The sequence below is a fragment of the Podarcis muralis genome, chromosome 4 (assembly GCF_964188315.1).
Source record: "Podarcis muralis chromosome 4, rPodMur119.hap1.1, whole genome shotgun sequence".
NCBI classification, from domain to species: domain Eukaryota; kingdom Metazoa; phylum Chordata; class Lepidosauria; order Squamata; family Lacertidae; genus Podarcis; species Podarcis muralis.
The window spans coordinates 76,188,490-76,332,668 of NC_135658.1; the positions used below are offsets into that span (position 1 = coordinate 76,188,490).

Genomic DNA, 144,179 nt, shown 5'->3' on the forward strand with positions numbered 1-144,179 from the left:
TCCAAGTATCATCCCACTTTCTGTGTGCAGGGAGTGGGAGTCGATGGGAGTGGTTTTGGAGATTTCTGTTTCACGCCACTTCCCTATGATTTGTTTACCTGCAAGATATTCAGACAAAATGAAACCTCCACAAGGCTTCATGGAGATTTCAGGAGATACATTCCAGAGGTTAAGTTGGTGTCAGTAGTTACCTAAACATGTGGCATCATTCCTTTCAATTTCTTTACATTAATACGTAGTATTTTTGAATTACAATATAGTCAATAAGTTCATCATCTCAGCAATGGCATCCTGCGAGGTCAAAAGGCAACTTCCCACTTTTTCTTTCTCCCCACCCCCCAACTAATCCCTACATGACAGTATCTGAGGAGAAAATGCCTGAACAGGTTAGCTGTAACTCTTTGTGTCTAAAGCTACAGTTTATCCTAGAACACCCATTGCAAAAATGCCTGATTGCAATGGGTGTTCTAGGATGAGCTGTAGCTCAGACACACACAGTTACAGCTAACCTGTCCTAGGTAAAGGTAAAGGGACCCCTGACCATTAGGTCCAGTCGTGACCGACTCTGGGATTGCGCTGCTCATCTCGCTTTATTGGCTGAGGGAGCTGGCGTACAGCTTCTGGGTCATGTAGCCAGCATGACTAAGCAGCTTCTGGCGAACCAGAGCAGTGCACGGAAACGCCGTTTGCCTTTCCGCCGGAGCAGTACTTATTTATCTACTTGCACTTTGACGTGCTTTCTACTGCTGGGTTGGCAGGAACAGGGACCGAGCAGCAGGAGCTCACCCCATTGCAGGGATTCGAACCACCGACCTTCTGATCAGCGAGTCCTAGGCTCTGTGGTTTAACCCACAGCATCACCCGTGTCCCATAAATGTCCTAACCTCCTATAAATCCACAAAGTGAGAGTTCTGGAATACTTTTTTTTTTTTTAATGACTCTCCCCATACACATGCTCCTAACTCTGACATTTACTGACTTAAGGAACGTTGAGGGTGTGGCGATAACCACGGGACTTTTTTCAATTCAGGCACAACCCACCATTAGTGTGGGAATTAAAACCTCACTCGCTCTCCAATAGCAGCAGCGTATGACTGAAGGTGCCCACAATCAGCCCCAAATCCACTCCTACAAATGTCAGATCAAACAGCAACTATAAAAGGAAAGTGTGGAAAGACCCAGAGCTTTTGACCTGAGCTTTCCTGCCTCAGGCCTGCATTAAACTCTGATGGACGAAAGAGATTGTGCAGCCTGCAGCCATCATCAGCAATATGACGAACCACCTGTTTTTACTGCTTGTCTTGGATTGCCTAAACAGCATGGGAAAAGTTGTCAAGCAGCTAGCAGATCTGCTGGAGGGCACACTTGGCTCGGAGAGATTATGAGCTGTGCAGACCATATCTGCTTAGGCCACCTTCTAGCCGGGCACGGTAAAGTGAATTCAACCTCAGCAAGCCAGCAGTGAGCATACTTACTTACAGAGGGCGATGCTGAATGTGCTCACAAAGCCTGCTTTGGTCTTTGAAACCACCTTGCTCTCTAAAAGCTACTGCTGAAGAGATTCACCTGAAAAGTTAAATGCACAGGCAGTGTGTCACTTCGAAACTACAAACTCCTGGGATTAATGAGCATGTGAGGCAGAAACTTTCACTAAGGCTTTCCTGCTTGGGCTGATTTCAAGCTTGCTGTTTTGCATGGGCATTTTGTGATCTGTTTTCAGCAGGCTGTGTTTTGCCTTACCACTGAGAGGTCGGTCACTTTTGGAAAATATGGCTGAAATGAAGTGATTAACACTGCAGTGCATGGGGCAGTGTATGTTTCAATAGGATAAAGCATGTAAATTTAGAGGTGAGACCGTTACTGATTTCCCTGTGAAGCAATTTTCATTACAACTGGAGTAGACAATTTTACTTAATACGTGATATGAACACTGCATTGGAAATACACAAATGTAAGTCATGAACAAAGAGAAACTAGTCTTTACTTCCAAATAAGACAGTTGCCTGACTACTGGAGGCAGGCAAGATTTTGTGCAATATTTTTGCCCCCTCCCCAAAGCATGGGAGTCCAGATGGTTTGGCCCTTCCCCTAGCTGCCTTTGTCTCATGATATAGTATCGATCTCACAATCCAATTGCCTTAAAAGGGAGCTTTATCATTCTTCCAGCAAGAGTCCCTTGTCCCTGGTTTATATCTATAGTACAAAACAGGAAGTTCCAAAGTTCCCACAGAAGAAAATATGAGGTGTCATGTGTTTCATTTGTGGACTTGACTGCCAGGACTCAACCTGAAAATCACCCCTTATCTGAGCACAAATGTGGCTGGTTTGCAGGGATTAATATATATATATATATATATATATATATATATATATATATATATGCAGGTTTTGGTGTCCTCGGGTGTCTTCCCGTGTAAAAGATGGGGTGTCTAGGTCGAAACGTCGCCTAGACACCCCATCTTTTACACGGGAAGACACCCGAGGACACCAAAACCTGCATTCCTGTACCCGTGAAAATCTACGAAAGCATATATATATATATATATATGCAGGTTTTGGTGTCCTCGGGTATCTTCCCGTGTAAAAGTTGGGGTGTCTAGGCGACGTTTCGACGAGGTCTCACTCGTCATCTTCAGGCTGGTGCTTTCGGCTTCTTGTTACTGGAACAGAGCAGGATCTCAGTGTTTGAGTTCCTATAAATACTGTTGAGGAGGTGTGGCCTCCAATGTTTTGGGCAGAGAGGAAGTTCCCAGGCTAGTGTGCCTTTTCTTCTTTTGTTCCTTAATTGCTTGAGGGATATCTTGAGTGATTTCTTGAGTGATATCCTGAGTACCACTTAGGTGGGTCATTAGGTGTGGATTAGTTGCTAAAGCCTTTGTGTCTTGACCTCTTGAACTTTGTGAAGAGTTTTTCTGAGAAGATGGGTGTACTACATTTAGTTGTGCTCTGGCTTGGCTTCGTGTATAGGGGCGAGCTGTGGTTTTGTGGCCTGTGCCAGCCAGATCTGTGTAGGGATTGCAGGGGGGTGCAGCATCCGGAGGTGCCACCATGGTTTGGCTACTGGATGGTGTCTGTAATTTATCTGTGGAGAGGGTCTGGGTTTGGGTCTGGTGTGGTTGATTGGTGATGGCGTTCTGTGTGCCTCTGGATCTGGTGTCAGTTTTTGTGGGGAGGGCTAATTTCCAGATGTCTGGCAAGCGGGATGTGTCGTCACGCTTGTTCATGTTGTGAGGGTGTTTCTCTATCTCGATGGCTTCCATGATTATTCTCTTGTGGTGATGTTCCATGTTAGAGAGCAATTTGGAATCTGCAAAATTAATTTCGTGTCCTGTTTCTTTCATGTGTTGGAAGAGAGAGGAAGTTTTTTCTTCTTTTTTGACGGCATTCTTGTGTTCTGCGATACGTGCATTTATTCGTCTGTTTGTTTGTCCAATGTACGTGGCTGGGCAGACTTTGCAGGGTATTTCATAGACCCCTTGGTTTTCCAACTGGATTTTATCCTTGGGGTTTCTGAGGATATTGGCTATTTTTTGGTTGGCGCAAAAGGCTGTTTTGATATTGTGTTTATGGAGGATTTTGCTAATTTTATCTGTAGTGCCCTTGATATAAGGAAGGAGGGCCATGCCATTGTTTTCTTCTGTGTCTTGGTTTTTGGGGGGTGTTTCTTTTTGGATTAGCTTCGTAACCCTGTTTTGCTGGTATCCATTGGCAATTAACACATTTGAGAGATTCTGTAACTCAGTTGTCAAGTGGTCTTTGTCAGCCAGGCGTTTGGTTCTGGAGATGAGAGTCTTGGCTACGGAGTTTATTTGTGCAGGGTGGTGGTGTGATTGTGCATGTAAGTAGCGGTTGGTGTGTGTTTTTTTCCGGTAGATAGTGTGTCCTAGGGAGCCATCAGGTTTTTTGTAGATTAGGACGTCAAGAAAGGGAAGTTGGTTGTTGGCTTCTATTTCCATAGTGAATTGTATTTTGGGGTGTAGGCTGTTGAGATGTGTGAGGAAGCTGTCCAGTTTTTCCTTCCCGTGTGGCCAAATTACAAAGGTGTCGTCAACATATCTGAGCCAAAGTTTGGGTTTGTGTTCTGACTTGTCTAAAGCATTGGTTTCAAAGTGTTCCATGTACAGGTTTGCGATGACCGGTGAGAGGGGTGATCCCATAGGTGCTCCTTCTATCTGTTTGTATCTTTGTCCATTGTGGATGAAGTACGTGTTGGTTAGGCAGTGGTTGGTCAGGTCCAAGATGTATTCGGGGGGATTGTATTTGTTTTGAATGGCTGTCAAGGCTTCATTAATGGGCACTTGTGTGAAGAGAGATACAACATCGAAGCTCACAAGTAGGTCATTGGGATGTAGGTTTTGCTTCTTTATTGTTTCTATGAACTGGAAGGAGTTTGGAACGTGTGAAGAGATGGATTCTGCATAGGGCTGGAGTTGCTTGGCGAGAAATTTAGCGAGATTTTGTAGAGGTGAGCCTATGGAGCTGACTATTGGTCTGAGTGGTGTTCCTTCTTTGTGTATCTTGGGGAGGCCGTAGAGTTTGGGGCATCTGGATGATTTTTCTCTGGGGATGATTCTTAGCTGGATTTCTTCACTGATAGGAGAGGCTTTTATTTTGGATTTGGTGGTTTTTTCCAGGTAGGTGGTGGGATCTGTTTTTATAGGTTGGTAGGTAGGGTCTTGGAGTAGATTTGATAGTTTTGCTTGGTAGTCCGATGTGTTCATCACAACAGTGGCATTACCTTTGTCTGCTGGGAGAATGATTATGTTGTTGTCTTTCCTCAGGTTGGTGAGTGCTTTCTGTTCTTCTTTGTGTAAATTGCTTCTGGGTGGTTTGCTGGAGCAGAGGATGTTGGTGACTTCAAGTCTGATTTTATTGGCTTCATCTGGGTTGATTTTGGTTAGGCTAGCTTCGACTCCGCATATGATGTTTTCCGTGGGGATGCGTCTCGGGGCGACTGCAAAGTTGAAACCTTTGGAGAGTACTTTGGTTTCAGTTGAGGTGAGGATCCTGTCTGATATGTTATGTACTGTTTGTTTCATGGAAATAGAAGCCAACAACCAACTTCCCTTTCTTGACGTCCTAATCTACAAAAAACCTGATGGCTCCCTAGGACACACTATCTACCGGAAAAAAACACACACCAACCGCTACTTACATGCACAATCACACCACCACCCTGCACAAATAAACTCCGTAGCCAAGACTCTCATCTCCAGAACCAAACGCCTGGCTGACAAAGACCACTTGACAACTGAGTTACAGAATCTCTCAAATGTGTTAATTGCCAATGGATACCAGCAAAACAGGGTTACGAAGCTAATCCAAAAAGAAACACCCCCCAAAAACCAAGACACAGAAGAAAACAATGGCATGGCCCTCCTTCCTTATATCAAGGGCACTACAGATAAAATTAGCAAAATCCTCCATAAACACAATATCAAAACAGCCTTTTGCGCCAACCAAAAAATAGCCAATATCCTCAGAAACCCCAAGGATAAAATCCAGTTGGAAAACCAAGGGGTCTATGAAATACCCTGCAAAGTCTGCCCAGCCACGTACATTGGACAAACAAACAGACGAATAAATGCACGTATCGCAGAACACAAGAATGCCGTCAAAAAAGAAGAAAAAACTTCCTCTCTCTTCCAACACATGAAAGAAACAGGACACGAAATTAATTTTGCAGATTCCAAATTGCTCTCTAACATGGAACATCACCACAAGAGAATAATCATGGAAGCCATCGAGATAGAGAAACACCCTCACAACATGAACAAGCGTGACGACACATCCCGCTTGCCAGACATCTGGAAATTAGCCCTCCCCACAAAAACTGACACCAGATCCAGAGGCACACAGAACGCCATCACCAATCAACCACACCAGACCCAAACCCAGACCCTCTCCACAGATAAATTACAGACACCATCCAGTAGCCAAACCATGGTGGCACCTCCGGATGCTGCACCCCCCTGCAATCCCTACACAGATCTGGCTGGCACAGGCCACAAAACCACAGCTCGCCCCTATACACGAAGCCAAGCCAGAGCACAACTAAATGTAGTACACCCATCTTCTCAGAAAAACTCTTCACAAAGTTCAAGAGGTCAAGACACAAAGGCTTTAGCAACTAATCCACACCTAATGACCCACCTAAGTGGTACTCAGGATATCACTCAAGAAATCACTCAAGATATCCCTCAAGCAATTAAGGAACAAAAGAAGAAAAGGCACACTAGCCTGGGAACTTCCTCTCTGCCCAAAACATTGGAGGCCACACCTCCTCAACAGTATTTATAGGAACTCAAACACTGAGATCCTGCTCTGTTCCAGTAACAAGAAGCCGAAAGCACCAGCCTGAAGATGACGAGTGAGACCTCGTCGAAACGTCGCCTAGACACCCCAACTTTTACACGGGAAGATACCCGAGGACACCAAAACCTGCATTCCTGTACCCGTGAAAATCTACGAAAGCAAATATATATATATATATATATATATCTGAATCACCAAAATTTCATCAGGCAGAGGTATTGTGATCAATGATAAAGAAGGGAAGGAAAGAATAATGAGTGCCCATTCGACCAGACCACCAACATTTTTATTTATTGTTGTTGTTGTTGTTGTTGTTGTTAGCAAATGCCTGACAGTAGAATGAATAGTCATATCATTACATGGTAACATTACATAATGCTAGATATCTCTTGAAAGAACTTGATGCACTTTCAAATGGGCAGCTTAGCCATACTTTGGATCAAAATGCAAATCCTTTAATTGGTTATAGGCATCAAAATCCAAAGCTATTTCTACTTGGAAACAGATTTGTGCCTCATCCCATCATAGTCCTATGACATCCAGCTTCTGGGGATCTTGCTTATTCACATAAATGGGTTAAATAGAAAAATATGCGTTTCATAGCATATAAATGGCTACTGGACTGTGGGGAAACTGCAGAAGTATAGAATTACGGCTGTATGCCACCTTACTGTATTTTTATGAAAGCACAGCCTATAAATATTTCAATAAATCAGTTTTGCTTTTTTATTTATAGAGGCTTATCATTTTATGTTTTTAATAATTATCTTTTATGGTCAACCCAATCATGGGCTGAATAGGTTTCAAAAATAGCCATTACTTTTGCACAATCACAATATGTCCTTGACATGTTTTTCACATAGATGTACCTCCTCAGAAAGATAGGGTTTCGCCAAAACAATCCTTCAAAAAAGGATGTGAGGAATAAATGGTAATTTGAAGTTGTAAGGTTATTTTTACATATATTATCACACTGCTCTCTCCCTGACCATTGTCCTACAGTTTCCTTTGGTATTGCTTTCCCCACTTAAAATAATATTCTACTTGCAATATTGAACTAAGGGACTGAAGGCTGTTGTCATTTCTGGAAAGCAATCACAGCTTTCTGGTCCATTTTATGAACTTTTCTTCTTCTTCCCAGAATTCAGGGCAATTGGATAAATAATGCATATGCTTAGGCCTCACCCTTGCTAGGAAGCAAACACACAGAATAATCAGCTGTGCATTTGCTCCTAAAGACAAAGGACTCAGAATGGAGTGGCGCAATCTCCAAGATCACTTCTGTCCTCCGGTTATATCCATGAACAATGTATTCTATCGTACTGCGAACCCTACTCAAGATTAATTCCACGACTTTGACGTAGACAAATAAGATTGTGTAATGAGATATGCTCAGTCTAAGATTTCTTGTTTAACCAATTGAATTGTTTCAACACAGGAGATACAATGTTCCCCAGAAAAATGAATCTGTTCCAGCTGCTACAAATTCAACAATGTGACGTTCCCCATTACAGATCTGTCCTGCTTCAGTAAAAGCTGTCCAGAGAGACCATATAAAAAAACCCTTTGAAATCAAATGAGGCAGTGTGCTACAATGGTTAGGGTCTATGGGCGTAGGCAAGGGAGTGGGGGAGGGGAAGCTGCCCCCCTAAATCAATCAAAACCAATACAAATCTGAGGTTCTGCACCCCCCAACAAAAGTCTGCCCCCTCTAACACAAATCCTAGCTACGCCCATGTTAAGGTCCCACTCTGCAGCTGGTGGGACTCAGCTTCAAATCCCAACTGCTGAACCCTGATACTTCCTGTTCCCTTTTGGTGCATATCAAAGAACCACCACAGAAGTATCATTTTTAGGGGTCCTTCCTTCCTAAGGAGCCGTAGCAGTTCAACAGGCCTTAAATTAGATTTAATGTGTTGTGTAGACATGCTAGGAATCAAGCAAGCCTTGATTGTTCAGTACCACATTCAGTAACCACCTAGCTGCCTTGTAAGTATTGTTTAACCAAAGTAAGATGGCCTATGCATCTTGCTACAATGGCACATCAGTTCCATCTGTGGGCAGCTGCTGAGTGTACATGCCACTTGGGGGGCAATTCTCTTTCTTGTTTAATTCTGCACTGGATTGCAGCCTAGCTCAAATATATATAGCACATGTAACAAAAGCCTGGAAGAAGTCTACTACTGTGTATTAAACATTGTGGCCAACAATTCTTAAACTGACATGTTTGCATAGGGTTGAACTGGTTTGTGTTAAGAATGGTAAATATTGTTTACATTACTGCTGATACTTTTCCTCTTTCCAAGGGGAGTAAATTATTTGTAATATTGGCTGCATGTATGGCTGCCTCAAGGCATTTTGCTGCCTGAGGTCAAGATGACAGCCCTCCCCATTCCATGTACAGATGCTGACTGCATGGAGAGCTGAATCTTACTCCAATACTGGTGACAGGATCGCATGCTGCACTTACTTGGAACATCAGGCTAGTTTAGGGAGCTTGGAGCAAGCTGGTGTGGCATATTCTTCCGACAGAGAGGAATGGTTGGATACTTCAGATGCCCACAGCCGCAGTGAAGCTGCCACTGCTCCTCAGGACCTGTGGCCCAAGTCAATCATCTCACTCTGCCTTTTGTGCCTATAGTAGAAAATATCTCAGTATCTGCATTTTGCAGAGGTAAAGGCAGGTTGGGACGGCCAATCAGGAAAACAGCAGAACCAGGGAAATGGCAGAAAGGAAAGGATTAAGCAGTCCCTTTCTTTCCACAGTTGTCCACTCAATATTGCAGCCTCCTGAGCCTGCTGTTGGTTTAAAATGAAACGGGGGAAAGATAAACGCAACTGCTTCCCTAATGCAGTTTGAGCCTCAGAAATCTCCAAAGTGGGTTTTAAATATTTATGAAAATTATGCTTACATTTGGAAAACGCCCTATTGTGCCCCAACGTGATTTTGAATGCATCCTTTACGTGGTGTATATAGAAACCCGAAGTCGTGTTTCATAAACCAAATGAAAATAAAAACAATTCTTTTTTTATGCTACATTGTCTGATGTTGATTTTAGAGTCCAATCAATTGTTGTGCTGCAATTTGGCGTTTGCTTTTCCATTTTGAAATAACTTTTGTTTAAATATTAAGCAGGTACTTCTGTATGAGCCTAAAAGGTTATTAAACGTGGTCGAGATGTCTGTGCTGTCTCTAGTTTGGCTCTGCATTGTCACATTATCTGTGATCTCCTTTTACGACACATTGGTGTTCCAAATGGGGAACATCCAACAAGTCCATTAATAAAATGCATTAGTGCCCCAATGGGGAAAGGATGATGAATTCCTAGTTATTTCTGTGGCTAAGAAAATACATTGTGGCAATAGCCAGAACTTCAAACACACCCGCACTTCTTGGGCGTGAGGTTTTCTATTCATTCAGTGGAATGTTGCTACAGTCCTCAAATCCACATAGAATCTACATGCCTAGGAGGCTTGTCTTCACAAGGGTGTGGGCTGATGGTCATGAGACAATTGTCATGAGAACAAGTACTGAGGGTGAGGCAAGTGACTGTTTCAAATGGAGAGGGAGAGCTTTTTTATTTATTTATGTGCCTTTATTAATGTCGTGCTGTTCCACACGGTCATTTAATCATTAATTATGAGTTGGTTTTTAATTGGAATTTGTTGCTTCCTACTTTTGAGTGTTCAAACCAGACATTATCTTGTTACAATTCTTAGAACAACTCTGAAGGGCAGGACCCATTTTAAAGATGTGGAGCTGGGTGTTAGAATAAGAGCTTGCCTTAATATCACCTTGCAAATTGACTGTTAAAACCTGGGGTTTCCTGATTTGTCTCACAGCCCATTCAGCAGCTCTTATTATATTATTTGCCACAAAGAGTTAATTGGCCACAGAAACAACATGATAGCCTGTCTGTGTACAAAGCTTAATGGGTAGCCCAATATTCTTCCATAAGTGGCAACTCCATATCAGTTTTTCTAAAAGATCAAAATAAATAAAAAGACCTGAATAATTGAGTGCCGTGATAGAAAAAGACCTGATTCCACAGGACAATTCCAGTGCTTCTAATTAATCAGAGTAATCCAACCTGAATTATCCAGGCTATGAGAAGCTTGGCTTCCTAGTATCTATTTCTGAACTGACACAAAACTATGGGCACCTAGTCATGGATATTATTGGAAGCAGAATTCTATTTATTCACAGGACCCCGGGGTTGGCAACATCCAAGACATCAACACTAATATGATTGTAAGTGCAAACAAGTGCAAAGCTCTCAAGGGAGTCAGTGACATGTCCTTTCCAAGGACTTTTGAAATATTAAGCTTGAGATATGTGTGTGCATGCATGCTGCTGAGTGAGAGATCCATAGCTCACTCATAAAGCCCATGATCTTCAATGCAAAGCACCCCATGTTCAATTTCCACCATCTCAAAGCATAGGGCTGGGAAAGAGTCCCTGTCTGACATCCTGGGCAGCCATTGCTGACCATTCTGGGTTGGATGGACGATGTTCTGGCTCTACACGGTATCTTCCTACATTCCTATGAACATCTGACCTTCTAGCTGTTGCTGGACTACAACTCCCATCATCCCTGACCACTGACCACGCTCCCTGATGGGCTGATGGGAACTAGAGTCCAACAACATCTGGCAAAATGCAGCTTCTCCACAGCCTACAGAGGGGCTAGCCGCCTTATTCTGTTGCAGCAAGGATAGCCATGGTTGTTAACACTTATGGTGGCACAAGCTTTGGTGGGCTGTCAATCACTTCATAGAATCATAGAGTTGGAAGGGACCCCAAGCGTCATCTCGTCCAACCCCCTGCAATGCAGGAATGTCAGCTAAAACATTTATGCCATCCAACCTCTGCTTAAAAACCTCCACAGAAGCAGAGCTCGCAATCTCCTGAGGGAGTCCGTTCCACTGTTGAACAGCTCTTGCTGTCAGAAAGTTCTTCCAAATGTTCAGTCAGAATCTCATTTCTTGTAACTTGAAGCCACTAGTTCGGGTCCTATCCTGTGGAGCAGGAGAAAACAAGCTTCCATGTGACGGCCCTTGAGATATTTGAAGATGGTTATAATCTCTCTTCTCAGTCTCCACTTTTCCAAGCTAAACATACCCAGCTCCTTCAACTGTTTCTCATAAGGTTTGGTTTCCAGACCCTTGATCATCTTGGTTGCCCTTCCTCTGCACATGTTCTAGCTTGTCAACATCCTTCTTAAATTGTGGTGCCCAGAATTGGACACAGTACTCCAGGTGGGGTCTGACCAAGGCAGAATGGAGTGGTACTATGACTTCCCTTGATCTGGACACTAAACTTCTCTTGATGCAGCCTAGAATAGCATTAGCTTTTTTTGCTGCTGCATCAGACCGTTGACTGGTAGGATGTGAGTGGCACTGAGCCTCTTGGGCTTGCTGATCAGAAGGCAGTTGCTCTGTCCCAGCTCCTGCCAACCTAGCAGTTTGAAAGCATGCCAGTGCAAAGAAAGAAAGATGTTAATTAAGTTAATTTTATTGGAAATTAGTATTGGAAAACTGCTACAATGAGCTACATGGAAACACAGCTTGAGTGATTTGAGGAAGTCATTTAATAAGGGTTATAAAAGTATGATTATAACAGGTGGGATAAATGTTTGTATGTTTGTTTGTTTGTTATATTGTAATTTTTTTTTCTTTTATGTTGCTTATGCTTGTTATAAAATTGGAAAATTAATAAAAAAAATTGGAAAAAAGGAGAAAAGAAAGCATGCCAGTGCAAGTAGATAAATAGGTACCGCTGTGGTGGGAAGGTAAACGGTGTTTCCATGCGCTCTGGTTTCTGTCATGGTTTTCCGTTGTGCCAGAAGCGCATGCTGGCCACATGACCCGGAAAGCTGTCTGTGCACAAACGCCGGCTCCCTCGGCCTAAAGCGAGACGAGCGCCGCACTGCATATTCGCCTTTGACTGGACTTAACTGTCCAGGGGTCCTTTTGCATCAAGTAAGCAAGGGGTTTCTCTTTCAATGTCACAGATCTGCATGCTTTTACTGGCACAAAGCTGCCAGCATTTAATGGGCAAAGCTGAGGAATTGGTTGTCGCAGCCAAACGCACCAGAGGGACTGTCCCAGCCGAATAGGCGCCAGCTTCCAGGTAAGCTTAGCTCCAGGAAATCTCCAGTTATCGAGATGTGGAGTCTGCGCGGGCTTTCTTCGCTGTCGTGCCTGCTCCTCGCACCTCAGGTAGTTTGCCTGCCTCCCCCTTCCCCAAGAAACGGCAACTGAGGGAGGGGGTGACGTGCCGGGCGCTCCATTCCCCCCGCCCCCTCCCTTCGCCTCAGAGTTTTGGCGCGCGCCGGGAAGCAGCAGCAGCAGCAGCCGCCGCCGGTGTGTTTCCGACCGGCTGGGCGGGCGCGTGTCTATTTGCAGCCCCTCCTGTGCCTCGTGTGGGTGACCTTCGGTGAACCCGAGGCGGCACCACCTGTCCCGGCTGAGGGAGGGGAAAGAGCGCGGAACACTCTGAGGCAAAGCTGGGAGCCACCACCGGCCTCGGACCCTGCCCGGCGCTCCTTCTCCTCCTAGCGCCGGAGCAACCAGCCTCGCGCGCGCCCTGCCGGGCACTGAAAAGCGCCTGGGTTGGGCGAGGCGGACCCTCGAGAAAGGGGCGGGGCCAGCAAGCAGCAGGTGCGCGCGAGCTGCCCGCCTCCCGGCCGCGTGACGCCTGTCTCCCCCTGCAGGCGGCGAGCGCAGGACCCCCCGACGCCACACAGCGCCGCCGACCATGGCGCAGCTGAGGCGAAAGGGCAGCCGCGCGCTCCTCCGCTCCCTTTCCTAGCCGCGCCTGAGGGAGGGAAAGCGGCGGCGGCAGCTCCACGAGATGGGCGCTTCTCGGGGCCCCCGCCGGCCGGGCCCCTGGCTGGCGCTGCTGGCTTGGCTTCTACTGCTTTTGCCCGGCGACGTCTCCTTCGCCCTGTCGGAAAGCGGAGCGCCCGAGCCGGCGGCGATGCTGGGCGTCAGCCCCACGCCCGGGGCGGAGACCCCTGCGCCGCCCAGCGGGACCCCCTTCGAGGAGACCAGGCTGCACGTCTTCACCTTGGATTACCTGCACGTGAGGGTGCCCTTCGAGATCACCCTGTGGATCCTGCTGGCTTCTTTGGCCAAGATCGGTAAGGGGCGGGAGAAACCCACCAGGTCGATTTCGAGTTTTGCTTGCTTTATTCAAGAGGGGAACAGGCATCCAGCTTGCGGTCGATCTCCAAGTAGCCCCCTTTTCCCAGCCTAAGCCCTCTTCTGTGGGGAGACAGAATCAGAGTTGGAAAGGGACCCAGGGGTCATCTAGTCCAACCCCCAATCAATGCAGGAAGTTCAGCTAAAGCTGGTGGCTACCCCAGCCTCTGCTTAAAAACCTCCAAGGAATCTGAATTCAGATTGAAATTCCCAGGTGTCAAAAAAGGTTATTTATGTATGCCACTACTGTGGCATCCGGTGTTTTGTTAGCCAAAATATGGAAAACTAGTGAGGTCCCAACCAAAGAAGAATGGCAACTTAAGTTGGCAGAATATGCACAGCTTGCAGGCTTAACATATAGAATAAGAGAAGGAGAAGAACATAATGTTTAGATCGGAAAACGTTTATTGAATATATGGGCTGAAAATGCTGGCAGCATTAAGATAAATTCAACAAGTTTTGACGGATGTAATAATGGAATACTGAATTTTGTAATAGTTTTTGTAAAATAGGCAGGGATTTGTGATATGTAAAATGAACCACGGAAAGAGAAGAAGGGAACTCATTGATATCTTAAGGATTGTAAAAATGAGTACTTTAAATTGTAAAACAGAACTACCGTATATGCCTCCAAGGAAGGAGAGTCTACGTTTGGGAAGTCAGATCGCTGCTGCTCTTTTTCTTCACAAATTGCCACAAGAAGCAGGACAAGGAGATCCTGAGCGGGCTCAACTTTGCTGCCTCCTCCACTGCTTCTTCCCGTGGTGAAGATGTTTTTGCGCTGCAGTTATTATGCATAAGGGAATCAGGGTGGATGCCTGTCACTGAAGAAGCAGTGAAGTAACAGGCATTGCTTTGCTTTCCTGACCTGACAAAGGTCTAGCGTAGAGATAAACATCTCTTGGGAGGATTCCTGCATAATAACTTGATGGTGTGTGTAACCTGAAGCCTTTATGCATTTTTGCTGGCAGGTTCTGTTTGTGTTTCTTCAAACAAAATGAGAGAAAGAAAGAGAAAGGTGGAGGGAGGGGGAGGTAAAAAATATTTTGTTTTAAAATAAATTTTATTAGAGTTTATAAAGAGAAATACAAAACTTAATCTCAAATATCTTTTTTTGTCCAACATTAACCTAAGTAGGATAAAAACACAATGAAAAGAAAAAGAGAGAGAGAGATGGAGAGATGAGAAAGAAGAAATAGGAAAGAGCTTTCAAGAGGAAATAGAAAAGATAAAGTTCAGAGATTTAAGAACTTCTGATTCATCATCTGCACGCTGTATATAAACAATAATCACTTCCTCCACTCTACTATAACACCTAACAAAACCACTTTCTATAAACAAACATTATCTTCAGCCTTCAAACCCAAATGTTGTTATTTCTTTTTCACACAAAAAGTCTACGAGAGGTTTCCAATCTTTAGTAAACATGTCAGTTTTGCTATTCTTAATTTCAACAACCATTCATCTATTGTTGGTACTGATGAATCTTTCCATCTTTGTGATATAATATGTGATTCTTCACATATGGCAGAGGGAAGGGCACGCCATCTTGCAGTGAATGTATGTGCAATATTGCATATTTCATAATCAGTAGAAATCCTTTCAGCATTTCAACAGTTTTGATATAGCCCCTTTAGTAGTCCAGTTCCAGTGTAATCCCATGTCGGCATTATTCTCTTAGTTGTGCACACTGTCCAATATCAGAATGTGTTTAATTCTCCCAATGAAATTTAAATGAGATTTAAAAGTGCATACTTTTGAATGCATCCCACAACTGTTTTAAAGTACTAAGGGTGTTGCACTTACTTAGGAATAATCTCATTGAACTGATGGTGACAGTGGTCTCACCAGGATAAGATTTTGGGGGCAGAGATCCAGAACCTCACTCAGCAGAATGAGTGGGATGACTCTCAAACGCTGGCTTGCTTGTTTATTTATTTCACTTAGAACCAGGACTCAAGGAGGCTCATGGAAAATGAAAGAAATGCAGATAAAATATGAAGGTAAAGGACCCCTGACAGTTAAGTCCAGTCACAAACGACTCTGGGGTTGCGGCGCTCATCTCGCTTTACAGGCGAGGGAGCTGATGTTTGTCCGCAGACAGTTTTTCTAGGTCATGTGGTCAGCATGACTAATCTGCTTCTGGTGAAATCAGAGCAGCGCATGAAAACGCCATTTACCTTCCCACTATTTATCTACTTGCACTGCATGCTTTTGAACTGCTAGGTTGGTAGGAGCTGGGACCGAGCAACAGGAACTCACCCCATCGTGGGGATTCGAACTGCTGACCTTCCGATCAGCAAGCCCTAGGCTCAGTGGTTTAGACCACAGCGCCACCCATGTCCCAGATAAAACATACATAGCTTAAAAATATAAGAGATTATGGTTAAAAAGTAATTATACTGTATGTGGAATTAAAGTTTGAGCAGCGCTATGTAGATTCCAATAATAATAATAATAATAATAATAATAATAATAATAATAATAATAATTTCATTCTTTATATCCTGCCCATCTGGCTGGGTTTCCCCAGCCACTCTGGGCAGCTTACAGCACATAAAAAAATATAAAACCTCAGACACGGAAAATTTCCTGATACATGCACCTGATCAATTTCAGTTGCTCTTCCAAAGAATTTTTATAAGTACTGCATTCACTTATCATTGTAAACTATAAAAGTGCAGAAGAGTCGTAAAAAGCAGCTCACAAGACACTAATGTACAAGGAAAGCTACGTTTTTAACTTTTATTCCTAGTCATCTAGGAAAGGCTGCTGTGAAATTTTGGAGCTTGCCAAAAGTCAAGGGCACTTAAGTGTCATCGTAGGATGCACTTCAGAACATAGCAACTTATGACTTCTAGTTGAATTCAGTGGTGAACTACCAACGTCTGATTCTCCTTCCGTGAACAAGAACCATAAAGCTATTTGGGAGCGGTTTATTTTCTTTTTCCATTGGGTAGCTGTGTTTTCAGTTCATCAAGCTGTGTAATTATATGGGTTATATATAGAAAAGGAGAGGTATGGGTCAAATGTGAAACGTGACCTTTAGCGCCTGGGGGGAACCGTTTCGACATGGAAAAAGAAAATGAGCCATACAAGAAATACTGCAATGGGATTCACCTTTGGGCAACATACTCCTAAGCATGTTTGCTCAGGACTAAATCCCATTGGGTTCAATGGGGCCAGCACCCTCGTAAAGTGCTGTTAGGACTAAGTGCACTAAGACTGCAATCTAGAGCACATTAACTTGGGAGCAAGCCCCATTTGACACAGTGAGTTTTACCTAGATGCAGACATGGATAGGACTACGGTATGTTGTAGAAAATTTGACCAAGGTCCTTCAGAGTCTAAGAACCAATGACTGCCTGTGAACCAACTTCTTGCTTTGTTAGGACACAAGCAATAAAAAGCAACGAGTGGGCCCTTTTGAGTCCTTGCATCCAGTTTACCCCTCCTAAACTCTCATCCTTTTGCCTAAAGTGCATGGATCCCTATAGAGGAAACCTTCTGGCCTTAAGATGGCCTTAAGAAGGCTTCTCCTTCTCTATGTAGCCTTCAACGTGGCACACTCAACATGCTGTTGGACAGGGAGCACAGGATGGGAGTTATGACTGTTCAGGTGAATTGTGGTGGGATGGAAGGTGAGAGTTTTGCAGGCTCTGGACCAGTCCACTACTGGCCTCTGGTTCAGTATTAGGATCTTAGTCCAGTATCTCAGTTGGTGGTACCGGAATATTAGCTGACTATCCTCTTCTGAATCTGACACTGAACTAAGGCCATATTCATAGCTGTGGTACAGATAGTCCCCTACTATATTGTACCTTAGCCAAGACTTAAAATGTTGTATTTTGCAAAATATTAAAGCCTGCATCTCCTAGTTCCTCAGAACATTTGTATTAAAACAAGACTACCATAAGTTTCTGGACAAATACCAAGCTGGTCACTACATTTAAAGGCCGCAGTATTTGCTGGTTTTATGAAATATTAACTTGATTCATATCGGTTTTATCTGTTCCTCTTGTAACATGTATTTTATTGCTTTTCTATGATTTTTACCTTGCCCAGAGGACAGGAGTTGTCAAGATTGGGATAAAGCTTTCTTAAGTAGATAAATTCAGTGCAATCTTCATCATGTCTAGTCAGAAATAAGTCCTACTGATGTCAGTGGACCTCACTGTGAGATAAGTATGGTTAAGATTTACAGCCCTTACGGTTGCTTGGGACAGGGATATCTGAAGGACCATTTCCTTCAACATTATCCTGTCCACCGACAGTAGCTGGAGAGGCCCTGCTGTGTGTCTGAGGATTGGTTGGTGGTGGGGATCTGGCAGAGGGTCTGCAGAACTCACTGTTGTGGAAGATCAGACTGTTCCCTTTCTTTGTGTCCTTCAGATACAGGACCATTTTTTTAAAAAAATTGACAGTCATGGTTTTGATTGGCACTTAAATTTTGTTGGTGAACATCACCCGACTGCATGGGCGTAGCAACGGGAGCGGCTGCCCCCCCATCAAGTAAAACAATAGAAATACAGTGGTACCTCAGGTTAAGTACTTAATTCATTCCAGAGGTCCGTTCTTAACCTGAAACTGTTCTTACCACTTTAGCTAATGGGGCCTCCTGCTGCCACTGTGCCACCGGAGCACGATTTCTGTTCTCATCCTGAAGCAAAGTTCTTAACCCAAGGTACTGTTTCTGGGTTAGCGGAGTCTGTAACCTGAAGCGTATGTAACCCAAGGTACCACTGTACTTAACTAACCGACCAATCATGTTGCTTCTGGCCCTCCTAAGAAAAGTCCTACTCCTTTCCCCAACAAAAACCCTGACTACACCCATGCCCCAGATACATACCATATTATCTGGATTTTTGCTCTTGGTTTCTGGTATGATGCTTTCTCTCTCAGCTGTATGTTGTTAGGTGCCTTCAGCATCCCTTCACTGAGGTGTAAATTTATACCAATAGATGCATAAGTAGATAATTTAAGGGCAGCATGGCACTGGCTTTCATTTTGTGCACAAGTTAACCATCTCTCTCTCTCTCTCCCAACCTTCCCTCTGTGCTTTCATTCTGAAGGTTTCCACCTGTACCACAAGCTGCCCCACGTAGTGCCAGAGAGCTGCCTCCTTATTCTGGTTGGATTAATTCTAGGTGGAATTATGTTTGGAGTACAAGAAAAGTCCATAACGGTGATGAACAGTGACGCCTTTTTCTTGTACCTTCTGCCCCCAATTGTCCTCGATGCCGGCTACTTTATGCCAACACGCCTCTTCTTTGAGAACTTCGGCACCATTTTATGGTACGCGGTTGTAGGGACTCTTTGGAACGCATTTGGCATCGGCATTTCACTCTTTGCCATTTGCCAGATTGAAGTATTCGGCCTGAGTGATATCACTCTGCTGCAGAGCCTGCTTTTCGGCAGCTTGATTTCAGCCGTGGATCCCGTGGCAGTGCTGGCCGTTTTTGAAAACATTCATGTCAACGAGCAGCTGTACATCCTAGTTTTTGGGGAGTCGCTGTTGAATGATGCTGTAACGGTGGTAAGTCACTTTGCTTAAGTGTTCTTTGCTTAAGTGTTCTCCACACTGAGAGCCAGTGCTGTGTAGTGGTTAAGAGCAGTAGTCTCATAATCTGGGGAACCGGGTTCGAGTCTCCGCTCCTCCACATGCAGCTGCTGGGTGACCTTGGGCCAGTCACACTTCTTTGAAGTCTCTCAGCCCCACTCACCTCACAGAGTGTTTGTTGTGGGGGAGGAAGGGAAAGGAGAATGTTAGCCGCTTTGAGACTCCTGAAGGGGAGTGAAAGGCGGGGTATCAAATCCAAATTCCTCCTCCTCCTCCTCCTCCTCCTCCTCTTCGTCTTCTTCTTCATTGTTTTGAACTGTCCCCACTTCCCACATTTCTTTCAGCTATATAACAGAGTGAAAGTGAAGAAGCTGGGGCTTTATTGTGTTTTAGGAAAAAATAATTAGAGCAGAAAAATGCCTGCGATACATGCTAATGGATTTAGTACTGGATCTTTTAAGCAATTTGTGCACTTTGTAACATTTTGGGTCGTTTTAATCAGGAAGCAGAAGTGTCTTCGTGAAAAGGGCCAGAAGAGGTCTTTAGCACTGAATGAGTAATAGGGCAAGTAGGTCTGCTGATCGAATGGCTTTTACAAACAGATGTTTTGGTTAGCACTACCTCGTTGTGAATATACAGGACCTACCTGCTTGTAGGTGGACTGAGATTGCCAGTTTATTTTATGCAGCACACTTTGCAGCCATTACATGGGAGCAATGTTTAATTATTAACTGGATTGGTTTTCAAAAGATCATAGACTTCATCCATCTACCAATTCCCCAAGCTATCCATTTCCATATGAATGAATAATCACACCAGGAACATTGCTAGACTTTGTACTTACTTACCTCAGGTTCCTTTTGGAAAAGTATTGCTGCACTGATCGCTTCCTGCTATAATTGTTTTAATTGCCACTTTATGGGTAGTGTAATGACTCGCACCTATATAAGCGCATGCTCACCACACAATGCATGGATTTACACACCTGAGCAGGCACACATAAGAAGGGGAAGTGTGTGAATGGGTGGTAGTTGTCGTATACCTTAGGGCAGGCTCATGCAGAGCTTGTCTGAGGCCTGGGGTGGAAGTCTTGTTATAAACTAAACTAAACTAAACTAAAAGAAAAGAAAAGCCAGTCCCTAGCAAGTCCCCTCACCGGCCACCTTAGCCCTCCGAGGCGCTGTTTGGTCAGTCTCTTCTAGCTAGCTCTTACAACCCAAGATACACAACTACAGTGGCGCCTCGCAAGACGAAATTAAACCATTCCGCGAGTCTCTTCGTCTTGCGGTTTTTTCGTCTTGCGAAGCACGGCTATTAGCGGCTTAGCGGCTATTAACGGCTTAGCGGCTTTAAGAAAAAGGAAACAAACTCGCAAGAACTCGCAAGACGTTTCGTCTTGCGAAGCAAGCCCATAGGGAAATTCGTCTTGCGGAACGACTCAAAAAACGGAAAACCCTTTCGTCTAGCGAGTTTTTCGTCTTGCGAGGCATTCGTCTTGCGGCGCACCACTGTACTGAGAGCACATGTGGCAGACTGAACGCTGTGATGCATCTTGTCCACATCCTGCCACCACAGTAAGGGAAACCGCCCCTAAATAAATTTAACTAGACAGTGCACTGGACGCTGCCCTAGAACTGCCCCGATAGTGAAGTCTACTTCAGAGTGAATCTGAGTAGCTTTGCCTTTAAAGTGCTTACCGTTGGTCTTCCAAGATTTTGAAGGCCCCAGAAATCAGCTGGATTCAACAGTCTGAAGCAGTGCTGTGCTGGAAATTTCTCATACATTTTCCAGACCGTTCTCTACCAATAAGTGAGATAAGAAATTGCATCTGAGAATAATCAAAGGGAAGAGAAAACTTTGGCAAAGTTCTCAGTGGTGAGGTACAGTTTTTTGTTTGATGCAATTGTCTTAAATTTGAGATGGTCGAGGGGTGTCTTTCATTCTACAAATTATCTAACCTGCATTGCAGGGAGTTGGACTAGATGACCCTCGTGGTCCCTTACAATTCTATGATTCTAACCAGTGGCCTGCGCTCTGAGGCCTTCCTGGGTGCCCAGGCTTCAGTCAAGGCCCAGGGGAAGACATCCTGAGGTAATTCCACCTATTTACCCACTCCAGCAACAAATTCCTTCCAAGCCGATCCTTTTTTCTATGTTTAACATGAAATTACCTGACCTTCTTCATGTTGCTGAGCGAAATTGCTATGGCCATGGCAATGTTCTGTATTGGAGATGATCAATAAAACCTGTTCGGTCCAGGCATCCCCTAAAATCAACACCCTGTGATGCCTTACTGCGTTTCAAACCAATGTAGCATAATTCACAACATGCTGATGTAAGTCCTTCTTGACTGTACTTTCTTCAAAGTAAAAAATTAAAATAAATGAAAAGGACTAAAAAACTTGATTCCCTTCTCGCCCATATAATGTATCTGATCTAATAATATGAAAAGCATATTTCACTAGCCAAGCTCTGGAGATTTACGGAATATTTATAAAATGTGCTAGTATTATTCTAGGGACATAAGAGCATAAAACGAGCTGTGCAAGATAAGACCATAAATTCATCTAATCCAGCCTTCTGTTTCCTACAGTAACCAGGCAGTTGCCCTTCCCTGATGTTTGCCTGTCAGCGCTTGCTGTTTGGAAACATGCTCCTTATGGATTTGGAAGATTCCATCCAAGTATCATGACCAATAGCTGCTGACAAGCCTATCAGTGATTAATTTGATCTGAACTCTTTTTGAATGCATATAAATTCATGGTTATGAATTCCATAAATTAATCAGACATAATCTTATCAGCCTGTCATCCTCCATGCTCAGTTTTCTTTCCCCCTCTTGTTTCAGGCCAGGGCCGGCTCACACATGAGACAGGGCGAGGCAGCGGCCTCAGATAGCAGAAGGCCAAGAGGTGGCGCTTCCTTAGGCATCCCACTGCCTCTGCCAGAAGCTGCCATCATTGCCACTGCTCCACAGGTGCTACCATGCAACCCAAGCAAGGGAAGCTGTGGTGGCGGCATGGCAGCATGGGTCACAGTGGTACATTCCTGTTTCACCTCAGGCAGCACAATGCGATGCGCCACCCATGCTTTAGGCAATTCCTCCATCCCCTTGATCATTTTGGGTGCCCCTTTCTCCATGTTTTCTGTTGTATCCTTTTTCAGGTGGGATCACCTCTCTCATTATGATGCATGTTTGTGTTATTTTCACTAATATATTCATTTTTTACACATTTCACCCTAATACATGCATTTCTGTAAACACTGGATAGAGAACTACTGCTAAACTAAATTTAGATAACTGTGAATTTTGAGGATATCTTCGTTTTGGTCCTCATATTCTTTTGGAAAGTACAAGCTTGATAAAATTGCCTTTAAAGTATGTGTATTCAAACATGCAAGGTCTACCTTCTGCGAACGAAAGTGGTACTGTCCAGGAAAAGCCTTGCTGCTTAGTTCTGCTGAGTATAAACTGGACTGATGCCTAGGTTTAATGGATATCATTTGATAGCATCAAGGAACGCCTGGGGAATTGAACAAGGAAGTGAGCTTGCTGCTTTAATGTGAGATGGGAATGCACAGCTGAGAGTTCCATTTCTATCTTCTATATTGTAGATTTACATTGCACGTTAATATATTTTAAAAGAAATGCTGTTCTGGGGCTTAAATGTGGTGGCCAGTCTTTTAATTATGCAAGCGTCTTATCAAATTAAATCTGTTCAGGTGAATGCATCCTGCTGTTGCATCCTTTCCAGACTTTCTGCTTTTTCTGTGTCTCAGTTCACAGTACTGTGATTACTGCATTTTTTTAAAGCAGCAACATGGACATTGTTCCATGCAATGAGTCATAGCTTACCCTACATGTAGCATGATCCCTGGGCTCACGCGTTCCTCTATCCTCTGGTGTGGTCATGAGAGATCAGAAGTGATAGCTTCTGTTTTCAGTTGACTGCATGTGGTTCCTCATGTCTGAATGAGGACAAATTGTGGGTAGTTTTAACTATGGTTTGTCTGAACAAGCCAACTTCAACCATGGCTAATTATCCTGTTGGGAAAAACTACAGTTAACGCTAACCACAGTTTGTCCTAGTTCAGAAACTAGGTTGGGCCGGCAGTATAAAAAGATGAATGGAATAAGAATCTGATGTTTGCACATTTTTCCTATATGAAGCAGCATCAAGTCAGCCACATTTTAAAGCAGCTACTGTGCTGCACTGTGCTGACTAGATGAAGATAGTCTAGATCAATTACATCTACCTCTGATGTAATAACCTTGTATATGGCTAGAAATAACGCAAACATACTTTGCATTATTTCAGGGCAATTGCTTGTCTAACTAATGGGATGAGTGACAGATCATTTTCACTGGGATAGTATCATGGTCTTCAGTTACATCAAACTGTACTATTGTCTAAAATTACATAGTAGCAATATTACATAATTTAAATTTTCCAATTAAAGCTACAGCGAGGATTCTAAAAGAAGTTAACTTTTTCTCTCCCTTTCATAGGTCCTGTACAACCTCTTCAAGTCTTTCTGCAAGATGCGTACAATTGCGGCTGTTAGCATATTTGCTGGAATTGCTAATTTCTTTGTAGTTGGAATTGGCGGAGTTTTGATTGGAATTGTTATGGGCTTTGTAGCAGCTTTTACGACACGTTACACCCATAAAATCAGAGTGATTGAACCACTGTTTGTCTTCTTGTACAGTTACCTGGCATACATAACAGCTGAAATGTTTCATCTCTCAAGCATTATGGCGTAAGTATCCATGAAAATAGACTGCGCTAAGAATACTGTGTATATATTAGAAACATTAACCTCTGCTCTTATAAGACCACAGTCCTATGCTGACTCAATGGGAGCAAGACAATGAGAGAGTTTTGTTCTGCATAGACATGCATAGAATTTCACTGTCAGTTGACTAACATCTTGTCATCAGTCAAGATGGCAACTGGAGGGGTAGGTGCATACCAGAGTTAAAATTCAAAGCTGGGTTTTGAGCAGCTTTTTATCCAGATCAGTACCTGAACGTCTACTGCCTTGCTTTTACTGATAAAGCAATGCGAATTGGTCAGCGCAGGAACCTTTTTTGCTTTTGAATACAACATTTTGTATGTACTCACTTTTTAAAATCTTGCATGGAACAAGTAGAACCCCCCCCCCCAATTTACTCATGCTAAAATTTCCCATTTAATTTATTTTTCATTTAGATCCCTAGTAAAGTGACCCTAGTGAAGTGAAATTTAGAAGCACATTGAAACTTTTGCAAAGTTTAGTAGCAGGTCAACGAAACTTGATGACTGCATCCAGTGATCTAGATTTTTCCAGTCACCAGACAGAAACTGCCTTGTTTGTGCAAGGTGACTTGCATTACTGGTATAACCATGATGAAATGCAGTTTGTATTATCATCAAACTTTTTTCTTTTCCTTTCCTGCTGTAAAGATGGTTTTAGATAAGTGAATATGATTGCCTTAAGTGTGCTTTACCCAACAGAAATCAATAGAATAAAATATGCCTGACTCTTTGTTTGATAACTGGGCACAGAAATAAAATAAAAATTAGGAGAGCAGTGGCATCTTCTTAGACATATGATATTATTAAATGCTCTGAGTCTGGTGCAAATCTTGAGTAATAATGATATATTCTAGCCATTATAGCTGCAGTTCATAGTTATACTTTGACTAGCTAGCATTACAACGGTCAGATACCATACATTGGCTATGTGGCTGATCTTCAACATTCCATTGCAAACTGCAAACTCAACAATCAAGCAGAGGTTGTGTTAATGGGTGGTGATGTGATGAATTCTCCAAGAACTGCTTGGTGACTCGCTTCACATCACTGTCTTCCCCCAGTGGAGCAACCTCCATGCAGTTTACTTGACCTGCAGTCACAGTGATGTCTGTTGAGCACTTCACACTTTAGTTGGGAACCAGAGTAGTTGTGGACCATAGGCCCATGGCCAGGCCGCACAATAGAGCTTGCAGACTCATGTGTCCTCTGCAGGTTTATGGTGCATGCAACTGTAGCTGAAACAGAAATAATTGAAAACCATATAAACTTCCTGTTTTCCACCTGTCCCCAGCAGATGTGCCTTCCGCTCCCTCAAAGCATTCTTTGTATCTCACCCTTTATGTTTTTTAAGTTACCTGGCTGATTTAAGTATACACCCAAAAATTGCGACGTATAAATGTAACCATATAGGTTTGCTTCTACATGGTGTTTGAAATGGCTGATTCATGTGTGAATCTAGCCTTAGTTGGCAATGGAAGACACTTGATAGGTGCGGCTGTTCAACATCATGGAAAATACCTTAGAGTTCAAAATTAAAACAGGAAGCATAGCCCTAGGTCCACCCACATAAGATATCTGTTTGAAGTTCATCCTCTGTCATGAAATGGCATCTTGTGAAAAGTGAAATCATGACACGCTGAATCCCACAACGCTGAGTAACTAAAAAGGAGACACTTAATTATAGCAGTCAGCTGGTGCCCATGGTGCACTGTGGCAGCATGTAATGTCCTTACAGAACAGCAAAGGAAACAAGCGTTTCCTCAAAGAATGATCACTTCGTTTTCTGCAAGTAAATTGAAACGGAGCCTTCCCTTTTAAAAAAAGGTTAGGAACGAAACAATGTGTGCATCTTAATTTACCATGACTCCCTGGCACTGCTTTGCAAGCAGGTTTTTAAACTTCCTTGCATTTAAACATCAGTTGGTAATATGAAGTTATGCAAGAGACTTGCTGTTCAGGAACAGTGAAACAATGTCCCGTGACGCACACAGATCTCTCAGTCCCATTGAAGTCCACGCAGTTCCCTTGTATTTACTAACCCACACAATCAACCGACAGCATGATCCTATCAAATGTCTGGTTGGAAGGAAGCCCCAATGAGTTCAATTGGATGTACTCCAGTGTGTGTATAGGATTACAGCCTAAATTCTTGGAGCTCTTCCTTCCTGTTCTAGCTAAAGTTGGTTCCACCTTTCAGTCAATCGCTTTTTGAACCTCTCCATGTATTTAATGCTTCAATAGCAGCTAGATTGCTGAAATGGAAACTTAAGCAGAATTTTGCTAATCTGAGGAACCGCCTTAAAACCTTCCTGGAATAACAGGCTATGCTTTTTGCATTGGGCTGTGTAAGCTTTAATGTAAGTATTTTGGAAGCTGAATTAAAAGTTGCTTTCTTCTGCAGGATTACAGCTTGTGCTATGACCATGAGTAAATACGTGGAGGCAAATGTTTCTCAAAAGTCCTACACCACAATAAAGTACTTCATGAAGATGCTGAGCAGTGTCAGCGAGACCCTGATCTTTATTTTCATGGGCGTGTCCACAGTTGGAAAAAACCATGAGTGGAACTGGGCCTTTGTTTGCTTTACACTCCTGTTTTGTTTGATTTGGCGTGCACTAGGTAAGAGACACTTAAAACGGTATAGATTGCACTTCAACATACTTTACACCTGAAACATGCTTATCTTATATGGAGCAGTGTGCTTGACAGAAAAAAAGAATGAAAAGAAAGCTGCCATCAAGAGAAAAAGCAAAAACTGCTTGAAAGAAAGACATGTTCTGGACACGGAAGACTGTGGATCTCTCCAGACAATCCTTCAATGTTATTTCAAGTGCTAAAGTAAATCAGTCCGCCAGTCTATAAGCTATGTTTAGGGAAGCTTTTAATGTTTAATAGATTATTGTATTTTAATATTCTGTTGGGAGCCGCCCAGAGTGGCTGAGGAAACCCAGCCAGATGGGCTGGGTACTATTATTATTATTATTAATAATAATAATAATAATAATAATGTCAATTTGGTTGGGTTCTGTGCTTGGGAGTGGTGTGGTGTCTCACATTTCAATGGCAGCCCGTCCGCAACACCAAAATTCAGGGCCTCCTTCCACTTCTCCACTTCCATTCTGCATTATAGTTGCAGCGCCCCTGAAGGTTTGATTTGACCGAATCAGCTGGACTCCCGTAAATCCACCTCCATTGGTGGGAATGTTGCTGTTCATTTCAGGCAGTGAAATGTTTTGGACTGTCCCTGGTAGGGGAGCATAGCTGTCAACTTACAGATTTGAAAATAAGGGACCAGCAGCCTTGAAAATAAGGGACCAGCAGCCAAAATAAGGGACCTGCAGCCTCACCTGTTCCAGGCACTCCAGTCTTCCTGTCCTCCTGCAGTTTGGTCAAACTCATGCTGGTAGCTTCGAGAACACTGTCCAACCAACTTTGTAACCAGAGGTTCAACTGAATAGAATCTGAATCACATGCACCACAAGGCCTATGCAGCCTCAACTTAAGATGGCTCCCCGGCCTGGCTTTGCACTGCAAAGTTTGCAGCAGCACATGCAACAAAATGGCGTCCAGCATTCAAAAACCCCCTCAGCTTGCATTAACTAGCCACACACAAGGCATGCAAGCTCCACCCCCCAGTCGTTCTTAGACTTCTTATTGTGTGAGCAACACAGCCAAGCGACACAGTTGGAGCCTCCCTCCTCCCTGGCTGGCAGGGAGGGAGGGAGAAGAGCTGCTTCCTTTGAAATTTAAGGGACATCATTTAAGGGACATTTAAGGGACATCCATCAATAAGGGACAGCAGCGGGACATGGCGCTGGAATAAGGGACTGTCCCTTCAAATAAGGGACACTTGACAGCTATGTAGGGGAGCTATTTAAAATTCTTCCTCTTGATTTCGGTTATCATGATACTTCCATTAAGAAAGTGTCCTTGGTTCAACCCCCACCAACTACAGTGAGAAAACTCTCTCTCTCTCTCTCTCTCTCTCTCTGTGTGTGTGTGTGTGTGTGTGTGTGAGAGAGAGAGACAGACAGAGAGAGAGACAGAGAGAGAGAGAGAGAAAACGCTGTGCAGGAAGTGGGAAGAGAAGTGCAGGGACACTCAGGTTGCTTGTGCAACAGAAGCCCTTGGGAAAGTGTCACATGTAAATAAAACTTCTGCACCTCTTTGTCATATGACATAAAATGGAAGGGAACATTCCTACATTTATTTTGGAAACATTATTATATTTGTCTTAAATTTAAGGTTCGGAACCATGTTTGTCTTTCTATATTTTCCTTAGGAGTTTTTGCATTGACTCAAATTATTAATGTATTCCGGACAATTCCTATAACATTTAAGGACCAGTTTATTATTGCCTATGGAGGCCTCCGAGGAGCCATATGTTTCTCTCTTGTTTTCTTGCTTCCTTCTGCCGACTTCCCTAGAAAGAAGCTTTTCATTACCGCTGTTATTGTGGTGATATTCTTCACAGTCTTCATTCAGGTAAGAATATCCCTCTTTTGGGATGGGATTAAATAGTTATTTGCACTAAAACCTGCAAAGAGCCCAGTCAATGTTCCTACTACTTACCGGTATTTTGGCCATGGGACTAATATAGTATTGGCACTGACAGCCTGCAAGTAGACCAGTACCAATGCCATCTGAAACTTCTACTGGAATAAGTGAATTTACTCCCAAGAGTAATTTCTTCCTCTTGTCCTCCTAATGTCTTGTATGATCATATTTTACCTCTGTAATGAATATTCTGTAATTTGGAAGAGATATCTCCATAGCTGTCAACTTTTCCCTTTTTTGAAGGGTAATTCCCTTATTCCAAATAGGATTCCTCGCAAGAAAAGGGAAAAGTTGACAGCTATGGATATCTCACAGAAGGACTTATACACAACTTAGTAAATCATATTCTGAACTAGTTAACACATCTTGTCTACAGCTTTACAGGCAAATAGCGAAATCAGTTTTAAAAACAAAGATTGCAATTCGTGACTTGCCAGTAATATCTTCCTATATACATAAAAATGCAAGGCTGTCGTTATGCTGCAGTTCACGTGGCCGCCGGTAGGAGGCCACACCAGCTCCAGTGTGGTGGCAGTCTGTCAGGTGAAGCCGCAGTGTGGTTGGCAGGTGACTCAGGTGAACTGTTTCATGGAGGGGAGAGCTTCACAGAGCTTTTTGACAAACCGCTTTGTAAATTGGCTGTCTCCCTCTGTTAAACATGGCTGCAGCAACGTGTAATGGAGAAGGGAGGTGCTTCATTCACAAAAGGTGGGGTGACCTGAGAGGAGGGGGAGGGGAGGTTTGGCTGAGCTGCGATGAGGTGGGTGAGGTGTAAAGGGAGAAGGGTTTGGCCATGTGTGGAGGAATCGGAACGAGCCGGGGTGGCAGCCTCTAGTCATTTATAAATTTGACCCAATGCATTTTACAGCTTGTTGACTACCAACCTCATTTTATCCGGAAATGTAGTGGTTCACAGAGAACATACTTTGCTTTTTGCCCTGTTAATACCACAGATAGAAATCTAGGAAGCTAGCTTATTCCAGAGCTGTGTATACACCACACATTTCAAGTACCTCCCATCAGAATCCTGGCCACATTTGTTTACTCCTCATAGAGCTATAATTCTCAGCGCTCTTAACAAAATACAGTTCCCAGGATTCTTGGGGAACTGTACATATATGCAGCTCCAGGTCAGACTGGTTCTCCACCTAGTCCAGCATGGTTTTTTGTGAAAGACAACAGATCTCTAGGGCCAAGGACAGTTTTCCACAATCACCTACCACCTATATTTCTTGGGCATCTAGATTCAGACATCAGCAGTAGATCTTTACAGTCTGTGCTGTCTGGTTTCGAAAATAAGAAAAAGAAAGAAAACCAGGTACATTTTGGGGGACTTTATTGTGCTGTTATCTGAGGCAACATGCAACTGTTCTACTGCTTCTGAACATTCATTTACCAAGCTACACGCTGAACAGAATATGAGAGTGACACAGTGGAAAGGAAATTTTAGGGCTGATGTGATTTTCATGCTTGTTTTTGTGTTTCCTGAAAACAGGGAATAACAATTCGTCCACTGGTGGAATTTCTGGATGTTAAAAGAGCAAATAAGAAGCAACCAGCTGTTAGCGAGGAAATTTATTGTCGGGTATGTTGGAGTTTTGGGTGTACAACATGTGCTGAATGTTTCTTCTTTGGTGGGAAATAATGTGCCATTTATAACATGTGCTTTTGTTACATAAATTAATTCATTTTGGTACTGCATGTGTCACATACCAGTGTGTCTTTGAGTTCATGAGCACCTTTTCAGCCTGCAGTTCTGGCCTAGTGTCTCGTATCACATTTTCCCCCCTACTGGCAATCTTAAGATAGTGACTTTAAAACACACTAGTTTGACACAACAATTTAATTCAGTTTAACCTTTATAGCTCAGTCCTTCATGTTTGCTTGGAAGTACGTTTCAGCTGAGCTCACTGGTTGTTAACTCCTAAGTAAGTATTGAAGCTCAGTTAAATTCTGCACATAATGACAGCAGGGGTGTGTTCTACTCTTTATAGACACAGCTGTGCACATGTGGTTCAGGGCAAGCTGCTTACTTCGCTTCCCTCTTTCCCCTGGAACTGAGCTACTGGTATACCAGGATGCTGGAGAAGAGAAGTATGGCTTCTGATACATAGATGAGACATGCACATGCCACCCTTTGAAACTGGTTAGGTGCAGTGTGTGATAGTAAAGGTAAAAGGTAAAGGACCCCTGAACGGTTAAGTACAGTCAAAGGCGACTCTGGGGTTTCGGTGCTCCTCTAGCTTTCAGGCCGAGGGAGCCGGTGTTTGTCCACAGACAGCTTTCCAGGTCATGTGGCCAGCATGACTAAACTGCTTCGGGCACAATGGAACACCATGATGGAAACCAGAGCACACAGAAACACCATTTACCTTCCTGCCACAGCAGTACCTATTTATCTACTTGCATTGGCATGCTTTCGAACTGCTAGGTTGGCAGGAGCTGGGACAGAGCAACAGGAGCTCACCCCGTTGCTTGGATTCGAACTGCCAACCTTCCGATCAGCAAGCCCAAGAGGCTCAGTGGTTTAGACCACAGCGGTCCCCTCTCCCCTGTGCGATAGTGGCCAAGGGTTAAGTAGGGTGATATGGTTGCATGCACACCATACATTTAAAGTACATGTCTTTCCCCAAAGACTCCTGGGAACTGTAGCTTATATGTCTCAGCACTCTTAACAGACTGCAGTTCCCAGAATTCTTTGGGGTAAGCCATATACTTTTAATGTATGGTGTAAATATAAATTTAGAGAGAAGAAAGAAATACCATTTTCTCTCAGCTATTGTGTTCTTGTAACTGGGTCATTAGGTTACAATTGTGGAATGACTTCAAGAGTAGCTTAGATAAACAATATTTATATTGGTTGAAATTTTCCTCAGTGATTGCATGTGGCTTAAGTCTGTGGCACATACAAAAGCAAGTGATGAGTCTGTTTCCACATTTTAGTTCTTTGATCACGTGAAAGCTGGAATTGAAGATGTGTGTGGACACTGGAGTCACAACTTTTGGAGAGATAAGTAAGTAGTGTACTGAAACATTAGTGGAGTGGGGGGAAAGTGAGAAGCCCAGCTTGATTCCTCAGTTCAATAATTACATTCAGAAATCTACCAATGATTTTTATAAAGCATTATTTTGTGTGGCTTTGTGGATGAGATGATTTTAGCAAACCTGAATACTGATATATAATTAGTTTAAGCATTTGTACTCATCAAACTACATGAATTAAAAACCTGACTTTATTTCAAAAACCCTACATTCAAAAGGCAAGTGTTTGTTAATATTCATGAGGTAATCTGCTGGGACTTTGGTTTAGCTATTGGACCATTCTAGTTCAAATGTGTTGTTATGAAGTGCATAGTTTGTGTCCAAACCTGCAGTTCTTCCATGTATACCTGACACTCCTTTTTTGGATCTTTTGACTTTGTGGCCCGAGTGTGTCTGAGTGTTTCATGGAGTCAAAGAATACCACTCAGTATCATTACCTGTTATTGGAATAACATAGAATTAGCATATTTCTTAAAAAGGTGTTAAGCAGGACTCAAACTTTCATAAACAGCACAGTATCACTAGCCTTAACCCCTAATGATTCAAGCTGCCCATTCAATCAGCATCCATACAGGTACATGGGAAAGTTAGGATGCGGGAAAATTGGTCAGAGAATGTCTCTCTGTGTGTAGGGTAGCTGAGGCTAGAAGAAGCTTGTGGGTTGGACGATAGAGGCAGGGGGAAGAGAGAGGACGAGAGCAAGCGGTTAGCTGCCTAGGAATGTGAAAGGGCGAGGGGTTGACTTAATACCTGAGAAAAGGTGGCTTATAAAGGAGACATGGAAGGGAATGAAAAGTCTGACAGCTGAGGGACTTGCCAGGAAACAGAGTATGTGATACCTATCTTTTACTTCTGTGAAGCTGGAGTTTGATGGAAAGGAAATAGCATGGAGGCCCTTCCACACCAGGAAAAATCGCTAGAGGCGTAAGAAAGAGAGAGACTAACAAAGACTAACAACCCCCCTTTCCTTTCTCATTGAAGACAGGATCCGTGCTACACCTGGATTAAGAGGTTGTCCAGGCTTCCTCAACCTCGGTTCTCCAGATGTTTTTGGCCTACAACTCCCATGATCCCTAGCTAGCAGGACCAGTAGTCAGGGATGCTGGGAATTGTAGTCTCAAAACATCTGGAGGGCTGACGTTGAGGAAGCCTGGTCTTGTCCCTTCCTGGGCTAAAAAACAGAAGGTGAAAATTAACAGTAACTGGGACCATCTCCTTCGGTTACTTCTAAGCTGGGAATTTTCCAATTTGCCAGGCAGTTCCAAAAAGGAGCAGAGGAAGCAAAAGGATTAAGCTGGAAACTATAACAGTAGGCATCACTCAGGGGTGCTGACTGTGTGTGTCACATAGGAAGCATTTCAGAGTATGTCTTCCACCTGTCTTTTGGTTATAGCTCAGGCTGCTCCTAGTCCTGCCTGTGAGCAGAATTTTGGCTGCCATTCCCTGCGCAGGCTATCCATATCAAAAACTGAAAGTTGACCTTGTAACAGTGTTTAGAAGACACTGCAGCATTTTAGAATTTAATCTGCAGCATTGCTTCTGATCCTCACAGGTTTATAAAGTTTGACAAGAAATACTTGCGAAGGCTTCTGATTAGGGAAAGTGAGCCTAAATCAAGTATAGTTTCCCTGTACAAGAAACTTGAAATAAAGCATGCGATAGAGATGGCAGAGTGTGGAATGATAAGTACAGTACCATCGCTGGCTTCTATAAGGTAAGTTGAGGGCAGTAGGGTGCAATATCATTGCTAGTTTGAATCCTGACTATGTTGCATTTTGCATCCTGACTATGTGCATTCTACAGTTGCCACATCGTAGCCAAAAGTGCCAAATCGTAGCCAAAAGTGAATTAAACAGTATTTTCTACATCTAGGATTAACTAGTCTGTATATTTCAAAGAACTGTGTTGTGTCCAAAACATTAAAAAAATCCAGATGACTTGCAATAGAAAAAACAGCTTACAATTAAAAAAAACAGCTTATTAAAGCTAAATACAACAATGGCAATACAATATATGGAACCAACACCAAGAATAAAACACTTAAAATGCCTTGGATTTTTTTTTGGGTTGTTGTTGTTGTTGTTATTATTATTATTATTATTTGGTGCTATAATGACAATAAAGAAACTGGCATGTGAACTTCTCCCAGCAGAACATTCCATGACCAAGGTGCCACCACTGAAAAGGCCCCAAAACCTGTTGTATCTACCCATTGTATCCACAAAAGTGGAGGCACTACAAAAAAGGCTTTTAATAATGTTATTAGTGAATGGGCAAACTCAATGAGAGTTCAGTTGGTAAATTAATCAACCAGAGCTGCAACCTCTATACCCACTTACCTGGAATAAGTAAGCCCCATTGAACTTACTTGAACTTTCTTCTGAGTTGAAATACACAGGATTTTTGATCAGACATATAAGATGTAATCCTACACACACTTAGCTGGGAGTAAAGTCCATTCAACTCAATGGATCTTGCTCCTGAGGCCCATGATTGTGCCATCTTACTTAATACTGTCTAGACTCTAGACTGACTAGCAGTAGCTTTCCTGGTTTTCAGACTGGCGTGTCACCCAGCCCTAACTGGAGATTTCAGGAACTGAGTATCAGACCTACTGCAGATACTCAACCAGTAAACTACAGCCCTTAAACAAGCAACCTGTGCTACTGTAATATGGAATGGCAACTGACATCTTGAAGATAGTTTTTCCTTCTAACAATTAATGCATGCTCTTTACTGTGAGCTGCCATGAGCTTTTCTTACACTGAAATTCCTTGCTGTCTGATGTTTTCAAGTTTTCAAAGCAATCTACAGTCGGTTGACATACCCACCAGTAACAAATGTGAACAAAATTCTATCTTGGTTACATTTAAAAGAACCCGTGGCTCAGTCCTATTTGGGATTTTGCTAGAATTCTATTTGTGTACTTGCATATATCTTGAAATTGTTTGAAATGTAATAGCTATAGTTAGACCAGCCGGGACTTTTGTTATAGAAATTGTAAGGATAGGCATTCCCTGCCCTCCCAGCACCCCATTTATGGAGAAATGTGAGTAGCAGTGAAATTCTGTATACTCAGAAGGCCTGAGTCCAGTGGCAATTACTTCCAGGTAGCTGTGGCCTTGGGACACGGGTGGCGCTGTGGGTTAAACCACAGAGCCTAGGACTTGCTGATCAGAAGGTTGGCGATTCGAATCCCCGCGATGGGGTGAGCTACCGTTGCTACCTGCTCCTGCCAACCTAGCAGTTCGAAAGCAGGTCAAAGTGCAAATAGATAAATAGGTACCGCTCCGGCGGGAAAGTAAACGGCGTTTCCGTGCTCTGCTCTAGTTCACCAGAAGTGGCTTAGTCATGCTGGCCACATGACCTGGAAGCTGTCTGCGGACAAACGCTGGCTCCCTCGGCATATAGAGCGAGATGAGCGCCGCAACCCCAGAGTCGGTCACGACTGGACGTAATGGTCAGGGGTCCCTTTACCTTTACCTAGCTGTGGCCTTATTTATAGTAGTGCAAGTTATTACATATTTTCCTTTATATTTTGTTTCACCTTCTTACAGTGAACTTAAAGAAGAAGAAGAAGAAGAAATAAGACCTTCCTATCCTGCCAAGATGGATGACATAAGATACATTTTAACAAAAAATCTCTATCAGATACGGCAAAGAGTAAGTAGAATACAGCATTAATGGAACACCCCGTGGTGAATGTATCTAGTTTCTCAGCTGGCAATGTTTTTTCCTCCCTTAATAAAATCACCAGGATGCCATCCTAAGCAAACTTACTTGGAAGCCATTTCCATTAAAATCAGTGGGACTCGCCTCTGGGAAAATGTATTTAGGATTAGTGTATGGGAAAGCTGATAAATAAACATGGTAAAGACAAAGAAGTATGAGAAGTTGTACTCCAGGCTTTATAAAATGTCTTAAGAAGAGGAGTTTGTGACGGTTTTCTAGAACACAAAGATGTGCCACTCAACACTAGGCACGGGCATAAATTCTGAATATTCTGAGCTACACACGCACACAAACACACACTTAATACATACACAGATTTAAGGTGCTGTGCATAGGTGAGTTTCACAGTAGCTTAAAATAGTTCCTTCTCCGCTGGTCGTTAAGAGAACCCTGTGCGGCCGACCTCTATGTAAATAGGATGTTGAAGCTTATTGTAGCTGTTAATGTTCACGATCCTATTGTTTAAGCTGGAATTGATCACCCAGGGTTTCTGATGATTAAATATAACTCCACATAATGTATTCCACTGCATTTTACAGTGGACCCTCCGGATACGAATTAAATTCGTTCCGGGGGTCCATCCGCAACCTGAAAAGTCTGAAGGCAGAGGTGCTGCTTCTGCATACGCACGATTGAGCACTTCCACCCATGTGTGTGGCGCACAGAGCGCTTTTGCGCATGCGCACGCAGCAAAGCCCAGAAGTATACACTTCCGGGTTTGCCGCGTTCGTAACCCGAAAGTTACGTATCCAGAACGGTACGTAACTAGAGGGTCCACTGTACTGTGTGATAATATAGAAATGTCTAAATGGGCCATCTCTTTCACATTCCTGTTTGTACGATGCCCGTAATGGCGTCTGTCCTTAAAATCTTTATAGACATAGATCCCATCAAAGCAGGGAATTTATATTTTTGAAGGAGAGCAAACATTTAAAAAATGAAGAATTATGTCCAATGGTTTAGTGCATGGGTAGGCAGACTAACGTCTGGGAGCTGGATCTGGCCTTCTAAATCTGGCCCGCGGATGGTCTTTTTACATGAGTAGAATGTGTCCTTTTATTTAAAACACATCTCTGAGTTATTTGTGGGGCCTGCCTGGTGTTTTTATATGAGTAGAATGTGTGCTTTTATTTAAGATGCACCTCTGGGTTATTTGTGGGACATAGGAATTCGTTCATTTCTCTCTCCCCCCCCCAATATAGTCCGGCCCCCCACAAGGTCTGAGGGACAGTGGACTGGCCCCCTGCTGAAAAATTTTGCTGACCCCTGGTTTATTGCAAGTGAAAAGTAGCCTGTTCAGCTGATCTTTCTATCCTCTTCCTCCGTCTCTTTCTTGCCATCCTTGCAACCTCTGAAAGCCTTCTCCAGAGGATTGGGGATCCTCCTGAACAGGAGGGGGAGTCCTGTGGGGCTCCAGGGCAAGAGGGAAATCACCCAGAATGGGGTAGAGGAATATTGCAGTTGTATAAATGTTATGAACATGACTTGCAATGCTTAAAATTCTTATTTCTTGCATGCATAACAACCAAACAACAACCAAAAGGTCCAAAGGTTGAACAAGCATTAAATTACACACCTTGGTTGCATATAATTCATTGTAAACATTATGCTAGTTTGAGTGTTGTTTGTGAGATTTCTTAAAGCACTGAATTATAGCTAGTTTGCAGCCCTGTACCACTCATGGTAGGGATGCAGGTGGCGCTGTGGGTTAAACCACAGAGCCTAGGACTTGCCGATCAGAAGGTCACCGGTTCGAATCCCTGCGACAGGGTGAGCTCCCGTTGCTCGGTCCCTGCTCCTGCCAACCTAGCAGTTCGAAAGCACGTCAAAGTGCAAGTAGATAAATAGGTACCGCTCCGGCGGGAAGGTAAACGGCGTTTCCGTGCACTGCTCTGGTTCGCCAGAAGCAGCTTAGTCATGCTGGCCACATAACTCGGAAGCTGTACGCCGGCTCCCTCGGCCAATAAAGCGAGAAGAGCGCCGCAACCCCAGAGTTGGCCACGACTGTACCTAGTGGTCAGGGGTCCCTTTACCTTTACCTTTTACCACTTATGGCATTAATATGGCCGTTGCTTTTATTCTCGTTTCAGACTCCATCATACAACAGATACAGTCTTGCTGAAGATGCAAGCGAAAAGCAGGCAAAAGAAATTTTGATTCGTCGCCGACACAGCCTGAGGGAGACCGTGAAGAGGGGCAGCAGCTTGTCAAGACAGGTACCTGTATAACACAGAACCGTTGAATTGTAGAGTTGGAAGGGACCACAGGGGTCATCTAGTCTAGCCCCCTGCAATGCAGGACTCTTTTGCCCAACGTGGAGCTCAAACCCACGACCCTGAGTTTAAGAGTCTCATGCTCTACCAACTGATCCATCAGAGTTTGCACAAGGGAGTTGAAAAAATAACGGCCCCATCACAACTCACAGTGTAATATGTATTTTACACTCTTGCACTTGTCCCCAGGTACAAAATGTATCAGAAGCTGCCGTAATACTAATCATGCATATATTTCACTTTGCTTGTACAGAACACATTTCATGTTTCTTTCTGCAGGTGGCAGCCAAACCACCCCGTTATCTGTCACTGCCTAAAAACACTAAACTCCCCGAGAGAGTACGGAAAAGAAATCAATCTTCTTATAAAGGTAATACAGTTTCTGAGTAAAAAGAAGAGTGAATTTGGCTTTAGTTTTGTTTCGTTAATGAAGTGGTTACCTGGAAATCAAGCAAATGTGCCAGAGAGGATCGTGGGTTATTTCCATACTTTCCAAGAGAACTGCTACTCTCTGTGCAAATAGGTCCATTTCTTTCACTTGCCAAGAAGGTGCTCTTGGTGATTTTGTGTGTATTGGTGCATGCGATTGCATGTATGCTTTGTGTATATAGTATGTTTGTATATACTCAAGGGATAGCATGGTAGCCATTGGGATGGCAGCTGCTTACCTGCTCAGATGAGAGACCAACAGTGGCAAGGAGCAGCAACTGCTGCTGCCTGCATTCTATCTAGAGAAAAAGGGAGAGGAAGGAAGGAGTCACTAGCAGGGCAGTGCACCTAGCAGGAAGGGGCGTTATCTGGCTGAAGCCCCAGCCCTGGAAAGGGGTATAATGGAGCCATATTTGCCTCTACGGCACACCCCTATCCTTTAGGCCTTATATTGTAGATCTTATCTCCACAAAAACCTACCAAACTTGTTTGGCCAGGGACAAAAGCGGAACATGGGATGAAGTGGCTCTATCACTGCACCTTTAATTTTCAGGGAGGGGGAAAGAAAACTTACTGTCCTCCTCTGACTTTATAGCCCTAGGCCCAGATCCAAAGCTACTTTAGACACACCCAAAGGCTTGAACGTACAGTACCATTCTTGGCTTTCCTCCTTTGCGCTGTAGATTCCCAGCCATGAACTGCTTTGGAACGGCTCCATTGTTGCCAAAGCAGTCAGGGAGGTGCCTGCTTGTAGAACCACAAGCCCAAAGGCCCAGGGTGTGAGGAGCTAGTTGTGTGATTCTTTGGATCTCAGCCATCGATTCACCACAATGTTGCGTTCCCAACAGCACTGCGTTGTGTATTCACCTGTTCCTTTCATACCCTCTGCTTTAAACGGAACATCTTTTACTCAGCACACGCACGTGAAGGAAAAATAATAAACAAATAAATTGCTATGTGAACATCAGGTTCAAGCAAATGGCAACAACTTTTGAATGGTTGCTGTGGTGACTAGGACACTTAGCCAGATTTTCATCAGATTCTTGCAACTGTGTCTCATGTCTTAGACTCTTAAGACCACGGGTAGGCAAACTAAGGCCTGGGGCCGGCCCATTCACCTTCTAAATCCGGCCTGCAGACGGTCTGGGAATCAGCGTGTTTTTACATGAGTAGAATGTGTGCTTTTATTTAAAATGCATCTCTGGGTTATTTGTGGGGCATAGGAATTCATTCATTATTATTTCTTTTCAAAATATAGTCCGGCCCCCTACAAGGTCTGAGGGACAGTGGGCCGGCCCCCTGCTGAAAAAGTTTGCTGACCCCTGCTTAAGATCTTGCTTGTTAGCTCCATGCCTTTGCAAAACAGCTTTTTTCATCTCAAAAGTCTGTCCTAAGATGTCATGTTCTCTCTCTGGAACAGGAAAACAACGACAGTGCTGTTGTTTATCTGCCTGTTGTGATTTCCCAAGCTTCATCATTATCATCATCATTTATTTATTTTTATGCCGCCCATCTGACTGGGTTGCCCCAGCCACTCTAGGTGACTTACAACAAATTAAAACATCAAACACAGTAAAACATTGAACACTAAAAACTCCCCTATACAATCATCACCACCCAATGTTTTCTGTGTTTTTTCTTAGACCTGAAGTTTGGCAATTCTTTTTCCGCACAATGCAATTGCAGCACCAGCCTGTCCAGTGTGGGCAGGCAAATATAACATCTTCGGGCTTCTGTGCCTTTGATTTAATATCTCCTGTTTGCAGGTCCAGGGACGCGGACTTATAAAAAATATTGGGGGGGCCCGGGAAAGCTCATGAATAATAAATAAGCTCATGAATATGCAAATAAAGTGGCGCCGCCTCCTCGTGAGCGAATAGGGGAGAGCGTGCTGCGCCTATTAATCAGCTCCAAAGGAAATTGGGTGGAGCTTTTGCTCGGGAGGGAGGGCAGGAGGCATGCAGCCCGCCCCTCCCTGTGCATTTTGGGCTGGGGGAGGGGCGGCGATGGCGCTCTGCTGGAGGGGTGCCGGAGATTATTGGGGGGGCGGAGCCCCCCCAAACGAATTTTTGAGGGGGCTCGGGCCCCCTCAAGCCCCATGGAGTCGGCGCCTATGTGCAGGTCTAACCTTGCAACTGCTTCCCCTGCAGAGAATTCCTTACAGATAGCTTTAAAAATCATGTAACTCTTATTTAAAAGTAAATAAGCACTCAATTCCAATGCACCATCAGTGTTTCCCAAACTTGGGTCTTCTGCTGTTGTTTTTGGACTACAATTCCCATCATCCCTGACCACTGGTCCTGCGACCTCTCACTTGAGAGGAGAGAACATCAACAACTTTTCTGTCTGGATTTTCACTGTTTGAAATATGGCAACCCTAGCATAGGCAGCTTTGGGTAGGTAGCCTGTGCAATTTTCGCTACAGAGCTGGGGAATAATGTGGTATGTTTCCCAAAGTTACTTTGCTGGGGTGGTAAAAAACCTCTGTGAAATGTCCTTCTCCCATCATTTTTCTGTACTGAGACTGACTGTGCCCTCATGTGGTAAGACTTGGTATTAGCAGTGGCAGCATGAACTCTCATTTTCATTAGACCGGCCTCCCCCCCCCCCCCCCTGCTGCGACAAACTTTAAATTCCAAATAAAAACTTGCTGGCAAAAAATGACAGTGTAAGGATGCTTTTGGCGATGGCAGGAAGCTGGACCATAGGTAACAAAATCCACCACAGATTTAGGAAACTAGTAATACATTAGCACCTGGGCACTCTTCCTTGCATGATTAAATACATGATGTGTGGGGAAGGATAGTGGGAACTCACTTTGTTGCTGCCCCCAATCTACATATGGGGGAGCAGATATGTGTAGGAGGGCACTTGCTTTATGCAAGTACAGTGGTACCTCAGGTTACAGACACTTCAGGTTACAGACGCTTCAGGTTAGTCTTCGCTAACCCAGAAATAATACCTTGGGTTAAGAACTTTGCTTCAGGATGAGAAAAGAAATCATGTGGCGGTGGCAGTGGGAGGCCCCATTAGCTAAAGTAGTACCTCAGGTTAAGAACAGTTTCAGGTTAAGAACGGACCTCCAGAATGAATTAAGTTCTTAACCTGAGGTACCACTGTATTATTTTCCCTTACCCCACGGCGTGGAACCGTGATTGCACCGGAAAGCATAACTCTGCTCTCCCGATTCATTGTTAATGGTGTTAGAGAAACCACCCAAACAGGGCCATCGTTACATCATGGTACTTTGCGTAGCATGCTGAGATTTTGTTTGTCTCCATTTTTTCTTCTTCCCGTGATGCATATATTTTTATATACTTTTAATTTACAGTAACGGACGACAGCGATTCTGAATCTGATCAAAGCACAGTGCTGAATTTGAAATCCCAAGCAGGAAAAATTCTGAGAGACCAGAGGCTTCGACAGCAGCAGTGTAGGATGGAATGGAAAAACGAAACGGAGAGGAACAACAGAGAGACAGCAAGCCAGGGAAACAGAGGCTTCAGACAACCACTTTTGCCAAGGCCAGCATTTGGCGCACTGAACGAGGAAGAGTCAGCGGAAGATGAGGGACCCACCAAACCACTCCCACCGCCTCGTTTAATCCGACAGGCTTCAAAAAGGCCTAGTGATAAATCCGAGAATAAACCATATTGAAAGCAGCTAAATGGAGCCATTAACAATGAACAGCAGAGGGAGGCACTTTAAACTGGACAGATGGAGCCATTTAAGGTCATGGGTACTGGTTGGGGATGGGAGAGAAAGAAATCATGTTCTTTCACTATGTGGAAAAAAACATCTTCACCTTCTGTGGAACCAAATAATGCAACTATTTTGTTTTATATTTTGTTTTTAAACTTCTGCGATGAAGATAAGTTTTATCAGTTAGATACAGTACTTTTGAATGTAAATTGTGTTTTGTGTGTTTGCCAGTGGCAGGTTTGCAGTATAAGTTGCACTAAGAAATTGCACAATGCACTTCTTTTTAAAAGAATTCATCCTCAGAAAGCAATTCTAAGAGTGCCTGATGCACTGAAACACAATTAGGTGTTGCAAACTGTGAAACTGAACAAATGCAGAAGATTAAGGCCGCAGTACAGCCTTTATCATTTTGCCCATGCAATATGGAAGTTGCTTCTGAAACCCAAATTCTAACGCTATGTAAAGATGTAAATGGAAAAGCTTTTGTTTCTATTGCCATGCTTTTTACTGTAATAGAGAAGTGGTATGAGAATATACTGCTCTTATGCATTGTCAGAAATGCCCCTCTACTTGATAATTCCAACAACTCTTTGGATTTAGTTGTTGAAACTTATCACTTGAAGTATATTAATTTATAAATATATATGCACTTTTCTGGAGCATTTTGTCATTTTTGTCTTAAACCTACAAAGTTTGAACAAATAAGTAAATGAGCTCATGACTGGATAGTCACCTCAATACGTTGTTTTCAGTCCAAAATTGTTTCGTTTATTGACTTCAAAATTGAATTTGATCCTCTCAGTAGGTTTTATGGATCTGGATTTTATTTCACGGAAATTTGCTTAATAAATGAAAAGGATATATATACAGAATGGCAGTGTGAAATGAAGCATAAATTGGATTGAGCTATAAAAAATATGATTTTAACAAACATTTCCCAAGCAGTTCTAATAGCATAATACATCTTTATTTGGTGGTAAAATGGCTAGTTTCTTTCCTGGGTTTGTGCTGCAGTAAGTTTACGGATGCTTTGAAAGCAGAACTGCCGAAGTAATAACTAATCTCTAGTGCCATCTGTTGGAAGATATAAAACACAACTTTCTTTTCAGTTTGCTCTGTACCAACACAGAATACTCCATGTTTATACAAAAGTATCAATCATCAGCTAACGGTGATTAAAAGCTCTGTGAGAAGAGTTGATTGTTTGGAGACAGAGTCCTATACATACTTACCTTGGAGTAAGCCCCATTGAAGATTGCAGAGTAATGTGGGTAGTTTATGCCTCGCATAACAAACTAATATTTGAGGAACTAGGCAGTGACAAAGTGAGGAAGTCCAAACTCTATACATGTGATGTAACTATTGTTTATCATTTAGTACAAAAATGTTTAAGTGATTTATAACGTAGCTAAACTACAAGGCTTGCCACCACCACAGGACTCTCGACACAATCACCTCAAACAGCCTTAGGAGTGGTTGGTAATGGTGTGAAAACTCCAATTGATAATCCATATAGCAAGTTGTTCTACACGTGCCCTTTTAAAATGTGGGGTTTTTTTGGGGGGTGTTATTGGGTTGTTGTTTTTATTTTGATTATATATTTTTTGTGGTTTTATATTTTGATTTTGTTCTGTGAACCACTCTGAGACCTCCGGGTATAAGGTGGTATATAAATTCAATTATTATTATTATTAATAGTGTAAACACTTCACAAGTGTAAATACTCAGCACATGGAAGCTGTTTGGAACAGCCTCTGTGTGGGATGTGCAATTTATAGACCAGCAATTATTTTGGCTAGAATAATGAGCAAACCTAGCAGTTCGAGAGCCAGTGTGGTGTAGTGGTTAAGAGCGGTAGTCTCGTAATCTGGTTAACCGGGTTCGCGACTCTGCTCCTCCACATGCAGCAGCTGGGTGACCTTGGGCCAGTCAAACTTCTTTGAAGTCTCTCAGCCCCACTCACCTCACAGAGTGTTTGTTGTGGGGGAGGAAGGGAAAGGAGAATGCTAGCCGCTTTGAGACTCCTTAAAGGGAGTGAAAGGTGGGATATCAAATCCAAACTCTTCGAAAGCACTCCTGCCAACCTAGCAGTTCGAAAGCACGTCAAAATGCAAGTAGATAAATAGGTACCACTCTGGTGGGAAGGTAAACGGCGTTTCCGTGCGCTGCTCTAGTTCACCAGAACTTAGTCATGCTGGCCACATGACCCGGAAGCTGTCTGCGGACAAACGCCAGCTCCCTCGGCCAATAAAGCGAGATGAGCGCCGCAACCCCAGAGTCGGTCACGACTGGACCTAATGGTCAGGGGTCCCTTTACCTTTACCTTAATGAGCAAATAGACAACAATAACTGAAGACAAGCAGAAAAAGTGGACATTCTTTTCCCTTTTATTTCCAGTTACCAACATTGTTATGCAATTCCAAGAGCTCTTAACTTTGAAGAGAACAATGCAAAGCCATTGTAAACTGCCTTCAAACATAGTACAATGCATCCCTGAGGGACTCTTTTTACAGATGTTATTTGTCCCAAATGCTCCATAGATATGAAAAATGATTCCTAAATATTTATTCTGCTACATCATGTAAGTAGTTGTTTTCTGAGCTCGCAGTTTCAAAAGAAACTTTGCAGACCAGTTTTGAACTGTGAACAGGTAAATGTTCATATGCACATTTCCCTAGGAATGAGCCTCTTCCCGGACAGCACTAAAGCAAGCAAAGGTTCCTAAGAACAGAATGCATTTACACTTGGGCAGAGGTACTTAACCAGCTCCCGACTCACCACCTCTTTGCTCTGATCCCCATCTCACCACAGCTACTCTCACATGCTTTGAAATTCTAGCCTTAAATTTTATGACAAATGCAACTGGACTTTCATTTGGAGGGTGTGGAGAGTAAAAGCGGAAGAGGTGCAACCTGGAGTGCAGAAGCAGCAGGCAAGGAAAATGTTCAACATCATCCCTCGCCAACCGGCTTTTCAGGATGGTGAGGCCATCAAGGTTCATTTCCTTGCTTTTGCGTGCAATATGTAGTTAGGCCCTAAATAAATACGCTAAGAATTGCAGCCATGGTACAAATGACAGTTCTATCTTGCCTGTTTTGTAAATGTAACACATTTGTTTTTCTTATCTGTTTTATTAAATGCTAAAAGATGCCTACACAACTTGTGATCCACTGGATCGAGTGCAGCCTACCAAGCGTTCTTGTTTTTGCTGCCTCCCTCAGACTGCAGTCTACAGTATGCATTAATCTTAGTGGGACCAAGTTGTCCAAGCCTGTGCCAATGCCATTTTAACTAAAAAGCAGGTCATTATATTTCAGCTGGAGTTGATTGGACAATTGTTTCTATTTCAAGCAGCTGATCAAAGAAGGATCAATACAAAACAGGGACATCCCTATTTATATATTTTTGAAGCAAGTTCCATCTACTTGTTTTCAAAAAGGCATACCATTAAGTTTATGGTTTGTGGCTCTTGAGGTTTGAGGTTACATATAATACAGATCCCAGCTTCAATGCTCTCATGTTACATCACATTATTACACTTGGTACGAAACCAATGCTCCTGACAAACGAATGATCTCTCCTGACCAGGTAATTCCTCCAAGCCCCCAAACCCAACAACAAAATTGCCGCCAAACAAGTTATAACTCACAAGCTGCCTTTAAGGATGTCTGCTGCAGAGAGCAGCCTTTCCCCATTTCTGTACTATTTCAAGTATAAAGGACTTGCATTCCTTGAAACACAACACTTCAGTAAGCCATAATAAAAAGGAAACGACTTGCTTAGGATGTCCTGTAGCAAAGGAGGAGGTAGGAAACTCCTTGAAAACCCCCAATATGGACTCTTCCTGCTTTTGAGTCTTTGCTGCGGCTTTGTAAACCCCACAGCTGATGACCCTGAGTGGTAGTATTCTTCCCAAGTCGAAAGCACATTCATCATTAAGGTCCCCTTCCCCAGTAAGTGTTCAGTGTTAGCACTGTTCCAAACCAAGATGGCACAACTAGTAGAACACCACCTTTAATAAATTACAAATTCATTCCCTCTGCAAGCATATACAAGGACCACAGCCCTGCAGAAAGTCCAAACCTTTCCCTGCATCTTCTGGCAACAATGTGTGAGGCTTGAAGGAAGTCTGCCCCACATTTTGAGATCTAACTGGACCACCGCAGAAACGGATAACACCTCTTCCATTCTCCTTTTTTCTTTTGGAATGACACCAGATACCTGGAGTCAGGTTCTAGCCCTATTGTCATACTTGTTTAAAAAAAAACATACACCAGGATTTTAATCACAATTTAAAATTATTTGAATAGATGTAGTGTTCAGCAACTTTCCCTTTGCACTACAACCAGCAAGATTTCTTATTACCTGTGTGAATTAACGCCCCTCAAATTTACCTGTCAAGTTTACTGGTCAGGATGAAAGATAAGGGAACTGTTCTTTCCTTGACGCTATAGTGTTTCGGTATAAAGCATCCCAACAACAGTCCTCCTGAACCCTTAACATTTTCATTTCTCTCAGTTGTGTTGCTTTTTAAAGTAGCAGCACTAACAGCTTATCTCATTTTAACTCTGGGGCCCCGGATGATTGTGTATCGTGATTTGTTGAGGACCATGATGAGGACAGCTATAAATCCCAACAGGCCCCCGAGAATGGGGGGCCCACAAGGGCTGAACTCCTGGGCGATTCCTGACAGAAGAGGGGAAAGTATGCGCCCCACGGCCGAGACCGACTGACCGACACCTATGAGCATACCGCTGGCGTGGTCCCCCCCCAAAGTCAGCTCCAGATCAGTAATGCAAGTACGTCCGATGGTGGTCGAAAATGCCAAAAAGGTGGAGGACAGGACCACTGCCCATACGTTCTTCGAGAGAGAATAGATCATCGTGAGCACGCAGGTGAAGATGGTGGACCGCAGTAAGATGGCGTAGGTGTTGTGCTTATATAGTCTTGTAATTGGTCCGAGCAGAAAGCCGGCAGCCACTCCAAGTGCGCTGCTGTAGCTTATGAGGTAACCGGTGAATTTAGGTTTGATCCCAAACCTCTCTTCAAGTGCCAAGACAAAATTGCTATGGTAAAGCATGACTGCGATCGACATCAGTAGCCGTACCAGGAAGACGTCCCGCAGATCGGAACGGGTAATGCTGCGAATCCTCTTCAACACAGAGACAACCTGAGCCCAAGAGGTCTGGGGGGGTGTACTGTTCCTTGTGGCTTCGCGGGATAGAGGGTCCTTCGGCAAGCTGAGCTTTGCCACTGGTAAGGGACTGCCTTTTACTGGGTTAATAATGCTCCAGTCGTTACCATGCCTTTTCTTTTCGAGCCATAGCAGAATCCAGAAAAGACCTGCAAAGGAAATTGAGACACCTTTACAAATCGAGGCTGTGCTGCCCGTTTTCTGGAAATAACCTAGTAACCATCGAAATGTATTACACAGGCCCGACGTAAGATGGAGCCAAACTTTGGGGGCAAAGCAGAGAAACTGTTGTGGCAACATATGCATGCCACAACCAAGCGCACACTGCTACCTTTTATATTGGAAATAAATATATAAAATGTCCAGGAGCACCTTGTTGTTGTTTAGTCGTTTAGTCGTGTCCGACTCTTCGTGACCCCATGGACCAGAGCACGCCAGGCACCTCTGTCCTCCACTACCTCCCGCAGTTTGGTCAAACTCATGCTGGTAACCTCGAAAACACTATCCAACCATCTCGTCCTCTGTCGCCCCCTTCTCCTTGTGCCCTCCATCTTTCCCAGCATCAGTGTCTTCTCCAGGGAGTCAGGAGCACCTTAGAGACCAACTAAGTTTGTTCTGGGTATAAGCTTTTGTGTGCATGCACACTTCTTCAGATTTTATACCCAGAACAAACTTAGTTGGTCTCTAAGGTGCTACTGGACAATTTTTTTATTTATTTCGACTGCGTCAGACCAACACGGCTACCTACCTGAATCTATTATATTGGCTACAACAGAATGCTGCCTATGGAGATCTGACAATTACTTGTAGGACAAATGGATGTCATCTGCCCAAAATGGCCCAGGGGCCAAATGGGGAAGGTCTGTGAGCAGTAGGTTCCCCATCCGTAATTGATGCAACTATTGCAGTTGGTCAATAAATATACAAAAGACTGATAACAGTAACAACATTTATATTGTAAAAGGAGGGGCATCAAGAGAAAAAATATCAAGCAACATACCAGCATTCAAGATGAAGATGGAAGCACAGATGAAAGCTGTGATATAAAAGCCACCCTCGAGCTCTGTAAGGTAGCCTCCAACAACAGGCCCCAGAATGAAACCAATACTGGCAGCAGCGTTGAAATGTCCTATTACTCGGAGGCGGTCCTTCTCAGAAACCAAGTCAGAGATGAGAACTTTGGAAACTGAGTGTGTGTGTTTGAAAATACCTAGAAACAAACGAGAAATGTGTTTAGAGAAGAAATTTACTTAGAGAAGTGCAGATCCCAAACTGTCAAACTCATGTCATAAAGGCAGCAGAGAAGCAAAGAAAAGTTGAAAATGCAATTAAATTTTCTTTTCAATTTCTAGCTTGGGCTAGTCGCACTTTTCTGAAGTCTCTCAGCCTCACTCACCTCATAGAGTGTTTGTTGTCGGGGAGGAAGGGAAAAGGAGACTGTTAGCCGCTTTGAGACTCCTTCGGGTAGTGATAAAGCAGAATATAAAATCCAAACTCCTCTTCTTCCTCCCCAGAAGTGACTAATTGTGTGCTCATTTTAAAGTTGGGCATTAGTGTTATGAGAAGAAAATCATACAGATACTTAAGATTATTTTTAAGATAAAATTAAAACAAATAGCTTTTATTGTGAAACTATAATATCAGCCTTAAAAATATTGCAATTCATGGTTTCTATCACATTTTTATTCTGCCTTTCCCTCAAATCCTCACAAAGGCCCTGAGAGCAAGGTTGTGTGTGACAGGTCCAAAATTAACTAACCAGCCTCCTGACTGAGTGAAGATTTGAACCTGGATCTCCCTGGTGCCCTTTACCCACTAGGATGTACTTTTTGCAACTGATTGCTGTTTCTGTTCTTGTTTAGAGATTTCCTATACCTTTAGCAAACAGCCGGCGGGAGATACTTTGCAATGTTGCTAGCTTTACTACAGGGCTGGAGGACAAGATGCTCCCACTTTGCTAACCAATGACGCCATAATGAAATTAAAAGGTTGCATTTTGGGAACTTTTGACTGTAGCAACCACCACCACCACCACCACCACCACCACAAATGTAAGCTACCCTAGTAAGGTTTCTTTTTAAAGGATAAAGATATCCTAAAAGAAAGAACATCCCTACACTGGCATCTTTATCAAGAATAATTCTATCACTCATAGCAAGAATGGGCATACCATGGCCCTCGTTTCAAATCTTAAGTCCCCTTAATTAAAATGGGAGAAATACAGCTTTCCCGCTGGGAAAAAATGGTATTAAAAGTGCTTAATTGGCTCTATTACATATAATGCATTTAACTCTTCAGAATTTGTGCTTCTCAGAAGTAAGAGGAATGAACTATGCTATGATTATCCACTACTGATTCAAAGATGAACTGAGCTCGGTACGAATAGCCAAGTAGCTACTTACCCACAAAAATCCGGGCAACAGCAAATAAAACCACATTGCTGGAGACACTAAGCATAAAATAACCCAATGCGCTGAAGATAATGCAGACAAGTAGGCAATAAGGTCTTCCCACCACATCACTCCAGGATCCCTGGATAATACAGAAGGAGCTTGTTCAAATCAACACAGCTGCCTACAGCGTCCGACATATTTCCATGGAATTATAAATAACATTAATTGAAGGGGTGGGGTTGTTGCTCAACCCTTTTCATTAATGCGTCCCGATAATAATTTCACTCTCTTAACATAGTGTGACAATAACAGTTAAGCTAAATAAAGCAGTTGATATTTTAGATAGATAGTGGCTCTGACTGGTACTGAACACGGGTATGGTTACAAACGTAAAAATGTGTTTTGTGATATCTGGTTTGAACAAACAATTTTTGCTTGGGTTGGTGTTGGAGCTATAGAAAAGGAGGGGGAGACATAAACATTTGGTTATAGGCTGGGATTAAGGGGGGGAGGAAGAACCTAAATGCCACCATTTAGTGACCCCATCCTGTAAAAGCTAAAGAACCGCATGGCATTTCCCTGACGTATTAGATAATTTTCTAGAACTGCAGTAACAACAATAAATAAGTAAAGTCCAGCTACAGAAAGGGCAGCTTCTTATTTTGAAGTACATGAGGAAATTTCAAAATTAATCTGAAGTAATGGTTTAATTACTCTGTTGTCTCCAAAAATAAAGGCAGCCCAAGAGGCTACCTATAATGCACAACAAATTGCTTTTGAAAATGAGGAGTTTCAAATACAGTTTGCCATATGGTGGTCATTTGTTGAACAACAATGGAAGCTCCCCTACGTCTTTTTAGCAGACAGGGGTCCACTGTCCCTCAGACCTTGTCAGGGTCCGGAATATATTTTGGAAAAAGAAAATGAACAAATTCCTATGCCCCACAAATAACCCAGAGATGCATTTAAAAGAAAAGGACACATTCTACTCATGTAAAAACACGCTGATTCTCGGACCGTCTGCAGGCCGGATTTAGAAGGCGATTCGGCCGGATCCGGCCCCCCAGCCTTAGTTTGCCTACCCATGGAGCTCTTAGATGCCAGCTCTGTCACTATTCATCCCACTCAAAAAGCACACTTTTAATTCGATCAGTTTTTATCACATCACTTCCACAGCATATGTATGTATTTTTGCACTAACCTTCTGGGACAGGCTCAGCTGAGAGATACTGACTTACTCACAGCAACCCAATAAGCTAAAGAGTTCAACAAGAAATTGAAGCTGGAATGCCTGTATTTAAATACAACATTCTATCTACTGCAACACAATATTCCAGACATTAAAAATGGTGACCAAACTTACCACTAAGGTACTGGAAATGAGCTGCAGAACGCCATATAAAGATCCTAAAAGTGAAGGAACAATTTTTAAAATCAGAGTAGAATTATAGTTTTGTAGACTTTCTTTTTTAAAGAAACCTTTATGTATGCAATTCTAACTTTTATTTATGCAATTTACCAGCTTTTATACACACATCATACGTTATGCACCACTTATCTCTTTTCCTAAGACCTCCCAATCCATCTCTCTGTGTCATTCTAGGGAAATCTGGATCTGAGGCGTATCCTGATATTTCACCCATTATCATCTAAAGTCTTCCTTTTTTATGTTATCTGCTGCTCATATGTTAACTTGTACTTGTAAGTTGAATTGCATATTGTACCCTCCAAGATAATCTCCAAAACACTTCCACTCTTCTCCTTAACTCATCCTTATTCCTTAGTTTCCTGGTCATGATTACTAGTTCTATGTATTCTATCAATTTGTTCCTTTGTGGGTATCTCTTCTCCCGCCCCCCATTTGCTTGCATATATGATTCTAGCTGGTGCGGCTGCGTACAAAAAGATATCGAGTGCCTTTTGAAGATTTTCAATGAAGGGGGAAAATATATCCTGACTTGTTCCAGCTGTAAACTTTGACTCACTGACATTTCCGGCTAGGTAGTTAAAATATTTTCTGCAATACTTGGGGTTTGATGCCAGACAAATCTGTGTGGGGTTGCCTTCCCACAAATTCGTGTGGGAAGCTTGAACCCACTGCTTGAGCCCAATGGAACTCTGCAGCCGTGGAACATTGAACCAATCAGGAACATTCTATGAACCAATGCCATTTTAACACACCTTTCCTAACATGGTGCCCATCAGATTTAGAGACAGCAACTCCCATTAACCCCGTCTAACATGGACAAGGGCCAGAGTTGATGAGAGTTGCAGTTCAACAACACCTGGAGGGCCACAACTTATCTGCTCTTGATTCAGACATGGTCAGCAGATGGCAGCTGATCTTAAGAGGCCATGACAGGATGCAGTTTGTACTGGGCAAGTGCAGTGCATAGTTACATATACCAAAGGCCAGAATTGTGCACAGCAAAACTTTCAGAAATAGCATGTTTCTGAATTGTACTAAAATAAACGCTTCCAGATATATTGTTTTCGTTTGAATTTGCAACAATTTGGAAAAAGGTCACTGAAGCGTATCACCTGCCTACTAGCACCAAGGAACTGCATGAAGGCATGGAATTCCACTAATGTGAGCAAATTGGTGGAGAAGGGATGGAGCAAACATAGCACAAAACCAAGCAATCACAAGAAAAAGGAAGTCCCCCTTCTCTATATGCAGCATACAAATCAGCAGGCTGCTGCAGGCTGGTAACTTTTGTAGGTTTATTTATGAGACAAGTTCAATTTGGATCAGAGTTCTCTTTGGTGGCAATACAATGGAACGGTATAGTAGACTGGAGGTTTTACAGTAAAGTAAAAACTCATTGGCATGTATTTGAACACAATAAAGGCAAACCACTGACATTCTTACTGCGTAATTAAGTGATGTGTTGAGTCCTTAGTTATAAACTCAGGGTTTGATTTGGGGGGTCTCCTGATGCTGACATGCATAAAGCAGTTTGGAATAAGTTCAATTTGACTTGCACATGGGAATATAAATAGTGTGAAAACAGTGGTGAGAAAGAAAAAAAGAAATCGTCTTCAATAAGTTAGAGCACAGGTACATCAGTGCAAATTACTGGAATAGGTTCAGGAGAAAAAGAAGCATTTCTTCACATAAAACAAACGAATTTCACTATCATAAGCTGTGGTGATGGCCATCAACTAAGCATACTCAAGCTGCGATGCTAAGGAAGGGGAGGCAAGCCCCAGAGATTGATTGCCTTAGACAAAGCTCTCATCAGGGCTCTTATCAGCAGAGTGGAAACAAAGGCAGAGGAGCACTTTTGCATTCTCCTGCGCTTTTTCTGGTTTGTTTGTTTTTTAAACCAACCAACCAAGCAAGCATTTCCCTCTCACTGGAAACTGTAGGAAATTCACAGTTTTCTAAATATCTCCCCAGTTTGGGAACATCCTGGGTTGCTAATATGGTTTGGATCCAGGCCAATTCCTGGTCTTGCCCAACATGGCCCCCAAACTGTTTCCAATTCGCCCCCCCCCCACCTGCCTACCAATGCCAGAGCTCTGGTGGTAGATGTTTCCACAAAAGGGAGGATCCAAGACTGGCTCTGAAGTTACGAGATGGAGCTCTGAGATATTATATGACTCCTGGCATGTTCTCTGTAGGATTCTTCCTAACAGATTTAATATCTAAACAGCAGTTGTAGTGGATTTCCCCCCTATGGTATAATTAAGCCCAGCTTCTTCCTGCCTTATTAGTAACGTAATGCAAAATGTAAATGACAACTTGTTTAGTCATTAGACTTTCTGTTTCCTTTATGATAATCACAAAGGGTGATATCCAACTATGTAATGCTGGAGAAGACCCAGTGAAATAAAGGGACTTGCCCACGTGACTTTAGTGTGTGGGCAGCTGGTATGGGAGGGAAGGTATTCCTTCAAATACTTAGGTCCCAACCTATTTAGGGCTTTAAAAAGAAGCACCAGCACTTTAAATTGGGCCCAGAAGTCAATACACAGCCAGAGAAGTTCTGTAGTTGGCAAGATATGATGCAAATAATCAAAACTCTGGTCAGCACAACCTGCACTAAATGAAGTTTCAGAACCATTTTCATAGAGAACACAGTGTATAATGCTTTGCAGTACTTCAGGTGGGATGTAACAAGCGTATGGGTAACTATGGCCAGACTATCTCCGTCCAGAAGTCTCAGCTGGACACACCAACCCAAACTGCTGAAAGGCGCTCTGTGCTAAAGGCTTTCAAGTAAGTCAGTTGTTCAAGAGCCAGCCTTGTGATGTCACAGACAGACTTTCAAGAAAAGGCCCTCACAGCTGGCTGCTTAGCAGGGTATAGGGAAGTCTTTCATCTTCTATCTCGAGGTCCATTAACTAACTTGAATGACAACTTGCACATTTTTATACCGGAGGCTTCTGAGTGAGACCCTGCTGCTTCGGACTGGCTGGTTTCCACAGCCTTTCGCTGAAAAGGAACACTTCCTCCAATTGCTTAAAAGGTTTGATGACGTGCTCACCTACCACTCCTGCAACTGTTGGGCTTGCTCCTATAGACTTGATGTGAAGGCTTAATAAGGGGACAATCATGCTGACACCAAAGAAATCCTGGAAACAGACAACACAGATTTTCAGCAACTTAAGCATATATATACCCAGGCCAGTTATGCACTGTGATGTACAGTTATGTATTGTCACTGTAATTTCACAGCAACTTTTGCACAACACAGAAACCTATTATGTTGTGGTAATCACTTGCTTTTGCTTCACGTTCTATTGTTGCATCCCAAGGAAAGGACCTGTCCCGGTAATATAAAACAAATATGACTACACTTGCTTATAAAACTCCCATTTAAGGAATACTTCTGGACTATGGGGGTGGGGAGGGTGTGCGAATTATGTGGCATGCTTGCTGAATGTAGTGTGTACACCTAATGGTGTACGCCATTAGGATTTTAGGCCTGAAGGAACTCTTCAAGACAGCATTGTGCATCATTTCACTTACAGATGTGATAAACTAGCCCTACTGCATCTGAGGGCAGGGGGCTGTCCTGCTCATTCTGCAGTGGCATGGTCCTGGACATGTGACCCCCAAATCATCCCTGGTGGTACCACTGTACCATTTGATTAATTTTCAATTACAATCCAATAATAGTCTCGTTATAACAACACCACATTATAATACAATTACTAATACCAATTATTCAAATACCGAATTACATAACTTAGGTGCCCCCCTACCCTTCATGCTAGATTTGATGGTTTGGTGACTTTTCTTTATTCCTGTGTTCCAAACGGCTGTGTACATTTGGTGCTTATGGCCATAGCTGTCAACCTTCCCTTTTTTTGCGGGAAATTCCCTTATTCCAGCGCCCTTTCCCACTGCTATCCCAGATTGTTAGATATCCCATAAACTGTCCCCGGGACAGGTGAGGCTGCTGATCCCTTATTTTCAAATCTGAAAGTTGACAGCTATGCTTATGGCATGTGCGCATGCACACGAAAGCTCATACCAATAACAAACTTAGTTGGTCTCTAAGGTGCTACTTGAAGGAATTTTATTTTTTATTTTGTTCCTAAAACGTTGTCATTCCTAGCCAGCAGGGCCAGTGGTCAGGGACGATGCGGGAAACTAGTCCAAAAGCAGGCGGGAGACCCAAGTTTGGGGAAGAAAATACTGTTTTTTTAGTGGCAGGCTTTATAGCTGGCGAGGAGCCAGCGGTGCAGTACGCGCGCGCGCCTCTGAACATGTGCAGAGTGCATTCTCCTCGGGAGGCACGAGTTCAAGAGGGGTGTTTTTTTTTTGAGAGAGAGGTCTCTCCTCTCTCCCCGACCCCCTCAGGGGCTTCGCCTGCCGGCCCCGGGGTCTCCCTCGGCCTCCTTGCCCGCCGAGGCCCAGCTCACCAGGAAGCCCACGGCGTAGAGGCAGAGGACGAAGCGGCTGGGCCAGGCGACCCCTCCGTCGCCGCGCAAGGACGACGTCGACGGCACCGAGGGCAACCGCAGCGGCGTCGCCGCCACTACCACCTCCTCTTCGGCCGACTCCGCCTCCGTCTCGGCCCCCCGCGCGTCGAAGGGGCCGCCCAGCAGCGCCGGCGGCACCCGGCCCCTGCCGCGCCTCCCATTCGCCATGCGAGGGCGGAGGAGCCGCGGCGACCAGGAAACGGGGAGACACAACCGGCGCAGCGGCCGGGAGAACAGCGGGGAGGCTCCGCCGGGGAGCGGCAGCCGCTCCGCCCCGCCCCCGGAAGGCGGGGCCTAAGAGAGGTTCCGCGCCTGCGCAGCGCCGGCTCGGCGTTCTGAGGGGAATCGTCATTCGCTTGTGAGGAGAGGGAAGGAGAGGATGGGCGGGGCATATAGGCTCGTCAGGGTTTTTTGCCGAACTTGGGTCGCATAACTTCCCATCAATCCCGACTACAGGTCCTGCTAGCTAAAGGGACGATGGGAGTTGTAGTCCGGTGTTGCCTCAAACTTGGAGCTGCCGTCGTCGTCGGCTTACAACTCCCATCGTCCCTGACCTGGTCGCTAGGGATGATGGGAGTTGTAGTCTCTGGAGAACCCACGCTGGGCTAAATAAGCTTCATTTCAGCAAGAGGTTGGACTCGGTGACTCTCGTCATCCTTTCCAGCGCTAAAGTTCTGTGACAGAAATACTTTCCCCTTCACCCTTTTGTAAAATAAAAATAAAAAAAACCTCTCTCACAGCTTTGTGACATTTCGGCTGGATGACCTAATAAAGTTGGCTTTGGAGTGTTTTGGCAAATCCATTATCCTGATTTTTGATTAAAGAAAAAGGGCGTATTTATCCTCATGGATTATATATCAAACTGCAAGATTTTTAGTGGGGGCAATTAGAATAAGATCTATTATTTGATTGTGGATGTAAAACCCCAAAATGTATATTCTGTAGTTAAGTTTTTACGTCTGTATTCAGTACATTTTTTTTTATAATTGCTGATGCAAATAAAGATTCTTAGGATTCTGATTCAAACTGTAATCAAATAAGAACCTCTTGTTCTTCTGGATGGTAATAGAAATGTGTTAAGGAATGTGGGTGGTGTGCATAGGTGTACCACCAGTCTTAAGGATGAAGCAAATGTGGCTTAAGTTTCCTAGTCGGTTTGAAGCTTGTTTGGCTCATCATTCTTATATTGCCCTATCTTTGCTGAACAGCAACACACAGTCATAGTTCTCTTTCTAGGCATGACCTCTTGACATTACTGGTTCCTTTTCTGAAGCTTGACTCTGTCACGAGCTCACTGTATACATTTTTTTTAGAAAGCACATTTAAAGTGCCCACACAGAGCTACAGTTCTCAGCACCCTTAACAAATCCCAGTTCCCAGGATTCTTTGGGTGTGTGTGGACTGGCTTTAAATGCATGGTGTTTAGGCAGCCTGGGCAATTGCAATCTAAGGATCAATCTGGGCCAGTACCGGCTTTATGTACAGTGGTACCTCAGGTTACATATGCTTCAGGTTACATACGCTTCAGGTTACATACTCCGCAAACCCAGAAATAGTGCTTCAGGTTAAGAACTTTGCTTCAGGATGAGAACAGAAATCGGGCTCCAGCAGCGCGGCAGCAGCAGGAGGCCCCATTAGCTAAAGTGGTGCTTCAGGTTAAGAACAGTTTCAGGTTAAGAATGGACTTCCGGAACAAATTAAGTACTTAACCCGAGGTACCACTGTATAAGCTAAACAAGCTATAGCTCAGGGCCCCACTCTCTTGGGGCCCCCAAAAAAATTAAAGGAAAAAAACCCTGGATGTACATTTCCAAAATATTAGATTAAAAAACAAATAAAATAAAACCTACATATGCAACAGTGTTTTGTGTTGTGTAGGCTCCTATTTGTTATGTGCAAATGGCTTTAGATGCCTATTAGATCCATAAATTACCATATAGGATATATTCAACACAAAAAAACAGTGACAATTTGTTGTTGACAAAGGACAGCTGGACATATAAAGGGCCCCATTACCTTCAGTAGCTTAGGTCCTCATCAAACCTAAATCAGGTCCTGACTGGATGCCGAGCAAAGCGGTATTGTGAACATATCCTCAGTCTGGATCCAATTTATGATGTTCAGTTGAGCTTTCTTCAACATAAGCCTGCATATAGGATTGCAACGGAGAGACAGGCACAATATGCCAGATCGAACCCCAGGAAACGCAAAGTGTGTGTATGGTTAACCAAACATATATTTGGCCCAGTAACTTCTCCATTAAGAAAAAAAATCTGAATCTTAAAAGATTTTATCTTTTTCAGGGGAGCGAATAATTGTTTCCATAATGCTGGAGGCCATGGCTGTAAAGGCTACGATTTATTTCTTACAACGAAACATCAGGGCTTAATTTTAGTGTAAGAGATGCCACTGCGAGATTTCCCACAAAGATTCATGAGGTGGGCAGTGTTTATTTTGTTAGTTTCATAAGCAAAACGTATGAAACAGCGACCTCTGAAAGTGAATTGCACAGCTTTCGAAGAATGGAATTCTATTTTATTTTTTTAATAAATATTTTATTAAGTTTTCTTTCAGATATTCAAAAGTTTACAGAATAAAAAGTAGAAAGTAAAAGTAAGAAAAAGAAAGTATACATAAATTCCAACTTTCCAAAATACTTTGACAATTCCAATTGGACTTCCCCACATCTTCCGAATTCTGCGTTCCTTGCAATTGTAACATCAGCAATTTGTTACCTTATTTCATGTCTTACTGTATCTTTCAAATACTATGTTTCCACATTTAAAATACTGTATCTCAGTTATTTGTACCCTATAAATAAACATAGTATGGTTACTTCATGTTGTCTGCCTCATCTTTCTTATAGCTTAATTTCCAATTCACCTATTCAAGTTGCTGAAGCAAAAATTTCCAAATCGTACACATTCTTAACATTCATACAACTTATGATGTTTTTGCAAATAGTCCTTAAATTTTTTCCAGTCCTCCTCCATTATTTCTTCTCCCAAATCACGGATTCTGCCAGTCATTTCAGCCAGTTCCATGTAGTCCATCAACTGCGTCTGCCATTCTTCCAGCGTGGGTAAATCTGGTGTCTTCCAGTGCTTTGCGATGAGAATTCTTGCTGCTGTAGTAGCATACATAAACAAAGTTCTATCCTTCTTTAACACTTTCTGGTCCACCATGCCCAGGAGGAAGGCCTCTGGTTTCTTGGGAAAGGTATACCTAAATACCTTTTTTAGCTCATTATGTATCATTTCCCAGAAGGCCTTCACTTTTGGGCAGGTCCACCAGAGGTGAAAGAATGTCCCTTCAGCCTCCTTACATTTCCAGCATTTATTGTCAGACAAATGGTATATCTTAGCAAGCTTGACTGGGGTCATGTACCACCGGTATATCATTTTCATAATGTTTTCCTTCAAGGCATTAACATGCCGTGAATTTCATTCCGGTGTTCCATAACCTTTCCCAGTCCTCAAACATAATGTTATGCCCAATGTCCTGCGCCCACTTTATCATGGCAGATCGAAGAATGGAATTCTAAAGTTTACAAAATGGCAGGACGTGGGCGCTAGGTAGAGAGTAACTGTGGTGGACATTGTAGGAAAGTCATAGGAAGTTGTTTTGCCCCCCCCCCCCAAGTTTATTGCAATTGTACATTCAGTTTCCTAAAAGTTCTAAACTTTCACAAGGGAGATAAAAACATTGCCATCACTTCCACTGATTCAGGGATACTGAATATGCCTGAAATTCTCTTATTTAGATGTTCAATATATATATATGTATTTATTTGTAACAAAGCAGTTAACACATGTGAGCCTTAGAGAGGTTTAATTCTGAGGCATAGTTTTGACGTAAAATAGAAAAAGGATTCTGAAATGTGGCTAAAAAACTGTATGCCTTTGTCCTTTATATTAGGGGTCAACTATCATGGTGTCAACTGTCATGGACGCGGGTGGCGCTGTGGGTAAAAGCCTCAGCGCCTAGGGCTTGCCGATCGAAAGGTCGGCGGTTCGAATCCCCGCGGCGGGGTGCGCTCCCGTTGTTCGGTCCCAGCGCCTGCCAACCTAGCAGTTCGAAAGCACTCCCGGGTGCAAGTAGATAAATAGTGACCGCTTACTGGCGGGAAGGTAAACGGCGTTTCCGTGTGCGGCTCTGGCTCGCCAGAGCAGCGATGTCACGCTGGCCACGTGACCCGGAAGTGTCTCCGGACAGTGCTGGCCCCCGGCCTCTTGAGTGAGATGGGCGCACAACCCTAGAGTCTGTCAAGACTGGCCCGTACGGGCAGGGGTACCTTTACCTTTACCTTTTATCATGGTGCTCAGAAACCTTTGCATCCACAAAGGTCTTCAGGGTCCCCCTCTCCACTGTTTTCCTTCTGAAATTTGGCCTGAAGGAAGCACAGCATTGCCACCAATGGAATAGCTTGTCAGGCATGCATGTTTGCCAATGACTGCTTCTCCTTTTTTTTTTGCAAATGTGCCAAGTCTACTGGTGCTGGTTCTGCTGCTATGAAGTAGTCTTTAGCTATGGGTTTTGGATCAAGGCATAAAATTTCCTTTTTTTGGGGGGTGGGAGGGTGGGTGGAGCAAGAGGTTGCTATAGATTGTCACTTTTAAAAAAATTATTCATTTATTGAACATAATTATTGCAAAAGATAAGCAAAATATTGCAAATACATACATACATACCGAAATACATACATACATATTTCAGATAAGCACACATATATATAAAAAGAACAAATGAGGAAAAAAGAAAGGAAAAAAGAAAAAATACAAAAAAGAAAAAGAAAAGTTGGAAGAATTTCTTCCAAATTTATTCTACAAATATCTCAATATGAAAATATTAATAAAATTTCATTGATTGACTTCCATCGCTTACACTGCACTTCCTATATACATTTTTTAAGCAAGATTGTATCTGTTATTCCGTATTTTTCCCATACAATCTCACACAAATATTCTAATCAATAAGTTTTCTAAATCTATTCTAAATTGTCACTTTTAACGCGTCAAGAAAGCTTTGTAACAACGCCTGATATTTGTGTGGGTGTGCTCGTCGATCAATGAGGCCCAAGCTTTCGGTGTAGCATGTATGTTCCTGGGTCTCGGCTTGGCTCTGTGCTTTTGTGTGCTTGTCTGCGATGGAGGCTGAGCCAATTCCTTGCCTGCTTATGGGAGGTAGATACATTGATTACATGGCGTACATGCTTGCTGGAGTTGAAACTCAAACCTGTGCCGAGTAACAAGGGCACGCAGTAACTTCATCCCTCTTCCAGGTCTGTTGATGCACCAAGTGCCACAATATTTCCAGTCAATACCCAGCTAAGGGAAGGTCAGCTATTTTGGGCTGGCCACTCCTAGCGAAGGGAAAGCCTGTCAAGTTCCTTCTTCCATGGAGTGTCCTAAAATAGAAGTCCTGTCTATTCGCTAGGCTGCACTTTAATGGAGCACTAATCAAACCACAGCACAAGTGGGAAACCCATTGAGAAAGATTTTTTTTTAAAAAAAAACACCACCACCAACTTCTTTCAAGACTTCAATTCTTTCGGCAGAACCTCTGGTCCGGCAGTTTAATTCTCGATGCGCTGTTTTTCGGGGGAGGTTTTTCTTTCTCACTAAAAGTATATTATAAAGAACAACAACAAATAAACAAACAAATCAGCCATGAAATTGAAAGTCGGGATATTTTTTGGAGGCTTATTTGGAGCTCTCGGGATCTTGTTCTTTTTGGTTGCCTTTGGAACAGACTATTGGCTTCTTGCTACAGAGGTTGGAAGGTGTTCAGAAGGCATGAATGACACCAGGGTTAGTATATATTTTTATTCCTCTGAATGGCATCTTGCACTAGGACCACAAAGGTGCTTGCTTCTTTCTCACCAGAAATATCTCTTACAAATGAGGAACACTCTGTATAGGTTACTGTGAGCCTCATCTAAACCCTATTAACATCCAGGAGATGATATTATGTGATTCTCATCTTGGTCAGTTACGTTCAGAACCAGCAGAGATATTAACCCCCCTCCCCATAATTTTGTAGGCTTCTTCAGAAACCTTTATTAACATTTCCCCCCTATTTCTTACTTGCCTGTATGTGTCTATATTTGCACAGGGAGTAGAGCTCCACTTGGTGAATAGCAATTTACATGTTTCTTTTATACAGGAAGAGAGAGTAACTTTCCACCATGAGGGTTTTTTCTGGAGGTGCTGGTTTGATGGGAATGTCGAAGAGAATGCCCACAGTATGTTAAAGTTTTGGTACAGTAAGTATCCCCCCTTTTTTTGGCAATATAATTTTACTTAGAATTGGTGCTTTTATTTAAAGTATGTCTACATTTCCCAAAAGAGCACTATTTGTATAATGCCCTGGTTCTTAAAGTGGTGGTCATCATAGATGTTTGGTCACACATTAGGAGCGACAATGCTGTGATGTTTCGCAGTGATCACAGAGGGATCCCTTTGGTGCAATTCTGCAAATGCTTGTACAAGTACATTATTCAAATGTGTTTGCAACAGCTCGTAGAAGAGTTCACACACTTCTGTACTATAGCATTTGTCAACAGCCAGCATAGATGGGGCTGATGAGAATTGTAGTCCAAAACCCCACAGAGTCTTTTCTGTTGGGGATAATTCAGACTGAAATTCCCAGGTGTCAAAAAAAGGTTATTTATGTATGCCACGACAGCGGCCCGTGTTTTGTTAGTCCCTAAATGGAAAACGGGCGAGGTCCCAACCAAAGAAAATGGCAGCTTAAGTTGACAGAACTTTATGCGCAGCTTGCAGACTTAACATATAGAATAAGAGAACGAGAAGAGCATAGGTTTAGAGAAGACTGGAAAATGTTTATTGAATATATGGGAAATAACTGTGTGCAGCTGAAAACGCTGGCAGCATTAAGATAAATTCAACAGTGTAAATAAGTTTTGATGGATGTAATAATGGAATACTGAATGGTATAGTTTTTGTAAAATATGCAGGGATTTATGATATGTAAAATGAACCATGGAAAGAGAAGAAGGGAAGTCTTTGATATCTTAAGGATGTAAAAATGGGTACTTTAAATTGTAAAACAGAATATATGTGTGTGTGTGTGTGTGTATGAATTGTAGTCCGAAATATATGGAGGGCACCAGGTTGGCAAAGGCTCTTGCACTAGGTTTTACATCATTTTGGATGCCTCTGCTTGTTCAGGTAGGAGAATATACTTGGATTTGGGTTTACTTTCATCATACACCACTCTAGGACAATATATATTTGATTTATATTCCAAACCCACAGGCAGGCAGGCAGGCAGGGTCTTTTTTTTTAGTTTGTACTGCACCTCATTATCCTGGGAGCTTTAAAAACAACGAATCATAATGAAAAACAGGTGGCATGCAGAACAGGACAGATTAAATGATGGCATATGAGCTGCTTGCAGTGCTTGAGAAGCTCAAGTATGATAGCTATTAATTATTTTATTGAAATATGCATGGCCTTCCTTTCAATATAATGCACAAGAACTCTTTGCAATAATTTAGAACCATACAATCAGTAAACAGTAGCAATACTTTAGCCAAACAACAAAACTCAGGAACAGCCACTTAGCGCAGGTGTAGCCAATATGAACTAATAATCTGGGTCTTTGGAAAAAAATGTTTTGAATTTTTTAAAAATATTTTAAATGTTTAAAACAAAGCAAAACATTTGTTTGTATTGCTTTGCAGTTTTGTTGTTTGCCACACTAAGCCCATTTGGGAAGAAGAGCAGGATAGAAATTAAATAAAGAGATAGATAAAGGAATATTGTGTCCTCCAGCTCTCATAATCTCTGTCCATTAGTTGAGGTTAATGGGAGTTGAGGTTTAAAATATCTGGATAACACCCCACTGACTACAGTGGTACCTTGGTTTTCGAACATAATCCGTTCTGGAAGACTGTTCAAGTTCCGAAACGTTCGAAAACTGAAAACTCAGAATGGAAGCCTCAAAGCGGAAATCTCAATACTGAAGCTGTGTTTCCGGTTTGACTTCTGAGGCACATTCGAAAACCGAAGCATTTACTTCCGGGTTTACAGCGTTCGAGTTCCGAAACATTAGTCAACGGGGACGTTCAAAAACTGAGGTACCACTGTACCCCATACTTACTCAATGTATGCACTTTAAGGCACATTATATAACAAAAGCCTTCTTAATAAAACAGCAAGAAAACATCCGTATCAATCACAATAGCTAGAAAGCTAGGAACTGATATAAACAGTTGGGAAAATCTGGAAAAGAGGCATGTTTTGAATTGTAAGCGAAAGCATCCAACATCTGTTTCCTGCCCGATGTCCATCGGAGCTTGTTGCACCATGGATAAATCCCTTCTCTGTATCACTGTAAAGATAGACATGTCTAGGCAATGGTATGTCTAATGGCTTCCTCTGCAGATTCCAATAAATGCACGACACTAGTTTTAATGTGTGTGGTTGCTGTTTTTCAGCAAACCAGTCGCCTACGAAAAACTGCACCCATGCCTATCTTTCTCCGTTCCCTTTCTTCCGAGATGAGCACAATTCAACGGCCTACAACTCGGCAATTAGTAAGTATTTTCCTGTTCACTACTGTTTCAATAGCGCTATCGCTTTCACAACTTGCGCAAGAGCTCCCCTATTGGAAAACAGAATCCTAGGCTAAAAGGACCATGCTGCAATCTGAGTAAAGCTTAGTTCATGGGGAGGCAAACTACCGTAAGGTAGTTTAATTTGCCATTGCCGTTTCATTAATGATCGCTATACAGCAGCACCTCCTAAATGTGTGCATTGAAACTGATTCTTATCTACCATAAGTGCTTTAATTGGAAAAAAGTCCTACTTACACCTTTTTCCATTTCTGTCATGTAATCTTTTGTGTCACGTGATATGATTTGGTATCATATACTATTTTATTTTTTATTGGGAAGCGGGTGGCGCTGTGGGTTAAACCACAGAGCCTAGGACTTGCCGATCAGAAGGTCGGCAGTTTGAATCCCCATGACGGGGTGAGCTCCTGTTGCTCGGTCCCTGCTCCTGCCCACCTAGCAGTTCGAAAGCACTTCAAAGTGCAAGTAGATAAATAGGTACCGCTCCGGCAGGAAGGTAAACGGCATTTCCGTGCGCTGCTCTGGTTTGCCAGAAGCGGCTTAGTCATGCTGGCCACATGACCCGGAAGCTGTACGCCGGCTCCCTCGGCCAATAAAGTGAGATGAGCACCACAACCCCAGAGTCGGCCACGACTGGACCTAAGGGTCAGGAGTCCCTTTACCTTAACCTTTACTATTTTATAAAACATGTGTTGTGTTTATACATTGGTGCTGTTTCAAATTGACCTAATAACACCAAGATTTCAGTACTTAAAACATAATTTCATTGTCTTTGATTTTAAACAATCCACAGAAATGTAGCTTCCTGACTGTTCTAATGCTGCCTCAAAGGCAGTAACAATTGTTAACCCATTCTAAATAGTCGTGCCGATCTAAAAGAAAACATAAGAAATTTGCTGTTATTTCAGGCTTCCTTGCAGACATTCTTAGGCTGCAAGCTCATTCCCACTTACATAGTAGGAGTAAGCATCACTGAACTCAATGGGGCTTACTTCTGTGTAAAATGTATAGGATTGCAGTGTTCATGAGACTTGGAAATCACCATGACACAGAAATGCTCATCTTTAATTTCTTCATATGGACCAATCACATTGCTAACTACAATCTTACGATTTTCACCACCCAGAGCAATAGGATTAAATAAATGTTCAGATTTTAAATTGTTGTTTTCCAGAGACAATTGAAAATGTGGAGTTCTAAAATTTAGATCTAATATTTGCCATAAGCCGGCACTACCACATAACAAGTCAGTTCACAGTGAAGAAGTAATGCAACTATTATTATTATACAGCATTTGATATATTGTTATTTGTCTTTGGGGCCCTGCATTCTTCTTTTTAGAATCCCTTTTCGTGTCCTCAGCTACCCATTTCCCAAGGTAACTCTTAATTTCCAAGACAAGAAGTATGTGGCAAAGTATTTGTCACCTTTGCTTACAATGTGTGCACACTGAAGATTATACGTGTTCTGAGTGTTAAGCGCATTGCATTTCTCAGTCTATTTGTCACTGATGGATGCTTGGCATTCCATTTCTGTTAAACGTTATCTCCCATTACCTCTTTTAATTCTAACTATAGCATACTCGTCTACTGTCCCACTGAGCGGGACATCCCAAACTTACAGGATCCACACTGGCTTCTGATGGGATTGCGGGATGTCCTTCTTTGGTTACTGCAAGAGTGTGGCCCCCAAAGATGCCTGCTTTGGGGGGCCATGCTCTCGTGCAAGTCACCTGGCTCCCATGGGAGTGTGGCCCCAAAATATGCATGTCCTGATTTTCTTCTGTGGGATGTTGGAGGGAGGGTATGCTATGGTGATATTATGCATTTTTAAATGTCTTTTCCCAACTGGGCATAAAACAAGGACAACAAGTCTTCTGGCATGCGGGTGGCGCTGTGCATTAAATCACAGAGCCTAGGACTTGCTGATCAGAAGGTCAGCTGTTCGAATCCCTGCGACGGGGTGAGCTCCCATTGCTCGGTCCCAGCTCCTGCCAACCTAGCAGTTCGAAAGCACATCAATGTGCAAGTAGATAAATAGGTACTGCGCTGGCGGGAAGGTAAACGGCGTTTCCGTGCGCTGCTCTGGTTCGCCAGAAGCAGCTTAGTCATGCTGGCCACATGATCCGGAAGCTGTACGCCGGCTCCCTTGGCCAATAAAGCGAGATGAGCACTGCAACCCCAGAGTCGGCCATGACTGGACCTAATGGTCAGGGGTCCCTTTACTCTTTACCTTTACAAGTCTTCTAGCCTGACATATATGCTTACTGAAAGGTGAATCCCACTGAATACTCTCAAGTAAACATAAACAGGATTGCAGGCCTTATCTGGTGTTATTAATCCCAGATGCCTACGCAACTATGATAAAACAGAAACATTTTTTCTACCGCTTAAAGTTAGCAGATAATTCTTTTCAGGCTGAAACTGCAGGCAGGCAGCTGAACCCGATAGATCTTCTCAGAAATCTATGCAAATGTGATCCTTCTATAGCTTGCATTTTGCCTTGTGCTGTGTGTTGATGTGAAGCTTTCCAGATTCTGTATTTGCAAAGGGGAAAAAGCACCTTTTTAAAAAACCAAAACAACTACCAGGCATCCTTGGTAAAGACAGTTGTTTCTGTTAGCTGTGAGCAATAGCAACTGAAAGTTGTGTGCCCCATTCTGGAAACTGCTCTTTGCTTTCAGAGACGTCCTCTCTGAGATTTTTAAATAAGTGAGCACATATTGATTGAACACATAATTGGTTAAGAGCCAAACAGTCATCTAGAATATTGATTTTTTAATAATAATAATAATAATACAGCCATAAAGAACAACTTTTCTGAACAATCATGAATCGAAAATACAAAAAACCCACTAACTACTATTTGGTGATGATAATAATATATTAGTTCTGGGCAGTGCTATTTTTCTAGAAAGAGTGGTTCCAGGATTCACTATGAACACTTCCCTCATTTGCTTGCAATGGAAATGGCGCCTACCTGAGAGATGCCAGGATGATATTGCTATTTGAGAAATCAGACTTGGGTACAGCCCATTCAGTTCTGTCTTCCTTGTCCTGTCCTGACTCAATTATATTTTTAGCTTTGGGTAACATTGCCAAGGCAAGTGCTGTGACACGATGAAGAAAAATGTTGCACAGTTAAGTTATGGAAACTATGCTCTGTCATCTTGTTGCAACAACACAGAGTAGCCAGACATGGAATACATAGCCCCGGTCGAATTTCTCTGCTACTTTCCTACACAGCTTCACTTTAGAAAGATTTTGAATGTAAATACTGGAAATAAAACTGATTTATATACAGTATGGGAGACATACTATAATATCTGTAAACTGCTGTTTATGTGCGGCAGTGGAAGATATAGTGCATTATGTACTGTACTGTTCCTGCAGTCTAAACAACTGAGCCTCTTGGGCTTGCCAATTGGAAGGTCGGCGGTTTGAATCCCCGTGAAGGAGTGAGCTCCCATTGTTCTGTCCCAGCTCCTGCCAACCTAGCAGTTCGAAAGCACATCAGTGCAAGTACAGTGGTACCTTGGTTGTTGAACGGCTTGGCCCCTGAACAAATCGGCTCCCGGACGCCGCAAACCCGGAAGTAAGTTTTCCGGTTTGCAAAGGATTTTTGGAAGCCGAACCTCCAACGCGGCTTCCAATTGAGTGCAGGAAGCTCCTGCAGCCAATTGGAAGCTGTGCCTTGGTTTTTGAATGATTCTAGGAGATGAAAGGACTCCCGGAATGGATTAAGTTAGAGATCCAAGGTACGCTGTAGATAAATAGGTACCACTGCAGCAGGAAGGTAAACAGAGTTTCCGTGTGCTCTGGTTTCCGTCACGGTGTTCCGTTGCACCAGAAGTGGTTTAGTCATGCTGGCCACATGACCCAGACAGCTGTCCGTGGGAAAATGCTGGCTCCCTTGGCCTGAAAACGAGATGAGCGCTGCAACCCCATAGCTACCTTTAACTGAACTTAACCATCCAGGGATCCTTTACCTTTTACCTTTTACTGTTCCCAGGAATGGATTTCTCAAATGGATTCTTCAGAGAGTTTTCTTTCTTGAACTGTAGGGAGAAAATGTGTTACATGCTGATAGATGGGGATAACTATACTACATAAAAGGTTTCTGTGTTTGCTTTGGTAGACAAAATTTCATTGCACAACATGGGGCCCCCTGTGATAATGCTAGGTGGCGCTGTGGGTTAAACCACAGAGCCTAGGGCTTGCCAATCAGAAGGTCAGCAGTTCGAATCCCTGTGACGGGTGAGCTCCCGTTGCTCGGTCCCTGCTCCTGCCAACCTAGCAGTTCGAAAGCACGTGAAAGTGCAAGTAGATAAATAAATAGGTACTGTTCCGGCGGGAAGGTAAACGGCGTTTCCATGCACTGCTCTGGTTCGCCAGAAGCGGTTTAGTCATGCTGGCCACATGACTGGAAGCTGCACGCCGACTTCCTCAGCCAATAAAGCGAGATGAACGCCACAACCACAGAGTTGTCCGCAACTAGACCTAACGGTCAGGGGTCCCTTTACCTTTACCTCAACCTAAGTAGCCCCCCAGCTGATGACCAAAGTTTTAAGGCAAATAATTTAAACTGTCTAACTGATATATGGAAGGTAATTTGTATTAGGCTGTATCCAACTCTGTTTGAAACTTCCTCTCCTCCCTCTGGCAGTCTCATGTGCCCCCCAATATCTGCTCTGAAGAGTTGTGGATCCTTTCGAGCAGATCTTGGGAAGGCTGAAGGAGGCTGCAGGAGGAGGAAAGGAAGAAGACCCATTGCGTGAGTGGATTCAACCCATAGTATTTAAGTACAGTCTCATGATTGCACAGTCACCTGAAGACAACTGATAAATAGCCCAATTTCTACATGCATATGTGGGCAAATGCTAAAACCTTATAGAAAAAAATTACAGTGGTACCTCGCAAGACGAATGCCTCGCAAGACAAAAAACTCGCAAGACGAAAGGGTTTTTGGTTTTTTGAGTTGCTTCGCAAGACGAATTTCCCTATGGGCTTGCTTTGCAAGACGAAAACGTCTTGCAAGTTTGTTTCCTTTTTCTTAAAACCGTTAATACCCAGGGTGCATTGCTTGAAGAGGTGCAGTTGCACGCGGTGTGGTAGCCTTTCTTGAGGTTTTTGAAGACTTTGGTGATTTTTGAAGCTTTTCCAAAACTTCTTTTGAAACCGTGCTTCGCAAGACGAAAAATTCGCAAGACGAAAAAACTCGCAGAACGAATTAATTTTGTCTTGCGAGGCACCACTGTATAGGAATTAATGAAGTTTAATTGGAGTGATATCTTATCCACGCCAAGGTGTCAGAGCAGACAGCAATATATTGACTATCCTACCTTATCTCTATCTTGCACTATTCCTGGTAGTTTGAATGAACACGATCAAGCAATAAAATTGAATGAAAAGCTCTTACACCATTTAAAGAAGGCACGCTTTGATGAGCCACCAATGGAAAAGACTTTTAAAGTTGAGGACCTTCATGGTTCAGGATAATCTAAACAAATAATCTACGCAAAATAGGCATCAATGGCATGCCCCAAAGTAGAAAGGTTCTCCACATTTGAACCTGCCTACAGTCTTCAGTTTTAAAAGGCCTCATTACATGTCCTGGTACCATCACAGAGCACAATGTTCGTGGGCATCAAGGATTGGGTCTCCTCAGTGCCAACCACATTATGGGCATGTCTGCAGTCCCAGTCTAACTTTCATGACTTCCAACAATTGTTTGGTTGTTGTTTTTCCTTATGGAAGTTTTGTCTGTAGCCACAAGTTCAACAAGTAGCTGCAAAAAACAATTTGGCCAAAGTAATAAATTCCAGGGTGTGGCAAGGTGGGGTGCTTGTCATGCTTGTCCATTAAAACAATGGAATGACCTACAATGACTCTATATCTATCATCTATCATCTATCTATCTCTATCATCTAGTTATTTAATATATTTTTAGAATTATATCTATTTGCAGAATAGTTATAAACGAAGGAAACTAAAGGTCAATTTATGAAATGAAAATACAAATGTCTGCTTCCATTGAAGATAATATATACAGTATGGATTGCTAGAATTCTCATATACTGTAAGATTTATGAGACATCGTCAGTCACATATGATTGGTTGAATGAGTATAGGTTGTCTTAGTTCAGTGCTATTAATACCAAAACCTGGTATTAAACTGTTTTTGATATCCACTTATTAAACTGAAACTGTCACCCGTGATACATAGGCCTACACTTTCTTTCCTTATCTCCTCCATTTTAGCTCTAGGAAAACAGGCTATAAAATAATTTGTCTAACAAGAAGAATTGATATCCCCCTTTTTACAATGTACAGAATGAATTTATTTCCGCGGCCACGGTCTTTAAAGTGTCTCCGAAAATAGATGTGTAATTAAGCAGCTAAATTATTGTGTTATGAACATTTTTGGGGGGCCACCATATGTCACAAAACTCTCAGCCCATTTATCACCAGCTGCTTCCATTAATTCAGCATTGCTTGCCCTTGGCTCAATGAGATTCTGTAGTTTTGCATTTTGAATTGAATAATATACAAAGAACTGAATGGCTATGGTGATAGGCAGACTTGACTTCCTCGTTTCATATATTCCCCCCCCCCCCCGGTTGTCCTGTTGGTGTTTTCAGTTTCATTTTAAAAACCACACACCAGTGTATTTCCCCCCGAAATAAACGAGCTTCACGAAATCTCCGTGGTTGGTTTTTGTTGTTGTAATTTTTTAAGGAGGAAGGATTCTGAATCCTTAAACTGGCCCTGTCCTAGGAATGCCCAAATGAGCTTTCTTTCTTGTGTCTGTTTCTACTTTGGTGAACTTGGTTGTTATCTAGCGAAAGCGTATAATTATCTAGAAGAATCTTGGCTACAGTTCAGCACACCATTTTATGAACCATTTCCATTCCCCAAGTAAACGAACTTATTAACCGCACACGTATACTGTATACTTATTAACCTTATACACGTATACTTAACGTTATTATATTCCAAGATCATCTGATAGGATTTGGCGTTCAAGTGTAATGAAAGACATATGGCGTCTTAGATCACTAAGGTACAGGAAGCCGCGTTAGAATAAATGATCAGCTTTGGTGATGAAGAAAATGAAAATGGGAGGCGGGGATGGGACTTCGTAAAATGGCCTTGTGTTGTAAGGATGTTTTTGAAATATCCTCTTTCTGTATCTTTCCTACCTTCCCCTGATAACCTCTAGTTTATCGTGGCTTCTGGTCTGTTCTCATGTTGCTGGGAGTGGTCACTGTGATCGTGGCGAGCTTCTTCATCATCTGCGCTGCACCCTTTGGTAGCCACGCGTTGTACAAAGTTGGGGGAGGCTTTTTCATCACTGCTGGTAAGTGTTTAGAACTGTGGGTTTGGTTTTCTTTAAAAACAAAACAGAACAAAACAAAAATGCACATCAAGGGAATTCTGCGTGCTATTTTGGAGGTTTTCTGGCAGAAGGCTCGCAGAAGAAAATGGCACTGGGGAAGAATTGGGAGAGTTCATGTTGCAGCTATGGTTCATTTCAATAGGTCTAGACCAGACATAGGCAAACTCCAGCCCTCCAGATGTTTGGGACTACAATTCCCATCAACCCTAGCTAACAGGAACAGTGGTCAGGGATGATGGGAATTGTAGTCCCAAACATCCGGAGGCCCGAAGTTGGCCTATGCCTGGTCTAGGGCAAATAATAATAATAATAATAATAATAATAATAATAATAATAATAATAATAATGGAATCATAGGATAATAGAATTGTAGAGCTGGAAGGGTCATCTAGTCCAATCTCCTACAATGCACAATAATTTTATGTAATTATATAATATATGTGTAATCATACTAATAATTTATATAATGCAAGAAGGGCACACAAGATATTATTAAGTGGTAATAAAGTAGGATGATCCTAGGATTGCTCTAGCATTCTGAATCTGTCTTCCAACACTGCATAAGACATTCATTCCTTCGTGGTTGGAAGGATTATAATATCAAGAAAAGGAAACAGTGTCAAGGCCACACTGTCATGGAATCACAGAATTGTACAGTTGGTAGCGACCATGAGGGCCATCTAGTCAAACGACCTGCAATGCAGGAATCTCTTTTTGCCCAGTGTGGGGCTCAAACCCACAACCCCGAGAGTAAGAGTCTCACGGTCTAAATCTGGGAAAGCTTCTTCATGTAGTTTTCTTGGTGGTCTGTGTGCTTTGCCTGTGAGGACCAGAGAATGCTTGGCTTGGATCTAGAACACCTGAACTGAAATACCTACTTGCCCAAGAAAGCTTACTGCTATTGTCTCTAACCTCTGCTTCTTTAATCAATAAAGTAATAATAGACAATATAAAGCACTTTGTGGACTAAGTATTGGAGGAAATGTGTGGGGAATTCTGTTTGCATTGTGGCTCTGCTTTTGCAAGATGTGCTTTTGCAGTTTGTGACCAGTGTCTGTTTGCACATAATCCAAGAATTCATGCCCAATGCTGGCAGCAGTAGTTCTCCATCAGTGTAGCAGTTTGGTCCTGTTCAGAATCTCCTGCTTTTCAGTTCCTGTTGGTATGTATTATTTCAAAGTTTTTTGGGGATGGATGGGAGACCACAGGTTTATGGGCCAAATGTTGCCCTCCAGGACTCCTTATCCGGCCCTTGAGCCCAGGCAATACTCCCTTCATAGGCCACACCCCCTTTCCTCAGCCCCTCCTTGCCAGCCCTGGTCCATGCCCACCCTGACTGCTTTTGCCTGACTAGAACGTGTCCTTGAGCTGTGGCAGTGCCTCTTGCTTGTCTGTGTTGAGAGATTTGTATGTGGAAACCTCTGACATTGGCATGGCTGCAACGTGGCCTACAGTACAAAAGTAGGAATCACAGCTGTCTCCCTGCCCTATGGCACCAGCCAACACTGGTATGTGACCCATACCCTTCAACATTTTGAGTCCCAAAAACATGACACACGTCTTCTTGCCCATGCTCCTGTGTGAGTCACATGATCTGAGCATGGATCCAAAAGACACTTTTTTTTCTGGGACGCGCTTGCATGGCACCCAAAAACGTGTTTTTGCAGGGGCATCACGCAAGATCATAGTGTTTTTTTGGAGCAAAATCTTGGTGCAAAATCGCACAAGATCAAAATGGCTGCCATGCTCTATTGTAATAAAATGGGATGTCCTGTTTTTTTCTGGAATGCTTATGGGGTATTGTGCACCCCCCCCCGATTACTCATGAGGAGATGTGGCCCTCAGACTAAAAAAAACTTCCCCCTCCCTGATTGAGAGGTACTCATTTAACCTCTGTTGTCTAGACCATATTCAAATCTAGAGGGCCACATGCAAAGCCCTCAAGCCAGAATAATTGTCAAGAAATTATTCTCTCTGCTCCCAACCATGACGACTGATTGTATGGGGGCAAATCCATTTATTCTCAGGGAGCTTCTGGTTTACAATTTGAATGCAGCAAGGTTTATAATTGAAACATTTCCGCTGAGATCCTATAGCCACTTAACCTGAGATTAAGCCCCATGACATTTACTGGAATTTACTTTCTGAGTTGGATAGTGTTCTCGAAGCTACCAGCATGAGTTGGACCAAACTGCGGGAGGCAGTGGAAGACAGAAGTGCCTGGCAGGCTCTGGTCCATGGGGTCACGAAGAGTCAGACATGACTAAACGACTAAACAACAACAACAACAACATTCTGAGTTTACCTGTACAGAAGTGCGCTGCGAGTCTCATGTATGGGTTGCAAACCACCAATACCCTAATGCCAAGCACAAACTGGAATTTGCTCCCACAAGAGGTGATGACGGCCACCAACCTGGATGTCTTTGCAAGAGGGTTGGACGAGCTGATGGACAACAAAGCTATACATGGCTACTATCCATGGCAGCTGTGTTTTACACCAACTGTTGGAGGTACTTTGCCTCTGAATTTGCTGAGAATCAGAGATGGAGACAATGCTGTTCTGCTCAGATCCTTCCTTCAGGCTTCCCGTGGACATCTGGTTGGCCACTGTGCGAACAGGATGCCATTGGCCTCATCCTGCAGGGCTTTTCTTATGTTCTTGTGTTCAAAGTAGAGACTCGAGTTGGCAGCAAAGGATCTTCAACCGTGCAAGTCTTCTGAGGTCGGTGCAAAAATGCCTGTTCCTTGCCTGCTGTTCCCTAGGCCTGTTCAGCCACTTATTTGTGGAACACTTTGGTTCCTTCTATTCGTCTCTATCATTACAGAGACAGCTGTGTGGATGGGTTTTTTTCTTCTTCTCCTTTTGCTACTAAGCTCATGCTAAATTACACCCTCAGATTTTCTGCCAGCCTCTCGCTGCAGTAACTTGGATCTTACGAAAAGTCTCAGCAGCGGAACTTCTCGGTTATTGACTCGCGTAGAGAAAGTATCAATACGTAGCCCGGCGACACCCGCAGTGGGAGCAAAGTCTGCGAGGTAAACCTGTGAGCAAAACAATTGCTTACAAATCAGCATAGTTCTACATTTACCAGCGGCACCCGCCTGAGGCTCCTGTCACTCTCTACAGCACCTGTTGACTTCTTGTCTGTGCAATGGAAGCTTTGTGCCATAAGCAGCCATTCACGGCTGACGAGCGAAAGACATTTTGCTGTGCAGGAAGAATAAGGAAGGCCTGAAAATTGCTCTTGAATTCCTAGGCATTTATAAAGATTCTGTGTTCTTTTTCTCTTCCTGCAATGAGCAGAAGTGTGTGTGTGTGTGTGCATGAAACAGATTAAAAAGAAAAAATGTTAATGGCAGAAATGACTGACCTCCGAGGAGCCTGGGTCTTATCTCATTCCACAGTGCTGTGTATCAAACATGGGCCTCCTTTAAAAATAAAATAGGAAAATAGAAAAGGCATGGGGAGAGGGGGAAAAAAGAATGAAAGTGCTTATTTATCCTAATCTCTTTGAGACATATATTTTACTTTTTAAAAATAATTGCCCCCAGTCGCTTGTGATTCACTGCAGCTTTTTTCTTTTTTCTTTTTTAAAAAAATCCTGTTTGACTAAACAACAGATATTTGTGCCCCAAGCAAAGGTCTAACAAGCTGAAAATGAAGAAATATGTTTGCAGCCTGAAATGTTTCTAAAAATGCCTGCTTCTTGAAGTTGATGGCAGGGATGAGGTTAATCTCAGCCACTGGGCTCGAAAACACGGCCCTTCCTGACAATTGTCAGCATAAGAGGCTGAGAACAGCCTTCCCAAAATAAATACATTTCGTTTGACACGTCCCGCTTCGTAATGAACTGACATTGCAATTAGACTTGCAGTAGATCCTCTCCTGCCTTTCAAAGCATGATAAATGTTCTGAAAGAAGAAAGGCAAGAAAGAGAGGCAGGCAAACAGAGATAGCTTAAGGTTACAGGAAGTGGCTTCAGCAAGTTATGATGTGACTGAATGTTAGTTCCTAAATAGGAGTTTTACAAAGATGACTCTGGATGCATGTCTAGTGGGATAGGACCCTGTCACACGTGCGTTTGCTCTGTATGGCACTTCATCTGAACTCTGCTGATGTCCATATTGGTCCCTATTCACCACATTTTTTTCCAGCTTTCCATGCTATTGAGGACACGCTGATATCAAGCTGATTGTGGGGTGCATTTTGACAGTGACTTATTGCAAACCTGCATGTGTGCGGGTTCCCAGAGAGATGATCGCGGCTGCCGTTCTCCTCCTTTGGCCCTTTTGCTGCTGTGCTGCCATGAGCTGAGTGATGGTTTGGCTTCGTGCGGCCTCTGAGCATGGGTGTCACACAAACCACAAGCTGTGAGGAAGTTTTGTTCTTGGGTTTGCAGCTCATGGTTTGTCTGGCGGAGACAAACCATAGCTGTCAAGCGTCCCTTATTTGGCGGGACAGTCCCTTATCCCAGGGCCATGTCCCGCTGCTGTCCCTTATTGATGATGTCCCTTAAATAAGCTACTGGAGGTAATGGGGCCCTTTCTGTGTCCAGCTGTGCTTTGTCAACAACAAATTGTTGCTGTTTTTTTGTGTTGAATATATGCTATATGGTAATTTATAGGACCTAATAGGTATCTAAAGCCATTTGCACGCAACAAAATATGTATTTTATCAAAGTAATTGTTGATCCCTTATTTTGGCTGCTGATCCCTTATTTTCGAGGCTGCTGGTCCCTTATTTTCAAATCTGTAAGTTGACAGCTATGAGACAAACCATTTGTGCTAAGGCTTGGTTTGGCTTAGTGTTAGGGGAAAACTCGAACGTTGTCCTTCACTGGATATACCAAGCATTTCTCAAGCAAACTGAGCCATCATATATCTTTACTAAAACTTATTTTTTCCCTCCTTCCTTCAGGTATTGTCTTCACATTGGTGGTAATCCTTTACGTCATCTGGGTCCAGGCAATGGCTGATCTTGAAAACTATGTGAATATGAAGAAAATAGACTGTCCTGATTTTTCTGTCTATGTGCGTTATGGCTGGTCTTTTATACTGGCTCTAGTTGGAATTTTTTTTACCATGTTTTCAGGAATGCTGTTCCTACTGGTAGGGCGTACAATTTATCTGCACTCCGATTAATCAGATGTCGGCTGTTTGAAATGTTGGAATTATGGCGAGGTTTTGCTGAAAAGCTATTTTTATACATTATCCCTCTTATAGCCGTGTGTTTGCTGGTGCTATTCTAGATCTGCTTACGTAGCTAATGCAATCCCATGCATATCTACTCAGATGTAAGTCCTACTGAGTTCAGCGAAGCTTATATCCAGGTATGTCCTTATAGGATTTGCGGTCTCAGTTATATATCCTTGTCATAAAGGAATAGTGACATAAATTAGACTGTTCAAATTCCTTCAGATCTTGATGAACTGCATGCAACACATGAGATATTTTGCAACTTCACGTCTCTGTGTGGAACGCACTGGGGGACAGATAAAAATATGAAATGATTCATGTAAGAATTTTGGCTTAGGGCCAATTCAACCATTATCATCTTAATGAAGGGATATGCAATGAAACCACACCTCCTGCTCATATATATTAGCCACAGAAGAAGGGAATGGGCAGCACAGGCTGTAGATCACCCTTCCAGTAGTCGCCTAGCATTCACCTTGTGCCAATGTGCCATTCTTTTAGCAAGGCCAGAACTCTTGCCCTTTGCCTGCCACAAATCTAGTCTCAAGTGACAGTGCTTGGCTCATCTTAACAATGGCTACCTTCCCTTGATGTACGATTGTATTTCTCCATGCTCAGAGTCTCCTTCCAAGGGGAAGGTTTGTGTGCTTTGAGAGGAATTGTCATAGTCGCTAAGTGAGGTGCAAGTGTTAACACTGGCTAGGTTTGCGATGAGCGCAGGATCTGGTCGTGGCAAAGCAACAGGAAAGTGAATGCTGTAACTCCCATCTGCAAGCAACTGCGATGCTTCCTGGAAGAATGAAACCTATTCCCATCTCCCTGTGGATAACCTAAGCAAAAATAAACCCGGTCATGTGTGTTCCCTCATTAGGAAAGGAAATGTGTGAATTAGTCCTGGTTCTGCTTATGCAGAAGAAAGCAAGTGTCCACAGAATCCCTTAATCACCCGTTATTTCTTCTTCCGGTACTTGGCATTAGCTTTAATATGAACAAATATTTCTGCAGTTGCCCATGTATTGCTTTAGCCAATGTGGCAGTAGTGCAGAAGGCCAGGTCGCTGAATTAGTGCTGTGGTGTTGCTATGAATATGGAACTGTTTGTATGCTTTCATGTGGTCCAAGTCATAAACATTCAGTGTAATGGAACTGGGAAGTTTATGGGTCATTTAGTTCAGTTCTCTGCAATAGCAGATTCCCCTTTCCCCCCTGGGCTTAACAACAATACATGCTTTTCTGTTGTCCGTTATATATTTTTTATTATTTCTGCTTCCCTCTGTACTTTACGGCTTGACTTGTTTGGCCAAGTCATCTTGACTGGTGTTCATCAGTCACCTTCTTGCAGCCAGCCTGCTTTCTTCTTTTGACATACAAGGAAATCTGGGAACCATGCAACGGATGTGTGAAATCTCACAATGTGAAAAGGGTATCTGAAACCTGCTGACAATGTGAGAAGGTTGCCACTCCCACCACACATGGATGCCTGGACCTCTGAAGAAGCAGGAAGTGTGGTAATGTGTGTCCTTCCAAATTAGCTGGAGACTGTCAATAACTCTGCCCCTTTCCCTTAATATCTATAGGACGCTGATGGAGAAACGGCCTGGCCTTTCAGCCAAGCCTGGTGTTGGCACCTGGAATCTTTGGGTAGCTGTCAGGGCCCAATTGCCTGCCCTGCACCCCCATTTTTTCCCCATCTGACACTCTAGCCACCTTTTTAATTTCCCATGATGCTTCTGGTGTAGCACTCTTCTGGGGCATTGAGAGAAATTTAAAGGCTGACCAGGCCTTGTTGTTTGGTGCTGTTGGAGGGCTGCCATCACAAGCCCACCAGGGCCCACTGACAGGGAAGGTGGCCCACCAGAGGCTACTTTGTCCAAAGAGGAGTCATGCTTGCTGTGTTGAGTGCAACTACATGGCCCTGTATACCTGAAAGAGCATCTTCACCCCCATCGTTCAGCCCAGACACTGAGGTCTAGCTCCAGGGGCCTTCTGGTGGTTCCCTCATTGAGAGAAGTGAGGTTACAGGGAACCAGGCAGAGGGCCTTCTCAGTAGTGGCACCCACCCTGTGGAACGCCCTCCCATCAGATGTCAAGATGATACAACCTTTAGAAGACATCTGAAGGCAGCCCTGTATACGGATGACTTTTAATGTGTAATGTTTTATTATGTTTTTATATATGTTGGAAGCCGCCCAAAGTGGCTGGGGCAACCCAGTCAGATAGGCGGGGTACAAATAATAAAATTATTATTAATATTATTGTTATTATTATTATTATTTGCTCCCTTCAAATTCTTGCGATTCTGTAGTTATCCCGTTTCTTATTAAAACCATCCAACCAGACAAAGACCTTCCATAAGTTTACTAAGCAACTTGCTCTATAGGCTGCACTTCTGCGTACTTATATATTTAGAAAACTGATAACCCACTTGATCAAAAAGAAACTCCTGGCAGTATGCAAATAAAATGTATGATGATGTACAATACGACTTACTTATAAACAAATTTGTGGAAGTCCTGTGACCCAGTCCAGGAATTCCATGCAGCTCCATTTCTCAGTCTCCCAAGCGCTTATTCCCTTTGAAGTGACTGGGGAATCTCCATGTCCAGAAGTTCTATTTGTGTCTAACAGAGCCTGAGAGAGAGAGAGAGAGAGAGAGAGAGAGAGAGAGAGAGAGAGAGCCTCAGATCCTCATCAGCTTTATATTTATTGCATGATCTGTCCCAGGAGGATGGGATTAACAATTCACAAGTGTGCCAAATCCACATCCTTAAAAACCGGGCAGATTTTTCAAAGATAGACTCCTTCTTTCAGCAATACATGATGACTGGATACCTTTAAACACACACACACACACACACACACACACACACACACACATATATATACACACACACACACATATATATGACGTGTTTTTATGTAAAAATGGCTTGATATCTAAGGCTGGTCAAGTTGTTGCAACCTATGAGGCAAAAGATCCCACAAGTGTGTCTCTTCTTTCATTGCAGTAAAATATAATAACAATAACAGTAACAGTAACAGTAACAGTAACAGTAACAGTAACAGTAACAGTAACAGTAACAGTAACAGTAACAATACTACTACAATATTGAGCAATCTGGTACCTTCTCATGGCACTCCAAATCAGCTGCCCTTATGTACACTGAGCGAGTGAGTGACCATCACCACCTTATGAAGCCAAACTCTGTCCCCCACAGCTGTCTCTGGGCATTGCCAGTGCTGGAAAATTGCACAAGACAATGCAGGATACCAACCGCCAGCTGGAAACATAGGTGCCGACTCCTAGCAACCAAGGCAGTTTCAGTCCCCTGAATTTTATTTTTAGGGGACTGGGCGCCCTCAATATTCAGAGGACGTTGTGCGACGTCATGTGCGTGACGCTGGTTCTGGTTAAAATTGAGCTGATCTAAAAACGTGATAAAGTTACACAGTCCGCATGATATTATGCTGGTTTTGCAGTGAACTCTGCTTTGTTCCACAGCTGTTCTGAATAGTGAAGTCAACAAAACAGCGACCACCTAAGAGTTGCGGTAAGCTAGCTGGGATCTCTCTCCCAACCGAGCACATTCTGCAATTGGGAAATATCCAGAACTTTCCCCCGCTATTTATTCCATTTTCAAGATTAGCCCCTTTTGCTTTAGAACGCGGCTTGGAGGTGGTAATCGGAAAGTCATGAAAATAATTTCGCAGAGGCCTAACATGATTTTGCAATTATTCTGCTAACTCGGTGCAGCGCATGGCCATATAATATATCAAGGCTATTTGATAACTTGGTTATTCTTCATGCATCTGTTTCCAGCCACTTGCAGGCTTCCTATAGGCATCTATTGAGCCATTGCAAGAACAAGGATGCTGGACTAGAAGGGCATTGGCCAGATCCTGCAGGCTCTTCCTATCTTCTTAGCTTCGACAAAGTGGCAGGATCAGACTATGCCCTTGTTGCTAATTGGCTGGCGCCCATATTGTTTGTGAGCCATTATCTACTTAGCGCAAGTACTTGCGCCTAATACTGCCTCTCTCTCCCAGTGGAAATAAGCCCTCTTAAATAGTTACGGATTTATTGATTCATAAGAAAGTCACTGACACCTTGTAGACAATTTCAAAAGTATTTCCCTTGGTTCATTAACTTCTAGGTGCTCTCCTGGAGTTCTTGCTGAGTCTTTCATTAGATTCCTGGTAATTTATTGAGGCGTAAGTGAAAAAGGTAAGGGACTCATCTCATTTAACAGGGGAGAAAGCTGGAAAGTTATTGTTTCTCGGACTAACTTCATCAGGGTGTCTGTTAATTGTGGAACCCCCCCCCCCCAATGCCCCAGGTTATGCTACTCAACTGTTAACAGAAGGACTCCTAGTAGAGCAGCAATAAATCTGTTAGCACATTTGGCAAAGCTAAGCAGGGTCTGGTATGGTTTCACACTGGAAGGGAGACCACATGTTGAGATCTCTGAGTGGACTAGGTGACCCCTGGAGTCTCTTCCAACTATGACTCCAATGATATCAGTAATGTTTTTACACCACACAGATGCCTTGCTTTAATTTTTTTAACTAAAGTGAAAGAATAGCATCTAGAATTCCCCTCTTCTGGTTTTGCTTGAGTAAAAAATGCAAGTATTTCTAGTATTCTACTAATAAAGTCAACATACCTCCCCCCTTTTACTGACCCCAACACATCTTGCTTACAGACTTTGAAAGCACTCAAAAGTGCAGAGAGATGAGGGTCAAAATAAGTCAAATGAAAAGTCCTTCCACATTCCCATTCATTGGTAAGACACAGCTGTGTGACAGTAAGGTCCCCCATCATCACTGAGGCTGCCTCTCTCCTCATTTCCAGTTCCAGCTACAATCTAATGTACTGTAACTGTTCTCTAAAGTACAAGAGCTCCAGTCCCAAATACAAGGAGTTGGCATTGCTCCTAATGGGAATGCCCTGTGTATTTTGTTACTGGTTAAGCATGGCATGAAGCACTGAAACAGATGTCCCATAGTCCATCAGATTGCAGTGGGACAGCTTGAGCAGGAAAGAGTTGGTTATAGTATTGCGAAACACTTAATCTCAAATCACTTACAGATTAAACCTACTTGGACGTAAATCCCATTTAGTTCCAGAATCCATAGGATTGCAGCTTTAAATCTTTTCTGTGGTCCAGTTCTTAGATACACCACTACAGAATTGTAGCTACTTCTGGGACCCTATGCAGATCCTCCAAGTGTCCCTATTTTTTAGGAACAGTCCCAGATTTACAGAAGCCATCCTGGTTTCTGATTTGATCCCGGAATGTCCTGCTTTTCCTTAGGATGTCCCTATTTTAATTGCGGGATGTGGGTGGTGCTGTGGGTTAAACCACACAGCCTAGGACTTGCCGATCAGAAGGTCGGCGGTTTGAATCCCCGCAATGGGGTGAGCTCCCGTTGCTTGGTCCCAGCTCCTGCCAACCCAGCAGTTTGAAAGCACGTCAAAGTGCAAGTAGATAAATAGGTACCACTCCGGTGGGAAGGTAAACAACGTTTCTGTGCGCTGCTCTGGTTCGCCAGAAGCGGCTTAGTCATGCTGGCCACCTGACCCGGAAGCTGTACGCCAGCTCCCTTGGCCAATAAAGCGAGATGAGCGTCGCAACCCCAGAGTCGGCCACAACCTATTTTCATTGCAGAAATGTTATTTCCTGGACTACGCAAATCAGGTAGCTGAAATGGTTTTCTTTGAAGGCAGGCAACAGCAGACTGGCTCTCCTGGAGCATAGGAACTTGCATCATATAAAGTCAGACATAATTTGTCCATTTAGTCCAATGTAAAAAGTAAAGGTAAAGGACCCCTGGACTGTTAAGTCCAGTCAAAGGCGACTATGGGGTTGCAGCGCTCATCTCGCTTTCAGGCCCAGGGAGCAGGTGTTTGTCTGCAGACAGTTTTCTGGGTCATGTGGCCAGTGTGACTAAACCGCTTCTGGCACAACGGAACACAGTGATGGAAACCAGAGCGCACGGAAACGCCGTTTACCTTCCCGCCACAGCAGTACCTGTTTATCTACTTGCACTGGTGTGCTTTCGAACTGCTAGGTTGGCAGGAGCTGGGACAGAGCAATGGGAGCTCATCCCGTCGCAGGGATTCAAACCACCAATCTGATCAGCAAGCCCAAGAGGCTCAGTGGTTTAGACCACAGCGCCGCCCCGCATCCCTGTCTGGACAGGCACACTCAAAGATCCTACATGACCCTTTTAGCTGGAGATGTTAGGGACTGAACCTAGGAACTTTCTGTATGCAGTGTGCATGTTCTATCCCTGCGCTGTGCAAGGCTTTGTCTGACAGGTGGGAACTGAAGCCCAGCCCTGAGAAAAGAACAATTTGCCTGAATTAAATGGCCAGCTCTTGAGGGAGACTGAAAAAGTACAGGAGCGCGAAACTTAGGGGAGTTGCATGGAAAAACATTCCTTTTCTGCACCAGCGTGGCTTGATGTTATGTGGCTCTGCTTTGAAAGAGATCATTCGCACTGCAACACATTTAATGGTGCCAGTCACCACATGGTATATTTGGCAGCTATTTTAAGCTCAGATCACATTACCCCATTGCAGCAGTTGGCACCGGCTTCCCCAACTAGCATGCGACTGATCTAAACAGAAATCATCTTACACATTTTTGTTCTCTGAAATTAAATTTGACGGCATGAGCCCTATGATCCTCCTCCCCCCCCTTCCTTTTCTTTTTGGTATGTTATTACTTTTTGGAACAGTGTTTTGCTAGCACCACAGGGGAAATTCCACAAGGTTGTCAGTCAGATATAGTGAATTATCAGATACATTAGCTTTTCCTCCCTCTTACATTTGCTTAAGAGCTTATAGACCGCAGAGAATAAAAAAAGAAGAAGAAGTGCTAAACAGAATGAAATGAACTGTCAAGGGTATTTGTGAATGACTTAGAACATTCTGCCAGCTTCCAAACACACAGGCCTGTATCTCTTAGTTCATATAATAAACATAGGTGGAGATCTTTGGGTGGTTAGTTATACAGTGGTACCTCTGGTTAAGTACTTATTTCGTTCCGGAGGTCCGTTCTTAACCTGAAACTGTTCTTAACCTGAAGCACCACTTTCGCTAATGGGGCCTCCTGCTGCTGCTGCGCCGCCGCAGATTTCTGTTCTTAACCTGAAGCAAAGTTCTTAACCTGAAGCACTATTTCTGAGTTAGCGGAGTGTATAACCTGAAGCGTATGTAACCTGAAGTGTATGTGACCCGAGTTACCACTGTATACTGGTAAACCTGGGGGGGGGGGATTGGGATTGGTGGACTACTGTTTTAAAATGAGAAAGAAGTGTCAGAATTACATTTTGAATACTATGTATGCCATAACCACATGTTGTGTATTCTCCACATCGCAAACCATGGATTTGGTGAGGGGAAAGTACAGAAACAGACAACAGAAATGGTCAAGGGACATGAGGATCTTTCCTACAAGGAAAGGCTAAGAAGTCTGGTTCTTTTAAGTCTAGGAAATAAAATATGATAGTGAAAGAGGGGGACACAAATGTGATAGAGGTCTATGCAGTGGTACCTCGGGTTAAGTACTTAATTCGTTCTGGAGGTCCGTTCTTAACCTGAAACTGTTCTTAACCTGAAGCACCACTTTAGCTAATGGGGCCTTCTGCTGCCGCTGCTCCGCTGCTGAGTGATTTCGGTTCTCATCCTGAAGCAAAGTTCTTAACCCGAGGTAATATTTTTGGGTTAGCGGAGTCTGTAACCTGAAGCGTATGTAACCTGAAGCGTATGTAACCCAAGGAACCACTGTATAGTCATACCTCGGAAGTCGAATGGAATCCTGGAAGTCTGTTCGACTTCCAAAATGTTCGGAAACGGGTTTGCAGCATTCGGAAGCCAAAACGTTCAACTCGCAAGGCGTTTGGGATCCAAGGTACGACTGCAAAGCTATGTGTGGAATAGAGAGGGTGTACTGTGTGAAATATTATAAGTCAGTGAGACTGATTGGTTCACCATAGACAGAAGGAGGACATACTTCACCCAGGGCCAGATGAGGCCCTAAGCTACTGAAGGTAATGGGGCCCTTTATATGTCTAGCTGTCCTTTGTCAACAACAAATTGCCGCAGGTTTTTTGTGTTGAATATATGCTATATGGTAATTTGCCCCCCCCCCAAGAGAGTGGGGTCCTAAGCTATAGCTTGTTTAGCTTATATGAAAATCCGGCACCAAGTCTTCACCTAATGCACACTTAATTTGTGGGATCCATTGTGTTCACCACTGGTTTTGAGGATCATCACTGCCTTAGGTCGTTTTTTAAAAAAGGGTTTCTGGTGGCTAGCCAGCACAGGCATTTCAACCAGCCCCCTAATACTGCTTCCTTTACAGCAGCAAAAATAGAAGCTGTGGCATCTCATTTTCTTGGTGCATCTCATTTCCTCAGAGAAATGAAAAAAAAAATGGAGTGATGGGGCTGGATCTGGCTTGAGCAGTATGGAAATAGCAGGTGAAGACGGATGAAAAATATTTGGATGTGTCCTGCAACAAATTTCCACTTGGGTAATATGGCTTCCAGTCTGAAAAAGGCTCCTCATGGCTAGATCAGATGGTTTTTTGTTTTGCTTTTTGATAATTGGTCCAGCATTGACTATTACTCAAGACAGCAGAGTTAAACTTATATGAACAGATGTGGTATACCTCTGAGTAGCAGATGCTGAAGACAAGCAATGGGTTATTGTACCCTAAAAAAGGTGAAAGGACCCCTGGACAGTTAAGTCCAGTCAAAAGTGACAATGGGGTTGCAGTGCTCATCTTGCTTTCAGGCCGAGGGATCCGGCGTTTGTCTGCAAACAGCTTTCCGGGCCATGTGGCCAGCATGACTAAGCCGCTTCTGGCACAACGGGACACCGTGATGGAAACCAGAGCTCACAGAAATGCTGTTTACCTTCCCACTGCAGCAGTATCTATTTATCTACTTGCACTAGTGTGCTTTCGAACTGCTAGGTTGGCAGGAGCTGGGACAGAGGAATGGGAGGTCACCCCGATTTGAACCACCAACCTTCTGATCAGCAAGCCCAAGAGGCTCAGTGGTTTAGACCACAGTGCCACCCTCATCCCTACTTGTACCCTTCTTGTGGCTTACCACCATTTGACTAGACAAAACCTGGTCTAATTGAGCAAGTATGTTATCATCTCCTGGTGGAAATGTCCAGATGTTTATATGACGGTCTGCTATTTTGAGTGTTGAATCCAAAACTCTATATTTTGCCTGTGGGTTCATAGGGTGTTAAGGGAGGAGTAGTATTTTTGGTGGGGGGGGGGACATTGTGCTCCTTCTGGGGTAGTTTGACCACCTTTGGTCCCTACCCTGAACTCAGCTCTCACCTGTGGCTCCCAAAAGCATGAGACAGCCTGGGAAACAGCTTTGACTGGCTTGGTTTATATATACAGTGGTACCTTGGGCTAATAACTTAATTCGTTCTAGAGGTCCGTTCTTAACCTGAAACTGTTCTTAACCTGAGGTACCACTTTAGCTAATGGGGCCTCTCACTGCTGCCACACCGCTGCTGCGCGTTTTGTGTTCTCATCCTGAAGCAAAGTTCTTAACCCGAGGTACTATTTCTGGGTTAGCGGAGTCTGTAACCTGAAGCGTCTGTAACCCGAGGTACCACTGTAAAATTTCAAGTTCACAAACACAATTGTCAAAAGAACTTCCTCTCCGTGTGTATGGTTTGTGTGTGTGTGTTGCATGAGTGTGTTCTGTCCTAGCAGGGTAGGAAGACATCACCAGCAACAGAAAGAATAAACAATCTGAGAAAAGACCCCCTGCTTTAGAAATCTCTTTGGGTAATCCCTCAGTTTGCTCATACTTTCAAGACAATACATTTTCATGAAATTCCGTAACTGACAAAGCTTTCTTTCTGTTTACGTTTAACTGGTTTCCCCCTCGCCCCTAATTCCTCACAGCGAAAACAGATCAGATAAATTACTACCCTGCCAAGTGAAATCTATGGTGATAGTTGTCATTTATTTTAAAATACTTTGTCACTTGTCTCCCAAAGTCATCATTCTCCTAAATTAAGACGTAGTGCGCAGAGGAGGCGGCGACTTTCGGTTTTGGTACACATGCTCTGCGTTTGCATCGACACTGACGCAGCGTTTGATCAATGTCCTCTCCTCTCCTAATGAACTCCCTGTCAAGGGGGCAACAGGACATCCTTCCCCAGGATTAACTGCGCACGAGAGCGAAAATACTGGAAGGCCAGGGAACAGTTCAATTGCAAAGAGGAAATCCAGAAAAAAACCATTGCAGCAGCACAGCAGTTAGCACAAAGGTTAAGTGGACAGCAGGGTAGTTTAATACAATTTGAAATTATAGGGGCCAGCCAAGCCTTTATCTTGCAGAAGGCCTTTATGAAGAACAACACCTGGGGTGCTCGACATGTCAGGAACCAAGACTGGAAGCCTATGAATCTAGGTGTGTGTAAGTGCGGAGCCCCGGGAGGTGTTTGTGTGTGGGATGAATGCGGACTTGTTACTAATCTGAAAGATGAATAGTCCACCATACAAAAGTCTTGCACCTCACCGTAGTGCTGGGTGATTGCAGTGTTTTATGTCTGGAAATCAGACCAGATTTGGGCATCTCAAAATCCTTTGCTTCCCATTCCCCCCTATGGTATGCTACCACCACAGTGTACGTTTTAAACAGCACACTCCAATCCATAAAACTTCCTTGTGTGTTGAACCTGCAGAAGCCAGCACTGCAAGCAGCCTCAAACAGGCTTCCCCAACTGGGTGTCCTCCAGCTGTTTTGGAGGACACCTCCCAGTAGCTCCTGCTGCGTATTGCTGATGGCACGGGTGTTGTGGTCTGAACATCTGGAGTGGCCAAGACTGGAGAAGGCATTGGGTGGAAACCTTAGTCCAGTGCAATGCGCTCTGTGTGAAATACCTTTGAAGGTGACCTGGAAACTACAACTAATCCAGAATGCAGCAGCCAGACTGGTGACCGGGAGCAGCCACCAAGACCACATAACACTGGTCTTGAAAGACCCACACTGGCTCCCAGTACATTTCGGAGCACAATTCAAAGTGTTGGTGCTGACCTTTAAAGCCCTAAATGGCCTCGGTCCATTATATCTGAAGGAGCGTCTCCACCCCGTCATTCTGCCCAGACACGGAGGTCCAGTGCCAAGGGCCTTCTGGCTGTTCCCTCACTGCGAGAAGCCAAGTTACAGGGAACCAGGCAGAGGGCCTTCTCAGTAGTGGCACCCGCCCTGTGGAACCTTTTGCCCTCCCACCAGATGTCAAAGAGAAGAACAACTACCAGACTTTTAGAAGACTTTTAGAAGCCCTGTTTAGGGAAGCTTTTAATGTTTAATAGATTATTGTGTTTTAATATTCTGTTGGAAGCCGCCCAGAGTGGCTGGGGAAACCCAGCCAGATGGGCGGGGTATAAATAATAAATTATTATTATTATATTATAAACCTTAGTCCAGTGGTCTTCAACCTTTTGGAGTCCACGGCTCCTTTGACCAACCACTTTATTTATGCAGCTCCCCTGTGGAAGCCACTTACACTGGGGTTCCATTGACAGACACAGGTAAAAAGGTAAAGGTAAAGGGACCCCTGATCATTAGGTCCAGTCGTGACCGACTCTGGGGTTGCGGCGCTCATCTCGCTTTATTGGCCGAGGGAGCCGGCGTACAGCTTCCGGGTCATGTGGCCAGCATGACTAAGCCGCTTCTGGCGAACCAGAGCAGCACAGGGAAACGCCGTTTACCTTCCCGCCGGAGCGGTCCCTATTTATCTACTTGCAGTTTGATGTGCTTTTGAACTGCTAGGTTGGCAGGAGCAGGGACCGAGCAACGGGAGCTCACCCCGTTACGGAGATTTGAACTGCCGACCTTCTGATCAGCAAGTCCTAGGCTCTGTGGTTTAAACCACAGCACTAACCGACAGGTAAGATCTCCCCATTCTGCCTCACTCCTTTTCGGTGCCATTTTTGGCACACATGTAAGGGGGAGCACATGTTTTGATGGGGCAACGCCACCGCTCTGCAGGGCCAAGCTGCCTTTCCAGAAATTGGTGTGCACATGGTGTGTGTGTGTGTGTGTGTGTGTGTGTGTGTGTGTGTAGAGGGCAAAAAAGGAGAAAAGATTAATATCAGAAGCAGAATTATCTTGTTACTGTGGGGAAGGAAAGCGAGAAACACACAGCACAGGAAAACACATGCAGACGTGGTCCTTTCCTGTACGGGGCTTATCATGAACTTCTCCCTTGTTCTCTTTGAATGGCAATGGTGCCCACCTCAGAGGTGCCAGAGCTGAGCTCTGGTGAGCTGTGACTGAAAAAATAAATGCCCTGGTTGTGAGTTTTAAAAACTTGTTTTGTATTTCAAATGGTTATAACCTGTGCTGGGATCTTAGGACGAAGGGTGGGCAGTAATAGTAAAAATAATATCAGCAGCAAAACAATAATTCATACATATGCATTTGACCATCTCCCTGACCTATCAGCCTCAGACACAGGTATGTGACTGAAATATTTTCACTGCTACTGAAGACTGCGAGACTGTGCAGAGGGGAGCATTAATCATGCCGGCATAGATATTCTTCCCGTGTGATGAGAGAGCAAACTAAGTCTGGAAGGAAGAGAAGAGAATCAATCTGCTTGATTGCCCTGGCGTCTTTCCTTTTGCACTCCACAACCCCTTGCTGGGTTTAGCAGCGGGGGAGCCGGCGCCTGCTTGTCTAACATTTGGCCGCCAGGTGGCAGCATGGACTGAAGAAATGGCAAGCGTGGGACAAAACACATTTCGGGCAGAGCTGCGGCTTATTAAGCGGCGAATGGTGCTTTGAACCGGATCATTTCCCCTGCTTTTGTTGCTATCAACCCTATCCTACAAAAGTAGAAGGAGGGGTGATGCTTCGACATTATCATTTTGCTTTGGAAACTTTTCCAGGGCGATTGTCCGCACTGCCCGTTTCCTCCTTTCCCTTCCCGGCAAGATGCATGCCACTAATACATGGACAAGTTGCAATTTGGGGCTTTTGAGAGCTGTTGCTTCTCTGCCTGCCTTTGTGCCCCTTTGCCCACGAATCTAAGCTGGCCTGAGTTAATTGCTGACGCTAATCTTTCCTTCTGACGTGTTTGAACCCGGCCCATTTGATCCATAAGCGAGATCTTATGAGGGAGAAGTGGCTACTGCTGAGAGCAGCATCCCTGTGCCTCTCCCTCCCATCCCATGGTTAAGGAAGAAGGACAAATGGAAGAACATAATTGCAACCAGAGTTCGCCCGCCGCCATTAAGGCCTCATCTGCAAAATACATTTGAAGCAATATTGCACCACTTTGAGCAGTCATGGGAATACTGGAGAATGTCGCAGAATTGGCCACAAGACATGGTGCATTCGAACAGCAATGTCCATCAACTTTGCAGGGGCCTGGACCCCTTAAATTTTTTATGGGGGAGGCAAAGGGATCTCGGCCCCTAGGAGTTGGCTCCTATGCTTCTCAGAGTGGTTGAACAGGTGATCCCTCTTCCGACGGATCTCTGGCTTCCTGCTTTAGCTCCATCCTTCTACTCATGTTTTCGGTAGGCCTCTATAATCCAGTGGTTTCCTCTGGCTCTCCCAATATTGCCATGTCTCTATCCACTGCCCTCTGTGGTGGTGCAGCTTTTAAGACAGCCATCCCTAATTAATGGCTGTTTTTTAAATTGTGGTTTCCCCATTGTCGGCCGGAAAGGAAATGGAGGACAGTGGCGCTAAACATTGGTGAAAAAGGAGACTGCGAAGAGTAGGGCTTGGTGGTAGGACATTTGCTCTGCATGCAGAAAGTCGCTGGAGGGACCTATCAGGAGAGAATGTAGGCCATTGGTACTGAATTGCTTACCAACAAACATAAACTAGCACGGGGATGAGCGATGGAGGATGCTCTCACCCTGGTGTGGCTCCCCTTTATCCCATATACAGCACAACAAGACAATGACCTATCCCCCTCAACAGTCTATGAATCAATATGGCTAACCTGACCCCCTCACACATACAAACAAACCACACTGCACCAACTGAATGCAACCAATTAAGTCCTGGATCCCCTAATCTCTAGCAATGCAAATACGAATAAATAAATGTATAAATAAAGGACCTACCCACGTGATGCTGAGTCAAGCACTACACTAACACTATGAAATAGAATGAAAGAACACCACCCTCATATCTCTCTCTCTCTCTCCCTCTCCTTTCTTTCCCCACAAACACATGATGTATATGACAACAGTGTCTCTTACTGAACGTAAACGAATTTTGAATCGAAAATGGAGACGCACTACAGTCGTACCTTGGTTGTCGAACGCCTTGCGACTTGAATGTTTTGGCTCCTGAACACCGCAAATCCGGAAGTGTGTGTTCTGGTTTGCAAACTTTCTTTGGAACCCGAACATCCAACACGGCTTTTGCAGCTTCCGATTGCATGCAGGAAGCTCCTGCAGCCAATCGGAAGCCATGCCTTGGTTTCCGAATGTTTTCGGAAGTTGAACGGACTTCCGGAACGGATTCCATTCAAAAACCAAGGTACGATTGTATGCACCTTTCCTTGTTTATTTGTTTGTTTTGTAACACAAGCAAATCTTTCATAAAAACTAAAAGGAAGGAAGGAAGGAAGGAAGGTTCGTTCAAACCCTGGTATCTCCAGGTAGAACAGGGCTGCAAATTCTGTCTAAAATCCCGAAAACCTGCTGCCAGGTAAAATTGTGTGGGCAGTTTTAAGCTTGGTGGGCCAATGGTTTGACTCTGTATAAGGCCTCATCCTGTGTTAGGCCCCCTTATCTTCAGCCTGCTTGCTACGAAGTTCCAAAGAGGTTTTCAAGGAGAACATTGAGATGTGCAGAATGTAGCGGGAAGCAATAAAACCTCCAGCAGAACATTACAAACCATTAGGAAAACCAAACTTTATTTATCTGACTGACGGAGGGCAATTTGGGTACGATTGCAAGAGCGAGACCTTGCTTTGTCCTCCGTCTGAGATTGCTGGGGAAAGGGTTTGGCAGAAGAGTTGCTTTTGTCTTGGCCAAGAGTGCTTCCGTTGGGGGAAGGGAGGGGGGAAGAGCAGCAGCTCCATCCTCACAACGTGGGCTCTTGTTAATTGTTGTCTCAAAGTTTCCCACAATATAAATTAAGGTAGTTTAAGGCTTCTATCTACGGCTGCTGATTATTTTGACACAGCCCCCATGTTAAACAGCGAGCAGCTTTTAAACCTCCTCGTGTCAAGCAGCATGCTCAAGTGAGAAGGGCACTTTGTTGTCTTTCAGAAAGCAGGAACAGCAGCAAAAGAGGTGCGACAGGAATGTTTGGTCACAGAAATCAGACAGCGAGAAATATTCGAACATACAATTGGCATCAGAAACCCACGAAATGCTCACAATTGTGAACGGAGATGGAGCTGTAACTCAAAAGACAGTGTATGAGTGGTTTAAGCATTTCTGTGAAGGGCAGCAAACCATCGAAGAGGACCCTCAGTCTGGCAGACCATCGACGAGCAGAACGGTGGCAAATGTCGACAGAGTTCATGAGTTATTGATGCAGGATCAGGGTTTCTCTGTCTGAATAATAGCGGAAGAATTGGATACAGTGGTACCTCGGGTTACAGACGTTTCAGGTTACAGACACTTCAGGTTACAGACTCTGCTAACCCAGAAATAGTATCTCGGGTTAAGAACTTCGCTTCAGGATGAGAAGAGAAATCGTGCAGCGGCAGCGGGAGGCCCCATTAGCTAAAGTGGTACCTCAGGTTAAGAATGGTTTCAGGTTAAGAATGGACCTCCAGAACGAATTAAGTTATTAACCTAAGGTACCACTGTATTTCACATGAAATCATTACTGAGGTTACTGAGTAGTCCGACCCTCCATATTGAAAGGGCACAGATTTCCCAACATTTCACACGTCCACGCTGTTGTGACAAGGAAACTGAAATCAGTACGAAAAGAGGATTTCTCCAGAAGTTTCCAACAGTTCTACGAACGTTGTCAATGCTGCATTGTATGAGAGGGAGCCTGCTTTGAAGGCCTGTAATGTATGTATGTTCGAATATTTCTCACTGTCCGATTTCTGTGACCATTCACCGAACTTTCCAGTCACACCTTGTATATTGTATTTATACTGAAAGTGGAATGATTTGCCACATGATGATTATGAACGGTGCTACTTTTCTAGAAAAAGAGGTACTGGAAGTCACCACGCACACTTCCCTCGTACTCTTAGAATAGCAATGGCACCTACCTGAGAGGTGTCAGAACTGAGTTCCGGCTGAAAAATAAAAGCCCTTATTATGAAGATGCTGCTGTTTATGGTGCCCACTTTCAGGCCTGGCTGTAATTCCAACCCTCATTCCATCCTGAACATCAGTACATTTTGGAAATTCCTAAGTATGGAGAACCACAGGTTTTTTCAACAGAGAGGCATGGATGGAAGACTAGAATGTGCAGTGCCTGGGGGGAAGAGGAAGAATCAAAATATTTCTACCATCGCAGAGGAGTTTCAAAAGTCAGAGCAGGGTGGTTACAGGTCGTTGCCACCTAATGAAAGCAACAATAATATAAAATTATCCGACAAATGGCACCATTAGTTTTAAGAAACCCATGCTGGAATCAGCTAATTAATTTTTGGCCTCCTTAACTACAGGGTATTTGATGCCACATGTTATGAATCATTTTCAGTTGAGATATTAAAATCAGATTACAAGAGAAAAGCCTTGTAAATATTTGCCTTCAAATGAGTCTGAGAATAAATATATATTCAGTAATTCATCCATATTTAGCAGATATTAAAGAGACAAAGCATAGCTTTAAATTCAATTATCATTTTATACAAAGGGAGGAAATATGAAACTTGGCTTGATTAGCTTGTTTCTTCCCATGCTTTGTAATACCTTATTAAAATTTGAACTTTGAAATTGATATTATCAGTCAAATAATGTCAGAAGAAATATTTAATCTGTGGTTAGAGCCTCTGTTAATAGAAATTTTATTTGAAGTGTGTTACGTCTAAAAGAGAGAAAATATATGAAGGAGATCTAGACTTGATTTGGAAGGTTGATTTCACTACTGTAATTCCATTTGAAATCCTCCCACACCTAAACAAATTATTTGGAACTCATCCAAATTAGAATTACAGGGTTTATTTAGACTTTCTGAGGAAAGCATTGGCACCCAGTCTGGCGTTGTTGGGTAAGGACTTGGCCAAAAGAAGCCCCTGTGGTAACAGTGCTTTGTCGTGGAAAGTGTGTGCTTCCTGTCCGCTTTGCTCACTTCCTTTAAAAGTACCTAGGTGTCCTGTAGAGAATATAATATGGTGGTACCTCGGGTTACAGATGCTTCAGGTTACAGACTCCGCTAACCCAGAAATAGTACCTCAGCTTAAGAACTTTCCTTCAGGATGAGAACAGAAATCGTGCTCTGGTGGCGCGGCGGCAGTGGGAAACCCCATTAGCTAAAGTGGTACCTCAGGTTAAGAACAGTTTTAGGTTAAGAACGGACCTCCAGAACGAATTAAGTTCTTAACCTGAGGTACCACTGTACACCAGGGGAGTAGTAAGTAGGAATTAACAAATTCACACTTTTTGAAAGAAACTGTGATGTCAGGGTCTGGGCAGAGGAGGAGTGGTGGAGACCGCCTCCCCAGCCTGACCCTTCCAGAAAAAGGAAGACAGTTTAGATTTACAACAGGGGTTTGAGGCAGGTCACAGCACAGAGGCAGATGAGGGGAGAAACCGGGAAATCGTAGGAGAGCGAGAGTAGCTGGCTGACAGGTTGTCATTAGAAAGCATTCCAGACCCACCATCTCCCAGAACCCAGAGAGCCTTGAAAGTAGGAGAGCAAAGAGCTCAAAGACAGAGGGCACTTATCAGCACCCATAGAGGAGGAGATGATGATGGTGAATGAGGAAGTGGGAGAGACAGGGGGTGGAGATTCACTCAGGACAACACCATTATCCAAGAGGCTGAGTTCTGTAGCCTCTCTCTGTAAAGATTGAAATAAAAAAGGACGGTAAGAAACTTTTCCTGGTCTTTATACTTTCCTGAGCAACCAGCCGGGAGCTGCTGACAGCATCCTGACATGCAAACAGAACCACAGCCATCCATTGAAATTCACACTTGTCTGAATTTTGCAGTCAACTAATGTGTACCAAAACGCATATACCAGGACAAAGTGTGCCTAGAAATGTATATATCAAATGTATCGTACACGGGGTATGATGCTTTCCCACTAGGCTCCACCCCTCAAGTTCATGAGATTCTGGAAGTGGGTTCCATTTTGCCAGAATGACTTTCCAGAAGGGTCCCAGCTCTTGAGAAAGTGAGGATGAAGACCACTCACCTATCTTCAGACGCATTAGGGGTAGTCATATGACCCTCATCACATGCTTTGTACAGGCCTTAAAGTCCTCTTTTTCACTAACACTGTATACAGTGGTACCTCGGGTTACATACGCTTCAGGTTACATACGCTTCAGGTTACAGACTCCACTAACCCAGAAATAGTACCTCAGGTTAAGAACTTTGCTTCAGGATGAGAACAGAAATTGTGCTCCAGCGGCGCGGCAGCAGCAGGAGGCCCCATTAACTAAAGTGGTGCTTCAGGTTAAGAACAGTTTCAGGTTAAGAACAGACCTCCAGAACGAATTAAGTTCTTAACCCGAGGTACCACTGTACATGGTCCTGGGGTCAGTGGTCAGTGGGCATATCTCCACTTTCCTGTCATGTATTTGGGGGTTTTTTTGCTCTTCTGCTTTCCCCCCCAATTATAACTTTTCAAATCAACAATAATATGAGGAGGAATATCACTTACGCTAACCCTTTCCTTGCCCGCAAGCACAGCAGACTGACTGAAGGGCAAGTGTACCGAGTTCTGTGAGAATATTGCTTTTGCTGAAGAGAATGAGGACGCGTTCTCTAACCTCGAAAAGGACAAAACTCACGGAACCATTTTTTAAGGCTTTGTTTGACTAGCTGGCTACATTGATAGGAACCTAAGTGCCTGCCATTGAGAGCAATCCCTGCTCATGGACGTAGCAATGTCACTGTTTTATAGTCTCCTTGTAAAATATCCTTCTCCCGCACCTGTCTCCACTGACACATGTATAAAATACTGCAGAATGTCCTCCTTCTAAAGAGATACACAGGAGCATGGGAGCATCAGGAATTCTTGCTGTGTGCTGATTCCCCCTCTAACATATACAATCTGGCAGCTCAGTTGCTTATGCATTCGTATAGATTTCCCTGTGATAGACCAGGGGGTGTGGGCTGCCTGTAACCGGGATGGTGGTGGCAGTGATGAGAGAAAGAGAGAGGGAATGCATCACTCAGAATTCAGTGTCTCAGTGTGAGGTGAAAAAGCACTAAAATATAATGTTTTCTCGGAGAATTTAATCTCAGCCCCACTCAGTCTTTTTCTTTTAAATGAATGTCATTATTAATCAATATGCACTTTCCAGTGCCATTTTGTGCGGGAAGGAGGGAAAGGAAATCAGGAGAAAAGATGACTCGTGGCCTTGAAATGTTGGCACTTCTGTTTCCTTTTCTATTTGCAACAGCCATGGTAAGTCTTCTGAGTTGCTTAGCCAGGGTATGACTGGAAGGGAGTGTTGTGGCGGTTTGAATTTATTCTGCAGTGACATTAGGGAGAAAGTGGAATTGCAGGACTCTTGTTTCTAACTATGGCCACTGTGGTCCATCTTGTCCCAGGTGTTTTTAAAGACCTTCAGGAAGCTGTTCGGAGAAGTCACCCAGAGGTTAGAGCTAAAACAAAGGGCTGTCAACTTTGTTGAGTCCAGGGGCACATTTGGAAGTCTGAGAGAACTATCCCCTCTGTCTGTTTCTCTTTTCCTACCCAATAGATAGAAAGAAAGCACACATTCCTGCACAACACAAACACAGATTGATTTTTCCACAGGGTGTGGGTGAAAATGGAATCCGGTGAAATGAAACCGCATCCTTGCGAATTTGCATGATTTTACACACAGTCCTTAAAAAACCCACTATAAAATTAAAGATTTCACCACAGCTTGCCAGCACCCAAAAGCTTTAATCCGAGGCTTTGTCCCTCACAAACCTTCATGATTTTGTTTTTCATATGACAACGAAATTACTAACAAATCACAGAACGCATCTGTGAATACAGAGGTGACGTCGGATTGGATGGTGGCTTTGAAGAGATTCTTTGTAAAAATTATGGGGACCCTAATCTATATTTGAATCTCTATTTTTGTGCCATGGAAGCTCTGGAAAATACCAGGTCTGTGATTTTAATTGCTCATGAAAGAGAAGTGATTTGTGATGGTGGTTACGGGTAGTGCCTGATGAAATAACACCCCCCTGCTCTTTTGAATGTGTTACCCATTTTGTGTTATGCCACAAAGCCAAGGTAGCCATTTTGTGTCATACCACACTCACCGCGGCAGCCATTTTGTGACTAGCGGATACAGCACTATTTCAAAATTCCAAATGTGCCCACTGGCCCCCTAAAGATTGGTGGTCCTCAGACTGGCTGGTTGCCAGGTGAGGGCACCTCTTAGGACACCCAGGGCCAGCATGTCCCACCAGCCCACCTAAGGGAGGAGGAAGAGAGTAATTCACAAGACTTTCCCTTCCCCCATTTGTGGTTTCCGCTATGTTTTTGCCTATTACTCTTATGATGAAATATAGTGGTACTTCGGTTTACAAACTTAATCTGTTCCGGAAGTCCGTTCTTAAACCAAAACTGTTCTTAAACCGAGGCACGCTTTCCCTAATGAGGCCTCTTGCCACCGGTGCCCTTCCACCATTTGGATTCCGTTCTTAGACTGAGGTAAAGTTCTCAAACCGGGACACTATTTCCGGTTTTGCGGAGTTTGTAAACTGAATTGCTCTTAAACCGGACTGTTCTTAAACCGAGGTACCACTGTTATAGATGGTTATTTCAGTGCTCTAACATTCCACATGGGAACATTTCTATCTACCCTTGTCGGACACCTAAAGATCCACTCCACTCAGGGTTTTCAGACTCGTTGACCCAAGGATGGATGCTTTTTCTGCAGGCTCCAAGTTGCCTTTTCCGTGGCGTGATTTCCTTTCCCCTTCTATCAGCTCCCACCTCTGTAAGCAGAAAAGGGTGCATTTAATTGCGGCACTTTGAAAACCAAGGTTAGGAGAAGCTGAGGATGTTGATGTTGGCTGGTTAAAACTGTTGTGACAAATACAGCTCCAGGGAACTCTCTAAATGCACTGGATGAATTATGGTAGCAATCTAAGGAAGTCTGATACAGTCTCGGCTGGTTTACAGTTCTTTGACTGCCCCTAGTCATCAGGTATTAGCAAGTTATGCCGCAGAGTTTACAGCACAGTGAATATACTCTAAGGCCTGTTATAACCATAATCCTTTTTTAATGCTTTATGTCAGGCCTCCCTGCTGCACTCTAACCACTCTTTAATAATAAGACAAAAGTGATATTTTAAGGTAACAGTTAATAAATAACGTGACTTATCCAATCACACCTTTCACTAAAATATTATTATCTTTTGACAGATTCATTACAGTGGAGGCATCGGGAGCTGATGAAACACTCTCTAATTCTACCACTAGTACATTTTCCGCAGTTGTCTTTCTTTTAATTTAATTCTCCTATTCTGAAAGCATACTGTCCATTGCAATTATCGAGTAAGCATTTAATCTAGCATAACTAAAGCATTTTAATCTTTTCTTATGGAAAAACGATTAAATGGTCATAACATCACTATGATGTGCATTCATTTACTCCTGACTTTTAGAAGTTTCTTGGAGCCAAATCTCAAGTGAAACTAAACTTCTTTACAAAAAGGCGGTCTGCGTGTGTATTTGCTGGTTTAGGAGCACATATACATACAGATATCTCCTCCAATTTGCTCAGAATAATTTTCTTTTTTATATAGGCTACGAGGTGAGACACATTATTGTATAATTAATGGCAAACACCTAAGGTCTACATAATCTTTGTTCCCCCCTTTTTTTGGGTGGGCCATAAAGCCACAAACCTTAGGTTAAAAGTTCTTCTGCAAATTTCCTTCCAGAATTTTGGTAGGACACATTTCAAAGAACATTTGCAAAATGGAATTTTGTACCTGGTTGATTTAAGAGTTCGGAATGATGCCTTTCACACCCTTTTCCCAATTTGGGCTCAAAGGGTTCACAGTGACCAGAACGTAGCAGCAGTTTTACGAAATGATTTCTGGAGGCTTCATGGAAAAGATGCATGTCAAACAGTGCAAAACAGGCAGTGAAAAGTGTGTGTAGTATGAATATTCAATTTTTATTTTAAATTAAGGAAAAAATAGATTCTAGGGCACTAAGGCCTAGGCTTTCAACTCAGCATTGTACACCAAATGTATCTCTATTTAGGGTGCAATCCAATCCATGCCTACTCAGAAGTAAGCCCCACTGAGTTCAGGTAATTGTGAATAGGACTGCAGCCTGACAGAGCAATCCAAACTCCTGGTTTCAATGTTCTTTCAGCAAGGATATGTTATCCATGGAAATTCTATCCTTGCAGTGTCTATAAACACGTGCATTTTAGCTTATGCTTCAGTAAATATTTTCTAGAAGAAAACAGATATGCTTCCATAGCAGATACGTTTCCTTTCCCCCTCTCCAGAACTGTGTTTCTCCTCACTGTTCCACCACTAAACAGCTATGTTATTTTTAAGTTTCAGAGCACACGTTCCTCACACAGCCCCTTTGTGCAAACTGTTAGTGGTCTGATCTGCCCCTGCCCTCAATTTTCTTTTTTGTTTCCATTGCTAAAGAAGAGGGCAGACAGAATGGGACAGCAGAGCCTGTCAGGACCAAGGAGAGACAAGGAAAGCAGACTTGGAGAACAGGCTTCATCAACAGACTTGGGCAGACCAGAGAAATGACCACTAGTGATGGGCGAATCCATTCATTTTGGTTTCTCTCAGTTTCTCATTTTTACAATCTTCAGTCCAGTTCTTGACATTTCCACATCAGTTTGCATTTTTTTTAAAAAAAATAACCAGCCTTTTAGTATGCATTTCTCCCAATACACACATTTTTGTATGTAACCTTGCCTAATATAATCATTTCTGCAGAACAATTTCCCTCAATGCAATGCATATTTTCCCAGTCGTTTTTCCACATTTTTATGCGCACCAGCAGGTTGTTGTTGTTTTTGTACCCGTTCCTTTCAGAAATTTAGAGAAGAGTGAATTTTGAAAGATGGCTGCAATTCAGTTTGTGTAATGTTTTGGGAAGTGCAATTTACATAGGTTCGCCTTTAAATGAGACTGGAAGCCAATTTATCCCCCATCCCCAGTGACAATGGCAGTATCAAGAAGGGAATTTAGCTGGGACGTAATACCTGCCAAACCATAATGTCACTTAGGCTGAAATTTAGCCCCTTTGAACATCGTGTTGAGTCCTTAGGAGTGTGCTCTTCATGTGCTCCACTGCTTATGATACACCATGTTTCATTTTGACAGGTGTTAACCTTGCCCTGACAGGTGTAACCTCACCCCCAACCACCAAGTGCATGTGGACAGCTTCCTCAACCCAAATTATCTCCCAAGTGGCTTTCCACTTTCCTCCCCCCCCCCGTGGGGTTCCAAACACATGTTTGTGAATGTCTAAAAAGGTAAAGGTAGAGGACCCCTGAAGTTAAGTCCAGTCATGAATGACTCTGGGGTTGTGGCGCTCATCTCGCTTTACTCGCTTTATTGTCTGCAGACAGTTTTTCTGGGTCATGTGCCCAGCATGACTAAGCTGCTTCTGGCGAAACCAGAGCAGCGCATGGAAACACCATTTACCTTCCCACCTGAGCAGTACCTATTTATCTATTTGCACTTTGACGTGCTTTCGAACTGCTAGGTTGGCAGGAGCAGGGACCGAGCAACAGGAGCTCACCCCGTCGCGGGGATTCGAACTGCCGACCTTCTGATCGGCAAGTCCTAGGCTCTGTGGTTTAACCCACAGTGCCACCCGCGTCCAGAGCACAGGTGCATCAGTGCAAATTAATGGAATAGGTTCAGGAGAAAAAGAAGCATTTCTTCACATAAAACATACAAATTTCACTATCATAAGCTGTGGTGAACTGCTAGGTTGACAGGAGCTGGGACCGAGCAACAGGAGACCCCATCGTGGGGATTCGAACCACCAACCTTCTGATCAGCAAGCCCTAGGTTCAGTGGTTTAGACCATAGCACCACCCGCGTCCCTGCTTTGTGAAGGTCTACTGAGGCTCAATTAAATTTTAGAGTAATTTGACGGGAATGTACATATATCAGACATTCAAAAGGCCTTCATTGTCTGCTAATTTGACGTGGAGGAAGGAGTAATGTCTACCAGGGGTGGGGGGAAAGTATGGCATTGACAAAGTAGAGAATATGAGCTTTCTTCACACTTCCTGTAGCTTTCCTTTTCTTTCTGCCTCATATGGTTCCTGAGATAGAAAACATTCTTCCTTTGCTTAAGGGGGAAATTTAACGCAACCTTTATAATCTGTGTTACGCGCAAGTATAATTAGCAATTGAATGCCAGCAGATAACTGTTCAGAAATCAATCTGCATGGCGGGGCGGGAGGAAAATAACAGTGAATATTGTAGTAAGTGAGGAAGGGAAGACATTATTCACAACAAATTTGTGTGATAAATTGTTTGCTCTGTTACAGTCTCAACACTGGCTCCTCTTCAATTGCATTCTTTGGTTTATAAAATGGTTGGGTCTAAATGCTCTAAATTCCTAAAAAGTGGAGGCATTTGAAACTCTGTCCAATTTTTCATCAGAAGATCAGTGGTCTGTAACATGAAGTATTTGTAACCCGAGGTGTTTGTAACCCAAAGTACCACTGTATTTGGTGTTAAATGCACTTTTGGTTTAATTCTGGTTTCTTCATATCATACAGCTAGAAATGATACAAAAAGGACTATTAAAATTAATGAGTAAAGACTAAAGAGTTCTGAGCATGTTAGTTTGGAACAGAGGAGGGGAACCTGTGACTGTCCAGTTTTTGATGAACTACAAGTCCCATCATTCCTGACCAGTAGTCATGCTGGCTGGGGCTAAAGGGGGCTGAAGGCCAACACCATTTGCAGGGCCACAAGTTCCCTGTGCTTCCAACAATGGCGAGGAATGACAGGTATTTATACTCCTATGAACCTTGTGAAGAGAAGGAATTTGTCCCTCAAAATATAGAATGGTAACTGGAGCTGATTAGCAATAGTTCAGTACTGTCAAAAAGAAGTACTTCTTTACACCACTCATAGGGTTGCCATGTGTCCTCTTTTTCCAGGACACATCCTCTTTTTTCAGGGGAAAAATTTCTGTCTAGGTGTATTTTTTAAATTTGCCAAAATGTCTCTGGCTATACTTTCTGGATGAGACATAGATGTAACTGGTGGCCGAAGACTTGCTTTCCTCTTCTCTCCTGTCCCCCTCAGCAATATATCTCAGCTTCTATAGCCTACATATAGTAGGGGTATCTAAAATGAGAGTCGTCACAGCGTCCTCTTTTTGCTCTTCGAAATATGGCAACCCCACTTAACCTATGGAATTGGCTATCACAAAATGTTGCACGGAGCTCTTAAAAATAGGTTATTAAACATGACAGAATATTCATGTGTACCCAAATGATATGTGTTTGGATCTTTTACTAAGAATGATAGTGCTTGTGGTAGAAACTGGGCTCTCAAGTGGAGGAATTAACAAGCCAAAGTTTGAGAAGAAGAAGAAGAAGAAGAAGAAGAAGAAGAAGAAGAAGAAGAAGAAGAAGAATTCATTAGTTATATCCCACCTATCAGGCTGGGTTTCCCCAGCCGCTCTGGGCAACTTCCAACAAAATATTAAAAATACAACAAAACATCAGACGTTAAAAACTTCCCTAAAGAGGGCTGTCTTCAGATGTCTTCTAAAAGTCAGATAGTTGTTTATTTCCTTGACATCTGATGGGAGGGTGTTCCACAGAGAGGGCGCCACTACCGAGAAGGCCCTCTGCCTGGTTCCCTGCAACTTCACTTCTCGCAGTGAGGGAACCGCCAGAAAGGCCCTCAGAGCTGGACCTCCGTGTCCAGGCTGAACGATGGGGGTGGAGACGCTCCTTCAGGTATACTGGGTAATCTAATACACACTTTATTAAATAAACAGAAAGCTCAATTAATTACATAGACAGCATGTAGACTGAACCCACAATTTAAATAACAGATTGGGAACCTGTGGCCCTGAAGATATTGCTGGATTGCAACTTTTTCTATTATTTATTTAAGCAATTTATATGCTGCTTAAGTTTCACAATCCCTGAAAATTAAGCCATACTGGCTGATCAGAGTTGTAATCAAAGAACATTTGGTTCCCTATCCCTGAGACAAATCTATGAGGGGCAGTAGGAGGGAAGGTCAGAAGAGAAGAGCAGCTTGCTTGTCATACAGATGAGAAAGAGGCTGATTCCAAATGGTATGTTTAGCATGGGAAAGAGGAGACTGAGAGGAGATATGATAGCCATCTTCAAATATCGCAAGGGCTGTCACATGGAGAATGGAGCAAGCTTGTTTTCTCCTGCTCTGGAGGATAGGACTCGAACCAGTGGCTTCAAGTTACAAGAAAGGAGAATCCGACCAAACACCAGGAATAAGTTTCTGATGGTCAGAGCTGTTTGACAGTGGAATGGACTCCCTCAGGGAGTTGCGTACTCTCCTTCACTGGAACTTTCTAAGCAGAGGTTGGATGCCCATCTGTCATGGATGCTTTAGCTGAGATTCTTGCATTTGCAGGAAGTTAGACTAGCTGGCCTTTGGGGCTCCTTCCAGCTCTGTGATTCTGTTACATGCAAGTAAACATGCATGGGATAAGGCAACAAATCTCACAAGAGTTGCAAACCACGCAGTGTGGTGGGAAGCAAATGCTACTGGTAGCGCAACAAACAGGTAGCTGAAGGCAGAAACTGTTGTCTAAATGCTGCAGCCATTCGAAAGCACAGGGCATTTTACAGAGGGCTTCAGGTAGCAACATGTCTTGTACATGCACTGGAAATTACTAGTAAATTATATCACCCATTTCTTCCCACTTGAAATCATATGGGTGAATCAAACATTTAAGGCCCTGCCAGGCATCTTTTTAGTATTGTGCATACATGATCATTTGTGCTCATGATGATAAAGGTAAAGGGACACCTGACCATTAGGTCCAGTCGCGGACAACTCTGGGGTTGCGGCACTCATCTCGCTTTATTGGCAGAGGGAGCCAGTGTACAGCTTCCGGGTCATGTGGCCAGCATGACAAAGCCACTTCTGGCGAACCAGAGCAGCGCTCGGAAACGCCGTTTACCTTCCCGCCGGAGCGGTACCCATTTATCTACTTGCACTGCATTGCTTTCGAACTGCTAGGTTGGCAGGAGCTGGGACCGAGCAACAGGAGCTCACCCCGTTGCTGGGATTCGAACCGCCGACCTTCTGATCGGCAAGTCCTAGGCTCTGTGGTTTAACCCACAGCGCCACCCACTCATGATGATAGCGGGGCATTTATTTGGGATCCCATGTTCAATGCTGTTTACACCTGCAAAATGCAATGTTGCAACATATACCTGCAAAAAAGCCAAAACAAAGCCACCAGTCTGGAGGGCCCTTAAAAATATTATGTATTTATGCTAAAGTTGCATTAGATGCTTGTAAACTAGCCATTGTTCCTTCATTTGGGAGCTAAATTACAATAAATTAAATGAAAAAGTTGCAATTTATTTCCAAACTGTTTGATGGCATTCTTCTTTCCAGATGGAAAGCCTATGTAGTTTCACCTAGCCCAGTTTGGTAGAAAAATCCGATTCATCTAGTTATTTCATGCACTTTGAAGCTGCTATTTTCCTGGTTAGTGGTTTTCTTGAAGACCTTTATATTTATTGTTAAGAGAATTCGTCCTGATTTGTGTGTGTGTGTGTGTGTGTGTGTGCGTGTGTATGTGTGTGAGTGCTGCTGGGCACTCCCCTTTCCTTCTTTTGTGCTGCCAAATTAAATTGATCCTATCTTGAGCAGAATCTTAAATGGAATGTTAGCACGCATTAATTACATTTATGGTACAGGAGACCCTCTGGATGGACATGCAAGTGTCTGATGCGGGCAGAGCCACAAACCATGTGTGAGTCGCTACGTGCCTCTTGCTTGATTGTTATATTGTGCAGTAAAATATAATTAATATAAAAAAAAATCAAATTACATTTTAGAAACCCAGTAAGAATCATAATCTGTCTGATAATTAGACATGGGGATCAGGGGATCAATGAGCTGAACTTTAATTTTAGTCAACTCTTCACATTTGCTGTTATAGGAGCAATGTTCTCTCGTTATGCAAACATACTGTAACGGCAGCCACACAATATTGGGATCTGAAAACTCTTGCTAAAATGTTTGACCCTCTGGAGGAACCAGACTACAGGAAACAAAACAAAACAAAACAAAACAAAAACCCTTTGAATACTGCGAAAATGTTTAATTTATCTTGTTTCTTACTGGCTTGCATATTATCCCATAGTTTGCTATCGCTTCATCTTTGCCTTTAGCTTTTGTTTCAGAATACGGATTAAGGAGACCATCTGAGGTGCAAATGTGGCTGTCACAAATATCTGGAATTGTTTAAATCTGGCGCATGCATTTTAGAGGACAAATGAAGAATGTGTGTTATGTCTTTTTATAATCTTGCAGCTGGCAGGTAGGCATAAAAATATTTGATTCGGGTAGCTGTGGCGTTAGCAAAAGGATCCTGCATTTTACTGGTTTTCTTCCTTAAGTCTCACCTAGATATGCAGGGCACTTTGAGCCACAAAATAAATTTAAAAAACTTGCAATCCTCAAACTAATCCTTAATTTGGTGTAGTCCATTCAGGCTTACGTGAAGTGAAGGGTTTGGAGACGGCAGCGAAACCTGACAAAATTCTTGCCCCCCGCCTCTTTTGCAGGAAACAATGTACAGTGGTACCTCGGGATTCGGACGGCATGTGCAGGTCACGTTTTGCCGCTTCCAGGCATGCGTGTGACTTCATTTTGAGTGTCTGTGCATGCGCAAGTGGCAAAACCTGGAAGTAATGCGCTCTGTTACTTCTGGGTTGCCGTGGAGCGCAACCTGAAAGCGCTCAACCTGAAGCACATTAAACCCGAGGTATGACTGTAGAATGAAAAGTAATTGTGTAGGAAAATATGCAATTTGGGAGAGAAAGAAAACAATGCCTGGAATTTATGCTAATTTAACCTTTGAACTGGCTCAAACAAAGCCTGTTACCTATATATAGGTTGTTGGCATCTGTAGGTATGTTCCAGGAGTTGAGCCAGCAGTCAATCACATGAAGCAAGTGGAATTAACTCTTTATTAGAGAAAAACAGGATCTGCACAGGAATGTCAGGCCTAATGAACACAGCAACTCTTTTTCCGTAGGTCTTGCCCCCATAAAGCAGTTGCTGAGACTAAGTCCCATCCTCTCCAGGGTTATCCCCAAGTGATCGCAGACCATGCCTGTGTGGCACTAATTTCTCCTCCACCCTCTTCATGCCTCTCTTAGTCCTGGAAGACTAGGGGGAAGGGAAGCTTGTTGCTTGAAGGGGAGGCACCCATGACCAGCTAGACTCATCTCTGCTTCTTGGCCTTCCTCCTCTCCTGCTTGTGCTTCTGCCTCTGAGTCTGGACTGCTCTCTTCCACAAACTTCCATTGCTCACTAAGCCCTGTTACCTCTACAGCTTTCCATACCTCCTCCTTCCAGTCTTCTCTCTCTTCTTCCTCCTCTGGTCATTCATGGTCATCCCACCAACACTTCCCGGGCTCTGAGCCTTCTACATTTATCTACACGCTTTAGGTGTATAGGCCACTTTTGCAACAAGCTCCATCTCTGGACCACCCAAAACTGCTGCCTTCAGTTGCCAGGACTTCCCCAAACCACTGGGCTACATTCCTCTACAGTCATATGTACCACTGGGATACACTGACTCCACCATCATGCATACTCTGGTACCTGCCCCTAAATCATACAATTCTGATTTTAGGACTCGGCAACCCTAGACTCATATGGACCGTAAAGACTTATAGAACCTTCTGCAAGGGATAGAGAGGGCCTTACTCACACATGGACCATAGTGCCCCCTCCCACAAGTACCGTATTTTTCGCTCCATAAGACGCACCTGGCAATAAGACGCACCTAGTTTTTAGAGGAGGAAAGGGGGAAAGCCCCATTTTTTTGGGATCAGCTCAAAGTTGTGCAGCTTCTTTTGCAAAGGGGAAAAGCCCCTTTTTTGAGGATCAGCTCAAAGTTGTTGAGCTTACTTTGCAAAGGGAAAAAATCCTGTTTTTATGGGGTTCAGCTCACAGTTCTGCAGCTTCTTTAGGAAAGGAAAGGGAGCCGTTTCTACAGTTTCCAGACAGATAATCTAATCAGCCAGTCACATGTCGCTGGGGAAACAAACAGCCTCCATCTGCAGAACATTCAACAATGGAGGCCTGGGCAAGGGGGCGGGGCCAGAAAGGGAGCCAGCAATCAACCACACATTCGCTCCATAAGACGCACAGACATTTCCCCTTACTTTTTAGGAGGAAAAAAGTGTGTCTTATGGAGCAAAAAATACGGTAATACATAACTCATCTTTAGATGAAAGAAGGAGAAAAATTGCAATTCCTTTCACTTTGCAATGGAAATTAGTTTATTCAGTGCAGCTCCCATCCCATTTGCACAAGAGGTTGCTGACTTACTGGAAATTTCTTTTGGATACAGGCCTTTGGATGGTGGAAATCGGTCGGCACAAATTACTTGCATAGAATTTGCTGGCGATGCAACCCATTTCCCCGCCAGTGTGGTAAGAAACATTGGAGACCCTACTGAATTGGGCAAAGAATCTATTGGTTGCATCGTTCTGCTTCCAATGTAGGCCAGCCAAACACTGTTGGAAAGTTTACAAGTAGGGTGTACCGACAAAAGCTCATTCCTGCCCCAGTCTTGTTTGACCGCAGCTGCATGCTGCCATTGGGCATGGGGCTGACATCACTGGGAAAGACCTCCTTAGGGCAGGAGATGACCTCAGCGCCTCTAGGGTTCTTGGAGGTCCTGCGGAGGCAGCCTAGAAATAGGCCAGAGAAGTGTTGCAGGCAACATTGATTTCTCTCGTAAAGCTATTAAGGGGTGACTAGGGGTCAGCGGAGGAGCTGGTGTCATTATGCGAGTGGCCGTTTTCACCTGGCAGCCCGGGCAGGGGAATTGGCCCTTCCTTTGTGACGGCCACAATACCGCCGCCCGTCCTTGCTGGTCTCCCTGTGTGTGCCATTGTAACCCTGTTGCCTAACCCTTTCCCTTCATTAAAAGTCTCGAGTTAAGCACATGTCAGTTTCCTTTTGTGCTTATTGATCAGACACTGTCATCTTCTTCGCCGTCCTTATCTGCAATTGAACCCTCCATACCCGGAGACTTCTCCCTCCCTCCCGCGGAGCACCCTCCTTAACCTGGCCTGTCAGCATAATGAAGGCTTGATTTCAATGCGACTCCCTCATTTCTCTGTTCACTGCTCTGCAGGTTAATGCAGATTCCAAACTTCAACAAGCAGCTGTTAAACATGTCATTAACACTGCTCTGGCTGCAAATGAAACTCAGCTACTGGGATTATTCTGGGAGCTCCAGTTTTGTGATGAGCTTTGTCAATCACAGCTGACCTGCTGTGTACAGAATGAAACTCAGATTATCTTCTTTCTTCCTCAGACTCTTGTCATTTTCTCTCTCTCCCCCCCTCCACAAAGAATTACTATTCTACTCCCAGAAAGATTGATTACTTGCACAAATAAGAGAGTCGGAGACATTAATACAAAATTCCACAGGCTTTTCTTTATCTCAGACCTGCAACTCCCTCTACATTTCCCTCCTGGTAATTATATTAGAATTGTGTACACTAGGAATTGCCATCTGATTATTATGAAACTAGTTTTGTCATGACAAAAATGAGCTTAAGTCTTGTTTTTTTGGGAAATGATCAGTACAGTGCACTGGATGAGAGAGAGAAGGAGATTAAATCCAACTTGCTTTCATCCATGAATGCTTTCATCTCTTTTTCAAACACAGGAAATGATTACCACTGCTATAAGCTGCAGTTCATAGGAGTGAAAAAAAGGATATGAAAATATTGAAAATTCTGTAACCAGCGGTAGGACATAATATAGGTCCCTGGTACCCACTGAGAGACATGTGCTTTATTTTTCTATACTGCCAATGTCAAGGGTTTCTCATTTGAAGAGCTGCCTCACAACGAGGTCCCATTTTATATTGGGGAATATGTTAACCAGCTTGTGATTTTCCTAGGTTAGCATTTTTATTGCACAGAATACAAATATGAAAGAAGCTTTCATAAATGGCTCTTCTTGTTAGCCCAATAACAAGCCAGATGTTTTGCCCTGACAACATTCCAAGGTGCCATGCATAGAGAAACATAATTTCAAGAGGAATGGGAGGAGGGCAAAAATGTTTATTCGGAAATCGTCTGGCATGGCCAAAAAGGTCCAGAGATAGATTGGCATCATGACAACAAACTTGCTGTTCAGAGAATTAATGTGTGTGCAGGGACTATCTCCATGTATATAAAAGGATAGGGTGGGTTTTCATAGTCATTTTGAAACATTAAAATACTTGTTTCTCTGTTCCATTGTCAGACCACATAATCATATAAATTTATCTTTGTGGTGCACAAAAAAATTAAAAAGAATAGAAAACAGAACAAAGAAAACAGAAAATATAATAAAATGCAACATGTTCACACAAGTCCACAGAAATGCAATATGAGTCATCTTCAAGAGAAGGTTTGCTGGAACAACCAAGCTATAATCTGGTGACTAAAACACATTGCACACAGGGGCAGTCCTGTGCCACCATATTGAATGCACTATATCTAATCAATAATAACATGACATTACATGGAACTGCCATTTGACTCCAGTTTAAAAGTTCTGAGTATAACTGGCTTTGTTTGCGACTCTCAGAATTCTCACTCGTTTGTCCTCTGAGTTTGCTGCATTTTCTTCTTATTTACGGTCCCCTGCCAACAAACTGCCAGTCCACTATTCTGCTACTCTTCTCTCTTTTCCCCCCTTCTCTTCTCAGGCAACTCATCCCCCGCCTCCCTTTCTCAAGCAAGGTTCTCATTCTTCTTGCCTTTCATCCTTACAGAGCCTATCTTCTTTGTCCAGTATTTCCCCAGTTCTGCAATCCAAAGTCCCCATGCCCAGGTAGGTGTGCTTGGCCCGGGTGGTGTAACATGCAATTGAATCCTGGTATGGATTGCAATGTGAGCTGGGCAATGGGATGTAGCTGGTTTAAATAGAGTAGTGAGAAGTGTTGGCAATGTGATGGGAGTGATTTGGCCTACAAAGGCCACTGAGATATAGATGAACAAGTGTGTATGTGTGTGCGTGGTCAGTCCACCTTATCTCTGCTATTCACAGGGATTTGGAGTGATGCACACTATTCTGGATACCCAGATCATGTGCGTCAAACTTCCGGAAAATTAGAAATGAGGCCTTTTTTTTCTCCAGACAGAGCTCACCTGAGCTCAGCTCTGGCCTCTCTCAGGTGGGCGCCATTCCCATTCTAAGAGAACAAGGGAGAAGTTAATTGTGAGCTCCAGCCCCTCTTTTTCTAGAAAAATAGCACTTGGAGTGACATGGTACATGGACTTTGGAATAAGCAGAATACATGCAAAGGAAAACTGTTTCTTTGCAGCAGAAACTTGCACTGAATTTTGTCATGTATTTATTTGATTTGAAAGCTCACACATCATCAGTTGACCCTAGGGGGGAAAACCCAACAAAAATAAAAGAAAATGGAACTATAGAACATTGGCTAAGAGCTACCACAAATGCAAATATACAACTGGCAGTGAAATCAAGAAACAACTGGTACCACAATAACACAATCCATAACAACAACAGCAACACCCCACTAATCTGACTGTGTTGCCACAGCCACTCTGGGCAACTTCTAACACATAATAAAACATTTAACATTAAAAAAACCTTCCCTATACAGGTCTGCCTACAGATGTCTTCTAAAGGTTGTATAGTTACTTATCTCCTTGGCTCACTCCATATGCATAACTCCATACCCCCCTACATTTCTCTGATGAAAATGGGGACATCCTAAGGAAAAGCAGGACATTCCAGGATCAAATCAGAAACTGGGATGGCTTCTCTAAATCCAGGAGTGCCCTTGAAAAATAGAGGGTCTGCAATAGGCAGGTAGCTACAGGGAGAGGCATTCCTTCAGAGATTTTGGTTGTTTAGGTGTTTCTATGTCAGCATCAGCAGAGCTCAGAAACATATACGCAACCAGTGCTTCTTCTTCAGGACCAGTGTTATAAGGTTTTGACTGGATAAAACATTCAACATACTGGCACCTTTATTTGGCACTACCAGTTTTCTGCTGAAGATAGTAGTCTCCACAGCTACATTTTGTAAAAAAAGAAAAACTTTTTTTGGAGGGGTGTGCTACATGTAGCTGAACATCATACAGTGTTACCTTGGGTTACATACGCTTCAGGTTACATACGCTTCAGGTTACAGACTCCCCTAACCCAGAAATAGTACCTCGGGTTAAGAACTTTGCTTCAGGATGAGAACAGAAATCGCGCGGCAGTGGTGCGGCAGCAGCGGGAGGCCCCATTAGCTAAAGTGGTGCTTCAGGTTAAGAACAGTTTCAGGTAAAGAACAGACCTCCAGAACAAATTAAGTACTTAACCCGAGGTACTACTGTAGTTACAGTTTCCGAACTGTCTTCAAGGTGCAGACCCAGGGAGAGGACATTACAGCTGTCCAGCCAGGAGGTTACCAGAGTGTGGGTTACTGTAGCAACACAGTCTCTGTCTAGGTGCGCAAGGCACAGCTGATAACAGGCCTTCCACACCACTGACATCCCCTGAGCTTCAGGTGACAATGCTGGACCTCGGAACACACCCAAGCTGTGTAACTGCTCTTTGAAGTAGGAAAAACCCCATTCGGAAGATGCCATCTACCCGATTCTTGGATACTCTTGTCTTTGCTTTCTTAGTCCTACATTCAGGATAGGTACCCCTGACTGTTAGTCCAGTCGCGGACGATTCTGGGGTTACGTGCTGATCTCGCTCTATAGGCTGAGGGAGCCGGCATTTGTCCGCAGACAGCTTCCGGGTCATGTGGCCAGCATGACTAAGCCGCTTATGGCAAACCAGAGCAGTGCACGGAAACGCCATTTACCTTCCAGCTGGAGCGGTATCTATTTATCTACTTGGACTTTGACATGCTTTGGAACTGCTAGGTGGGCAGGAGCTGAGACCGAGCAATGGGAGCTCACCCCGTCACAGGGATTCAAACTGCCAACCTTCCGATTGGCAAGCCCTAGGCTCTCTGGTTTAGACCACAGCGCCACCTGCATCCCTACATTCAGGATAGGTCCTGAATGAGAGACAGAAAAGCGAATAGGCAGAGAACAGACAGGATGATAAACCACTCACCAAACAAAAAAAAGACGATTCCCAACTATTAAAAGCTGAATGTTTCATATTTTGATTCATTCAGGCTTTGTGAGCCCCAAATAGCACTTTTACATATTCAATTTTTTTCTCCATTGACTTTAATTAAGCTTGCCCCAGGCTGGCAATCCTGACGAACGTGGTGAATGTTTTTTTCTTCTAAAGGCGCAGGCTTTCTACCTAGGCAGAGTTTTCCCGCCTCCGTTGAGCTCACCCAGGCTGCTATTTAAACCCCATCGCTTATTATGTCATCAAGTTAAAACCTATGAAATATAAAACACCCATGTATTTAACTGCCACCCCATAAATATTTTCCACCTGGCGACTTTGTAGAAATTATCATATTATTCCCTTATTCAGATGTGCCTGAAGATGCTAATATCCGTGATAAGTGATTGCAAAGTAGATACTGTAGCTTCTGGTAGGCTGGGGCTTGCATCTAATACTATGAAAGGGTAGTTCAGGATTTCCATTCAGAATTATCTGGAATTATGGGTCTAGCTTCGGGGTCATTTAGCTACCTCAACAGTATGAACAGAATGACAGTTCAGAGGGATGGTTCACACACAAACCGATTGTATACGTTAATGATGTTGCGTAGACTATGTGTGGTGTTAAGAATGTGCACGTCTTCACCTCATATGAACATAGGGACAATGGCCAATCTAGCTCAGGGCTGTCTACACTGACAAGACTCCAACCTGGAGGTGTTGGGGATTGAAGCTGGCATATTCTACATGCAAAGGAGAAGCTCTACCACTAGCTATGCCACAATGTAATATGAACCGTGTTCCTATGTCCATAAATGCAGATATGAGCAGCAAGCTTCAATGCATTCTATGAAGGTATTATTATTATTATTATTATTATTATTATTATTGAACAAAGTCGTGATTTCGAGTGGAGAAGTAGGGGAAAGGAAATGGTTGATGAAGAAAGAGTTGAAACCTCTTGCCACCTACAGCTCGCCTCTTGAAAACAGCACTTTCCTGAACTACAATTCACAGAGTGGTCTAGCAATCAATCTCTCTTCCAAGGGAAATTCCGTCAATCGAAGCTCTGCGAGGGAAATTGGGGTCTTGTAACAGCTCTCAGCACCCTTAGCAAAACACATTTGCCATGATGCTTACAATGTTACAATACTGATTTAAATGTATAGGATGGCGATTACCTCAGCCAGGCCTCCTCAGCAGTGGCACCCTAGATTTATTTCTTGATGGCGCATCTCAGTACCAAGATAAAACTGCTTATTTGAAAGACGTTTTAATGACAGAAAGTTTGAGGGTACATCTGCTGCTGCTTATATTTATTAAGCTGTTTGGCGCTGCTTATTGGGATCTAGCTGTATTTGTATCAAATGTAGTTTAGTATGCTTTTGCTTTTATTTTGTTTATGGAGTAGTTTGTACCTGCCGTGGTCATAGTGTTGGACTAGGGCCTGAGAGACCAGGGTTCAAATTCCCACTCGCCCATGAAGCCTAACCTACCTCACAGGGTTCTTTTGAAGATAAAATGGTGAGGGAAAGAACCACATAAATATATTATTATTATCATCTATTTATTATCTATTGCATTTCTTACTCACTTCTTTTTCATGAGAAGTGACCCAAAACAACTTACAAAGGTACATCACACTGAGGTACCTTTAGAACCTTGGAGGAAAGGTGGGGTAGAAATGGAATAGTAATAAAAATAATTTTTTAAAAGTTGGTTTTCTTGTATACAGTAATGTGGAAATGTAGAATATTAATATTCTAAAAAAACAAATGACTGAGTACATTGGGATTCATTATTATGGTACTTAATAAATAAAGAGGTACATATTGGGGAAGAACTTACACATCTATGGATCTCTCCCAGAGTGCACCCTCACTGCAACCTATGTATCTGGGGCATATGGGAACCAAACCTATAATCTTGAATTCTGAGAATGCAGTAAATACTCTGTATAACATCTTGTGTATAACAATGCACTGTGCCCCTACTCCCATTTGATGGGAGCTGTCTTCCCCATTCAAGAGAATGTACTGCCACTCTTGCCCACGTCAATAATGATTATGTTAGGGCAACTGTCCTCTTGACTCCAGTCAATACTGAAATTTACAACAAAAGAAGAGAAAAGACATTAATAAGATTTCCCCCTTAACAAAGGGTTTATGTTAAGCATCCTGGTTTTATAACTATGTGGCGGCACTTTGCGATTTCTGCCCCACAGAACCGTCAGACAGAGAATCCCTTGACTTGCGCTATGAACTTGATGGCACTGAGACTTACAGGGGGCTGCACAAATCTGGTTGAACAAAACTGTGGTGCCTGCCAAGTCGATCGTGCATCAAGCTCAGTCCTTTCCATGCAGTGACTGCAAAAGTCACTTAGAGGGAGGAGACAAAACTGGGCTCTTAAAATCCCTCAAAGTTTAATTTACTTTGTCCATTACAGTCCAACTGCTTGTTCCAGAGAAACATTACTATGATCTAGGGATTAATCAGCCAAAGCTGTTAATCAGTAGGGCTGGAAGATAACGGCACACTTTATTTTTCTTTTAAAATGCAAAAATAAAAATAAATGTTTTGCTATAGAGTCTTACTATAAGAAGGAATGAAAAAAAACTGTTGTTGATGTAACAACAATGGGTCACTTACCTTTATTAAACCAGAAAGTATTTGAGACTTTCTTCTGTATCTCCCAAAGATTTTGATAATATATGAATGCATTTAATTTCAACCAATGATTAACCAATCGGTTAAAAGACAGATAATGAATCAGCTACAAGTCTCAGTTGGTTAGAACGTGGTGCTGGTGATGCCAAGGCTGTAAGTATGAAATAGCTGCATATTCCTGCATTTCAGGGATTGGACTAGAGACTCCATGATTCTAATCCACAGTCTGATCCACTACCACCCCACTGACATGCATAACTAAGGCTGCACCCATGTGCCTATCACCCAAATTGCTCTCTATGATGCACGATTGTACTGAAGGTAGGGCAAGTCCTGTGCAATATTTGCTCATTCCTTCATGGCATCTCACACCTGTCAAAATTCCATCTTCTACCAAGTATTTCTTTGAGGAAAAGGAGAGGGTTTCCCTTTTTACATCAGGCCATCCTTAGTTGGGCAAAAGCTAGGCTTTGCCATTTTAGCGAAGCACAGCGGCCATGACCTTTTCACAGAAGCTGGACTGAAATGATAACGAGTGGGGGCAGGGAACAGAGATATTTGGATCAGTAGTTTGAAATATCCTGTCTATTGCTTAGTGGCACATTTGCAGTCATCCCTGTTAATAACTCTAATTGTGTCAAAATTACTCCGTGCCAACTTCTTTGACCACGCTCTCCCTTGAAGGGAAGCTTGCCTTAAAAGCCAGCTGCAGACAATTCTTTTCCTGCAGAGGGTTAGGGATTCTCAATGCACATTCCGAGCCACACGCCCAAGTGCAAATAAGTCAACTACCACAGCTATTTAATCAGGAGCGTTTGTTGATTTGAGCAGAGCCCCTATGCTGTGAAATGAAAAAAGAAAACCAAATTTTCTTGAGCAATCTTGCCGTTCCTGCTTCAGGTGCTAGGGCCATTTCACTAAAGCAGCTCAGACGAGAATGTCATTAGTTCTTAAGCCCCAGGTGAATTTGCCACTGTTCCACATGATTAAGCCAGATAATTGTGTGTTGATAGCGAATGTGGTTGGTAAAATACAATTTCTGGGACCTTCCTAAACAAACACAATGTAGAAGGGAGTCAAAGTGCTGTCATTTCAGTCCTTTGTCACAGGCTTTGCGCCCCGCAGACACATCTCTGGCGAGGACCGGCGAGGAATTTGACGGCACGTCGCCGTTCTCTTAAAGGTGACCTGGCTCAGAGAGTGGATCGTGCATCTTTTGGCATTCCGTTCCGGGGAGGGGGAAACGCCATCTCATTAAAGGCGTTTGTGCAATGGAGCTGTACTGCTTTTAGCTTGTCTTAGACAATAAATGTAAGTGCTCCTTTTAAGTTTGTCTGGCAAAGCAGTTGTGATCGCAGCTGATACTTAAAAAGAAAGAGAGAAAGAAAGGGGGGAAAAGGAGACATTAATAAGCTTAAATAGGACGTGCCAAAGATCCAAGCATAGGAGAAACATGTAGGAGGTATTTGAAACACAGAATATAGAAATATACAGAGGAATTCCAGTTTGGGGCTTGAACACACATGATCCTTAGATAGGATTTAGATGTAGAATGAAAGCGACTGCAGGTTTTGATTATCATTATTATTAAGTTTTAGGAATGCCCACTAATTGCGTGCCAAGGCCCTGTGCCCCGCAGTTCCCTAGTGGATAAATAAAGCACACGAACAAGCAGATTTTGGTTTATGGGTTCAAATAGGCCACAGCTTTATTGGTTACGGATGTGAGCGGTTTGGCTTAGGCACTGGGTGATGCCAGACTACATCCCGACTCCCGTCTGTTTGCAGGGAGTCCAACTAAGGGTAAACCACCAGTAGGGGGAGCCCTATGACTTACATCAAACAGGGGCACCCCGAGCGGTCCCCGTTGGGGTAGTGATATCCGGGCCTCAGATAGAATCCACACCCCCAGATCCCATTAAGGATACCCTTAATGAGGAGGGGTAGGCAGAGGCTACAACCTCCCCTCCATCCAAACAAAGGCTTACCGAATGCCTAACATCACAAACTTGTGACAATCACTAAGAGATAGGCGAAAACCAAATGACTGGAGCCAATTTGCCGAGTGGAAAAATTCCTGCCCGGTCCCAAAAATATGGTGACCAACATTAGTCCACAGCAAGGTTGTAATGCAGCAAAGCAGAAAAAGAGGTCAGGTGGGTGGGAGATTTGGCGATGGGTACAAGAGGATGATCTTCCCGCCAGACTGTGGTTTAAATTCCCTGCAGCCATGCCCCCGTCACTGCTGAATGGTCACTGGGGCCTGCCCAGGGCCAACAGCATCACCGCAGGGCTCGGGGCCCGGCCGTAATGCTGCCCACCCAATAACTTGAGAGGACTTAGCAGTATCTCAGAACTACAAGCTCCTATGGGGGGGATGTCATATAATTCAAATTATAAATATAAACACAAAATACTGTTCTGGAATTGGGGTTGGGCTGCATGCCCTCCTGGGCTGTCCCTTCCAGCCCTGCAGTTTTATAATTTTAAAATTTAGGTCTTCAGAAGAAAAGGAAGATGGTGGTGATGATGATTAACGGTCAGACTAGTTTCTTTTCTTATTTAGATAGCCCACACATTCCTTTTTGCTGGGAGGCTTGGTCTCTGCATAACTAAAGAAATGGTCAAGTACAGGTGATTTGTTGCTAATAGCTGGAGATCCTTCTGGAAAGTGTTTTCCTTTTCCGCTCTCCTGGCCAGATCACCACAGTCACTGGCAGTCTTGGGAATGGACCTTGAAAAGGACAAAGACTTGGCTGTCCTCTAGAAACTGCATGGGGTATCTGGATCTGTTGGAGTGTGAATACTGTGAGTCTTCCATCTTATGTTCAGCATGTATATATGTGCAAATGAAAATTGTGTATAGTCAAAACACATTGGTTTCAATGGCAGGTAGGATTGCCAAAGTCTTTTCTCCTTCATGCCCATGCCCTTTCTCTCTTCTTCTTCTTCTTCTTCTTCTTCTTCTTCTTCTTCTTCTTCTTCTTCTTCTTCTTCTTCTTCTTCTTCCTAGTGTGTAAAGCTGAATGCACAGAAGTTAAATGTGCATAAGTTGTAGGCTTAGTGTATCACAGAAAATACTGCAAGCTTCCAGTGGCCTTCATTCCAAGGAAACAAAGCCCAGGATATGCACTGGTCCTCTGAAATCTCTTGCTGCTCAGAAATAGGTATGCAAGGTACACTTAACTGTATAAATGTTAAACACGGAGAGCAATACCCAATGAAGTAATTTTGCCAGGGCAAAGACTCCTGGCTGCACAATGGAAATTTCCTTCCCTTTCCTCACCTCTCCTGGTGTGCCCTGTGACCCCTAAAACTGCTCTGGAATGGAGAAGGATGTGGTCCAGTGTACATCTATGAATGTTACTGTAAACAGGACAGCAAGCTTGGTACTTCACTTATTGATAAGATTTCTTACCTGCCCTTCACCGTAAAGTCTCAGGTCTGGTTTCAACAGCATAATCATGCAATTTAAGACAAGCAAAACTGTTTATATAATTATATCGGTCATGCCATCTGTTTCTACTGTCCACAATGCAAATGGTGGTAACAGGATCATTAAGGCCCAGAATGAAGTATGGATGGCATGAAGAATGATGAGGCTGGAAAAAGGAATACTCACAAAATTCCACATAGTGCCAAATTTACTCTCTTGACTCAACCTTACCTGCCATCAGGGCAATCTTTAGTGACTCCACAGAGTTCATAATAATAATAATAATAATAATAATAATAATAATAATAATAATAATTAAAAGGATCAGCAACTGCAATACATGTTAAACATTTAGGTGAAACATTTTTCCCCATAAGGGTACCAGGGTTAGACCGTGCAGCAAAAACACAGCAAAGAATCTTTAGTCTCTTGTTAGTCTATAAGATGGCCCCAAGGCTCTTCAAAGTTAATGATAATGATAATAATAATAATAATAATAATAATAATAATAATAATAATAATAATAATAATATAATATTATTTATACCCCGCCCATCTGGCTGAGTTTCCCCAGCCACTCTGGGCGGCTCCCAATCAGTGTTAAAAACAGTACAGCGTTACATATTAAAAACTTCTCTGAACAGGGCTGCCTTAAATGTCTTCTGAATGTCAGGTAATTATTTATCTCTTTGACATCTGATGGGAGGGTGTTCCACAGGGCGGGCGCCACTGTTTAACATGAGTTACTGAGAAGTGATGTACTCTTTGCATTCTTTCTTTTCAAAATACGTTTTCCTTGCAACCAACCATATTTCATATTTCCAGCTATGAAATGCCATTACTTTTTCCCATCATGGGTGGGCAGGGGATGGATACAAAGGACAGTGTGCAGGTCTGTTTAAGCAAAATTCTGCGCCCTCCTCAAAAAATAAATAAATAGGTAGGTGATATTATTTTCCAAGATGGGTTTCCCCAAGAGACAGCAGATGATTAGATTCAGAGGGGAGAGTGAGGAAGTTAAACTTAACATTCTCCATGTGCTAGGGTATCTTTTTAAATCTCCCTGCACAGATATAATAAGAGTAAACAGCTATACATAATATATTATCATGTGCCTTCAAGTTTCATGCTCAGATCTTGCTGGTGCAATAGAAGAGGGGATGACTTTTGTCCATCAGAGCATATTTAGACATGACTTGCTTATTTTAGACCCTAATAAGAAGATATCCATGAAACACTATCATCTATCATCTATCTATCTTGCTTCATTGATACATTCTTATAGGAAGATGATAGATGATAGATAGATAGACAGATAGACAGATAGATAGATAGATAGATAGATAGATAGATAGATAGATAGATGATAGATAGATGATAGATAGATAGATAGATAGATAGATAGATAGATAGATAGATGATAGATATAGATAGATGATAGATAGATAGATAATGATTTTTTGGGAGCAGGAGTAGGCTGTATGCAAGATCTTCCTAACCCCTTGATCCAGCAAGTGTTTAAATATAAGCCAGGCTAGTTTTCTGTGTTGAGGTGGTCACCTTTGTGATGGGCCATTAAGGGTTATAAGAGAGGGAGAAAATATTTCCTATATCCACTTTCTTCATGGCACACACAATTCTATTAACTTCCATCATGTCACTTCTTACTTGCCTTTTCTCTAGATGAAAACGTCTGAAATGTTGCAACCTTTGAGTTGCTCCACCCCCTTGATCATTTGGGGCTGCGTTCACACAGCAGTTTATTCCAGTTTCTAACTATTCATTTCCACGTTATATCTGAGCTTTCACATGATGCAAAAGCCACTTCCAGAAAACTAACAGAATATAGCACTTGTTGAGCAAACATTTCTGTGTTGCTTGAGTCCAGAAGAAAATCTATTTGCAGTCCCCTTAACCTGAAAAATTGTAGGAGAAAGGTGAGGAAAGTTGGGGTGGTATTCTGGCACAGATTTCTCGGGTGAACCATGGAGGGGGGGACAGAAGCACACATGTGTTGAAAGGATTCACGACTAGCAACATTGCACAATGGCATTCACTGTTGTGTCACACCATACCCACTGGTGTGAGTGAAATTTAGTGTGACGTGTCAGTATATTGGTAAAAAAGCCTCAGGTTTATAACTAATGAACATTAGAAAATGGGACAGAAGCACTAGCATTATAATCAGGAAAATCTAATATCCAATAATCGGGAAAATCAGAAAAACTAACACAAGATTCCCCATTTCTGAATGCACCCTTGTCTGGCCTTTTATGAACCTTTTTCAACCTTGCAATGTTTCCACTCTTTTTCACTTTGACAAAGAAGAATCTAACTTTTCGAGAGAGTGAATGGCCAACGGTAGCACACTCAGACACTAATTTGAGGTCACACAGGTCTGGTCCAGAATTCTAGTCCCCACGGACCACATTCATTCTCATTTAGCAAAGCAGGTACCACTTTCCAATTGTACAAAACAAGAACGGAATTAATTGGGTTACGGTCTCCGTGTGGCCAATAGGGCCTTAATTGTATGACTCAATTTGATTCTAATGAAATGGAAATTTTAATTTTAATGGGAACTCATAGGTCGAAATCACCAGACACCACACTAAATTGTTACTTTTTCATACTTAACCATGTTAACTGAAGACACCTGAGGCTTGGGGAAATTACTGAAAAGTTTCTGCATTTCTGATAATATCTTGGTTGCTCCTTAAACCCTCCATAGGGACAAGAAGATCCTGTAAAATAGTGATTGGATTTGTCATGCAGAGAACTGTCGATCAATTTTTTTTCTTTTAAAAAAGTGATTATTAGATCCCATTATGAAATATGCATTGTAGGCACATATTCCAGTGAGAAAGGAGACAAAAAGTTGATATGCGGTTCCATTTCCCACCCATGAATTGCAAAGTGGTGTCAGTTTTGTTGTTTCACTAATTAAATAGTTTACTTACGAGAGGCAATTGTAACGCACTGTTCTTAGGCGGGGTATGTGTGTGTACTCTGTCAGGGAAAAAAAATATCCCGATTCTGCAGTAAAAGACTACAAATTCAGAACAAATAAAAATCAAATCTGTGATCTGAGTAATTCTGTGGGGAAAATTCCTAGGTATTGATCCAGGAAAAAACACACATTGGCTCAAAAGGGCAAAATGCACAGCTAGGCATTCAGGCCTGTGCTTCATGTCCTGCTTGTACTGGGGAGGTAAAGGTAAAGGTACCCCTGCCCGTACGGGCCAGTCGTGTCCGACTCTAGGGTTGTGCGCCCATCTCACTTAAGAGGCCGGGGGCCAGCGCTGTCTGGAGACACTTCCGGGTCACGTGGCCAGCGTGATGAAGCTGCTCTGGCGAGCCGGCACCAGCGCAGCACACGGAAACGCTGTTTACCTTCCCGCTATAAAGCGGTACCTATTTATCTACTTGCACTTAGGGGTGCTTTCGAACGGCTAGGTGGGCAGGAGCTGGGACCGAAAGACGGGAGCTCACCCCGTTGCGGGGATTCGAACCGTCGACCATGCGATCGGCAAGCCCTAGGCGCTGAGGTTTTACCCACAGCGCCACCCGCGTCCCACTGTACTGGGTAGTTGGGTCTTTTATTCAAAAGAACGAAGTAGGAAATGTTTTAAGTAAGTATGTAATATATCTATCATCTATCTATATATATCTATATATATCTATATCTATCTATATCAAATAGAATCATAGATGTGCAGAGTTGGACCACGAGGGTCATCTAGTCCAACCCCCTGCAATGCAGGAATCTTTTGCCCCACATGGGGCTCGAACCCACAACGTTGAGATTAGAGAGTCTCATGCTCTTCCGACTGAGCTGAATAAAACATTTCACCACAGCTTTCACCACAGGCTGTGCAGCATTGCAGTTTCGTGTAAAAGCTCCTATTGAAAGTATCCATTTAAAATCTTACTGTACAATGAGCCAAATTTTACCATGTAGAAGTTCGCTTCTGAAAGAAGAGTTAAAGGACCTCTTCTCTCAGAGCTGTCTTCGCAGTCCCAAAATGAGCAATTGAGAGGGAAAGCAAAGGGAATTTTAAATAATATTAAATAATTGTGGCCAAATAGCCTTGCTATTCCCTTCAACTATTAAATCTTCTTAATGCCTCTGCATCTAAAAGAAAGAAAGAAAAGAGACTCCAAATGGGCTTAAACAGATTTGATGAATGTGGAACTCATCTCAGGGGCTAGTAACATTTCTGGCAACTACGGTTAAATTGATTTTGTACATGAACACAAATCATTAGAAAATTGGACCCTTTGTGTCTCAAACGACTTTGGATGGTGGTTAACCCTTGGTTAAATGGGCAGTTTCCCCTAATCATAGCTTTGAAAGGTGGGCTTTTTGAAGAGAGGACTGATTTCACATAATCTTTATGTATTATTTCAGGGTTTTCAAAGGTTCAACATTCTGGCCACTGGCATTTGCTTGTCCTGCTCTTAACTACGCTTAGTAGTTGCATGGAACTTAAGAGCCCGAAGCAAGTTACTATCTCAGAGCCTCCTGTCTGCAATATGGGGAGAATAGTAAGAGCTGGACCAAAAGTTCTGCTGAGAAATTTCTATTATTATTATTTAATTCATATTCCGCTTAATTGGCAAGGTGGCTTCCAACTGGTTCACAAGTATAAAACAAATCACGGAAACACACACACACACCATTAGAACGCACAATAAAACAATTCCATCAAAACATTAAAACAGACCTCTACAGTTAAATGCGCAATGAAACAAGCCCATTGAAACTGCATATCAATTAAAACAATGAAAAGAGCAATTGAAAGAATTTAAAGTGGGAGGTTCAAATCAGGCGGTCAGGGAACCTCAAGGGGTATTATGTGTGTGTTTGTGTGTGTGTGTATGTGTGTGTGTGTGTGTGAGAGAGAGAGAGAGAGAGAAAGTGAGAGTGAGAGAGAGAGAGAAAAGGAGAGGGAGAGGAAGAGAAACATTTTCAGAGGGATGGAGACATTAACCAGCAACAGAGGTTTTCCCTTTATTTTTATTTTCCACATGGAAAAGCAGGTAGATTCAGTGGCGGACTTTGGGTTCTCAAATTTCTGTGGTGCCCTGTGTGACACTAAAGTTCGCCGCCCCCCCTCCGCCTCTCATGCTCCATTCTACAGTATTGTTTTGGTGCCCCTTGCAGGGTGGGGCCCAGTGCGACCACACTGGTTGCGGTACCCTAAAACCACTTCTAATAGAATGGGCCTCATCCTTCCACCTCTTGGTAAGCAACAGTGATCTGTTTGCCAGGAAATGAGTATAATGGCTCTGCCCTATCCAGTAAGCTGTTTCTGGTGGTTTCCTGGGCATCGGTAGTGGCGCCCACCCTGTGGAACGCCCTCCCATCAGATGTCAAAGCGATAAATAACTACCTGACATTCAGCAGACATCTTCAGGGAAGTTTTTAATGTGTGATATTTTAGTGAATTTTTCGTTTCTATGGAAGCCGCCCAGAGTGGCTGGGGAAACCCAGCCAGATGGGAGGGGGAACAAATAATAAATTATTATTATTATTATTATTATTATTATTATTATTATTATTAGTCCTCTGCTGGAACAGAATGAACTCCAGGGATTGACATTTGAACACATTTCTCACAGGAAAAATGGTCCCAGTAAATTTCATTGCCAGTGGTGAACTCAACAGCAATGTTCATAACACGACATGCTTCCTCCAAATTGTATGCAAAGGTAAAAAAGGTAAAGGTAAAGAACCCCTGGGAGGTTAAGTCCAGTCAAAGGCAACAATGGGGTTGCAGCACTCATTTCGCTTTCAGGCTGAGGGGGCTGGCGTTTCTCCACAGACAGCTTTCCGGGTCATGTGACCAGCATGACTAAACCGCTTCTAGCACAATGGAACACTGTGACGGAAACCAGAGCACATGGAAACACAGTTTACCTTCCTGCCACAGTGGTACCTATTTATCTACTTGCACTGGTGTGCTTTCAAACAACAACAACAACAATAATAATAATAATTATTTATTATTTATACCCCGCCCATCTGACTGAGTTACCCCAGCCACTCTGGGTGGCTTCCAATCGAGCGTTAAAAACAATACAGCATTAAATATTAAAAACTTCCCTAAACAAACTGCTAGGTTGGCAGGAGTTGGGGCAGAGTAAGGGGAGCTCACCCCATCAGAGGGATTCAAACTGCCAACCTTCTGATCAGCAAGCCCAAGAGGTTCAGTGGTTTGGACCACAGCGCCACCTGCACCCTAAATCGTATGCAAGCCGCTCCCTGCAAGGTGACTCGTATGCAGATTTATGACAGCGGTCAGTTTCAGGCAACCATTTTGCTCATGAGGAGTTCCCTTTGCTACTAGAACAGTGTGTTTACCAACATTCAAGCTTTGAAAGACGAGTTCAAAATCTGAACTGCTATCAGTTTGGCAAGATGGAAATAGGAAATTGGGAAGGGGGTATATGTGACAGGTGGCTTTGAGAGCCTCAGGCCCTGTTTGGAAAGTTGCCTTTAATACCCATTAGGAATCTGGGTGAAGGTTAAACCTGTCAGGCGGTGAAAAATGGAATCGGTGTTGGCTGACCTGCGAGAAGGCCGTAAAGTTCTATTCTTCACAATAGCAAGATATATTATTGCTGTAACGCCATTATTCCGCTCCATCACTTTTAAACCTTGTTCCCATTATCTACAAGTTAAATATAACCCTATGTAAAAACAGGAAGGACAGAGCTAAGTTGTCCGGCTTAACAGCACACACTTAAAACATAATAGAGCACTTGTTACTGTATTTTATGGAACGGAAACTCCAAATGTAAAGACGTATTAAGGAAATATCTCAAAGTTATTAGGAAAGGATATTTACAATTACAGATTGCTTTATATTATGCTTTTATGAACATCTCAGGAAATGAAATAGCCCTCAGCTGTAGCGAGTGAAGAGGGAGGTAATTTTCCTTAATACGGGTGATAAAATTAATCTGATTGAAATCGCTAGCGATTATTTCACAGAATACTGAGTGGCAGTACAATCACTTACACTCTTTTATATATTTTTTTTCCAGTCAAAGCTCGTGTAGATGAAAGCTAATTACAAAGTAGTGATGTGAAGCGCTAAGGAAATAGTTTGTGTATAGCAGAGAACAGGCACAGCTAATTGGGGTTTGTGATTACACAGATTGTTGTTAGGGAGAATTAACTACCAGCAGTCTCTCCTGCAAAGCTCCTCATCAAGGAAAATAAAAATAGACACTAGATCTGTTATTTATCTAATTATGCCATGAATATTTTCAGTCATATGGTTTGTTGTTCAAAAACCTTCGGTCCCCACGCTGCTGGTGATCAAAAGTATCCATATGAAGTTTTTGACATTGGGCATTCTTCCAATTACCTTGCCTTAAACCTCTTGCCTGAGGGTATTTTGCAGTTACTTCTCCCCACCCCCCCAGTTGCATTCCTACTGTATTTTCAGCACAAGTGATGTCACTCCTGAAAAAACAACGCACAGTCTTCCATTGAGTTTTGTTTTGTTTTTAAGCTGTTTGTGTTTCCATCTCTCACAATGTGCAACGTATTCCCAGACGACTGCCCTAGAATGCTTCCCTGTTAACATGTTTATTCTGGATTTCTCACTCTTCGCTCACTCACATTTTGTGGGATCTCCACACATCATTGTCATCAAGTCATTCTCCTGTGCTTTTCTCCCTTTTCGATGGGGAGAAATTCGGTTTGGTTCACACTCGAAAGAGAACCGACCCACTTCACACTTCCTGAAACAATATGCAAATTGAAATGCAGCCACCTTTGAAATTCACACTTCTCTGAATTTTGCGGCATGAGTCTCGATCAAAAAAAGCTAAGGGAAATGTGTGTATCAGGGGAAAGTGTGCATAAGAATGCACACGTTGCTGAAAATTACATACAAAATTGCAGTATATTGGAGGAAATGATGTGCAAGAGTGTGTACAACAGACAAATATTATTATTATTATTAATAAAAGAAAAAATGCATACTAAAATGCTGATGAATTCAGCGCTGTTGAAATGTGCCTGAAAATGCTGGTGAACTGTGAGGACCCCCCCCCCCTTTAACAAAACAGTTTGCAACCTGATGCTCAAACACAGTAGAGTGAACTTAAGATCAGAAAAAGAGGATCTCAGAGAAACCAGCCCTACACTCTGCTTCATTTTCTGATATGTTCATAAAAGCACAATACCGTACTGGCCTGAATATAAGCCTCACTTTCCCCCCAAATTCCAACCGTGAAAAGTTAAAGTGTGGCTTATATTAGTGACCTTACGGTATGCAGCCAGGAGTGAGGGGCAAACAGTGCCAGGAGCATGGCGAAGCAGCGCCCGCCCCACGCATAGTCCCCCTTCCTCTCCCCCAAGGCAGGAAAGGGAGAGAGCGAGGAATGGGAAAGGCCGCCGGCAACGCAGCACCCCCCACCAATATGCAGCCAGGAGCAGCAAGGAAGGAAGCAGCTTATATTCGGTTATTTTTTATTCCCCCCTCCCCCCATCAATTTTAAAGGTGCGGCTTATATTCCGGTGTGGCTTATATTCCAGCCAATACAGTATAAAAGCAATCTGTAGTGCGATGTTTCAAGTGCGGCCCGATAGCTACACACCTTCATTTCTGCTCCTGAGCACACTTTCACTGTTACATTTCTAGTCAGCAGCCTTGCAAGAACGTTGCTTTTAAATCCGTTTATTATTATTGTTGTTCTCAGTACCCTTTTTGCCCATGTTAATTCAAAAGTTCAGGCAGGAACACTTAATGGTGACCAAGCCTTCGTTTCATTGAAGTGTAAGTGTAAAAATGAAAAATGAGATTTTAGAAATTAAGAAATTGTGGGGTTACGAAAACAAGCAATTCAAGAGTAGGAGGAGATCCTTTCTCCTCAGTGCCACCCGGGCAGAGACTCTCAGTTTGCATTTCTTAGTGCAGAAAGTATTGATCTGATGTGTAGAGATCTTTCCTATTCAACTTAATTCAAGAAGGTTCTGGAAGCTTCTCTGTGTGAAAGAAAGAAGCAGAAGGTTCATGATGTCTGGGTTATTCCTTCGGAGAAGATGAGTACAGCTGGTGTAAACTGGTTGTCATCTCTTTCTGTCATGGTCATGCAGACTATAATAGTGAGGCCAGAAGGAGCCTGGGTTTCACTTTCGCTTTCTATCTCACTTCATTCTGGTGTGGTGTTCTGTACATAGTATGCTTAGTGTTAAGGTTTAGACTTATTATAAGTTATTGTAAGTTTATGTTAAGTCTGCTGCAACTGGATTTCTTATGGACTGTGCCAGTCCTGGAGGCAATTGGATTTGTGACCATTATGCTCATTTGCCTTCACAGTAGCAGTAAAGCTCTGCTGGATGAAATACAATTGCCTCTGGTCTATTTTTTTGGGAATCCTTCAACGTGTTTAAGTCATTACTCTGCTAACTATACATTGGAATCTACTCTGGATCAATACTGAGTAGAATTTCAATGACAGAGACCATTCACAACGCCTTCCCAGAGCCAGCCTATTAGATGGTGTCCCATGCAAGCTTACCACTTCTGATACAAGCCCTTGCCAAATTCATTCCCCTACATTGTCTCTGGGCTCCAGGCATTTTTCCTGAAAATAGGGACATCCTACCATACCCTCCTAAGGGATGCGGGTGGCGCTGTGGGTTAAACCACAGAGCCTAGGACTTGCCGATCAGAAGATCGGCGGTTCGAATCCCCGCGACGGGGTGAGCTCCCGTTGCTTAGTCCCTGCTCCTGCCAACCTAGCAGTTCAAAAGCACGTCAAAGTGCAAGTAGATAAATAGGTACCGCTCTGGCGGGAAGGTAAACGGTATTTCCGTGCGCTGCTCTGGTTCGCCAGAAGCGGCTTAGTCAGGCTGGCCACATGACCCGAAAGCTGTACGGCCAATAAAGCGAGATGAGCGCTGGAACCCCAGAGTCGGTCACGACTGGATCTAATGGTAAGGGGTCCCTTTACCTTTACCTACCATACCCTCCAACATTTCTCCAGTGAAAATAGGGACATCCTAAGGAAAAGTGGGACATTCTGGGATCAAATCAGAAACCGGTACAGCTTCTGGAAATCAGGGACGAGCCTGGAAAATAGGAACACTGGGAGAGTCTGGGTTACAGCGTTTTTATTAAAAAATCCTTTTGTGATCCTAGAAATAGTTATTCTGAGCTCTGTAGCAGCTGAGCTGCTGGTTCTTACTAGAATTCTAGCTCTTTGAATTGCACACGATATGCCCATGCTTGAAGAACGAATCTTGAAAATGGTAAGTAAATTTCTAGTAGTTCAGTTGCAAACCGCAGCAAACATGTAAGAATGCACACAATCTAACTTTCCCATTCTTGGAAAACTGTAAGTCAAGGAAGAATTATTGCACTGAATGCTGCTACTGGCGCAATACCATTGGCATACATAGATGTTTATCACCAGGGGGTGATCTTTAGCTCCCCAACCCAATGCAACATAAACATTCATGCCATCTGGTTAGTTTTACATGAGCGAATAAATCCTGATAAGATATTTTGCATGTTTGTGACAAATTAGCCATTTTCAAATGCTCATCTTTCCAATGTTTGAACAGTTGGATGTATTTGGTACATGGTCTGTGTGTACCCTTAGAAGTTCCAAAGATGAGCATTTTGGCAAATTTCTGGTTACACATTTCCTAAAGGTTGGAGGTTCAAATCCCTGCGACGGGGTGAGCTCCCGTTGCTTGGTCCCTGCTCCTTCCAACCTAGCAGTTTGAAAGCACACCAACGTGCAAGTAGATAAATAGGTACCGCTGTGGCAGGAAGGTAAACGGCGTTTCCGTGTGCTGCTCTGGTTCGCCAGGAGCGGCTTAGTCATGCTGGCCACATGACCCGGAAGCTGTATGCCGGCTCCCTCGGCCAATAAAGCGAGATGAGCGCTGCAACCCCAGAGTCGGCCACGACTGGACCTAATGGTCAGGGGTCTCTTTACCTTTACCTTTAAGAAGGGTAAACAAAGCATGCATTAGATATAGCCCAGAAGATACAAGGGCTAGCAAAGAGCCCTAGCACAGTACCCAGACAACCAAACTCCATGTGGCACAATCCATTTTATTTTCATTAAGAATAGTGGTTTAGAAAGAAATGTGCTTTGTCTCAGCCAAAATTATGAGCAAACCACTCAATGCACTACAACTGTCTGACTGTCTTCTTTTTCTTCTTCGTATTTATATCCTGCCTTTCTCCCAAGTTGGAATTGAAGGCAGCTTAAAACATGTAAAACATTATAAAATACAAAGTATTAAAAAACAAACTGAAAGGAATAATTAACACATTTCAAATCAATAATTAAAATCCACTTTGCCCTGACAGCAGCCCTTTTGTCACTTGAGGTGAAGGAGGCAAGTGCTGTCCTCCTGCTGCTGCTGCTGCTGCTGCCTCCACCTCCAATTTCGGGTAAGATCTCACCCGAAATTGGCACCAATACCAGCACTGCTTCTTTGCTGTTGGCGGAGGTGGCAGGGCAGCCTGTGCAGGCTTCACCTTGGGAGGCTTGCATTGCCTGAGGTGCTGGCGGCACCCTGCCTGCTGGGTGCATCAGCCCTGGTCCCAGCCAGCAGGGCCAGAAGTCAGGGATGCTGGGAGCTGGAGTCTAAGAAACATTTGAGTGGTCACAATTTTCTATGCCTGGGCTCAGAATTCCTTCCATTGTCTAAAATTGGCTGGTCCTTCCTGGGGTACCTTGGTAATGAAGATGGTTTCAGTAAGCCTGAACGAATTCAGCAAGATACCACAGTCTTTTCTCTTCCATTCCAGAGTTAACCTTTCCATGTACAGTTCAGGGTCTGTCACAAATAATGTGTATTAGTATGATTTCATCTGTTCATAGAAATGAGAGTTGATGACATCTGAAGGCAGCCCTGTTTAGGGAAGTTTTTAATGTTTGATGTTTTATTGTGTTTTTAATATCCTGTTAGGGACGCGGGTGGCGCTGTGGGTAAAAGCCTCAGTGCCTAGGGCTTGCCGATCGAAAGGTCGGCGGTTCGAATCCCCGCGGCGGGGTGCGCTCCCGTTGTTTGGTCCCAGCGCCTGCCAACCTAGCAGTTCGAAAGCACCCCCGGGTGCAAGTAGATAAATAGGGACCGCTTACTGGCGGGAAGGTAAACGGTGTTTCTGTGTGCTGCGCTGGCTCGCCAGATGCAGCTTTATCACGCTGGCCACGTGACCCGGAAGTGTCTCCAGACAGCACTGGCCCCCGGCCTCTAGAGTGAGATGGGCGCACAACCCTAGAGTCTGTCAAGACTGGCCCGTACGGGCAGGGGTACCTTTACCTTTAATATCCTGTTGGAAGCTGCCCAGAGTGGCTGGGGAGGCCTGGCCAGATGGGCTGGGTATAATAAATAAACTATGATGGTGATGATGATGATGTTGAACCTCTACTTACCACTGCCTCTTCTTATGCAACCGCGGCAAACCTGGAAGTAACAGGTGGGTTTGCTGCCGTTCACGCATGTGCAGGAGTGGCGATTGCCATTTGCACATGCGCAGAAGCAGGCAATTGCCACCTGTGCCTGCACACAACAGCGCCTCTCCTAGCGACCTGTTTTGACCTCTGGATGGACCTCCGGAACAGACTGTGGTTGCAAATAGAAGATCCACATTATTATTATTATTATTATTATTATTATTATTATTATTATTAACCACTAAACCATTTGGCTCAAGACGTTTCACTCAGTTTGGTCCAGCTGATCAGAATGGAAGAGCTAAATTTCCCCATTGAAAACAATGGGACCTACAAGTACTTAACAATAATAGGGCAGGACCCAGTATAATTACAAAAGTAAATAATAACAACAATAACAAACAACAAAAATTTATTTATTTATTTATACCCCACACATCTGGCTGGGTTTCCCCAGCCACTCTGGGCAGCTTCCAACAAAATATTAAAATACAGTAATGCATCAAACATTAAAAGCTTCCCTAAACAGGGCTGTCTTCAGATGCCTTCTAAAAGTCAGGTAGTTGTTTATTTCCTTGACATATGATGGGAGGGCGTTCCACAAGGCAGGCACCACTACTGAGAAGGCCCTCTGCCTGGCTCCCTATATCTTTAGTGTAATATAACCCTTACCTTCCTAAGGGGTTTAAAAGTGTGTTAGGAACAAGATGGTTTTGGTTTCAATTGGACTAATGGTGGACTCACTGTCTGAGGATACTGATGTCGCCATAGGGGCATGGTCTGCACACCAGAGGAAGAGATTGTCAGACTTGGAGGAACCCCACATTGTGCAGGAATGCATAAAAAGGAGGGGTAAACTCCCAAAACAGCTTCATGAGCATACAGAATGCTGGCTGACTATTGGAGGGGAAAAATGGGGTGGAGGAATGCAAAAAATGAAGTGATGGCTAGTTGGCAGGAACCCTGAACCGGATCACACCATTTAGTTGCAAGACCCATTAACCACTGCCCAGCCTTCCAAATGGATACTTTCCCATACAAATGGCAAACACATAGCATGTAAGGGAAGCAGTGGGACCATAGCTCATCATGCACCTAGCCTGTCCTGGGGCCTTATTTCTGTGCTGTAGCAATAATGGAAAATAGAAAGTCTCTGTGGATGCATTGCAGGCAAGAGGCTTGTACATGCATTGGGCCATTTCCCCACCACCATCTGCACTTGCTTAAGTGGGGGTCCCATAACCATTTAACAGACCATAATATCATGTCTGTGCGAATGCTTATCCCAAACTCCAGCTAGGTTTGAATAGCTGGGTCCAGTGTTCGGCAGCCCCTTATTAATTCAATACTGCGATATAACTTAGGCTCGCACAGAGTCCTCAGTACACTTGGCAATTTGTAACCTACTATTTACCAAATAGATAAGTGCACAATTAGATTAAAATCCTGTTAGTTTTGCTCCTGACGGTACTGCTTTTCTAAGTCTCCCAGGGTGTTAATTGATATATTTCCCTTAACAGCTACATACAGCTCTCTGTTAGACCGATGCAACATGGCATTTTTCTGACAGTGCTTGAGATGTAGAAGCCAGCCTCCTCTTAACATGCATATGAACTGGGGTATTCAGCCAGAACAGCAAAATATTAGTTTGGCTGCATTCCGAAACCTTCAGAGGACTACAGTGCTTATTGTTGAGCTTTCTTCACAAAATGTCTCAGTTGTTCCACATTATTAGAAGAAAGAGGTGGTGGTGAACACTGCAATTTGTTTTTAATTTGCAGGCCAGTCTGGTATAATGGAAGGGTAGAGTGTTTGGGTTTAAAATGTAAGACAGCCAATTCTCTGCTCAATCATGAAGCAATACCTTTGACCTCATCAAGCTGCTAGTTCTCAACGTGAACCTGGCACCTTTTTATTATGGGGATAAGACAATATCCCCGTTGTAAGTCGTAAGGGTAAATTAAAAGGATATTCTAAAAAAGCAATCATTATTCTGGGAAAATGAAATTGTTTGAATGTTGTATTTCTGTATCCTGCTTAGAGATTTTGAAATATTAGGAAGTTTAGCAATGCTTTTTGAAGAAAGAAACTTGAACCCCCACACCCTGGCTGAAACTCGATAGAAACCTTTGTCCACTCATTTTGTAAAGAAAAAATATATACCAAGGATTCAGGTCTAAAAATGCTTATCAGGAATGTAAATTTGAGGCCTCTGGGTTGGGGGGCGGGAAAGAGATTTATTTCTGAGGCAAACATGTCTTGGGCCCTCTTCCACGTAATGATGCTTCTGTTTTCATTTCTTGAACTTTTTATTTTCAAATCCAGCTTATTCGGAGTAAAATGCAACCAATATTTCATACCACATAAGTTCATGATGTAAATATTATGCCACACAATCCATTTGTCTTTAAGATGCTCTATTACTGTTATTGCTGGAACACAAAAACATCATGTCCCTTACGGACCCATTACATAATTTTATTTTAGCAATTGAAAAATGAGGGGAGGAGCATTCTGCGGCTTCTTAAAGATAAGGCACATGGTGGCATAACCACTTACACCACCAATCTCACAAAGAAACTCACAGACAGGTATCTTTCTTCCTATGGGACACCAGAAGGACATCATACTAAAAGGAATGAAGTGTGAAATGGTTGGAGTAGAATTTGTTGGCAAGTCTGAGTCTACTGTTTAGGAGCCACTTGAAACCAAGAGTTCGCCTTCCATTACAGGTGTTGGGAAGCCAGGAAGATTGTGTGCTGGTGATGTGAATCATTGCTCTGCTTACGTTTGAGAGTCAAACATAAATGTCGCAGACTGTGCCTCTTACCTGCTCGTCTGCCCCTACTCTTTACAGCTGTATGTATGCCAATGAAGAATATACTTCATGCATAAGGATGGAAAAATCTGTCAATTTCAGTTTCTCAATTACACCAATCTTAAGTTAGTTTGCCACATTTCAAGATCAGTTTGCATTTTGACTTTTTTTTTAAAGTCCTTGATCCTTTTAAAGTCCTTAGCGATCCTTGAAAATTCACACTTTTGTGATTTGCAATTCTCCAATCATGAAACTTACCAAAATATGTGTGTATTAAGGAAAACGTGTATAAAAACGCATGCATTAGTGAAAACAGCATACAGAAATCCATTATTTTGAGGGGAATTGATTTAATAAATATGTGCATTAGGCAAAATTGTGTACCAAATGTATATTTAGAAGAAATATAGCCTAAATAGTTTGTGAATTTTCATAAGTGTGAATTTTCAAGGATCACTAATGTTTAGCTTGCTTAGTGTTTTGTAAAGTGCAGATCAGTTAAGTTTGCATAAAAATGTGAACCAAAGCAACTTTCCTTCTCATTCCTAGTCATACAGGTGATGGAGTAGGCTTTCGTCCATAAAAGCTCATACCACAATTAATCTCTTTGTCTCTAAGGTACCACAAGTCTCCTTTTTATTTCCTCTCTTAAAGTACTACATTTAACAAAGCAGAATCTAGTCCACAAAACCCAGTGACATAATAAATTCATTGGTCTTTAATGTTCTCCAGGAATCTTCGTGGTTAAGGCTGAAATCCTGTGCGCACTTACCTGAGAGTAAGCCCTGTTGGAAGACAGTAGAACTTCCCTGCGAATAAAATGCACAGAATTGTGCTGCATGTCACTTTCTTGTCCAGTAGGAGCCAAGTACCTCAGTAATCGAAATGGAAAAAGTAGTCGCAGGCAGTAATCTACCTAGCTAAGGCACCTTTTGCAAGAAATATCCAGCAGGGGAAGCTCTTAGCACACAAGTGCGTCCACCGTTCTTTAATGGACTGGAAAACTTTAGTGAAAATTGGAGTGGAGAAAAGTAAGTAAAAGGGAAAAAAAATATAGATTCCACTTAAGAGCTATCCTTGCATATAATTAATGAGCACATATATTTGTTGAGTGTGATTGTATGTCTCAAATGCCATCTGTGGGCTACATAGTGTTTTGTCTGTTTAAAATTGATAAATAGAAGCGGTCTGCAAGGCTATGTGCGAGAAGGAATCTGTTCTTAGGGTAACAGTCTGCTTCTATGTCCCATCCCACCTTGTTCTAGCAAAAGCATCGTTGTTATGTACACAAATTCTTCAGTGAGAACTGTGATTGTGCCCCATTCACCTTGGTGAGAGGGAAAAGAATTCCTAATTCCACAAATTCCATAAATGATAAATTCAACGTCTGCAGAAAGGCAGTCACCTAATTGCACACTGAAGCAGAAGAAAGCTTTGCAAATGGTATACAATTTTCAAAGTGTTCCAAGCCTTAGGCAAAAGCCTTTCAACTGTGTCTAAAACTGAATGATAAAATATGTTGTACAAATTATCTGTGAACAGGAAACATGTGGTAGTGGCAGGGGACTGAAATGTAACACTTGTAAAGAAATAGGAACTGCCAGTCATTTATATACCCTTTCCCTTTTTCTTTCGCTTACAAGTTCCATCATTTCCTTTTTAAATGCAAACTGACGTTCAAGTTTTTATAATAGGACGTTTATCAGATCTTGCTGAGCCAATTGCTGCTTTTGTATTTTAGAAAGAAAGAGAAAGGAAACCTTAAAAGGACAACAAGAGAAGCTCTGCATGGAAGCAAAAAGGCCTCATAGTGTCGGTCCCTTTCGCTACAAGATTTCTGATTTATCATTTTGAGAGGACGCAACTGAAATGGGGGGGGGGGGGAACGGTAACTCTGGAAATCATGCATGACATGCCAATCCACAACACTGAAGGCCAAAGTAATCAAAAGTTTGAAGAAGCTCTTTCTGAAGTCTTCTCCCCCCCCCCCAGTCACACACACACACACAAAATGGAGGGAGGAAAATGTAATGTGCAATTGCTGTTCAACAAGAAGCTGAAAAGCAACTATTTGGAAAGATTGTTTCTGCTCCTTCACACTTTAAATTCCTACCGGTAATGGTGTATCGTATGATAGCTCCTTTTTAAAAGATGTAATCTTCATCACCAATACCAACCACTGTGCACTGTGGTCCTCATTGATGGGTTTTTTTTTTTTGATAGATTATGTTTCAAAAAATGCTTTCAGATAGGGAGAAAGAAGTCCTGTGTTCTCTTCTGAAGGCATGAGTAGGAATGAGCGTCTGAAATGGTCTTCCTTCTATGCACATAGGTTTTCCAGTTTAGGGACAGGAAGCCTGAGGCTGTTCACATCTTGGCCAGTTGTGTGACTTGTATGCATGTATATGACGGGGAGCGCCTAGTCCCACTCATTCCCACTGGCCCCATTCATGTATTTGGAACTGATCACCTGAACTAGGCTCGAGAAAGTACATGGAACGAGTAGATTTATTGCATCAAATCCTTTCTTTGAAAATAATTATAGGGCGGTGCTTCTCATGATTCACCGCCATGTCAATTTATTTATATGCCACATTCCCCATAGCTACATTTGTGGTCCAAGCAGTCCACATAAAAAACACACACAACACAGTCTAAATACAACAGAACAATAATAGGTAATAAAAATATATAATATCACCACCACCACAACAACAACAGAACACCAGTCACATTTAACACTTCACTGAACATGCATCAACATTAAAGTAAGCATAAACCATGGTCAAATAAAAATATCCATTCAAAAGTAGCCCCAAAACTGATAATATTAGTGCTTGGTAACACCCAACCCAGTATTTCATGCCTCATCCCGAAAGGACAGAAAGTTCACTCAGTCCCCCCCCCCCGATGTAGCTCCATTATGAAGGTTCCTAGAGCTGCAAGACAAGAGCTATCCCCTAATAGCAAACATAGAGTCTCTCTTCCTTTTATCACACATACCTGAAATCATACCCACCAACCTTCATTTTTAAAGGCCACCATCCTGCTCTCCCTCTTTGTGTGGGGATGCCTTTGGTGTGTCCATTGTGGTTCTTTTAACACAAAAAACGAGGTAGTAATAGGGACTTGCTCTTGATTATGCACTTAATTTTATCCATGCACTTAATTTTATCTCTGCTATAGAAATTATTAAGTTGTCTTAAGCACCATTTCACTCATAATTGGTAATTTCATTGCTGTCTTTGTGGGAAGGAGAAGACCTTAGATATCACAATGACATCAGCTTCGGAAATGTTGGTAGCAAAGAGAAGTAACAATTTGTTTTAAAAGGGACTCACAGCAGTATTAATGGATGCAGAAATCAAATGCCTCTCTAGGAAACATCTACCCTTGATTTTACCATGGGAAAGAGCTAGTGCAGGATTGCACTGAGAGCCTCAGTTCCTATTGCATTGAAAGCCCAATGATATACCATACAAAGGAGCCATCTTTCCCCCTCTAGTCAAATTAGTATTGTAACGATGAGGGGTAGAATTGGGCGAGAAATTCAATTCACTTCACATTTGAAAGCAAACCTACCCGATTCACACTTTTCTGAAGCAACATGAGAACAAAAACTGTCATTCTCCAAAATTCGCACTTCTTTGAATTTTGCAATGCAGTTCTCCAGCCAAATAATGCAGCAAAAATACATATTTTGGGGCAGAGTGTGCATAATAATGCAAGTATTCGTGAAAATAAAATACGGATATGCATTATAGTCACATAATTTCTTTTGCAGAAATAGATATTTTAGGCAAAGTTATAAAAGTGTTTATATTAGGGGAATTCCAGATGGATGAATTTTCAAGAGGACTTAAAAAATAATAACCACAGACTGATGTGGAAATGTGGAGAGCTGAGATTGGAAAAATGAGAAACCAAAATGGACAGATGCAGCCATCCCTAATGAGGAGTCAATGTTTTCATGTATGTGGAGTGGCTATATAGATGCTAATCACCAGTGCAGTGAACTTGTGCTAATGCCACCATATAAATACGCTCAGGGTGATATAAAGAAGTAATCACATTTGGGTAGAAAAATATTATATGTCTCGCATTTGTACCAGATGATGATGTCAAATGTTCTAGAAGATTAGTTTGGAGCACAGGAAAAAGTAGCACTGCATGTTGAAAACTCTACCAATGTTAGGGAAATATAAGTCATAGAATTATTGTGTTTTCGTTGTTGCATTCTAAACCAGTATACTTCAAATCTTCCCATATAATTCCAGAATCTTCCATCCTCACTGCTTTGACTGTTATCTACAGGAATGGCAATTAAGTCAAAATCATTCTGGTACTGCTTGGAAGAGTAATGACTCTTAAGTTTTAGTCTTCTTCTTCTTCTTCTTCTCCTTCTTCTCCTTCTTCTTCTTCTTCTTCTTCTTCTTCTTCTTCTTCTTCTTCTTCTTCTCCTCCTCCTCCTCCTCCTCCTCCTCCTCCTCCTCCTCCTCCTCCTCCTAAAAATAAAAAAGCTCTACGTTTGAATCTTATGCTAAATCAGCATTGTTTCCAGTGAAATATCTGTAAATCAGTGTTTGTTACAGGATACCCAGCAGGAACATATGCTGGTACACAAGGATTAAGGGCAAAATTGATGCCTGACACAGGACTGCTGCCAAAATGGTAGCCCCTTCTCCTGTTTCTCATTCACATTCATAATATTTAATTATACTTATCCAGACCATTCCCCTACCTTCACCAGCAGACCATTCTGCGGAGCATGGATGAATTTCACAGAGAAGTCTACCAAACAGAGGGAGGAAGGTTCTGCCATGGTACTGCCATTGTTTATCTTCCCCAGAAGATGTGAGAATGGCCACCTAGGCCTTTACAACTTGGGAGAGATTGGGGCACATTTTACAAAGCTCCTGGACCTGATCTGAACAACAAAATGGCCTCTCCGTAGCATAAATATTTCAATTGCTTCCGTAAAGCAGCTAAGGATTGCCCAAGTGATTAAACTATTTAAGGGGAACTAGACACAGGGCTATCATTTTCAGTGGTAGCCTCTGCTGAAGGTGACACATCCAATCTTGGCTCGCTAGCGCTGCCAGAGAGCTCATCTGTGTGAACACCAAAATGCGCTAATTTGCTGCATCGTTCCTTCCCCCCTGTTTTATTTTCAAGTTTGAACTCAACGGGTCAAGAAACGGGAACATCCATGTGCTCGGGGGCCAAACACAACTTGGATTACCTGCAGGAAAGAATTTGTAGCACTTCTCAGAACTGCACATTCTTTGTCCCAAGCCTTTGATGAATGTTTATGAGAATAAACACATTTGCAAGACTCAGGATTACTTCATTAATTATTTGTGAGCTAAAAAAAAAAAAAAAAGGAGGGGGGAAGGCTATATTCACAATGAATATTATTTGCAGTGCATAATTCAGCCAGCTCTAATTATTTAACACCTGTAGAGGAGGCAGAGGCAAATAGATATTCAGATAGGGAAGTTGCCTCTTTACTGCCTAACTATGACAAATCCACAAAGTCAGAGAAGGGGCAAGACTCTCCCCAAAATCTCTAATTGGCAGCCAAGGAAGATGGCTTAGCTTTTGCAATGGATGTTTGTGTGTGTGTGTGAGAGAGTGTGTGTGGCTAAACAAATTTAATGCATGGGTGACTATGCAAAGAGATATGGAAGAAATCTTAAAATGAGTTGAACTGAATATAAGCATAATGAACACAATATAATATGATAATCAAATGGATAATAAAATTCAAAAAAATGAAAGAAATCAGTGATGCAATGAAATCTAACTCATAAATACACTATTCAAATAATACAAAAAGAGCACATCCAGAGCTGCAGCAGCAAAACGTAAACAAAACAGCATTCTGAGCAGTAAAACATATTGGTTAAAAGTCATTTGAAACTGGTGGCTTTTCAAAGCCATTTTAAATATTGCAAATGAGCAGGTCAGCTATAATTCTTTTGGGAGGGTTCTATAAGACAGGGGCCTCTGCTGAAAAGGCCCTGCCCCTAGTACCTGCCAATCTAATCAATCTTAAAGACAGGCCAATGGGTAGGGTCTCCAATGCTGACTTTAAAGCATGCAACTGGAAACAAGTTTCCCTCACATTTTAAGTTTTTGTGTGTTTATGTTTTTTAAAAACCTATGCCATGTGGTATGGATTAATTTCTAAATGATAGGTAAGGAACTCATTCTTGGAGTCATTCTTGGGCCCTCTTATATGGAAACTCTTCCCCGACACACTTTTTTTAAAAAAGAAAAGAGAGGACAATGGCACTCTGCACATGTGCAATGGCACACTTTCCTTAAACAGTACAGTGCGAGTCCTACATTGGCTCCCAGTACGTTTCCGAGCACAATTCAAAGTGTTGGTGCTGACCTTTAAAGCCCTAAACGGCCTCAGCCCAGTATATCTGAAGGAGTGTCTCCACCCCCATCGTTCAGCCTGGACACTGAGGTCCAGCACCGAGGGCCTTCTGGTGGTTCCCTCACTGCGAGAAGTGAGGTTACAGGGGACCAGGCAGAGGGTCTTCTCGGTAGTGGCGCCCACCCTGTTGAATGCCCTCCCATCAGATGTCAAGGAAATAAAGAACTATCTCACTTTTAGAAGACATCTGAAGGCAGCCCTGTTTAGGGAAGTTTCTAATGTTTGATGTTTTATTGTGTTTTTAATAACCTGTTGGAAGCCACCCAGAGTGGCTGGGAGGCCTGGCCAGATGGGTGGGGTATAAGTAATAAATTATTATTGTTTTTACTACTACTACTACTACTACTACTACTACTACTACTACTACTACTACTAATATTGTGATGAAAACAGCAAGGTTAAAAATTGCCATCCTACCTGCAAGTCAAAATGTTGGGTGAGCAGGCCAGATTTGGTGGTAAGGGAATATTTCCTGAAGGCTGTTTGCTCCTCTCTAAGGTATACTTTCTCCTGAAGTACCTGTTTTTCCCCTAAAACAGTGAACATATAACCCTGCCTGGCTCAAACCAATTTCTCGTCACCAGCGAAAAGGCTATCTGCCCCCTCCATTATGCAGGCACAGCACATTCTGCTACCAGCTCTCTATACTTGTTAAAGCGAGCATGGCTTTATTAATAGGAAGGTGCTAAAAAAGATTTAGGTCATCATTAAAAACTCTCCGTTATATTGGAATCTTTCATGCATTGCATTGTGTAGAAAAAATGGAGCCACGTGTAGTTTGCTCGTTAGGACCATGTCGCTAATCTACATTGCTCTTCACAATACAATGCTGTATTTATTTATCTGCTAGTAGTTTTTAAAGACCAGCAACGAGGCCATATAACAGAGTTCTCAGGTTGGCTCATGATTGGGGAGGGAGGAGGCGGTGGCAGCAACAACTGTCAATCACAATATAAAAAATTAAGGTATAAAATGACATAAAACAGAGTTAGAAAAACAGCTTAAAGGTAAAATGGATTAAAAAGCCTTTCCCTTGCTTGGTTTGGCCATTTAATGGTGACCTACAAATATGGGGCATATTTTCATTTTAATGATTAACACTTATATATTTGAAATATAATGCATTCCATAAAATGTAAAAAATAATGACAATTGAATATTGACCAAAAGAGCAAACTGAAGAGCAGTCATATATGATATATTTGTGTTTATTTTTTTTTTTTGGGGGGGGGGGGAGTTGTAGTCGTACCAGCCTGAATGGATAGTCCTCATCTCATCTGTTTTCTATTTTGTTACTCAAGTCATACGCACCTTAGTAAGTATAGATAACAGCTGTTTATTTTTGCCTACAAGGGAAAACAGCTGGCGGTGGGGGTTGTTTGTGAAAAAACATGCCCAAGGGTTATGAACTGCCATACCAGTTTTCTGTTGAAGATAGTAGTCTCCACAGCTACATTTTGTAAAATAAAAATAAAAATTGAGGGGTGTGCTACATGTAGCTGAACATCATATATAGTTTGGTTCCATAATTTGCTCCATCTACCAATAAGTGCTCAGAATGGAATGTCTAATCTACTTACACAAGGTTATAAACCAACATGGTATTCCAGTACTTCAGGGACAATTTATCAGATGCTAGTTAAAGCTATGGTTTTCCCAGTAGTGATGTATGGAAGTGAGAGCTGGACCACAAAGAAGGCTGAGCGCCGAAGAATTGATGCTTTTCAATTATGGTGCTGGAGAAGACTCTTGAGAGTCCCATGAACTGCAAGAAGAACAAACCTATCCATTCTGAAGGAAATCAGCCCTGAGTGCTCACTGGAAGGACAGATCCTGAAGCTGAGACTCCTTCAATACTTTGGCCACCTCATGAGAAGAGAAGACTCCCTGGAAAAGACCCTGATGTTGGAAAAGATGGAGGGCACAAGGAGAAGGGGACAACAGAGGATGAGATAGTTGGACAGTGTTCTTGAAGCTACCAGCATGAGTTTGACCAAAATGCGGGAGGCAGTGGAAGACAGGAGTACCTGGTGTGCTCTGGTCCATGGGGTCATGAAGAGTCGGACACGACTAAACAACTAAACAACAACAACAAAGCAGATAGCAGTAGTAGAAGGAATACTACTACTACTACTACTACTACTACTACTACTACTAATTCCCTGTCTCAAAAAACTCATTCATTATGGATTACTGGGAATGTTGGGGTGAATACATTTTCTTCTTTCACATTTTCTCAGTAAATTTCAGTTCTTATTGTCTGTCTGGATAATCTCTTAAACAGAGACGGAGCGGGGAAAGAAGCTAAAACCTTGATTGAAATTGAATCTAGAATAACTTATTGCAAACGACATGTTTATCTTCTTTCCTCTTGAGTCAACAAGAGCTCAGACAATGAACCCTAGGAGTTCTTCGTCTTTTCTTATCTAGAGGCTTGTGAGGAATTTTTGTTTGTTCAATTGTGCAACACGGTCTTCTGCTGACACCAACCCCTGCTTGGCTTTTTCAACAGAGCCTGTTCTGCTGAAACCGAATAGCTGAATGTTTCCCGTTGCTTTGAAATGCTCAGTATGTTTTGGCATTGATCCTAATAAACTACAAGTTGGGCATATGTCACTCCAAACTGTACTAGCTTTCTTGAGTTGCGCTCAGAAGTGTGGAATCTTTGCCCCCCCCCCCCAAATGACGCTGAACTACAACTCTTTCTTTCCTGGCCATGACAGGTGGGACCTGCCAGAATTGTAGTTTATCAACATCTGGAGGATGGACCTGATGTAGATGGACCAATGATCTGACATGTGTTGGGAGCTATGAGACATAAGAAGCTACTTTATACCGAGTCAGACTGTTGTTCTATCTAGCTCAGTATTACCTGCATCATGGCGGCTAACAAATTTTTGGCCCTCATCCAGCCCTCCAAGAGCTGTATGCTAGCAGTGGGTGGGGCCGCGTCATACACTTCAGACACACACAGAGGCACACGTACTTTCCTCTTCCATGCAGATCAAGGAGCTATCAACCCTCCTCTGCTAATCACATGATCAATCTGATGACTGATCATTTGCTGAGGTGGGAGCAGATCAGGCTCCCACACAAGCTACACACTTCCTCGCAGTCTAGAGGGGTGTCTGCCTTAGCTCTGTTTGGAGATGCTGGGGCTTCATCGAATCATAGAACTGTAGTTAGGAGAGACCAAAGGGTTGTCTGGTTTCAGCCCCCTGCAATGAAGGAATCACAGCTAAAGAATCCTGGACAAATGGCCATCCAACCACTGTTTAAAAACCTCCAAGGAAGGAGAGTCCACCTTCTGAGTTTGTCTGCTCTACTGTTGAACATCTCTTACCATCAGAGTGTTCTTCCTAATGTTGTTTCAGCATTGCCTTGTCATTCAAATCTGGTGTTTCAGGTCCTACAGATATTTTAAGATAGCAGCCCTTCAGATATTTTAAGATAGCTATCATATCACCTCTGGGACTGCTAGGGCAGAAGGCAGGGAGACCAAAGCTGGTGGAGCCAAGGACATTAACAGGCAAAGCCAATTAATCCTACCTTTGTTCCTGCTGAGTTCTAGGAAGGATAACACTGAGATTTAGGAGGATGAAGCTAACAGGCAGTGCCACACTTATGGATGAGTTCATATTTACAAGCTGGTGGGATTTGGGTGATGGCAGACTGAGGTTGATGGGGCAGTGCCCCATTTGCCCAAGTGGACTAACCTCACCTGATCTAAACCCATTGGGAAGTTGGGAAACTGAAAAATCCCAGAGACACTGGGGATGGGAATGCCCTCCCTTGATTCCCTGGGTGCAATAGTCCTCCTGATCTCTGCATGACAACAACAGCAGCATCCTGGGTACCATGAACTTTTCTTCCACCCTCGAAGATATTCAGTGACTTGCAGATGCCCTTGTTTTTTCCCTACATACCTGGTAGGTTTTACAAGATGCATGTAGAATTCTAAGGCAGAAAAAACACCTCGATTGCATCCTTTGTATGAAAGCAAGGACTGCATTACACCCATTTTGTCTTTGAAATTGCCTTTAAATGTAAACTTCACAGAGCAGAATTGAAATTGGAATAAGGTCTTTGCAGAACACCCTGAATAAAGCAAAATCCACATGAAATATTCCAGCACGGAAACAATTAAAGCCGTGGTACCATACATAAAGTGTACTCTATTTCTAAATAATAATAATAAAAATAATAAAAATCAGATAAAATCTGGAATAAAGTAATGTGTTGCTTACCACTTTAGAAGGCTTTGCTCCCTGGGGAATAAAAGGATAGTGAAGAGAAACATTAATACAAACTATGCTTTCATGATCATTTTACCTCCTTCGCTTTTTTCTTTCCATTGGCATATCATAGCTGCACGCTGTCCTCTTTAGATTTACTGAAGCTTTCATATGACTTTATATTTCAAAGCTACAGGTGGTCTACAAGTGTTGCACTTCAAAGAGTGTTTTGATTAAATGAAACAATGTTTGTGTAATACGGATCCCCAGATCTTTGAACTTTTCCCATTCAATTC

The 144,179-nt window shown here is 43.0% G+C and overlaps 3 protein-coding genes and 1 long non-coding RNA gene across 5 annotated transcripts; 2 read left to right on the forward strand and 2 right to left on the reverse strand.

Annotated features, from left to right (window-relative positions):
* Positions 1-12,854: 12,854 nt before the first annotated feature.
* On the forward strand, positions 12,855-42,273 carry SLC9A2 (solute carrier family 9 member A2). Its single transcript, XM_028727948.2, has 12 exons — positions 12,855-13,460; positions 18,594-19,057; positions 23,591-23,841; positions 26,281-26,498; positions 28,162-28,364; positions 29,932-30,021; positions 31,380-31,450; positions 33,031-33,192; positions 35,036-35,141; positions 37,301-37,426; positions 37,763-37,853; positions 41,244-42,273. Exons 1-12 carry the CDS (start codon positions 13,172-13,174, stop codon positions 41,567-41,569), a joined length of 2,397 nt encoding a protein of 798 aa, XP_028583781.2. The 5' UTR covers positions 12,855-13,171; the 3' UTR covers positions 41,570-42,273.
* Positions 42,274-42,420: 147 nt separating this feature from the next.
* Positions 42,421-43,798, reverse strand: LOC144327541 (uncharacterized). The gene is made up of 2 exons (XR_013392651.1): positions 43,699-43,798; positions 42,421-43,427 (listed from the first exon to the last, which is right to left on the reverse strand). It is a non-coding gene; the product is annotated as an uncharacterized LOC144327541 (long non-coding RNA).
* A 187-nt stretch (positions 43,799-43,985) lies between these two features.
* Positions 43,986-55,505, reverse strand: SLC67A2 (solute carrier family 67 member 2). Of its 2 annotated transcripts, none has more exons than XM_028727949.2 (6): positions 55,079-55,505; positions 53,699-53,782; positions 50,565-50,608; positions 49,211-49,340; positions 47,809-48,018; positions 43,986-46,957 (listed from the first exon to the last, which is right to left on the reverse strand). In XM_028727949.2, the coding sequence occupies exons 1-6, from the start codon at positions 55,488-55,490 to the stop codon at positions 46,167-46,169; spliced, it is 1,671 nt and encodes a 556-aa protein (XP_028583782.2). In that variant the 5' UTR covers positions 55,491-55,505; the 3' UTR covers positions 43,986-46,166. The 2 variants fall into 2 exon arrangements, with proteins under 2 accessions (XP_028583782.2, XP_028583784.2); XM_028727951.2 differs by having other exon boundaries at positions 53,695-53,782; positions 55,079-55,426.
* A 5,137-nt stretch (positions 55,506-60,642) lies between these two features.
* On the forward strand, positions 60,643-78,590 carry TMEM182 (transmembrane protein 182). The gene is made up of 5 exons (XM_028727952.2): positions 60,643-60,948; positions 61,304-61,403; positions 63,603-63,701; positions 70,962-71,099; positions 76,059-78,590. The coding sequence occupies exons 1-5, from the start codon at positions 60,808-60,810 to the stop codon at positions 76,280-76,282; spliced, it is 702 nt and encodes a 233-aa protein (XP_028583785.2). The 5' UTR covers positions 60,643-60,807; the 3' UTR covers positions 76,283-78,590.
* Positions 78,591-144,179: the final 65,589 nt, after the last annotated feature.

Bases quoted from the DNA above. Each gene is read 5' to 3' on its own strand.
- TMEM182 (XM_028727952.2), top strand. From the start codon at position 60,808: ATGAAATTGAAAGTCGGGATATTTTTTGGAGGCTTATTTGGAGCTCTC. The intron at 61,404-63,602 runs GTAAGTATCCCC...GCTGTTTTTCAG, and splicing joins TATGTTAAAGTTTTGGTACA to CAAACCAGTCGCCTACGAAA. The intron at 71,100-76,058 runs GTAAGTGTTTAG...TCCTTCCTTCAG, and splicing joins AGGCTTTTTCATCACTGCTG to GTATTGTCTTCACATTGGTG.
- SLC9A2 (XM_028727948.2), top strand. From the start codon at position 13,172: ATGGGCGCTTCTCGGGGCCCCCGCCGGCCGGGCCCCTGGCTGGCGCTG. The intron at 31,451-33,030 runs GTAAGTAGTGTA...TGATCCTCACAG, and splicing joins CACAACTTTTGGAGAGATAA to GTTTATAAAGTTTGACAAGA. The intron at 33,193-35,035 runs GTAAGTTGAGGG...ACCTTCTTACAG, and splicing joins CCATCGCTGGCTTCTATAAG to TGAACTTAAAGAAGAAGAAG.
- SLC67A2 (XM_028727949.2), bottom strand. From the start codon at position 55,490: ATGACGATTCCCCTCAGAACGCCGAGCCGGCGCTGCGCAGGCGCGGAA. The intron at 48,019-49,210 runs GTAAGTAGCTAC...GTTTGTTTCTAG, and splicing joins TGTTGCCCGGATTTTTGTGG to GTATTTTCAAACACACACAC. The intron at 46,958-47,808 runs GTATGTTGCTTG...TTTCCTTTGCAG, and splicing joins CATCTTCATCTTGAATGCTG to GTCTTTTCTGGATTCTGCTA.